At 40.9% G+C, this 121,896-nt stretch overlaps 7 protein-coding genes and 2 non-coding genes across 16 annotated transcripts; 7 read left to right on the forward strand and 2 right to left on the reverse strand.

Moving 5' to 3' along the window:
* The first annotated feature begins 1,321 nt into the window (after window positions 1-1,321).
* On the forward strand, window positions 1,322-41,755 carry LOC140314194 (CD166 antigen homolog A-like). Of its 3 annotated transcripts, none has more exons than XM_072392299.1 (16): window positions 1,322-1,588; window positions 29,035-29,141; window positions 29,371-29,587; window positions 31,157-31,221; window positions 31,643-31,730; window positions 31,923-32,096; window positions 34,427-34,551; window positions 34,673-34,805; window positions 35,137-35,249; window positions 35,344-35,470; window positions 36,348-36,487; window positions 38,998-39,130; window positions 39,756-39,785; window positions 40,211-40,319; window positions 41,354-41,496; window positions 41,587-41,755. In XM_072392299.1, the coding sequence occupies exons 1-15, from the start codon at window positions 1,531-1,533 to the stop codon at window positions 41,454-41,456; spliced, it is 1,722 nt and encodes a 573-aa protein (XP_072248400.1). In that variant the 5' UTR covers window positions 1,322-1,530; the 3' UTR covers window positions 41,457-41,496; window positions 41,587-41,755. The 3 variants fall into 3 exon arrangements, with proteins under 3 accessions (XP_072248400.1, XP_072248401.1, XP_072248402.1); XM_072392300.1 differs by having other exon boundaries at window positions 36,366-36,487; window positions 41,354-41,493; window positions 41,583-41,755; XM_072392301.1 differs by lacking the exon at window positions 39,756-39,785 and having other exon boundaries at window positions 36,366-36,487; window positions 41,354-41,493; window positions 41,583-41,755.
* Window positions 41,756-53,140: 11,385 nt separating this feature from the next.
* On the forward strand, window positions 53,141-65,590 carry dyrk1ab (dual-specificity tyrosine-(Y)-phosphorylation regulated kinase 1A, b). Of its 3 annotated transcripts, none has more exons than XM_072392302.1 (12): window positions 53,141-53,953; window positions 55,783-55,849; window positions 57,387-57,583; window positions 57,866-57,958; window positions 58,173-58,361; window positions 59,444-59,591; window positions 59,698-59,984; window positions 60,145-60,291; window positions 60,488-60,628; window positions 60,744-61,047; window positions 61,302-61,426; window positions 61,868-65,590. In XM_072392302.1, exons 2-12 carry the CDS (start codon window positions 55,840-55,842, stop codon window positions 62,453-62,455), a joined length of 2,229 nt encoding a protein of 742 aa, XP_072248403.1. In that variant the 5' UTR covers window positions 53,141-53,953; window positions 55,783-55,839; the 3' UTR covers window positions 62,456-65,590. The 3 variants fall into 3 exon arrangements, with proteins under 3 accessions (XP_072248403.1, XP_072248405.1, XP_072248404.1); XM_072392303.1 differs by lacking the exon at window positions 53,141-53,953 and adding an exon at window positions 53,993-54,733; XM_072392304.1 differs by lacking the exon at window positions 55,783-55,849.
* Window positions 65,591-65,766: 176 nt separating this feature from the next.
* trnap-cgg (transfer RNA proline (anticodon CGG)) lies at window positions 65,767-65,838 on the forward strand. Its single transcript has one exon. It is a non-coding gene; the product is annotated as a tRNA-Pro (tRNA).
* A 251-nt stretch (window positions 65,839-66,089) lies between these two features.
* Window positions 66,090-66,161, reverse strand: trnap-agg (transfer RNA proline (anticodon AGG)). Its single transcript has one exon. It is a non-coding gene; the product is annotated as a tRNA-Pro (tRNA).
* A 400-nt stretch (window positions 66,162-66,561) lies between these two features.
* Window positions 66,562-70,704, forward strand: thap12b (THAP domain containing 12b). The gene is made up of 5 exons (XM_072392305.1): window positions 66,562-66,856; window positions 67,379-67,499; window positions 67,616-67,723; window positions 67,808-67,844; window positions 67,957-70,704. The coding sequence occupies exons 1-5, from the start codon at window positions 66,768-66,770 to the stop codon at window positions 69,900-69,902; spliced, it is 2,301 nt and encodes a 766-aa protein (XP_072248406.1). The 5' UTR covers window positions 66,562-66,767; the 3' UTR covers window positions 69,903-70,704.
* A 234-nt stretch (window positions 70,705-70,938) lies between these two features.
* Window positions 70,939-78,413, forward strand: map6b (microtubule-associated protein 6b). Of its 2 annotated transcripts, XM_072392307.1 has the most exons (4): window positions 70,939-72,026; window positions 73,336-73,549; window positions 74,601-74,647; window positions 76,666-76,751. In XM_072392307.1, the coding sequence occupies exons 1-3, from the start codon at window positions 71,308-71,310 to the stop codon at window positions 74,613-74,615; spliced, it is 948 nt and encodes a 315-aa protein (XP_072248408.1). In that variant the 5' UTR covers window positions 70,939-71,307; the 3' UTR covers window positions 74,616-74,647; window positions 76,666-76,751. The 2 variants fall into 2 exon arrangements, with proteins under 2 accessions (XP_072248408.1, XP_072248407.1); XM_072392306.1 differs by lacking the exon at window positions 74,601-74,647 and having other exon boundaries at window positions 76,666-78,413.
* A 3,513-nt stretch (window positions 78,414-81,926) lies between these two features.
* Window positions 81,927-88,297, forward strand: LOC140314199 (histone H4 transcription factor). Of its 2 annotated transcripts, none has more exons than XM_072392309.1 (10): window positions 81,927-82,017; window positions 82,328-82,535; window positions 82,614-82,840; window positions 82,931-83,042; window positions 83,126-83,278; window positions 83,369-83,443; window positions 83,899-84,019; window positions 85,199-85,337; window positions 85,907-86,031; window positions 86,168-88,297. In XM_072392309.1, exons 2-10 carry the CDS (start codon window positions 82,385-82,387, stop codon window positions 86,598-86,600), a joined length of 1,536 nt encoding a protein of 511 aa, XP_072248410.1. In that variant the 5' UTR covers window positions 81,927-82,017; window positions 82,328-82,384; the 3' UTR covers window positions 86,601-88,297. The 2 variants fall into 2 exon arrangements, with proteins under 2 accessions (XP_072248410.1, XP_072248409.1); XM_072392308.1 differs by having other exon boundaries at window positions 81,927-82,007.
* A 7,407-nt stretch (window positions 88,298-95,704) lies between these two features.
* LOC140314201 (mediator of RNA polymerase II transcription subunit 13-like) lies at window positions 95,705-116,065 on the reverse strand. The gene is made up of 30 exons (XM_072392310.1): window positions 115,197-116,065; window positions 114,224-114,458; window positions 112,123-112,291; window positions 109,146-109,291; window positions 108,860-109,057; window positions 108,216-108,410; window positions 107,951-108,107; window positions 107,746-107,853; window positions 106,978-107,667; window positions 106,659-106,875; window positions 105,893-105,923; window positions 105,669-105,790; window positions 105,471-105,561; window positions 105,170-105,366; window positions 104,854-105,053; window positions 103,301-104,190; window positions 103,034-103,201; window positions 102,722-102,945; window positions 102,412-102,607; window positions 101,945-102,305; window positions 100,300-100,516; window positions 99,350-99,541; window positions 99,036-99,259; window positions 98,807-98,949; window positions 98,559-98,717; window positions 98,280-98,462; window positions 97,760-97,917; window positions 97,335-97,499; window positions 96,729-96,829; window positions 95,705-96,629 (listed from the first exon to the last, which is right to left on the reverse strand). The coding sequence occupies exons 1-30, from the start codon at window positions 115,260-115,262 to the stop codon at window positions 96,497-96,499; spliced, it is 6,336 nt and encodes a 2,111-aa protein (XP_072248411.1). The 5' UTR covers window positions 115,263-116,065; the 3' UTR covers window positions 95,705-96,496.
* A 645-nt stretch (window positions 116,066-116,710) lies between these two features.
* c18h3orf33 (c18h3orf33 homolog (H. sapiens)) lies at window positions 116,711-121,095 on the forward strand. 2 transcript variants are annotated; one of them, XM_072391699.1, is made up of 5 exons: window positions 116,711-116,879; window positions 117,221-117,280; window positions 117,525-117,684; window positions 120,187-120,341; window positions 120,446-121,095. In XM_072391699.1, the coding sequence occupies exons 1-5, from the start codon at window positions 116,718-116,720 to the stop codon at window positions 120,701-120,703; spliced, it is 795 nt and encodes a 264-aa protein (XP_072247800.1). In that variant the 5' UTR covers window positions 116,711-116,717; the 3' UTR covers window positions 120,704-121,095. The 2 variants fall into 2 exon arrangements, with proteins under 2 accessions (XP_072247800.1, XP_072247801.1); XM_072391700.1 differs by having other exon boundaries at window positions 120,449-121,095.
* Window positions 121,096-121,896: the final 801 nt, after the last annotated feature.

Consider the following 121,896-nt stretch of genomic DNA (forward strand, 5'->3'; position numbering starts at 1 on the left):
GTACGAGTTGGATGCAGAAAAGGGGGCAAGACAAAACTACTCAAACACTGCACTAAAGCACAAGTTTAAAGTTCTGGCACTTTCCATTAAAAGAGGCTTCTACTTTCATTAGATTTGATGTGGGAAACCCACACGTCGAAGCCCTTGCGTGTCAGCTGCACCTTCAATTTACTTCTGGGATTCTTAAAATTCCAATTAAAGTTACATGTTATAGCTAGATGAATTAATATATTACCTTTTAAGGAGCTCATTACCCATTACATTTTTTACCATGGCATCTTTCCTATATTCCTTTCAGCGTTTCCTGGCGTTTGTGTCAACGGGTCGAGGGAGATGGTCACCCTCCTTGAGTCTTGTTCCACTGGAGGTCTCATAATAAGAGTTTTTCCACTTCACTGTTCTCCCAGTGCATTCTCTGAGAGAGTGGGGAGGGGGAGGGGGGGGTGTAGTGATGATTCACTGCGATCTGTTTGTTTCCTTTGCAAGTCAAGGTCTTGCAAACCGAAAATTTAATAAATACTGTTGCACAAATTTGAACTAATTAATTGAACTTTGATTACTTTATATAGTACTCAGAGATAACTTTTTTGATCAGTTGACACTAAACAAATTGAATTGGACTTAGTAAAGGAGTTATTCACTCTGATGTTACTGCTTATGTATGTGTGCAGCATTAATGGAACCACATCTGGAATTTCTATATTTAATCTCTGGTTACATGACATGACTCTCAGTATTGTGACATTGAAAGCCAGTTGACAGAAAACTGTTTTTTGATTTGTGATTAGTCTTTCAAATGTAGAAAAATAGTTTTCTTGTCCACCCTCTTTTCCTCCTTTAAATCCCTAAACTGAGTAGTTTAATGACAAGCTTTAGACAGCTAAAAAGTGTGAAAATGACACCTTGGTGTGTTTCTTTGACATAACAAAAGGATTTAGTCAAAAACTAATTTATCTGCGTCTAAATCCTGCTCTCAGGCTGGTTAAGTTTTGAATGCAGGTGGAAGGTTTGTTTAAATTTGAGATGATGCTTGATTCAAGGTTTCTCTTTGTACGCAAGTGTACTTGCGAGTGTGTGTGTGTGTGCAAAGTGAGAATGAGGGTGCATGTATGACGGTGCATGGGAGAGAAAATGAGGAGCTTGAGATGAGAGTAAAGGGGCGAGTGGAGGAGGGATCTTAAAGAAAAAGGTGGGGTGGGGTTCACTTGTGTATGGGAGAGAGGAAGGGAGGAGGTGTGGGGGTGGAAGGGTATCGGGGGGCGGAGCTGCAGACTGTATCCTCCGCCCTCGCGCTCGTCTGTGAGCCCCTCGCAATTACCTGTTCCACCAGAACTGATGTGAGCGCGAGTTGGAGAGCGCATGCCACGTTGGAGGAAGAGCCTAAATTGAACTGAACTGCTTTCACAGCTTCAGGCGCGCGAAGACTATCTAATTTAATCCACCTGTTAATAAAGCAACTCAAGTCTGTTTTTACCTCTACAAACCTCTGAATCAAGCAGAGCCGGCTGAGGATCTGTGAAACTCGCAAGGATGCACTTGTCCGCCAGCTGCGTGTGTGCCCTCCTCATCAGCGCGCTCTTCTGCCAAGGTAAGCCATTGTCTCGATAACTGGGCAGTGGAGGCGGCGGAAGCCTCAGGTAAACGGCGAGAGTCCCTGCAGATGCCTCCACAACTTCAGCCCGGCTTATCGACCACAGTTTTCACTGATAAGTTTCTTTGGCTTCGTACAGTTTCTGTTAGTTTTCAGTCATAGATGCGTTATTAACGTGGTTGCGTATGTGTATAATAGGGTTGACTTCCCCTCCCTTTTGTGAATAAAAATGAATTGCTGATGTTGTAGACCATCTGTGATACATTGGTCACCTCCGTTCTAAATCTAAAACTCTAAAGAGCTAAAAAAAAAAAATCAATGCCAAATAGTTTTATAACTCCTCTCACCTCATTAGGAGGCTCGTTATACGGTATAAGAAGAAATTCCTGCCCAAATAATAAAAAAAGTGACTTTTTCTGTGTATGAACTGCTTATCTGCCCATTCTATGTGAGGTCATCATCCCCAAGCCTTGCCATGATGTCATTACCATGAGTCATTTTGTCATATTTTCTGCTGTTAACAAGGAGGCTGCTGAGCTGAAGGCTGCTGCTTTTCTGTATGATTTATCATAATTGTGGGCTGCCTATGCGAGGAATGCATACCTTACAGGCTGTGTCTAGTAATTACACACAGGATATTGGCAGTTGCAATGGGTTGTGCAAGTGAATGGGCCCAAGTTTTAGTGAGTTGATTTAAAACATTGGATATGAATCCAATGCAGCAACCATGTATTAGTGGGTAGTGATTACTTTTCCTTTAGTGTTTCATCGTGTGTGTGTGTGTGTATGGGTTTTGTTTGCGTGTCTGCTGCAGATGTTTTGTAGCTTTAGGAATTGAAGGTCTCTTTGTAGATTTCCATATTGTGTGCTTAGTCAGGCCACAGGTAGCAGCACCATGTGTTCTCATCACTCAGTCAGGCTAAAAGCATAACCATAAGCTCAGTACACTTCCTGGGATAGGAAAAGGGCGGGGAAGTTGATCCCACTGTGCTCCCCTTCGCCTCGTCACACTACAGTGGCGCCTGTTGTTGTAAATTAACACCATGCAGCACCTTTCAGTCAAGCTCAGGTGGTTTGTTTGAGAGGAAACGAACAACCCTTTTAAGGTGTTTTTACACCGCTGTGCTGCTGCAGTGCTGTGTGCTTGAGAGTGGAGGAGAGTGCTCTGAGTTGGTAATGAGGGTTGACTTTATGGTCATCTGCACTGCTGTGTGTTCACTGATGGCCTAAACATGTGTGTTTGCTTACAAGATGGTGAGAAGAAGAGTGCAAAAGGGTGAACTCTTGCCAGTTTGGTCAATAGAGACAGTAGGGTTTAGAGTTTTGGATTTAGAAAAAAAAAAAAACCCTCCTAAAAACAAGCTTATGGTTTTTTTAATCTGAAAAGATGAGATAACTATCAGCCAACGCTTTGACTGGGAAAGGTGAAACGTGGCAGCTGCCAGATACAGCAGAAAAAACAGTTAGTCCTGGAACAAATAGTCCATAAAGATGCATCTGTTTTTTTGTTCACTCCTTGACTCCACCCCCCCCACCCCCCTCCCTCACTGCCCCTCCCGAGCAGACAGACAAGCGCCCGCTGTCACAGCTGGTATTACTTGTCAGGCAAGTGGGGCTCTCCTTTTTGCTAATGGACTAATCTCTTGTGTAGGGGGTCACCCAATTTCACCTGAGATTCATTCACTCGCCACTCTTTCATCTCTAACTAGGTTATGTCAGGACTTGCCTGGTGAATGTTGTGATGTTAATTCACAGGAAAAGGAGGGAACAGCTTTAATTGCATGTTTGGTTTACATGTATCTTTTTGCGAGGTGTATTTGTGCGCTCTCTGTCTCGTTTGAAGACTGTTTGCAGTTCTTTCCTCTTTGAAAGAGATTTCTTTGTTACTTGCAAAGTATTGTGTTCCTTCATGCAGAATTCAGACGCAGCCATGAGAAGTGTGGCTGCTGAAGTGAATCGTGGCTTTGAATCGAAATCCTGCATCTTTACTTCATTCTAGACTTTCACTTTAACCCTTCATCCCTTCCAACAACTATGTATTGATTGCATTTTTGAAATGGCATGCTGACTATTTGGAGAGCATAATGAAATAATCAATTCAAGATTGAATAAATGTAAGAAAACAAGCAGATCTGCTCAACTTAAAGGAACAAATCGGGCTTTGAAACTTTTTTAATCTGACTAACAGCATTTTAAAATAACAAAGGGAACAAACCTTCTATTAATCAACTGTTCTTCATACTTTTTATAATAGGAGTGCTTGAAATTCCCCCAAATGTGACATCTATACAAGTTATTATCCTGCTGGATGCTTAACCCAAATTTGGCAGCTCATAATATCTCTGAAAAGGCTCTAAAGGACTCTTGGTCCTTTGTGTGGGCCAAGAGTGTGAAGTGGAGCTTTTTCTCGTATCGCACAGTTAGTACACTTGTGTTTTGGATTCAAAAGACCACATACAAAGTGACACAAACGCTATTACTCACCCTAGAAGCACAAAGCAAGTGAGATATGAGAAAGAGACAGATGTTCGCTGAGGAGAATGAGCTTATTTTTCTGCACCTTGTGCTCCTCTGGCCTTGATCGGAATAAGGAATGAGTTGAAGCCTGAGCAGAAGGCAGAGGTGCTGCTGATGGAGAGAAAAGGGAGGCTCCTTAAACAGGAGAGGCCTGTTCAGGCAGGCAAGGTCATACTGTAAATTAGAGCAGTATTTGGGTGGAGAGCGCAGTGTCATGTCCCATCAGGGGGTGCAGAATTCCTAACAGCGCCCCTGGCAGCAGCGCTTTATGGCCAGGATGTGAGCATCAAGCTTGATTAACTACTGTCATGCTAACTTTAGTTTGGAATTACAAGTGACCAAAAATAAAGGAGAGATAAATCTGAAAATAACTTGAAGATGTGATAACTTTAAGACGTGGATGTTGCCTGGTCTTTGATAAAGCACCAAAGAGCAGGTTTTATTGCACATTTGAAAGCAAGAAAGTTCTTTTTAGAGTCTATCGTTAACCTGCTCCACTTCTATGTGAAGAGAAGATGCTTTGGATGTGATTTTCTTAGAAATCAGGCCGATGCATCAGCTGGTCCCCAGAGAAATGATGCTTATAACATGTGCATCCTTACCATATGGTGTGCTGCCTTGGGCCTGCTCATTTATAGCGCGCACCTAGAATTAAAGGTGGACTAATCCATAGTTCTAGGTGGTGCGAATAAGGGCACAGTTATTAAAACTGATGTAACACAGCTCAATACAGACAGGCAGTAATGATTTCTTTTGGTCTTTGTCTTCCCTTACACGGCGAGTGTACACTTCTCTCCACCCCCAGCAGGACACTGAACAGGTGGAGGAGTGTTTGTTTTTTGAGGCTGTGAGGGAGAGGGAGTCTCTTTGTGATCCCTGTTTGTGTGTACAGTTGTTGAAAGAACAGCTTGTTCCCATCACTCACGTTAAGCCAAAAGATAACTTTAAGTCTCATTATTCATTAGTTTTTCATGTTCTAAAACACTGTGAGTACATTTCTAGATTTGTTGTAATATTATGTTTATTCCAACCGTCACCCTTATATTAGATGTAGCGAACTTCTACTGAGGAAATATGAGCCACCACATGAAGTCACACAGTTTCCTGCATGTCACAGAGAGCAATTCCCTCATTGCTGGACTCACCAAGCTGGGAGATGTATGAGTGTCTTTGCCTTCGGAAAATGAAAAGACTTGGGTGGCAAAAGTAATCACTCTCAGGCAATGACTCAATGAGGAAAAGGGTCCTTTGTTCGCCCGTGACAGTTTTACTCACAGGATTATCAGTAAAACAGCAGCAAGTGAATCTTAATTACACTTTGGTGATTGGCTCGCCCCACTTTCAGAGGCAGAATGTGAGACATATTCAATTTTTATAATCTAAGGTAAAATTGCCTCTTCAGCAGCCCATTTCTTGTGTAATTTACCGGTCAGGTTGAAAAAGATTGGTAGAATTTAGCACGCTATTGACTTTTTGTGGTTGCGGTGTCATAGCTTACGTGCTGAGATTCGATCATTTTAAAGGGAGTAAATGCTTTATGATGTTCTACTAAAAAGGTGTAACGTCTCAGTTTTCTTTTTGCCTTTTCCTTATGTTCCTAATCACACACAGCCTCGTTTCTTGCCTTGTTTCTTGCCTTGCAAAGTAATGGTTAGTTGTTATCCGAAGGGAGGGACCAGAGTTCTATTGTTTCAGCTTTAAAGAAAGCCCTAACAACAGGAGAGAGATGAGTGTGCTAAGCAGGGCTGCTTCCTTCTTTATGCGGGAATACTCCTATTGAAATGCATGAAGCTGGCCTTGGTTTTGGTGAAAGACGAACGGCAGTCTGAAATTGGGCAGCCCTTGTTTCGGGGACAAAAAAAGTGAGGTTGTTTCTGTCTTTTGTCATTGACGCATCCCCCAGCTTTCACTGGATTCCTGTGGACTCCTGCCGACTGTATTGTGAAACTGGCTCTTTTTAAACGAATGAGAGTATGATAGCGACTTCTTGCTCCCGCTCGTTTCTTTGTCATTAATATGGAACAGCACACACCCCTTGGAGAGGGCACAGCGTAGCTGCTGCCGGTTCCTGCACTTCACATGTGCAACCTGGAGGAGTGGGAGGGGAGGGGGAGTCCCCCCTCCATATGAAAAGCCTGTGGCCACACCCATCTTTAACAGGGCCTGGATCTTTGTTCAAATTCCCCATTAGAGTCATTGCACTGTTTTAATGAATTCTTTAAGTGGCCTCTATTATCTGAGATGGTAATGATTTGGCCCCTGAGAGTAGCTCAGGAATACAGCAAATTGGCACATGTATATATGGGAAACCGCTGGATGGGTGCTAATGCCACCTTTGTTTTGGTAAAGTACATTTAATGGGCTCCATTTTTCTCATTACAGTTTACCTTATAGATAAAATGGGACAAATCAGCACCACTGCTGACAGCAGAGTGTGTCAGTGGGTGTACCAGCTGCAGGCCCTTTTACTGGCCCATAAAAAGAGTCTGGGTGAACCTCTTATATTTGTGCCTACACTCCCATAAAGTCATTACTTCTGCCTATTTATGAGAGTCTCTCCATAAGACTGGCGCTCTCTTGTATCAAACCTTTATTTTGACTGTATCAGAGGTTCAAGAAAGTCAGGCAAGTTGACACAGCTTTTGTGCTATAGGTGAAACATTCATTTCAAGCCCTGGGGCAGCTACTAAAATGACTTGGAGTTTTGTCTTCCTTTTCATATCTGAATCATCCCGTGTTGGCGTCAAAGCTCTTTTTCAAAACACAGAAGTCGCTCTATTCATTCTGACGCAGTCTTGCCATTATTGTTTGATTCATGAAACACCGGGCTGCTGCCCATCATGTCCCGTGCTTGGGTCTCAACGGAGCAGATTTGTGTGGGCATTTGACCTCAGCATTCACATTCTTGCCATTCTGAAAGCTGGTTCTTTGTGTGGTGCTGATGTCCACCATCCTTCCTTCATAGACTGCTGTAGCAGTCTGAATTGCCTGAAGCTATCTCTGATTATACCGTCACAGTTGAACTTGTAGGAAACTGGAATTTTCATTCAGGGAGACTCTCTCTGAATGAGAAAGTACACGTATGATTTCAATTAAAAGCCTGTCACTCTGTTTGTTTCTAGGTAACAGACATGAAATGGATTAAAATGGTTAGCTCATCTCTTTGGGTCATTCAATACACTTCTGATTAATGTTTTATAAATTTGTAAATTTAGAATTGTGCTTCTGGGAAAAAACAACCATACACGCTCTCTTTAATTTCTCTTTGAATTTGACATTCTGTTAGGTTTGCTGTTGTAACACCTTTAAGCCAAGTGTTGAAATACGTCTTTGATAAAAGCTGATAATGTTTTAACAAAAGAAGCTAAACATTTTGATATATTTACCTAAAATAAGTCAGCATGTCAATTATCTCAAAACAATTAGATGCAACAATTATACAAAAGTTGTAGTCACAATGAGATAATTAGCTGGGAGAAGCTAAAATTGTTGGGAAAAGATTGAAACACCCAGCTATATAAATCATAATCCCTTTCTCCTTCTTCTTTTCAAAGCAAGTCCTATTTGCATTCCAGTCTATGAAAAGTTAAGACTTCCTCTCTGGCCTCAGGGCACGTCCTTCCTAATGTGAAACTGCTTGGAAAAAGCATGGTTAAATGGGAGGAAATGTAATCCTCACAACAGCTTTAAGTGACTTGAGTTTGTCTCATCAGTAGCACTGGCAGCACGGCGTCTTCTCATTCAACTTCAGTTTTAATTCAAAGAAGTCAAGTAGTGTCTTTTTGGATGGCAATTACCCCACAAGCGATGCTTTGGCAGATGCTTGAGTTGTGGATGTGTTAGATGTTTCCTGATAAAAAAAACTCTCTATTGCTGTTAAGTATTTAGCTGCTCCACTGCCAGACCTTATGAGCGAGGTGAAGAGATGCTTGCCTGGTAATTGGATGCAAAACTTAATTTTTTAATGGGACATCTTAAGAGGTCAGTAGCCTTGGGGAATTTCTAAGCATTACGCACCCCACAGGTCCGATTTACACACACATTTTCAAAGAGATGTCTTTTATTGCAAATTAATATAAGGAGCTAATTTTGTATCTCTCTAGCGTCACTGTGACTCGACTGCAAAGTGGTCACAAAAGAAAACAGCAGGGGGGTTTGATAGTAAACTCAAGCAGCTTGTTAGCACAGGACCCTGTCACATAAAACTTGCAATATTACTCTGCCTGGCTCATCTGTAGATAGAGAATGTTGCTCAATTAACTTGAAATTACCTAATTCCTAGGAATAAAGATACCATAACCTGTGCCGCTGCCTCTAATTGTTAGTAGATGGGAAAGAAGAGGTGAGACATTATTTGCTCATCTTCTCATGATCATAAGTTTAATTCAGTGTAAGACCGCCAAGAAAGCCTAGAGTGAAAACTACGCAGAATAATGCCACATGTAGGGGGAAACAGCTCAGATTTTTTACTTTTTTAACAAGGAAATCTCAGGATTACTTGTGTTATTGTTGAGGTCTTGCCGGAGCATGCTCATCACGCTCATATAAACAGAGCCAATACAAACAGGAACTCCAAACATCACAGCCACAATTTGTTCTAACAGGCACGTTGTTTTTTTTTTCAGGCAATAATATTTCCCATCAGGTCTTTTTTTAAAAAAAAAAGAAAAAAAAAAGTGGATGAATCTGTCTGCTCAGGGCTACATTTCTTCACGCGTCATGCTTGAATGAATACATTTCTTATTGAAATGTCTTGTAGTTAATGCATTTTCATGTCTCTAGCTATTACATCTGCTGGCGTGTATGTTCATTATATTAACAACTCACAAAGATAGTGATGACCTGCAAGAACTTATTTTTGTTAATGTTGTTTGAGTCTTTTAGTCAACTCTGCCTTGAGCTGCATGCTAAGATGCTTTTCAGGCTTTAGTCATAAAAGACAAACTGATGCTGAAAGTACTTTATTGAAAGCGATATCAACAGTTGTCTGGACCAGGCCTTGAACTAATGATTATTTTGACTGTACCTTAATATAAGTATTTCTTTGACTAACTGATCAGAGAATAGCAAAAAGGGAATCTCCCGTTTCCATTTCCATTGAGACACCAGCCTCAGTTTTAAAGAGTAAATTACCTGTAACTTACACCTGTTCCATCATTAGACTTGAGTTAAAGTAGTTATATATGAAACAGTTGACATATTTACTTGATATGTGATGGATTGACTTGCTCACTGCGGTTAATATTAGTCCTGCTGCTGAAAAGAGATGCTCAGCTGAAACTGAAGTGAACGTACAACTCACTAACTTTACGACAGCTGGTATTTAAAGCCGTGGCTAAACTATTGACAATATACGTAATTAATTTTTTTTATGTTGTTGGAAGTGCATTTCAGAATGTGGATGCTCATTAGCAACATTAGTGGCTACAGCTACTCTCAGCAAGAGGACACCCTAGGTTAGCATAGTTTCTGCTGCAAATCTTCAACATGAGTTCATCAGTGTAGCTTATACTGTTAGCACAGCTGGGCTGGTGACTTATTTTATACATGAACCACAAGGAATTGTACTTGTTTTATAGATATGTGAGTTATAAGCAGTTAGCAAGTATACAGTTGATTCCAACTCATTGAACAGTAAGAGGCTCCACCTGATGGAGCAACCTGGTACTACTGCGTATCTTTTTTACACATTTTGTGACATTTAATCTTAGAGTTCATTTAGTTTTGTCTTGTTAACCGATATATGTATAATCAATTGAATTATTGACCATAATATGTCGATTAACGTTTGCTTGTTAAGTTTACAAATAGCGGTAATCAACTTTTTTGAGGTTATCTTTGCAAATAGCGGTAATCAACTTTTTTGGGGTTATCTTTGCAAATTTTGAGGTTATTCAAGATAAACTTTTAACTTGGCTGTGGCAGACAATCGTCTCACACCACCAGTGTCAGTGCTGTTAAATGATTGATTGCTAGATTACTGTTTTCTTTATTTCAAGGACTCGTTATAATTTTTAGCTACAACACTAAAAAGTTCAAAGTGTGATGTCTCATGATGAAAATAACCTCTTTATTTCAGAAACTCAAATGTCTGCACACAATTTAGTGGCTGTCCAGTTACCACGACCCTCCAACAGACATGTAAATCTGCATCATTCATATTTGGTCAAAGTCAGGAAGGTATTCCTAGTTATTAGAGGTGTTTTTGTTTGGTTACAAATAGTTGACAGACTTCTCTGGCCTTTCATGAGAGCTCATGCCCCTGAGCTTTTGCTTTTATCTGACCCTGCAGTAGAGGCAGATCTTTGTTTCAAAGAACTCTCATAACACTGTGTTGACTCAGTCTGCTCGAAGGGGGAAAGTGTGTGGAATAGTTCCATGGAGGCTGAGCTCTTAAGGCAACACTGCAGATATTTCAGCGCTGGTACATCTTTGTTTATTGACAGTTTTCTTTTTTTTTGTGAAGTGATGTTTTACTGCAGTCAAAATAGTTCACTATCAGATGAATCTGTAGGGCTTTTGCTGCTCATGTTTGGGATGCAGTGCACAGGACATGAGTCAGAGGGGAGTGGTGAAACCGTGCAACAACAACAAGGCTCATGGTTAAAAGCACTTACCTTGATGCATGGCTTCTCCTCATGTCATGATGGAAGAAGAAAATTTAATAGCCACCGCTAATGAAATTATTAAAGGTCCTGGGTACCCAGAGTGACTGTGATATATGCTGAATTACATAAACTGAGATTGGTTATCTCATTCTACAGAAACAAAAGGAAGGCATAGACAAAAGATCAACATTGGGTTTGTTGTGGCAGTTTTATTCCTTTTGTGTCTTAGAGAGGAAACGTAATTGGTGACGTTGTCATTTAAAAGACTGGATAACTCAAGCAAAAAAAAAAAGAAAAAAAAGAATCCTTCATAGGAAACTTTTGGCGCCATTGAAACTCATGCTAGTAAAGCCTTCAAGCCAATTCCAGTTCACAGTCATCCCGCCATGTAAATCTGAAAGTCCTGAAGTTAAAGCAGGAGTAACGGTGCATGTTAATCGTGAGCCTTTCACAGTGCTCCATCAAAGCAGACGGTGGTCCGTGGGTATTAGATGTGAGCCACAGAGTTTTGATGTGCACGCAGGTACATAATCCTTTGTATGCATTATCTGCATTCCGCGTATTCCTCCCACCAGTCTCTGCTCTGTTTAGCCAGCAGAGGCTTTAGGAACCCCCTAGAGCCAAAAGCTGAAGCAGGACACAATTTGAAACCATAACACCAACCAGGCTTTTTTGTAATGGAGAGTGCTGCTTGCTCTGTTTCACAGTGAAGGGTTAGAAGGTCAGCTCCGTCATTATGAGTGCTCAACAGCTTACACACGACATTCTGCTCAACTAATGTGAGAGTATGAGCTTCGCCTCAGCAATTACAGAGAGTCATCTGCTGAACAAATGAGAATATCTACCTGCTAATGTTTTCTGTTGTTTAACAAGGCAGACATCATTAATACGCTGAAAGAAGTTCTGTCTGTTAAATAAAACCATTGCACAGATTTCCATAAATCATCTGATTTAAATTTGGAAAATTACTCCACACATTATGCAGAGTCTAATGAAGCACTTAAAGGTTGATTAATAGAGACAATATTGTTTGCCCTTGTAGAAAAGCGAAGGGCTCTGGCCTGGTTTTCTTCTCTATTATTTCACTGTCCTGCTCACGGGTGCATGTGGTTTTGTTGCAAGGATCCATTTACCCTCAACGGGAGCCTGTTGTGGCAGCAGTTTTGATTGGTATCCTCGGGCACAACACGATATGTAATATGGCCATACAGATAGCATAATAGTAAACACAACTGCTCCCGCATGACCAAGAGGGTACATTTGTTCAAAAGCATTCTCTGCCAAGGAAGGTGTGGGGGCAGGGACTGACTGGGTGGGGCTGCTTTTACAGCAGAGGCAGCACTCATGCAGACAGACCTGCTTGAGCTTGAACAAAAGCTGGTTGCAGTTGTGCAAATAGTTGAATCTGTGGCCGCCAGCTGAACTAATATCTCAAAAAGAAAAAAAATAGCAATTCATTGAATTCGCAACCAGGAGGAGGAGGGGGCTCTCAGTCTGATGGTTCCATGGATGTCTTGACATTCCAACGGAGCCACTGTCTGTTTTCAGTATGTTGTACATGAGGGTCTTGGTGAGGGCTGTAACTAACTGTTATTTTCAGTACAGATATGTGCTGTCATATCAGAGATGATGAGGAAAACAGCAGCACGTCAATATATCTTCCCAAAGGTCCTTAGCAAAAACGCAAAAAAAATAATGGGTCAAAGATTGTTTGACATTTCCACTTGATAAATCTTTTTTTTTGTGTGACTTTACTGGCCCAACAAAAAAAAATCGATCTCTAATAATTTACCTTTTGTCACATTGCAAGCATGAATGCCAACTAGTCCCAGCTTGTCAAACAAGAATTTTCTGCCGTTTTTTTGTATATTGTTATGAATTATCTGCATTTATAGAGCGCTTGTCTTGGATCTATAAAGTGTTTCTCGTTCATGCACTGGCTCCACACAATTTCATACGTATATCCTTATGCAGTTTGCAGCACTTAGTCTGCACTTCTTATTATATCCTATAATCACATAGCAAAGAACATGCTGAGGTGACATAGGGTTCTGTGTCCTGCCCAAGGACTTTTCAGCAAATCTGTTATAATGATACAATATGACTGAATGTTTTGCAATTCTAGCTTTTACTTAAAAAGAAAAAAAAAAGATTTTATACATCAAATCACTTTTCAATTAAACTACGGCTGCAGTCCAATACTTGTTATAGATCAGTGTTTTTTTGACATATTTGTACATCACATAATGGATGCTGGTGTTAAACTGAAAAAGGAAATTCATGCTGTCATTGTTTATCATCTTTCAGGAAATGTATTTGACAAACTAGCTGGCACTTAAGCAAGTGTCAGCTGCACCGGTAGACAAACTATGTGACGGCACGATTCCTAAATTATCACAAGCATCTTTTTTTGCTGATCTGTGAAAAATAAATACTAGGTAACATTTGCACTGATGAAATAGTAATTGGGCTACAGTGATGAGTCTTGACTGCAACAAGTGTCATCTGCAGTAAACTAATCGTTTTATTTTTATTTGTGACAACCATTTTCATCTATAAAGTGTTTTTTCTCACTCTCTAAAGGCAAAAGTGACTTATTTAGATTGCTTAGAGATCAATGAATTAGCCAAATGTTCCAGAACCGTCTTGCCTGTTTTTCTCCTGGTGCTGCAGCACCCCTTTAGCTATTAATAGACTGATTATAAGTGATGTTCAATCTGTAATCCATAGAGCGGACACTTACTGTGGAAGTCATTCCTGCTCTGGTTGGCTCGGTTGCTTCAGGCGAGTGAGGTTGGCAGGTCTATGGCCTTTATGCAAAAAAAAATGATACCTGCTGTCTGATGTGATACTTCATGAAGAGGCCTGGTGAAACGAGGAACGCTTTGATGTCAAGAAGGTTGTTTTGAGTGTGTCAGGAATATTTTAGAGCTGCATATTAACTCATTTGAATGAACCATGCTGAAAAGGGGGAATTTTTTAAGAACTTGAGGATTAGTTTTTTTTCATTTATATTTGATTATATCAGTTCAAACTCTCAGTAATTCAAAGAGAACTATGCTCATCAGTGTAAACAGTCACCCACTGCTGGCTGCATCTGCAGTATAACAGCATCCACTCCACTTCTGTAGCCCCTACATTTATTCTATCAGACGGCAAACATTTATTTTATCATCTCTGTGGCTGCATTTTTAAGCCCTAATTGGGCTGTTGATTATTCCCTATGATCGCTAGAGGAAAGGGTCTGTAATTTTAATTATACTGGCTAAAAATAGAGTTTTCAAACAGCAAGTCCTGCCCTCTGAGAAACTGCGAGCACTTATCTGGGCCTCATCTCAAATTCAAAAGAAGCACCAGGGGAGCACATGAACCATGCGATCAGATACCTGTTATCACAGATCTGGCTGCGAGTCTGTTTTTTTGTGCTGCAGTCCACAAAATATACAATAAGACCACGAATAAGAGCTGTTTTCTGGGCATGTGTTGCATCCCACTTTCTTTTCTACCAAACACCCAAAGCGTGACTGTGAGATTGTTTGTGTAATGTTGCTCATTATGCGTGCTAGAAACGTGCAAAGTTATGTTTCAGTGCTCCTGAAGCAGCTGGCTCAGTCTGTTTAGAGTTAGGAGAGAAAAAAAAAAGAAAAATCTCTTAAACTTAAACTACAAGCCAGTGTGATCAGAGCAGTGAGGCCGCATGTCGATGCAAGCCCATCTTCAGACACAGAAAGGCAGAGCAAATTTAATAAGGCTTGTAGGATCCTCCAGTTTAATAAAGTTTGAAGGCTCCTTAGCACACGATGAGGACGTTATCATGTTTAAATTACTGAGAAATAATTAAGAATGAACAACTTGAAATGGGAGTTAATAGACCACAGCCTTTCTATCTGTCGCACAGAGCCAATATTTGGAATAAACTCTCAAGTAAATTAAACAGATTTCGTTTTTGTGGTGCTTTTAAATACAGAGGTGAAAAGCAGAGTCAGAGTGGTCAATTGCACTTCAGTTTTATAGATGAAAACACTGAGCAGTATAAACTCGGTCACACAATTTATATATTAAGGTTGTTATTTTAGATGTTGAAAAGGTTTTAGAAGCACCTAACTGACCCATCTTTACGTTGCTATTTCTTTGAGGGAATTATGACTCAGTAAGACATTGTACGATCGTTTCCACGTCACAAGCCTAATTAAAGTTAGCCTTATCTCGGCAGCAGAAGGATTAAGGGTGAAAAATGCCCAGTTTTATATTTTCGGCAGGTTGAAATAGTTGGATAATCACCTTTTCCCTTGAGGTTTGCTTTGTCTATTTTTAGGAAATATTTTTGATGGTACAAGGGGTGGCGATTTGGGCTTTAACTTTTACGTGAGAGGCTCCATCATTGGGGCTGAGTTGAGACTTGTGGATCCATTATTCTCTGTGACAGTCTTTTATTGTCATGGTCGCTCAAGAGCCAGGCACTTGGGTGAGCTAATGCATGCTTTTCCGGAAACAAAAGCATGAAGTCATGTTTGCCACTGAAATGCATTAGGAAGGGTTAATGGATAAGCAGGAAGCGGTGGGACTGGGCTTTGTTAATGGCCTAATGGTGTCTTTAACGGTCCGTCATTAATGGGAGTTATTGGTGGACTTTGAGAGTCAGGACAGTGAGCTCTCCTTTGATGAGCCCCAAGTCTGCCCACAGGCATCTCACAGCCACCCTCCTTCCCTCCCAGGGTCCTGCGGCGTGCGCCCCTCAAATACATAATTCACAACATAATGGACATGATTTCAGAGTGCACTTACCACCCAATGGCTCCAGCCAGCTGTGATCATAGGAGCAATTCTTGCACCCGCGCACAGCTCGTCTGCTGATGCAATTTATGACATTTTTTAAGAGGTTTTTTCGCCGATACGCGTGTGGTCGAGTGTGTAGAGGAGAACATTTTAAAGACTAATCATTATGCAACAAGATCAATTTCTAGGAAATCTCGTGGAAAGTCATTTAGAGAGATAATCACCATTCAGTAATGTGCTTTTATCTTTCCTATCGGTCCTTCCTGCAGAAATATGTAGCAAAATGACTGTGATACTGTCAGTGATATATGCCCTGTGTAAAAAATGTAGGTCCTTTTTCACAGATACCAATATATGTGTGTTTTCATTCCTGATACTGTATAGAAATGGCCTTCATTATCATCATTATTTGTTCTTCTTTAACTTCAATGCCAACTAAAAGTTTTTTGTTGGAGTTCTTTTCATTTCAGCACAATCAAAGCTGAGTTGTCTGCTTTGATTGTGCTGTCAGCATGAACATCATTTATTAAGATGCTTGACAATGGTTCCCTTTTAAATTCTCATATTAAACTCCCTCACTAATCAAAGGGAAAAATGCAAGATGTTCTTGAACCTGTGGAAGTTTTTTCTTTTCTTTTTTTTCGTGGATGATATGAATCTTTGTTATGTCGGTTTTTTTCACCTTCAAAGCAGAAGTGAGATCAGTGTATACAGCACTCATGTATAAATCTGATATATGGGCTTTCTCTGCTGGAAATGAATGGCACAAGGTTTCAGGATTTTTTTTCTACCTGCCAGTCTGGGGCCCATCTTCTTGTTTGATGCTGTACTTCTCATTACCTTAGATAATAGGCCGAATGCAATGGGACATTATGTTGAAGTGTTTATTGCAGTCTCACTGAAATCGAATGGGAAGTGTTACAATCTGAAGCATCAACAAAAAGGAAGAGTATCTGTGCTTTTTAGTCCTTCAGCATTCTTCATTGCTCAGACAAAGTGATGCAGAGTGCAAATTATCATCCTTAATGCAGCAGAATGTATTGCAGGCAGAGAAAATCCTGTTTCCAGCTGCAGAACAGGACTGGTGTCTTTCTTTGCGCTTGTTTCAGTACTCATGCTGTTGTTCTCTCCACCTACACAAATAACCCGCAGCAGGTGCAAAGTGTCTCCACCTGTTCTCGCCGGATTGTCAACAGGTATTCTGGGAATTGCAGGAAATCACAGAAGCAGAAGCAAACAAGCCATGATATGAGTCATGTTCACCAGAATGTGTCACTCATGCTTTTAAAATGAACCTTAAAATACTAATAGTCTCAAAGAAAAAGAGGGTAAAAGATGGGGACTAGCCAAATCTGCAAACTTTGCCTTGTTTGAATTTAAAATTCCCCTTCAAATGATCTGAGTGATCAAATGGATTTCTATTATCAAAAAAAATGCCTCAGCGTTTCCAAGTGACATCATCTTTTTACAACTAAGAAAACCCACTCAGTGACAATAACCAGAAGTAAAGAAAATTACTTTCAAACAATCAAAACTGTTGTTTTACTAAATGACCCTATCTGTCTGCTTAGAAATAAATATTCTAATGGTCTTTAAAGCATCGCAGATCTGAAAACATCATGCATCTTTTGTGTGATAGCCAGTAATCACTCAAGGGGTTTAAATGCCTGGAAACAAACAAACAAAAAAAAAAACAATATCCTCCTCCTTCGTAAGCCCTCCTCTTTTTCTTTGTCCTCTCCTCTCAATCCCACATGAGAGGCAGAAGTAGCAACCCGATTCCTCTGGAGCAGGTCAGCACAGGTTCTGGGGCCTTCCTAGAAAAAAATCTGAAACCAGAGAAAAGAGAGGCAGCATTTCCAGTCACAAAGCAACAATGGGAACTCGACAGGTGAGACTGCAGGCAGTGCATTAGCCTTGTTCCCGCCTGCTGTGGTCCAGAGGTGTCTGTTGGCCACACATGACGCAAGTAACGAACATTTTCTTTGCTTCAGGGGAAGAGAAACTTCTCTATGTGTCTCTCTAGAAAATAAGTTTTTTTTTCACAGCAGGAGATACACTCTGTATCTGGCAAGAGAGGAGTTTAAAGCAGGTTAAGCCATTCATTGCTCAGGAAGTGTAAACATGCATTAAGAGCCCTGATGATGATAGTAAGTCTGTGTGCTTCTGCATTCGTATATTTTTTAAAACCTCTAACACCCACTTTAGATATGCATGTTGTGCCTGGAATACATTCAGAAGGGTCATGAATTCTGTGATTTGGAGTTGTGTTTTCCAAGCAAGAAGGCTTTGGTTGGTTTTGGAGCACAGTGGTCTCAAAATGTGTCCTTGTTGCTGGGGTGAGGGAGGGGAACCATAATGCTTTATAGACTCAGCCAAATAATACGGTGTGTTGCACACTCTACATAATTCTCTATTTGCTGTCCATCCACCTTCTTACAATAACACAGAACTGTTTAGCCTGGAGGTGAAAAACATGGCTCTCACTGTGTTGGCTGGAAATTGTGAGGAGTTTTTTACTTATTAATATGTCAGTCTGGATTATGAGGTTCTGTTTTGAACCAAAAGGTCAGTTGCAGTGCTGAGGCAATCAGTCGATTTGCAAAGTAGCTGGTAAACAGAAGATTTGATGGTTTTTTTTCAACAAATTAATAACTGTTAATGCTGTCTGTCTTCAAAGGGAAAAACGTTTAATTGTTTTTATATTATAGGTATTGTTAGCTGGATATATTTAGTTCCAGGCTGTTAGTGAGACACAAACAAGGAAACCTGAAGCGCCATCTTAGACTTGAACAAATTGTCACATCAAGTTACAAAAGTGAGGCAAAAGCTGCATGTAAAAAATAACTGACATCTCCCATGAGTTTGTGAACTACCATCTTAAAATCTCAACTTTAGCATTAAACTATAACTATCTTGGGTATTTGGAACCAGAAGTGACTTTCACATTCATTCAGTTATAGCACTCTGCTGTTACTCAAAGCTGCACAGTAACACACAACTGTAAGTCTAAGTACAATTTAATGAATTAATTCACCTGTAGTGCACTTTTTAACAATGAGGAAAAATGGCTATAGAGACCAAAATCATTTGTATACTAGGCCATAAACAAGTTTATTTTTACAGATCAACCATAACATTGTATGCATGATATATACTAGATCTTCCTCATACCACTAAAGAGCTCTGAACCACTTAGAATGGGGACATTTGGTGTTGTCTTGACTTGTGTGATGACCAATAATATTCGGTCGGTGCCAGGTGTCAAAGTAACATCCGTGTGAATATCAGGCTGTGTTGTAAAAAGATGAGCAGTGTTATCACAGGTAAAGTCTCATGTCTAATGGAAACTCACAACTAACAGTTTATCATCTGGGCCTCAAAGTTGCTCCTTCTCAGTAACTGCAGATCCCTCCCTCTTTATTCTTACTTCTCTGTCTGCAGTCTCTGTAACATAACAGCCATGTAAAGAGGCGTTGGAGTCCATGATATGTTCATGCAGCCATCTTTTGGTGAAACACATAAAACTACTCTCCCGATATTGCTGTTGTGTTGCGCTCCAAACTTGTCCCTTTTGTTTGCCAGTGATCTCACATTCACCATGAGAATTAGGGGAAGAAACAGTTTAAAAATCCTCTTCTTTTCTCTCTCTTTCACTCCTGCAACATCTCTTCTTCAACTAATCTGGATTTGAGGGATTATTGCGGTGATTACTCTGGCTTTGGAAAGCTCAATCAGCTGCTCCGACATGTAAACAAGTTTCACCGTGGCTCAACTTTTTTAAGAATGACAACACTGAATAGTGAGGCTACATAAGTAAGGATGAAGTATCACACTATATGGCTGCTGTTAGTACAGTGTCATTATAGAATAGAAATGGCATGTAGATTGACTTGCTTTTGAAGCCCCAAAAGCACCTCCACATTTTTTTTTAGCCCTGACCTTGTTTGGAGCCAGCATGAATAAGAGATGAAAAAAGTGATCGACTCGATTAACTAGTACAACAGATACTTTGTTACTGATATTGTCTCAATAAATCTCTGCCACTTTAGGTCAGTGTTTTCCTAGTCCTGGTCCTCGGGACCCCCTGCTCTAAAAGTTGTACACGTTTTTCTGCTCCAACACCAGATTCATGAATGGCTCATTATGAAGCTGCTGCACGTCTTCGCTCCATACTCTGGGTTAAAATCATGAAATCAGTAATTATTTATGAAAACATTTGCTGGTTTATTGAACAGTTTTATAACTGATCAATTAACTATATGTTATTTCCGCGTATATATTTAATAAAATGAAAATGGAATAAATACAAAATGCAATTTTAACTGAGGCGAGTTGAATTTTGTCAGTGTTTTGAACAGGGACATTTTGAGTAGACGTGGCACACTGAATATACTGCAGCATTTGATAAGTGTGAAAATAAATTGGCCTGCTATTTTTGAGACTAATTTCACCATTTTTCATAGCAGGGCCATGCATCAATGCAGTGTTATATTAATGTCAGACAATATTACGATCTTTTCCATCATAAAACTAATAAATGCGTTAGACTTCAGTCAACGTTTCTTATGGAAGTTATAGATAAGAGACCATAGAGAGGATCACTTATTAAAAAACAAAAAAAGACCAGACAGCCCTTGTTCAGCTAAGCTGCAGATAGAGCCTTTGGGGAACTTTGTCAGAAAATGAAAGCTCTGTCTTGAGTCTTTTGGTCATAAATGGGCTCTTTTCAGACTGAAGGTCAAGGAGGCAGAGGGTCACATCTTTAGGGTGTTGTGTAGCTTTCTCTGCCCTGAAACAGATGATGTGCCACAATCAGGCAAGTGTTTTTTACATCTGCACATCACAAAAATAAAATAGCTTTAGTCAACCCTGAAGTACAACAATAAACTCAATCCTACTGCTTAATTATGCAAAAAAGACTTAATTTTCATAAGTGATAAACAGTTATAGGCATTTATTCTCTCAAGCAAAACACCAAATATCTTCTGGTAACAGCTACTGCAGTGAGAGGACTTCTTGCCTTTTCTTTGTTGCAATAGTAAACAGTATGTCTCTGGGTATATGAGGGTTGATTGCTTAAAAAAGGTGCCAGGAGCGTAGGAAAAATTAAATAGCTATTTTATCACATGTTTTGACACTTCATCCACAAAAAAGACAGAGTGACTTATCAAGAAAAGCTGCTAGTTTGTGAATAATGAAAATGACACTCGTGATCAAATCAGCTCCAGTTTTGCAGGATTAACAGCAATTAGTGAGGCTCCCTTTAAACCACGAATGTCGCTCTGCTGGAGGTGACACACTAAAAGTCATGGGATCATCAAATACAGCAGAAAGTACAAAACATCCAATCCATTTGTTTCTGAAATACTCAAACATGGACCACATTGGTGGGCCAACTCACTTGCATGTCTGTTTAATATGCTGCCAGCATGTCTAAAAAGTACCCATAAAAGTTCGTCATTACATGTTTAAAAATCACTCAGCTGTGAACTGCTGTGACAATTTTTTTGTCCAATGGCTCTTGACAGACGAAAAATATGAGCTGATGGCTTTAGTTTTATGCTGTAAAGACATTGACAGGCAATTACAGTGGGTAGAAAAGAGCAAAATTACAGAGCATACAGTGTTGATGCTCGGAACGGTGCAGCCAGCAACAAAAAGAGAAGCTGTGTGAGAGGAATGTTGTGCTGTCAGTTATCCATCAGTGACATGATTACGCCTCTTCCCTCGAGAGAGAGAGAGAGACAGACACAGATACGGAGGATATGGCTGTGTTTTTGTTTTTTTAATGTCTCTCTCCAGCTAGCTGGTGTGGAATGCTTCTGGAGCTTGAGCTGATACCGTAGCAGAATCCCAATATAGTCATGTGCCTGTCAGAGTCAGTAACATATGAGCTGATGGGGTGCGTTCAGAATGAAGGAACTGACTAAAAAAGCAGTCTATAGAGCTCAGATGGTACCAAATAGCTACAAGGGTGCTTTGGGGACCCTGGCAGTAGACTGTGCAATTTTCTAAAACCCTCTGTCACCTTTCTGTGTGACGACAGTTTATCTTGCCAGCTAGCACTTAGAGATTGAGCTTATTAAATCACTGATCCCTCTCATTTGGGGTACTTGATATGGCTAATCAAAATTCAAGACTTGTTGAATTATTAAAAGAAAAGACAAAGAATAGAAGGAGAAAGTCACGGAAGGTTAGGCTTTCTTTGATTTCTTTCTCCTCAGGCAAGTGTCGTTCACTATGAGAATCTGGCCTTTCTTCAAGTATTATTGATCTAGCTGGAGTGGTTCTGTTTGCCCCCTCACTGCTGAACCGACTCTGAAGCAAGGCTATTTGCCATCAAGTCTTTGTGGACATGCGCCATGGGATCTCCATTCACTGCACAATCCTCGTTTTTGGCACTTAATAAGTTTGGACCTCTGCTTTCTTTTGGATGTCATAGCTGAAAGGCACGCACACACTCAGGCACAAACACCAACACAAATGGGAGGTAGGTGTAAGGTAGCAAAACAGGGATATAGAGACTAGTGTGGCAACGTAGCTGATTTCCCCGGTGAGCTTCTATCTGAGCTGTCGTCACCTGTCTCCTCTCGCGGATGGAGGCGCCTTAATCAGGAACATGAAAGTATCTCCTGTGGTGCTGCCTCCTGTCTCTGTCACTCACCTGCCTATTGCTGATTTACCTCTGCAACCGTATTAAAGTTTTTTTTTTCTTGTCCAGTGTGAGAGCTCTGCTTTTATTTTAGTGAAGAGGAGTTCACATGAAACCTGGGGAGCCAAGTTACTTCGGGTTCAAATGTGCCCTTCGCTTATTTGTAAAAACACAGATGTAGTGGATTGGAAACCAATATCTTTAAGAGGTGGCTGGATACCCCAGAGATTTGCAGGATCACAATCGTGAGAGAATCCATTTGTCAAGCTTAGAGCAGTTTGTCTGTGGCCGCAGCAAGATGACCCCTCAGCATCTGTTATGGCAACTGAAGAGGTTAGTGCAGATGTTTATGGCAGAAGTGGAGAGTGTTTCCTGAATGAAAGAAAAGCAAGGAGTAACTGTTAAAGTTCTCATTTAGAATTTGATACCAACAACCTCCACTCTGTTGTTCCGATTAGTTGAAGTTATCATGTGAAATACAGATGGTTCATCTAATCGCCTATCAAGTATTTTTTTAATAGCATGCCCTTTTATAATAAACACATACCAATGATGACTTCCCAGATGGCTTCATGTAACAAACCATCTGGCACATCAGGTTACCTAACAGATTAAGAAAAACACACTTTATGTTGTATTAGCTGTTAACATGGTTGAATATTATTATTTATAGTTGGTTCTAAAAGTTTCTGAGGATTTTGATTTTATTGATTCTGTGAATTTCCTTCTGGCAATAAGATGCCATTTACAGTCTTTTGCATCCCATGATATACATACACTCATTCATTCTGAGGGTTTTAAGTATCAGGACATAATAAAAAAAAAATAATCTGTGCCGTAGAAGGTCCTAAACTTAGTTCAATAAAACTGCAGATTAACAACAATACGTGGGATATCACACTGTGTCCTTTTTTTTTTCTACCAACAACTGAGCCAAAATACAGAAATAGTCTGTGAAAAATAGGAACACTCTTTCTACTTAATAAAGAATTAAGAAGGTAATTAGCAGCCTGGTGTTGTTAATCAAATTCACTTGATTAATTGATCATCAGTAAGTGTGAGTGCCTCTATTGAAGCAGAAGTTGTGGCACTTTGCAGCATTGTTGTTAACACAATTTCACCAATAGGTCAGTTAAAGTGCTTAGCTGGTCAATAGAAAATTCTCTGCTATTATGACAAATGAATAACAGTTCAAGCTGTGTTCAGGGTGAAAACAATACAATCATTTTTGAGCTATTGTTAACTGAGTATATTTGGTATTGGCTTGTTGGCTGGCGAAAAAGAAGAAATCTTAAGACGTCATCCTAGAGTGTAACAGATTCTTACATCAGGATACATTTCTGAGGCTTCAGTTATATTTAAAAGATAACTGACATCACCCATTGGTTTATGAACTACCATTTTGGGGTCTGAAGTTCAGCATTAAACCATGTCACCTTCTTGGGTGTTTGGAACCAGAGGTGACTTGCCAGGGAAGGATCTGGAAACCTGAAACATAATGTGCTTGGCTGTAAGTCTAGACACCATTTAATCGGGTGAGTTATGAAAGCACTGGAAAGTTGGGCATTTAAAATAAAATTCTCACTGATTTACTAGAGTATAATGACCACTACCAAGTATGGAGTATGTCTTCCTCATGACACCAAAGGAGCTCTGACAAGTCAAGTTGGGGATAAAATAAGCAAACATCAAATGATGCTCAGCAAAAGTGTTAGAGATTGTAAATGTCAAAGTAACATCCGTGTGAATGCCAGGATGCAGGTTTTGCCTGAATACCATTGCATTGTAACAAGATGAACAATGTCACTCACTTGGTGTGTTGAATTGAATTGATCTAAACATGACTTCATTGTCTGCCCATCATTTAAGTCCAAGAAAAAAAAATTCTAATTCAAGACGGTTAACAATCTTCTAGGATTAGACGGTCCATCAAGTTCACCCCAAGGTCAGACGATGCAATGCTCAGTGAAACTGCTAAAAATCTCAGACTCTGCAGGCCTCAGTTAGCATGTTAAATGTTCAAGTTCATTACAGTCCAATCAGAAAAAGACTGAACAAGTATGGCTTGTTTTGAAGGGGTAGCAGGAGAAAGCCTCTTCTGTCTAAAAAATAACGTGGCAGCACAGCTCAGGTTTTGGAACAACATTTGGAACAATGTCCTTTGGACAGTCATTACCAAAATAGAGATGTTTGTACAGTACCACATTTGGCAAAAATCAAATACAGCATGCTAGCATAAACACGTTATATAAAGCACTGTGATGGGATGACTGGCCTCGTTTTGTAGCCACAGGACCTCAAACTCCTCTGTGTACCAAAGTATTCTGGAGTCAAATGTGAGGCCATCTGTCTGACAGGTAAAACTTAGCATGACAGTGATACCAAACGATTCAATTTCCAAAACCTAAACCTGATTCAGATACTGCGGAGAGCTGTGCATGAATAAAGGCCTGCGAACCTCAATGAACTGACACAGAAAACACTTCAGGTTATTGCCAAAGAACGTGCTTCTACAAGTTGTTCAGTCATGTTGTGTTGTTGTTCATCTGAAGCTCTTATCACCTGCTAATGAGCAGAGTATGTTTCATTATTCCCCGATGCATAAAACCTTAGAACTGAAAGTAGTGGGTGTACCTTCTTTTTCACATGACTGTGTAAAGTTTTGTGTTTTTGGTGAGTTTTTGTCCCTCAAAGGTCCGGTCAGTGGCAGATATATATATATATATATATATATATCAAAGTATTGTTTTTGTTTGTACACACCATCAGGGCGAGACGAAGATAATGAAGCCAAACTCAGTGTTGAACTCTTATTACTTTCCACTGCGCCCTCATCGTATAGAAAACTGTTGGAGGTGATGGCTTTAGGTCTGCATTGTGTGAACGTGTGTTTGTTACTGTGAACTCACCGCTCACCTACTTCTGTTGTGAAGGATTACCTTATCTCAGTAAGCAGCAGGAGCTTTGCCTTCTGTAACTCACCATGTGCGATTAGTTTTCATTGTGTAGTAGTGTAATCTGTACAGATAATTCGTTTCCCTTACTGCACACTCTTTTAAAGTTGTCGGAGACACTGAAGGCAGCTTTATTTGAATAGTCAAAAAAACTCTTTTTGAATTTGAAATGTAAGAAGTCCATTATGCAGGAGGAGTGATAACCTTTCCAATACTGCTTTGCTTGCAATGTATGTTCAGTATATCTTACTCTTCTTTTTTTTAGCAATTGTAAGTCTCATCCTAGCAGGTTGTGCTGCATTTTCTCCTGAGAGGTTTGGCTCTCAGTGCTAAGACACAACGTAAGCACACCTGGCTGCCAACTGGATTCAGAAAAAGATTCATATTTTCCTCATTGGACATTACATTATTCAGGCATCAACATACACAGGTGTAGCACATGATCAAAATACTGACAGATTATTTTTGGCAGGCTAAATACCTCCAAAATTGGTATGTAGCAGGGTGTCATTAAATTTGACACATATGCAAAACATGTCCTCATGTCTTACACAGACAGCTCATTAACAGCTACCTCTTGATGTATTCACAATGCCTCTATTTCCCTTTTTTTTCCCACCTAGTGTGTGCAATCATTCCTGCCAGGATCAGAAACCGGCACGTTTCATTAGATTTACATCAGAGAAACAAATAACAGAGTGTGCATCAGCATGCTGTGTTCAAACTATGTGCAGCACTGTTTCAGGCAGATCATACTGATGTGCGCCAAGTTGCCGAAAATTAAGATTTTTTAGCAAATGGAGCTGGGAGTGTAGTGTACACTCACAGAGAACACGTGCAACCAATTGCACATATTCTTAGTGAGAGCAGCTACATTTCAGTATGAGGGTTCATTAAAATTTCAGCGAATGCAAAAAGTAAGAAGAGCCTTTTCATGAATACAAGACAAAGTATGAGAACACTTCGAAGGGGAATAATTCAGAGGGCAACTTTTTTACTTCTTAAAATAAATTATTTAGGCTAAAAAACACATGACTTGTTGCTTCAAAAAGATTTGAATAATTTTTGTGAACTTGATTTTCGAGAGACTAATTTCAGGTGTCCCTGGCACAATGAAAGGAATCAATGGAAAAAAAGAGCTGTAATCTAGTGACAAGTGACAGAGCTAATCCCTGTGTTTGCTGAAGAATTCTCGATAAACTGTCAGCAGATGAATGTGGCGATGTTTCGTTTTGTGACTCGCTGACAGTAGTGAGTGTCTCCGAGCCTCATTTAAATGCAGAGGCTGCACGTATGCAGGAGAAGTGTTCCGATACCGCTATATGTTTGTTGAATTGTTTTCTTTTTTGGGGGGGCAGGTTACTCGGCTTTCATGCTCACGTAGCCCGTTTCCGCTTCATGGATGTAGCTGTCAGCGCTGATTATAGGCACCACCACTGATATACTCGACCTCATACTGTTTTCCAGCGCTTTTGTCCTTTTCCACGCACATTTCGTATTCTGTGCCTGATGTTTTATTTCCATCAAGTTTGCCCGTTTTTTTGCAGGTGTCAAGATGATCTGGGAAAAAAATGACATTCAATTTATATTGTTCATAGTACCCAAGGTTCCTTTTACTTTCCCTCCACACAAAAAAATAAATAAATCACTCCAAAAATCGGCATTTCTCTGACACTGAGCTGTGGTGTCTATCAGACGTAGTTCAGTATCTTAGCTGTTGTTTCATAGCCCAGCCTCAAATTGGGCTGGATGGTGTACCACATCTTTAATTCATAGCAATATTATATCAAAGAATTTAAATGGATTGATTTAGATTTTTTTCCAAAACACATATTTGTAAATGGTGTATTTTTGAAAGCACCAACATATACTGTATGTTGCTTATTGTCATTCTGTCTAAAAATAAGAGGGTATCATTTTTTGGCTATATTGCTCGGCTCTTCTCTTCAGGCATGAAGAAGAGATAATACTGAAGTCATTGTCCGTCATCCATCCATTTTCTATACCCACTTAATCCATCAGTCGGGTTGTGGGGGGGCTGGAGCCTATCCCAGCTGTCATCGGGCAAGAGGCGGGGTACACCCTGGACAGGTCGCCAGTCCATCACAGAGCCACACAGAGACAAATGAGACAAAAAACCATGCAAACTGAAGTCATTGTATTTATGCAAATGCTCAATAACTGTGCATTTTATGTCCCATACAACACTTGCAAAGTAATGGCTTTCAGTTGGAGGTTTCCTTGGTGCAAATGGTAAATGACATTGGAGGGTCTATTTAGAGGAAAACCAAAACTTATTTTTTAACCTAACCAAGTACTTATTTAAGCATAAACACAACTAAACATCGGGTGAAAATGAGAAAAGGTGTAGGAACTGCTTTTGAAATCTGCACTGAGACTGTTGTGTCTATCAGATAAATAGCTTCGGTCAGGAAAATGTGAGCTTATCAGAAAAACTGAATAAAGGCGAGGAGGTAGCCTGGCCTTGGCCCCTGCACAATCGTGACTTGTGGCTTTTATACGTTAAATAAACAAGGTATAATCACGTTTATCAGTGAGCTTCAGAGTTTGCCTGTAGACAGCACCAGACAAGCTTTGTCTCCCTGTCGCCAAGTGGTATCAGTCTTGTCATGTCGTCTATCTCTCTCTGCAGGGGAAGTAAGTGTGTTTCCAGAGCCAGCCTTTTAAAGTTAGACAATTGGCCACAGGGCAATAAAGTCATGTCAGTCACAAAAATTGTAGAAACAACCTAAAAAAAAATAATTTGCTGTGGGCCAGACGTGCCTCTTTAAAATAATTTGATTAAATGTTCTGTTTTTTGTGAACTTCTTCATGTGGGAGCTTTAAAGACAGTCAGACTCGAGTTGTTTGACAGCTCATAATAATGAATGACAAATGTTGATGTGTGAACTTGCTCGGATGATTGCCAAGAACTCGAGGCAAGCTGTTTGATTTAGTTGGTTCTTTCATTTAGTAATGCATCAATCCGGAGCATAACTATTTTCTGTTCATAGTTAGTAGCTATGAAAGTCATGATGTGAAACTTAAGACAAGACAACAGGGGGAGGGGACAAAACACCTCGAAACGCGCCACCTCAGCCTGACATCACAGTGTTTGCACAATCCCTCAGGGTCCCAGTCGTTACTCTGTCCTAAAGAGAACAATGGTAACCATAGTAAAAGCATTTACTTTCATTCAAACAGGATTCAAATGAGGATCATGCACACAGCAAATGAATTCACTCCAACTTTGCACCGCTCAGAGGAGACCTTTAAAGCACTGAAGAGTTAAAAGTGGAACTGAGGGAAACTCAAACTTTTTTTTGTCCACAAGTATAATCAGACATTTTCAGAGCTGAATATGCACAATATTCAAATTTCTTTTCTGCAAATACACAAACATGACTTGTAACTGATTCAACAGACAGAACCGTGCCAATGCTTTGTTCTCATGCGCCAATCTGTTGTTGTGCTGTTTAGAATTTTAGCTGTCAGATCTATGCTTCCGCACGCCCACTCACACGTTTACCTACGCCTGAACTCAAGAGGTCTGAAATGTAAATGTGAATGCCAGAAAAGTGAGCAACACCTCATTTGGCTGTGGCAGCCTCCTCTTCCCTGCCGCCCTCTGGCTCTAACCCCTCATTGTAGCCCGTTGAGACACTTCTGCTGGCACCCTCCTCCCATCCCCCTCTCAAGCACTTTGTCTCCATGGCGATGTTTTGAATGAATTTTAGGGCAGGAAAGGAACAGTTAAATTATAGGAACTCCATAGAATTTGCTGCCTTTGTGTGTTTATGGAGAGACTAAGTAAGTACTGTTGCAGGGTTGTAAAATAACCGATTCGTATTTTCTGGACAAAAAAAAATGTATTAATTAATGTGTTGAAGCTTGCCAGATTAAAAAGCGTACCTTTTCTTTTCTCTTTCACAGTCACTGATTTGACTACTGTCTCCAGTCTGTATGGGGAAACAGTCGCGATCCCTTGCAAAAACGACGACTTTAAACCAGAGGATGTGGTGATGACTAAATGGAAATATGTAAGTGACAGTGGAGGTCAATGGTTTCACAATGGTGACATCCGTCTGACACCCACTTATCATGTCTGAAACACGCCCAGTCTGAGTGCATGTGCTGTGCATTAAAGTGTCCATCTCTCTTTGCAAACTGTATGGCCACAGGGTGTGGAACAAAACACTGTGGGCTTTATCTGAATTGGAGGCTATAAGTGACAGACGCGTAACAAGTGAACTCTGATCTCTTCTCCAGGACAAAGGAGAGGGACTTTCAGGTGACCTGCTGGTCAAGAAGACAAATGAGGACGCCAAAATCTCCGCCACAGATGAATACGAGGGCCGTGTGAGCATGGCTGAGAACTCCAGCCTGCTGCTTTCTGCAGCCAAACTGAGCGACCAGCGAACTTTTACCTGCATGATAGTGGCTGCTTCAGACATCAAAGAATATCCTATTAATCTAGAGATCCTGAGTGAGTACACACTGGTAATCTTCTGGTTGTAGTTAAAGGAGACATTTTGTGCCCTTTTCTGACAGGTTGGCATAATATAGAAAATAATAAAATAGAATAGAATAGAATAGAAGATATTTTATTCCTCCGCCGTGGGGGAAATTCAAAATAATATCTTGGTGTTTTTTAGAAAACGCCTGTGATGTACTTTGGCATACAACAATACAGAGAGACAGCACTGTAGCTCTGTTTTGAGCCACAAAATTACTCCTGTAGTCACACTGGCTGACTTTAGGCTGTGGAGTGACCCACTCCACCCCTCTGCACCCCTCCGTCTGTCTCTTTTGAGATCTGTACTTAAGTAGTCAATAGCCTTTGAAAGCACATTGTAACAGAATCAGGGAATACACGGTAAATAGCCTGAGATCTCAAACCGCCACCCTCTGAACTGATACTTGACTGGCAATTTTATTCACAAATTATGGACAGTTGGTATTAATCACACTTTTAGCAACAATCCCGTCACGAGTCACGTGTTGAGTTGGCCCAGGTTGGTAAAACCCAACACTGCAGAATGTCAACTGCCACTGGCAGGTTTATACATGAGTCAAAAATCATGTTGTAATTCCTCCGCCAGATATCACTTCTTAAACAGAGCTTCACTGTTGCTCCAGTGTTCTGTGTTTAATTTTTCAGAGTTGCTTATCGAGACAAAGCTTTACTGATGTTGCAAGTTTGTATTTGTTATGGCAGGCTCTGGTATAATGCTGCATTCAGTTACAAAGGGGAAGTCAGAACTTCTACCTTCTACCTGAGAAAAAAATTAACATGGACCTCTAACTGTCACTGAATGCAGCATTATCTAGTGGAGGAATTACGACATGATTTTTGACTCATGTATAAACCTGACAGCTGGCAGTTGACATTCTGCGGTGTTGGGTTTTATCAGCCTGGGCCAATTCAGCACGTGACTCGTGATAGGATCGATGCTAAAAGTGTGATTAATACCAACTGTCCATTATTTGAGAATTTGCTGTTAACAGCAAAGGAAAATAACAAGAACAAAAAAAAACAAAAAACATTGAACTACTGATGTACAGAGAAGTTTTTGAGTTGGCAGTAACTTCAGATGCTCAAATAAATGCCCCAAGCTAAAAAAAGTTATTTTTTCCATCCCATGTCCTGTTTAAACAGCATGTGTTACGTTCATCTACAGGATCCATGATATGAGTGGTTAGTTCTCCTCAAATAGTTTTTCTAAGAATATGTAGTTTTTCTCATACTGTACTCTGCTGTTATACCTCCTGTCTGAAACCCTCTTCATAAGATATACAGATATGATATGTTACATTGTGAATAATGATGTTCTGTAAAGGAGAAAAAAGCAAACATGGTGTTTCAGACTATTCAGCAGTGAATGTCTTCTGTCAAGAGCGAATATTTTATGGTAACATCATGTTTTGTAACAATTTGTTTCAAAAAAGCAATGGAGCACACCAAAGGCAAGCATAAAAAAGCACGGCCATGACTGACAGGAGCAGCAGCCTCGCCTGCACTAACACTCTCTTCATTAACATTTATGTATTACAGAGGTGCCTGCAGGCCTGGAGATATCTGACAAAGCCGAGGAGCTGGAGATTGGCAAACTGACTAAGGTGGAGTTTTTAATGCTAAATGTCGCTCATGCCAACATTGTTTTAAGCAGTAACTCATCAAGGGAAATCCCTTACTTGCACAATGGTATCTTGAGGCCTATAACAGAGACCATGCATGCTGCTACTGTAATGAGTTCTTTGAAGTGATCCTCATGAATTAGTGAAGAGCAGAAAGTCCCCTCCTGCAATTAGAGCACTCAGAGGATTGGAGGGGCTTTAGAAATGCTTTGGGCATTTCATGGTCTTCTGCGCAGAAAACTCTTTACTCCTCAACTGCTGCAGAGGCACTAAAAAAAAACTAATTTGCTCAGGTGTTCACTCATTTAAAAAGATGAATGAAAAACATATTTTTATTGCAGTTTTTTATTTTAAATGAATATATTGCTATGTTTATTAAGTTTTAATGTTTTTTGTTTCACAGCTGGGAACATGTGTCGCGCAAGATACTAATCCAGCTGCAAATATCACATGGCTGAAGAACAATAAACCTCTGGAGGCAGATGGGAAAAGTGTGTATTCGTCATATTGTTACAAATCTCACATACGCAGATGTTTTCATTGTCTACGTCTGGCACAGTTGGTGTAAAATATTCTCCCGTTCTGAACTGCGCTGCTCTTGCTGACAGTGTGTGTGTGTGGTCATTGCACATGTTTTTTCCTCGTTAGAGTTTTCAGGCAGCACTTGTTTGTTTTGTGTCCAGGGATTGTCATCAATCAATCTTTGGACGTAGACCCCGCTACTGGCCTCTCAACCACCAAGTCCACACTGGAATACTCTGCTGAGAAGGAAGACACAGATGCCCAGTTCACCTGCAGCACTGGGTCCTTTGCGACTGGAGAGCTGGTGTCCCCTGCAGTGACGCTGACCGTCACCTGTGAGTCGCTAAACACACTTTGTGTTGTTTGAAGTTGAGCTGTTGTCCAAGTGCATTTTAGCACTTTTCCTCCATATCAGAAAGTCGGAACTTTCAATATCCTCACGGATAATGACTGTTTTTCCACTATTTAAAGTAAAGTTGGGCTGTTTGCCAGAGAACAAGCAGGTTAGGATCCTGATGTGGATAAACACTTATGACAAAGTTTTATGAACAGACATCCTAAAGGAGTAGTTGAGGTTATTATTAAAAGGGTTATTTTTTGGCCTCTTTGTGAGTTAATTGAGAGAAATGATACCAGTCTTTAATTCTCACTGCTAAATATGACGCTACAGGCAGCAGATGGTTCGTTAAAGCCTGGAAGCAGCAAACTGAGCCCTGCCTAACATCTGCTTCAGTTTCACACTTTATGTAAAGATTAGAATAAATGAGATTTAGAGTTGGTACGAGGCAGCGGTGTTACCTTTGTTCTGTCTTTCTGCCAAACTAAGCTGAAGTAGTGGTTCCTTGCTGTAACTTCATATTTAGTCGTTGTAGTGTTACAAAATGTTTATAACTGTTCCTTTCCCCAAGTAAAGATGTTTCCTGTTTGGTACTTTCTTCTATTTATTATTTCTCAACATGGTGTCTTGTGGCAGAAAGGAGATGTTTAATTTTTTACACATTTGCACAAATTTATCAGAAGCACTTGCTGTCTGAATGTGTCCTATTTTTTGAAAATATGGCACCAATGATTCAGACCAAACAGTTCAGGGGACTCCCTGATGGTAACTACTCGCTGTGGACCTCCCCAGAGAGCTGCGTAGCCTCAAGGGTAGTTTGACGCACCAGATGTCGACTACTGGTAAAAGCTTCTGGCATCCCTCTCCCTTCTTCTTCCTGCATGGTACCATATTCAAATTTTTCTTTTGCTTTTTTGTGAAATAACAACCTCAGTGCTGCATCTGCATGCAGAAAAAGTCAAGTTTGATTTGGAATGTGGAACAGGGCAGAATTGCTTCATTCTTCTAATAATTAGTTAAGATCTACAAACCACATATAAACATCCCTGACTGTCTAACAGGGACATTCTGGTATGTATTTTTTACCAAAAACAAGTTCTCAAGCAGCACTGCAGAGCTGCGTGTTGTCTGCAGTTCCTGCAATGTGTACAGATACAAATATAACTCCTAATTCTTTTAAGTTCTGTAATAAACTTTTTCCAATTCCCATGTTGTTCTACAGCAGGTGGATCCATTTAGGAAATATTTTTTTATTATTAGTTTCTGTGCGTTATTTCCCAAGAAACTTTCTTTTTACATGTAAACGGAAAAGTGCTTACTCAAATTAAGCATCGGGTCCATTTTTCTTTGTTTGTGTGTTTGCTTTTAAGCTTCAGTTATTAAAGGGGTTATGTTTCTGCTGATGTGATTTATTTTTCTGGGTGGAAACAGCTGCCTAATAAGAATTTAACAAAACAGTCAGAGAGAACAGGAGAATAATGTCAGACAACTGTTATTTGAATTTGGAGACAATATTTTAGGGACATTAATCTTTGTCGTGTCTGTTTGTATTTCGCTTGACGATCACATTTGGTTACACGCATGAAAGCAGTCGTATGGAGAGGAAAAGAGAATCACACTGCAGAAAACCACAGTCTTAAAACCATTTTCTAGCAACAGTTTTGTTTTTTATGCTTTTTTAAACCTATCTGCATTAAAGAAAAGATTGGCGTACGGAAAGGTCTCAGCCCAGATATCTGTTATCCTGATATCCCCTGGCTACACCGGAAGCAGAGAATATTGGCAGTTGTTGGTGGGTTTAGTCATTAGGTTGTTGCTGATGAGCTTCCTCTATAAACTGACTGTTCAGTTGATGATGATGAACAGCTTCACCATCACAACACACAGCAGCAGCTACTGACCCATCAGACGATGAACAGTCACTCTTTGCAGCTGTTGTCTGGAGAGACAGAACTGGTAGTTTCGAAGTTAAACGTTGAAAAATTAAGTGAGTGATTCTGTAACTTTGCAGTGGGATTTCTACAGATTTCTGCATTAAGTATTAAAGTCACCTGCTCACTATAATCCAAAGTGGAATTGATCTGTTTCAAGAAATTTTTAAAAGTTTAAATCAGATGGAGCAGAAATATTGAGCCTTTAAAGGATTGTCTGGCCGTGGATTGTCAGCTGCATTTTGAGGTTGGTCATAACCAATACTGAGGCACAAAGATGGAGCTCTCTGTAGCGTATTGACACAGCAGGTCAGTCAGCTGTTCAGGAGCACGCTCCACTTGTAACTCCCTCTCATCCACCACTGCTTAGTCTTTCTATCCGCTCTTTTCTGCACAGATTCCACAGAGAACATTGCGCTTCAGGTCAACAGTCAGGCGCCAGTCGTAGAAGGAGACAACATGACTCTGAAATGTGTGGCAGATGGCAATCCAGCTCCTACCAGCTTTAACTTTCACCTTAAGGTACACATCATAATGACATCAGTTGCCCAGAAATGCCTTTCGTTTTTAAGTGTTATTGTTTTTTGTTCAAAGATCAACTAACTGAGCTAACCTGCAGTTGTTGATTGTGTGTCTTTTGTAGGGAGAGCTGGTGAAAGTGGAAAACGCAGACATTTACACCATCGTGAATGTGTCGCGCGACACCACTGGTGAATACAAATGCTCTCTAACTGATGACCCCTCAATGGAAGCATCTAAGAACATCACAGTCAGCTGTAAGAAATACATATTTTGTGAAAAATCACTGCAATTTTTCCACACGTCTGCGTCATTGTCAGCGTAATTTCCTTCACTGCTTGTAGACTTATATATTACAATGAGAGCGAGAAGCATTTGTTAGAGAAAAAGAAGTCCTAATATCTCCCCTTTCCAGACTTTCCTCTTGTGATTTGTGAGGAAAAGTGTTGTGTCAATTGCAATCCTTCTAACAAGCTGCATCTGCAGGGCAGTGAGCCAAGTGCAAAGTTGTGTTGTTAACAACAGAAATGTTTCAACCCTTATCAAACCCTTGAACCACCTTTTCACCATCCTCTTTCTTCTTTTTAGACCTTGACATCAATTTAAGCCCCTCTGGGAGCATTGTCAAGCGTGCCGGTGACCTCTTAAATGTGACTCTCCAGATTGATTCTTCTGCTAAATCAAAGGTCTCCTGGACAAAGGTAAAAGCAATCTTTTATGGAGCAAAGCTTAAATCTATGTAGGAATGTTTGTGTTTGCAATTGAAAATCATGATATTCTGTTCATTTCATCCAGGATAATGCTAAACTGGACAAAGAGCCCAAGTTTGCAAAGCTGGCTTACTCAGACTCTGGTTTCTATGAGTGTGAGGTGACCATGGGGCCCCTCAGCCGAAAAGCATTGTTTGAGCTTGTTGTGGAAGGTAACGATTTAAAAGCTGCTGTGTGTTGCATGGAAAGATTTATACCACTCTCATGTATGAATAGCAAATATAAAGCTTCAGCCAGCTGCCAGTTCGCTCAGTCTGAGACCAGAGACAGGGGGAAAAGTTATTTAAAAAGGCAGCCTCAAAATAGCTCTAAAACTCACAAATGAATTTTATCGTGTTTGTGTAATTTATACAGAAATCAAAGCTTTTACAGAAGCCGTCTGGCACTCACTGGAGAATCTAGAGTGTTATTCACAGTCACAGCTCATTTTTACGATTATTTTCTACAATGATTAAACAACCAAGATATAGCTTGTTAATTTGTGAGCATTTGAAGGGACTGGTATGTTTTTTCCTCCTTTAGACAGAGTCATACTTGCTGTTTCTTATTGTGTCCAAGTTAATCTTCAACACAAGACAAAAGAGTTATTTTTTTATTACTAAGGCAGTAATCCATTTAACTAACTCTGGGTCAGGAGGTAAATATGGCAACTTCCCAAAGTAAGTGCTTTAATTTAGGTCAATTTGCGTGTACCCATGAAAGAAATGCAAAATTAGACAAAACACACGTCTTCACTGAACAAAGTGGCAGATGCTGAGCCAAAATATGGATGAACTGTGACCAAAATAACAAAAACGACTCACGGACTGCAGGATTCCACTTAATTTATTACACCAAGGTGACATTTAAGACAGGAGAGTCGTGTCGCTTCACATGCTAAGTGTTTAATAAGAGTTGTTTTGCTCAAAATGTTACACCTTGTTGCACAGCCACAAGTTGAGCCCTACTGAGTGCAAGCCATTCTGTTTTTTCTCATATGAATGAAATACAACCATGACCAGGCATTTTCTAATTCAGAAGTTTCTGAAGAGTTACGTGCTGTTGCAGGTGCCCCAGTTATCAAGAAGCTGCACAAACAGCGCACTGAAGACGGCAAGAATCAAGTCTTAATTTGTGAAGCTGAAGGTTCCCCAAAGCCAGCTGTTTCCTGGAGCATCAATGGCAGTTTGGTATGCACACTCATACACTTATCAGAATTTCATTAAAGTCACTCCTGGATAATTATAACCATTTCAGATGGTAATATCCATCAGTCTTATAGAAGTGCACATACATTTATTCATAACTGTCAAAGTTTTATTTTTTTATTTTGTTGGTTTGTGTGTGTGTGTGTGTGTGTGTGTACTCTCTTCCCTGAGCCTTAAAGAAGTCTTTGAAGGAATCTTACTGTATTAACAGTTACGTTCACATCACATGATCTGGTGGTAGGTAGGCTTTCATCTTTGTAGAATGAGGTGAAAATAAGACCCGTCTTTTCAAAGACTTAGAACAAACCCATTGTAGTGACAGATAGGCCTCTTCCATGAAGTCTGTCATGGGGGCCAAGAGGGTCTTTTGGGTTTTTTCCTCCAATGTTTCTACTTGAAAAAGGAGGGCGTGACAATCTCTTTTATTTGTTGCAATCTGCAGCTTTATCACTAGATGTCATGAAATCCCCACACACTTCTCCTATAAAGAAAACAACTTGAGCAGTATTTTATGTGCTGTCTTCAAAGTAAAAAAAAATTTAAAAATGACACCATAGAGCATTAATCAAACTGCTGATGTCACATGTATTTGGATTAAAAAACACTTGTTGAAATAAATGAAAGTGATCCTGGAAGCTTTTTAAAGTGTCTTCAGCATTGTGAAAGTGTGCATTTTAGCCCAAATTATGATCTTAGACTGCCCTAACCAGGTAGCTTGGGTCTCAATACCAAACTAAATAGCAAGAGAAAATGAGTTCAGAGCCTGGTATATCCTAACTGTTATCCATGGGTTTTAATACACCATTACTCATCCAACCTCAGTAAACACCCTGTGGCTGTTTTTGAAACAAGTCACACATATTTGATTTAGGATATATCTAACAGTAAGGACAAACTACCTATAAGGTAAATAGTTTTTTGGACTGTGTTGTTTTCAAGCAATTTAGCAGCTGTAAAGCTGGTTCATATGATGAATAATTACCTGCAAACTCCGTATGTGTTGGCAGACAGTTAGAATCCAAACTCCATCAATAAAACTGCCTTGTGGAAAGTAATGATTAATTTAAATATACCAATGCTGAAATATCAGAGATGGTAAAGAGTATGGAAAGAGTATATGTTGGCTGCCTTTTGTTTGGAAATTGAAATTGCAGAACATGTAAAATGTACCTGTAACAGCAGCAACTTAAGTTTAATTACAGAAACGGAACAGTGTCATTGACATCTAGGACAGTTGCAACCTATCAAGACTGGACAAGCCAATTTTTCAGAGGTAGACTGTTGGCTAAAGTTTCCCCCATGTGCTTGTTAATATCCACCACAGTTGGTTGTAACAGATTATTTATTGAACTAACAAGACAGATATCAGTTTTAACAAGATGCAGCCTGTCTATTCTTCACTTCCCCCTCCTGATTACCTTCAATCTGAAACAAAATTGTCAGGTCTGACTAAAAGAATGCTTTTAGTGTTTTTGTCCCTTTCTTCTTTCAAAAAGCTTTATACTTTTATTTGTGAATCAATACCGGTTGTCATAGCAATTCTAAAAGGGGTATTCCTATGTCAGCTGGCAACAGGTTTGACTATCTTTAGACCAAAGCATCTACAGTAAAAGTAGCCAGTGCATAACTTACAGTAGTTGAAACTAAGACCAATTGATTATATTTAAGGTAAAGCTCTGGTGGGCCTCATTAGTTCTTAAGAAGTGTCCCTTCGAACAACCATCAGCAGTGATGTGAAGGTAGGATTAAACAAAGGCAGTCTGTCAGAGTGTTCTGAGTCAATCACTCTACTGTTTCCCCTAACGAGAGAATAAACCCTCCTTGTTTCATCCATGGAGGTTATTCTGCATTGTTTTCCCAAGCTATCACTGATCCAAGCATTTCTAGGACTTTATTTTTTTTTTTTTTTTAGAGATTTAAACTCAATATTTTGCATCAGATTTACAAAAACGCTTTTTTTTCCTCTCTTTTGTTTCTGTGGGGCACCTGTGTGCATGTGATAGACGAGCTTCTCGGAGAAACAGTGTGAATTACATCTGAACCTCAGGGTATCTGCAGGATTCTTTTCAGCTCCCTGCTGGTCTCCAGCCACATGAATTACATTAAACCTCAAAGCTGTGCACATTAATCTATCGATTCTAAAGGTGAACAGAACCTTTTCACTTACGGAACACATTCCTACAATTAAAGTAACACTTCTCCACTTTAATTGCGTTCCCTAAAGCCTACAACAAATTCTGATTAGTTGGATTTACAGTATCGCTACATGTGCTTGTATATGTAGAGGATGTGAAAAGGGTGTTGGCAGTTTGTCTTTGTGTCTGGGGTTTTCCTCTGAGACTCAAGAGTCTTTATCCCACAGGCACAAGCTGTTTTTTTGTCAGGGAAAAGCTGACGCACTTATCTGTCCAACATCGCTCCCTAGTGGTGCAAATAGAGGAGTGAACTCTAACGTTTGTGTTGTTTCTTTTCCCCTCTCTCTTATTATTCAGCTTACTGAGAGTCCCTTCGTCAATGGCAGGATAACACACAAGATCACAGTTGCGCCCTCTGAAAACACAACTGTCTCTTGTACAGTTTCCAATGAGTATGGCACTGATAAAGACATTATAATTGTGTCTCCTTGTAAGTACAGAGTGATGAGTATCATACACATTTCTGCTTTGTATTTTTTAAAGTCTTCCTCAGAAATCTGTCTTTCTAAAATTTTTCCTACTTTCCCCACTAACTCACTGTGTCTGCATGCTGACATAACACAATACTTTACATTCAAATCAAATGATCTCCTAATTTATGGTTTTTCATCTGAGGTGTTGACAGAAAGTTGTATATCCAGCCAATAAGTTTATTTAGTGCTGTAGCCCATATTAGAGATTATAAATCACAAAGTTCTTCTTGTTTTATTGGAGTATGTTTGCCTGTTTAGGTCACAATTGATACACCTTGATCTCACCATTACTGTCAAAAAGTTGCTCATGCATGCACTTTACACTTGTAGTCCAAAAGCATACAGTGTTCACAAATCATCCTGTGCCTTTTCCTGCTTACTCATTCCTGTTTGGGACAGCTTTTCACATATGTTTTCCACCTCACTCAGTCTGTGTATGTTGGGATGCTGGATTCAATCTGTTTCCTCTGCATGCAAAACTAGAATAGACGTAAAGTAGCACATTTTCTGGTTGACAGAAAAACGTTTTTTTTTCTTTTCCATTTTGGTTGGACGTTAATTTTATTTTATATCTTATTTCAGTAATTGAGGACATGAAAATGGATATACAAGGTAAGTTGTAGCAGTCTTCTTGCTTGTTAGAAACTGTAGGAGGGTTATGAGTCAAGACTACGGGGGAATCAGATGTTGCTCACTAAAAAAAGACTCTTTATCAAATATTTATCTTCAGCATTTCAAGTGCATCAGTGTTTGGCCGGAGTGTTTTTTTGAATAAATGATTAAGAGGAATGGAGCTACCAGCATCCTGACAAGATGTCAACATTGTTCTGGTCCCATTGGCTGACAAACTGAAACTGGATGCTTGTCATTAACAGCCAAATCAATAATTCATAATCATGCACAGTGCAGATGTGTCCATTCATCAATGCATTTATAGCACATGGATATTTTTTTAATCCCCTGCACACATTCAGGTTTAATTTTCATACAGAAATGTGTATTGCATCTCTGATAATTGGGTTTTGTCTTTGTTACAGACGACTTAGAGAGTGACCAGACCAAACTAGTGGTTGGAGTTGTTGTTGGTCTCCTCGTCGCTGCTGTGGTCATAGGTCTGGCATATTGGGTTTACATGAAAAAATCCAAGTAAGAACTTCATTTGGACCTCTCTGCAAATGTATTATATGATTATTGTTCCAACCATAAGATTATTGAATTTGTAAATTTATGCTGTGCCAGTTGCCCACAGAGCAAATAAGCCAATTTTCTCCTAATTGCTTCCTCTTTTTCAGTCATTAGCACTTTAAAACCACTTTATATTCAGTTTTGTCGCCTCTTACTGAATTTACTTTGTCTGAAAAGAAAATGATGATGGATGACAGTTCTGCCCAAAAAACAATTTCTATGATTAAGTTTAAGTTTTATTTAGATTTTGTTTACTTGCATGTATAATGTATACATTAATGAATGCAGCAGAAAGAAATCAAGCTCATAACATTTCTCCATTTAAATTTGACATAAAGCTTCTGATATAAGCTTCATTTACCTCCTTTGTAAATCAAATTATTGATCTGTTAAGCTTCACCATAATTCCCCCAACGTTCCGCTAAAGTTGGAGAGGGTTAGCTGACCTTAGAAACTTGAAACAACCAGTAAGTGTTTAAACAAGTTAGTTTGGAAATATTTTTGTTGCATCCGGACAGACACTAGCTAAGCTAACAGCCACTGACTCCAGCTTCATATGCGACTGTGGTGTTGAGCTTCTCCTCTATCTTTTTGGTTTACCATCAAAAATATATATTAAGAAATAATAATAAAACACTTCATTTAACCTGTGCTTTTACAGCTGCTTGTTGTCCAGAGCAGAAGGACAGTTGTCATTTTTACCCACTTGCATTTGCCAAATTAAGGGAATCTGCTCTTGGTTTATCATAAGCACATAATATTTTGCATTATAATGACTCTTATACTCTCAATCAAATATCAACCAAACTTCCTAACTTAATTTGTTGACTTCATCATTATGATTAGAACTAGCTAAGTGTCTATGTCAGTCTTACTCTGAAAAACCTTTTTTTTTTTCTACCTTGTACCATACAGTACAGTTTGTTCTTCTATACATATAGTTGTGGAGGGAAGGATTAGTGGAACGTCATGTAACAAAATTGTAATCCTGACAGGCAAGGAAGCTGGAAGACCGGTGAGAAGGAGGATGGATCTTCAGAGGAAGAGAAAAAACTGGAGGAGAAAGTAGAGGAGAACAGCCAAAAAGCTGAGGTGTAAAGAAATGGCAACTGTTCGTGAACTGGGGAAGTGAAAGGTAGTGAACAAAACAGAACATCAGCTGATGTAAAGATTGAATAAATGTCTCTTTTTCAGATAATAGATGGTTTTGTCTTTTCTTTCCAGTGAGAATATAGAACTTTTGCACATTTCCCTTCACCTCTGTCTTGGGGAAATAAAAGAGCATACATTGGGATGAAGACAGCTTGGATTTGGTTTCAGGGAGACTTTTACAAAAACATATCCAGACATCCCCTGCACCTATCAACAACTTTCCCCTCCATTTATGAAAAAACAAACAATGGATACTGTATGTGATATACAAAACCTGTCTGCACTACTGATACATGTGTAAACTTGTCTGCTATTAGGATTCATGTTTGTTAGTTTTTTGTGAAAGTGAGAGAACAGATTTTTTTCTTTCTTTTCTTTTCTTTCTTGATCCAAGTAAAGTTACTACTAGACCAGTTGCCTTTGCTGTAAGGAGGTGTAGGCCTGCATTAGTATGTGTTTGGCTCTTTGGCTCTCAAGGACATAGCTGGGACCAAGGAACATTAACGCCATTGCTTCTTAGCTTCGTGTCATCTCACTCAAACCACCTCTGCCTTCAACATTAGTATGCAGTAGTAGTGAATCTGTTTATTTGTGCATTTATCTCAGTTAGATGATTTGGCGGAAAAAAAAAATGATATTGAGGTGAAATTCCTGAAAGGGCTAAGGGTATATTGTAATACTCAGCATTAGTTATAGACGGTAATATGATTTTCATGTCGCGTTGCAGGAATTAGGTGATGTGTCACAAAGTTTTTTGGTGTTACTTGATTTTTATTTTCATTTTTGGTTGATCGTGTGTAACAATGAGAGAAAATGACAGTTAATTTTGCCTTTATCTTTTCTTACGAGTACTGTACGATCAACATTAACACTGCACAACACAAGCAGGTAGATTACTGGGAGAATGTACAGCACCATCCAGCTCACTTCAGTTTTGCTGCACATGTTTTGCATTAACACTATTGCCATGCTTCTTCTATTAGAATGTCCTTGAGCTTTCAGTTAGGAAAGGATGTTTCATCTGTCAAGACTGTAAATCAGATATTATCAGTTTGTGCTCCATCAGTGTTGAGGAATGTCAGTTTATTATGTAGTCATGGCATTACTTTGTAGCCGAGGACACAGAGTAGACAGGATGTGTGTCTCAAAGTAGCCTTCATGATATGTTTGCCTTCTTTTGAAAATCTACCTGTAACTGCTTCAGTTTGTGACGTGCCCAAGGGTTCATATATCATGTCAAACTTGTGTAGAATACGATTGAATACGTGCAACTGTAAATGTCACAATTTTAGTCCATTAAAGAGCATTTACTAAATTTGCTAATTAAAAAAAAAAAGGCCAGGATGTAGTTGTGAAGTGTGTGAATTTAATTTTCTCTTTGCTATTTATACTGTACATGATGAAATATCTTGGTAGGCAAAGCCAATAACTGTCACAGAACTCATATCTTGGATCTAAACGGTTAATAAATGCTTGCAAATGGTACAAAAATGTAATTAAGTTCAGTCATCAGTAGCTCAGTGTCTGGTTGAATAATATATCCAGCATGTAGTAATCTCAGACCTCCAGGCTGCTGTTTCTTGCCTACTTACCTTGTGAAAAAACATCAAATTGGAAGAATGACCAAAGAAAGTAAACACATTGCCATGCAAGTATTGTAAATATCTGATGTTTGTTTTTGTACTTTTGTTTAAAATAAAGTGTACATTTGGAAAATGATGTCTACTGAATTTGTCACACTTTTCTATATGAGCATCTTTTGAGATAAAGCACAGGTTTGTTCATTTTATCTGCTATGGACTGGCGACCTGTTCAGGGTGTAGCCCGCCTCTCGCCCAATGACAGCAGGGTTAGGCTCCAGTAGGTGTTTTATGTAGGTCTGTCTGTAGTCAGTGTCTATAATAAGTGTCTATAACTTTTTTGCTATTCCTGTATATAAAACTGCATCAGCGGTTGCTCAAACCCATTCTACAACCTACTCTAATATGATTGTTGGACCTTCCAGCTCCCCCACATTTACTTTGAGTTGAGTAATGGGTTGAGTAATGGGTTAGTGGGCGCAGCTTCCAAAGAAACATGAAAACTACTTGGACATGCTGCTCACAAACTGATGCTTCACTTTTGTTATGAATGATATAACTTACAATAACTTCTCAGTCAGAATAAGCAAACCAGTGTTTTAATTTAACTTCTACAACATTCAACTACATTTGACGCTAATACAAACAGTTGTTTGGTTCGGTTAAACTTGCAGGCGGGCCAGTCCATAATGCAGATCCTCCTCCACAGCCATACATTCTTAATGTGTGTAGAATGTGGTTTTGCATTGTCTTGATGCAAAAACACATGGATGTCCCTGGAAAAGATGCCATCCTGAAGGCTGCATATCTTTCTAAGCTCTAAATAAACTTCTCTAGGTTAATGTTACCCTCACAGAAATCTAAATTAACTTTGCCAGGAGCATTAATACAATTAATCAGTATCCCATAATATCATGAAGCCTGGCTTTGGGACTTTGGTACACAACATTAATTTCTTACAAAAAAAATATCTTAAACACTGATTCATCTGGCCATAATGTACATTTCCATTGTGTGATAGTTCACCAAAATCATGTACCAAATTATGTTTACTATCACCTGCTAACATCACCTATTTTAATTGACTTTATCTTTTTTAATTGTTTTTTTTTTAGCCATAAATTGTCCTAAAGTGTTACTGAGCCCATGCAGCAATTCCCATGACAGAATTCTACCTGTTTTTATTGTCCTATTGTAAAATGTAAACTTTCCAAACAGTATCCACAGTATCTTGAAATGCAGCTCATTTGGAGTCTAAGTTACAAGTGGGTTCGGTGGCCAATAGGCATTGTCAACCAATGTATACAATTAGTCCTTTACCTTTAAGATACTTCTCTGTTCAGCATAATTGGTCCCAGAGTCAGTGGACCAAGTATTTGCTGACATTTACTGTAAGAAATACTGGTATCATAGACTTAATCCTGTGAACTGCATGGTACCAGCTAAAACAAGCTTCTGCTGCCATCATGTGGCAAAAAGAACATAATGTGATTGGTGTTGTTGGAACAGAGGTCTACAGGATGAGGATTTATCTGAGCACTGGGAACATGCAACCTACAAGATGGGCTTTTCTTTTTGATGATACATGATAACACAGCAAAAAGAGAAGTGCTTTTAATGATTGTTTGTTCGACAATTCGTACATTGCATACAATTACAACTGCTGAATGTCGTTCCTTGTGTGAGGACACTGTGAGGAAATTGATTGTGACGCATTCTTACATAAAACAACAAACAAATTAAAACCTGCAGGTTCCAATACCAAAAATGATTAGGAAAAATGTGAAAAACTGTTGCAAATATTGAAGTCATCAGTCAGGAACAAAAGTGATAATTAGTTCACAATTTTGGAATTTTGGAAACCCAAGAGCTACTTCTCAGACTCTACCGGCCTCAATTAACATGCTAAATGTCCATGGGAGTTCAATAAGGGAGTTACTGTAAAATGATCGCTTCTTTAACAAGGTTACAACAAGAAAGCCTCTTCTCTCTAAAAAGAACCTGGCGTGGCAAATGTGTATATTTGTCCACTTTGTCCACAGGCGGTAACATATTCCTAGGCTGCTGTTTTCTGTAGGGCAGCATTCACGAGACATTATTAGAAATGAGACACAAAAATGTGTGTGACTGTCTGAACATGTATTTTGCAACAGAATTAAACATGTCTTTAATTCTAACTATTGTGAGCTTAAAGTTTTAGTGTCATTTGTTTGTTGAAATTTAAGAATCTGACCCAGATGGAAAGTAAAAAGAAATAGGACGGTGACAAATAGAACTTGTTCAGACTTCAGATGGAGTTTCAAAAATCACTTATGCGATTACCTAAAACAATTTATGAAATCAGTTATTGCAAAAATGTTTTCATGAATAAGAGCCTCCTGTGGCTCAGGAGGTCTGCCCCCTAAAAGATCGGCGTTTCGATCCCTGGTTTCCCCAGTCCAGAGTGCTGAAGTGTGCTCGGGGATGACACTGGACATGACACTCAAATTACCCCCAAAGTTGTGTTCATGTGTAGTGGCTAATCGTGTAAAGCACCTTGAGCAGAAAAGCTAACTGAATGCAGTTCATTTAAGTACTGTCAGCTGTTTTTATTTCCTGACAGTGACTTTAATTATTCACAGGACTCTTTCTCTTTAAAAAAATCTCGGAGCCAGATTAGTGACACTGGTAAGTTTTGCAATTAAGTAAAATGTACTTTAAAACCAAAGTACCAAAAATCATCTTTCTCAGATAAAGTTCGAAAGTAAGAATTGAAATACATTCAATCAAATTTCCTAAATGAATGTTTAAATGAACGCTGAGGTTGGTGAACACTGACTGTCAGACGAGACTTAGTGAGTATGGTGAAGCCCAACAAACAAGTACAGCATTTAATTTAGTAAGAATTATCATCATGAAAATGGTTTATTGAATGCACAAAGCAATGTGGTGGTGATCTTTTGTCTACATGTGCTGTACTGTGACATGAAGGAAAGCTTATGGCACATTCTCTCACTCTCAAGTTTGTAGTTTAGTTTTCACTTAACAAATTCATGGACAAGCTTTTCCAGTTTTCTTTGGTTTCATCGCGGCAGTTTTACCAAATATGTGCTTTTTGAGCTCTCCTCCAGCTGACGTGAACATATTTGTGCAAAAATGCTTCTCACTTATGAGCAATCATGAAGGCCAATTCAACTTTAGGATTTTGTAATCAAAAGTTAGATAACAAACTTAACAGAAAGAAACTTGGTTTAACTCAAACTTAATTTCCCTCCCAATTTGAAACAATCTACCTAATCTTTGTTTCCCACAGTCCCTAATTGTCTGGTAAAAAAAAAAAAGAAGATTTATCAGCTTGAACATCAGGTTTGGTTAGACTCTGGTCACGCATTCCTTTTGCAGAACGTTGTTGCTTTATGTTTATTAATGCCTCTGTGGTGACTGATGAGATTATGCCGTGGTTTGATGCTGCATGTTGATAGATTAAGAGATTAAGAGATACCGTTCATGGTCAGTCAATCACTGATACCAATCACACTGAGATATTCTGCACTGAATACCCTTGGCTTAAATAGTGTTGCCTGATCTATGGCCAAGAAGAAGATACAACTCTCATGAAGCTTGTGCTTCAGTGTTCCAAGATGGTTTTTAAAAAATTGGGTTTAAAAGGGTGAGGAATTCTAGATGTCATCATTTTAGGGCGATGCATTCGTTTCAACTTACATCTACTGAAAGAGTGATGATTTACTGCTACTAACTGATCTGGGAAAGGAGGGGAAAGTAATTGCGAGGTGCAGTGGCATAAAACTTCAAAAGAATTATAACAATCTCTTGCAAATTAGCCTATATATATTTAAGTTAAAAAAAAGAGGAAAAATAAAGAAGAAATTAAGGGAAAGAAAGTGCATATTTATATATATTTTTAAGAGTTTTCAATGTACGAAATTTGATTAAAAAAAACAAACATCTTCTGTTTATTTGTGGTGTTGAAATCCTCATTGAGGATATATTACACTATCAGCTAAACTCATCCAACTACCCAGCCATTCTTCACACCGACCTTATCATATCCTGGGTTTATCCTGAGATGGGCCAGAGCCTAACCCGGTGGCTGCTTGTCAAGAGGGTCAAGGTTTTTTTTAAGCAAACATGTCACAAAATTGACTTAGTTTTACAAGCCTCTCTACAAGCATTGAACAGCACCAGAAAGTAAATGTGAGTCTGTGAATGTGTTTTAACTGACATGTTCTTGTTTTGACTTGGACTTTATAGTTGTGCTGTTTTGTCTTGACTGAGTCTACAATCATTCTCTGTGTTGCGTCATGGTGTAAGATGACACAGATCAGCAGAAACACACACCTTTGGAGTCAGAGACAGTTTCTTTCCAAATAGCCATCTGTGTGCTGAACTCGTACATGCACTGACAATGAATGCACTGACAAACTGACTCATGCTGCTGAGCTGCTACTCTTCTTGCACTTTATTTATTAGTTTTATGACGTGCTATATTGGTGTATCCAAGTGTTGTTTACTGGTGCTGGCCGTGCCAGGTTATCTGGTTGGTTTGTTTTTGTTTTTGTTTTTTGGTTCAATCAGTGGCAATACAGGTCTTAGGGCTCTTGAACACCAAACTGATGTAAAAAACTAGAAGCAACTAGAGGCTCCCCGCTTTGTCTCCTCACAGCACTTGTATCTGGGGAAACTTGGCAGCGCTACCAAGCCAGCTACCACCTGCTGGTCAGGACCTACAGCTTACACCTGTACAAGTAGACATAATTCACTGGTGCAAAAGGGGGCGGTAGTGCATACATTATACAATAGAGACGGCGTCACAGGACTTAAAACATCTACAGCAGAAAAATGCAGCATGTACATTAACGCTCTTTATTCAAAAGCACTCACATGTTTTAGGAAAGTTTCAAAAGCTTCATTTTAACTTTAATTAGTGAATTTTACTTCTTTCCACTTTAATCAACTATCTAAATTCTTCTTCCACAACTGAAGCTTCAGATACAGTTTCAAGTTAGAGTCCACTGATGGGCTGAAGGTCTGTATTTCATTTGTGTATGAGTTTCAAACAGCACTACAATTACAAACAGCTTTCCAACTTGACTGGATGCAACCTGCTGTGGAAAGCAGAGAAGAGTGGAGGGGAGTCAAGCGAGTTGAAGATGTGTCATACCGTACTATAGAAAAATGTCAAATGCCTTCCACAAGCCAGTTGGAAAGAAACCTTGGTGTCATCGTTGACCTTTAGTATTCTGGTGAAGTACAATATGTCAGCACTTCATCGACTCAAAAATAAATCTAGAGGGCATAAATCTCTCTCTGAGCACCACAAAAAGATACTGATGTAAGTGTTTACTGTAAGCAGATCTGACTACTGCAAAACCCTCACTGTCTACCCTGTTTACAAGGTACCCATAGATATGAGAAGCCAGGCCTACCTGAATTTCCTGAGAAAATGTTGAATGACAACAGGCCTCAGTTATTTTCCCAAGAATTAAGACAGTTACATAATAAGGGTTGAGTGATCTATTGCTGTTCGGCTTCACATGCAAATCTGTTGAATAATTTTCACAAAGCATGAAGCAGACCCAGAACAACATACAGGATTTATAGTCCTGTACAAATGCCAAACATGTTACCATTAATAAGCTAAAACCTACAGAGTGTGTATCAGCCTGTCAGATTAAATAGAGAGAGAGATACAGCTAAGGTAAAAAGAAAGTGCACCTTATTAAATGTCTAAGGTTTAACATACCAGGACGTGTATCTTAAAATTAGATAAATACAACCTCAGCAGAACAGCAACACATGACATATTACATTGTGTAAAAATGTACAGAAGCAGCGTGTGATAAACTAAGTACACCCGTGCTGCTCCCACAGGAACTGAGAGGGTGAGTAGCAGCCAGGTGCTGCTAATCAAATTCACTTGATTAATTGGTCATCAGGAAGTGTGAACACCAGTTGTATGTTAACACAGTGTCAAGGAGGAGAAACATCGGCAATAATCAAAAAGGAGTGATTGTTGCTGCTTATCAATCTGGTAAAGTTAGAAGGCCATTTCCAAATAATCTAGGGTCCATCATTCCACTGTGATAAAGATTATTAATAGGTGGAAAATATTCAAGACAGTTGTCAGTCTTCCCAGGAGTGGATGTCCCAACAAGTTCATCCCAAGGTCAGAAGTTGCAATGCTCAGAAAAAAATAGACAAAAAACTAAGAGCTACTTCTCAGATTCTACCGGCCTCAGTTAACATGTTAAATGTCCATGGGAGTTCAATAAGGGAGTGACTGTGAAATGATCACTTCTTTAAAAAGGTTACAACAACAAAAGCCTCTTCTATCTAAAAAGAACCTGGCATGGCAAATGTGTATACTTGTCCACTTTCCAGGCGGTAACATATTCCTCGGCTGCTGTTTTCTGTAGGGCAGCATTCACGAGACATTATTAGAAATGAGACGTATAAGTTGAAAAATGTGTGTGACTTTCTGAACATGTATTTTGCAACATGTAGACCTAAATATGTCTTTATTTCTACCACTAGCCATGTACTTTTAACACCTGACGCCAACTATAGCAGAAAAGAAAAATAAAGAATTGTGAGGTGGAAAGAAGTAGGAAAGTACAATGATTGAGTTCTAATTCAATTACCTCTTCTGCCATCCCCACCTACTCCCATTGGGTGTTTGTGACCAAGTAATCATTAGCAACATGTAGAAAGTGAACATCACATAGATATGGAGATGTGGATTATGTTGTGTTGACAAATAACTCAACATCTATCCATCCAGACATTTTCCACACCTGCTGTATCCAATTCAGGGTTGCTGGGAGGCTGAAACCCATCCTAGCCACCACTGGGCGAGAGGCAGGGTACACCCATGATGGATAGCCAATCCAACACAGGGCCACAAAGAGACAACAACTATGCCCTCTCACTCTCACTCCAAGGGCCCATTTAGAATCACCAACTGAAATTTGCAACACAGTAAGTAAAATGTGGTCACTGTAAAATTTTCTAGCCTTTTTGGGACATTACTGTCTTTTGCATTGTGGGCTAATTTAGCGATTTGGGTTGCCTTTGTTACAATGTCCTGTGAAAAGACAAGAACAAATTGGAGATGTTTAATCATAATACACATCACTGTGTTTGATAAGAAAAAAACAGCAATTCAGCACAAATACCTCACACCAGCTGTCAAGCATGGTGGTTGAGGTGTGATGATTTGCAGTCATGGGACCTGGGCACTTTGCAGTCATTGAGTCCGCCATTAAACTTAAATAATGCAACAGAGCAATGATTCCATGTGCAGCAGGAAATCCTCAACAGAATGACTGAAAATGAAAAGAATCAAAGAGTTGCAATGGTCCAGTCAAAGTCCAGACCTCAACCCGATTAAAAATGCTGTGGTGGGACCCTTAGAGAGCTGTGCAAAAACCAAATGCTGCAAAGCTCAATGAACTGAAGCAACGTTGTAAAGAAGAGTGGACCAAAATTCCTCCACAACGATGTGGGAGACTGATACCGCCATACAGAAAATAATTGCTTTGTTTTTCCACATACTGCTTCTGCATTTTGGCTTTGTTTTTGTCACATAAATAATGACATGTCATCTGTTGTTCTTCAGCTGAGACTGTATTCATCAAACTTCAAGACCTTTTGATAACAGATTGTTTTTTTATGTGCTATTATGGAAAATCTGAGAACTGACAGAGAATACCTCTATTTTACATATGACTGCCATACACCAGAATAATGATGACCCACAGCAGTGTTCTTCAACTCCAGTCCTCAGGGCCTATGGACAGTAACAGAGGCCAAAGATTGCAGCAAACAAAACCTGAATAAGATTTAAAGGCAAACTTGGAAAAAAAGCAAAAATAACAAGACCCGATTCTTTAAGGCTAACATCTAATTGGATATTGTGATTTTAAAATGATTTACATGTGCAAACTTCTCCATCCCTTTCTCATACTAACTGACTGAATCACAGACACATGGAATTCATCACAAAAGCTTGAATAAACTATAACGCTAGATTTTTTTTAAATTATATTCTGTAACAACTTTTATCTCAAGCTTTGAAAAACTTTTGGTGGGTTTTTAGAAAGTGATTGGAACTGTATTTGTTGTGTTCACAGTGCTGAATAGGTGTATCCGAAATACAAAAAAGAACAACCAAATCTCTTTTCAGACCTTGTAACAACTGGTTTATTATCATAAAACAGAGTTAATGTGTAAAAGGGCCATTTTCTTTTTTTTTTTTTTAAAGCAGTTTGAACAAAAGAATGTATTTTTTGCCAAATAAAGCTGATGCTCTGGATCTGAAAACACATGGGTAAAGTGTGATGTGTTTCAACATTCTGGTTCAACCCTGTTCAATGCTAACAATTTATACTTTCCACTGCACAGCACTGATATCTAACATGATAGCATTATTGCTTGTCTGGGTTAATAAAAAGAACCATATTACAATGTAACTTGTTCAAAACATTTGTTTACAACATAATAATCTATGTGTGCCACAGTGGAACTCGATTTTTGCATATTTCTTATTATGTTACCTTATTATATAAATGTATGACATCATCATCCCTGCTTTTAAAAAACTCAATTTTTACTTCCACCCTATGAAACCCATTCACCCCCACCTTTTCCTGTCACATGAGACTTGACTTGATTGACATGTAGCTTATTACTGCCTGTAAATGTTTACAAAAAAAATCCTTTAAGATACTCTCCCTTCTATTTATCTCTGAATGGTATGACTCAAAAATTATCCATAACTTACTGTCATGTCCAGCAGGTCAGAAAGCATATTCGTCTGAATGCTGAAAAATTAGAACAAAAAAAATACCAATGCAGTTTTGATGAGCTCTGTCTGTTTTGGGAGCACCACTATTAATCTGAACTGCATTCATAATCTTTTCCTTTTTTTTTTTAGCAAACACTATCATGTAGGTGAGGAGGCAACAAGGTTTCCTTGGATGTATGACGCAATGTTCCCAAAATGCATTTGAAATATTTACAAATGCCTTCACACTCTTTCCATGCGTCTATCTCAGAAAGGGAAAACGAGAGCATACAAACTAAATTTTGTTGTCACAGTGGCACAACGGATTACAAGCAAGATGGTCCATCTCCTCTGATTCTAAAAAATAATCAAAAGATCTTGATGCATCAGAGCACGGAGCAGTTTTCCACTGCATGTCCATCCAAGGTCACAGAAGTCAGACCCAGACAAGGAGCACCATTTCTTTGTCTTCATATGATTGAGTTAAAACTTTACTTGTCGATGCTGGTGATCACGCTTATGCAGTGAAAGTAATTAAATAGTTATGTAGGTTCTTTAATGGAGGCCTGTCTGAAGATCACTGCAAGTCAGTGCCAGTTTTTTGGCTTTGTCCCTTGTGTAAAGACATTTATCTGGATTCTCTGAATCTGATAATGATGTCATAGATTTATATTCTAGTTGTGAGATGTTCCACCAGTTTTTTTTCTTATTGTTTGTTTTTTCCAGTAAGATATGACTTTTCTAGTCTTTTGGCATCCCTGTCCCAACTTGAGTTATTTGTACTAGCATTATGTTGTCTTTATACTGTTTTCAATCAATGCAAATCTTAACAGCCTACAAAACTCACAAAATTAATATTCTAACAACCATTTCAAGTAGAACTTCTAGGGTGACAATGTAAGTCACCTGAATGGCTTAGCATTTTAGGAGATTTGATGAATTATGATATTTTAAAGTCAGTATTATCATTATCATTATTATTATTATTATTGAGATAGGATTTGGATAACGGTATGTTTAGTAGAGATACATCACTGTGAGAGAAGAAAGGTATCGCAAAGCTACAGCCAAATATTCAAATTAATATTTGCAAAAATAAGCACAGTCAACGATTTACATCACTGCCGGCTGGTAGCAACAGGCCAAATGTGGTTAAAAAGACAGAGACACCGCTGGAGTTATGTGTGTCCTGTAACTCTGGCCAGTTCAGCTTTTATTCGTCATTGGTCCATCCGGGTACTTTATTTTTTTTGATTGACAGTTGCCATGGCAACAAGCAAGAGCATCGCCATTTTGTCAGGAGGGTTTTTTTCCCAGCTCAGTCTTTTCAAATGTTCTCCCTTCCCGCCGGAATAATGCTGTCAGTGGATATTTGTTTGACGTTTTTGGATATCGAAATGCGTATAGTGGATCGAATCAAGAAGATCAAGAGGCCGACGTTTTAACATAGTTGAAATAATTAGGCGGCGCCGCACTAACTCAGTTGTCCGTGTCTCTGGTCCACCGGGCCGGTTCACTGCGCAGGTTTGGACCGCGCGCCATTTTGTGAAAATTGACACAAAATTCCTAACCAAAATTATCAGAGGACACGGCTTCTGTTCCGTGATTAAAATGCTTTGGATGTAACTGCATTGTCGCACTTATCGAATAGACCGACGCAAATTTTGATAAGACTGCGTTTAATCAGTATTTGGCATAACGTTTATTTAGTGGTAGCCAGAATTGTTAGCTTGAGGCTAGCCAGGGCAGGTAGCTAATGTTAGCTGCGTTCATTTTGTCAACTAGCTAGCCAGCTCGCTAAGGTTAGCTAGTAAGTTGTGCGTGCTAGTTAGCATGTTGCTTGTCAACAGCTGATAATAACAATTGTTAAATTTACTTTTATCACGTATGTTGCTCGTCAAAGCTTGGGTCATGAAGTGCGTACTAGATGTGACTGGCGAGTTATTTTAGAGTTTACCGGCCAGAGGACGGGAATTGGATTTACTCGCTAACCGTGCAGGGAGGGGAGAATCTCAAGCTGGATAAGTTTCCTCATCATACAGGTTATTGGACTTTAAATGAAGATCGTGCCATCAGAGGTGAGTAATTCCAAATGTTATGTGTTTTATTTAGCATTTATCAGCTGCGTTGACGCTTTCGCGGATGTATATTCTTTGCAGCGTGAATGGTTAACAATGATGGACGCGGTAGTTGAGAATGGTAGCTTATGGTGTGGCGGCTAGCTAACATTTTGTGAAGCCTGTGTTAACGTTTGCTTTCAGTCAGTAGGTCAAGGGACGGATTTTAATGTTGGAGGGGAGCTGCAGTCCAGCTGACTGTGAGCTATTTCCAACGGACTTTGTGGGTTTGGACGGAGAGTCATACTGGCACGGCGTTAACGTTATTGCTAACCGTACTATTTTAGACTGTCATTGTAAGATTGAAGCCGTGTTAGCTTACATCCACGATTTGATTTACTGTCAGTGCAGTGCCTAACTATATTAATATCAGAGACGTTTGGATTTTGCAGTTTAGATGCTAACCTGGCCTCGTAGCTAATTCGGCTAACTTGGCTAATGGTTAACGTTGACTTGTTGACGAACCAGCTGAATGGGCCCCACAACCCGCTGGCTGCACACACAGCGTCACTAGCTAACGTTGGACTGGTGAGAGATATGCTCGCCTGTCCCGCAGTTTTCAGGGTAACGGCGACAACGTTAGCTAGTTAGACTGCTAACGGTAACGTGATCCTGAAAACGTTTGCCATCTATTTGAGGAATTGGAGTCCTACACGAACGATAATGTAACAAGAGAGGACGAAAATTAAAACTGAATATGCTTCCTAAATTTCAACCATGACGAGATCAACCCTATCATCTGTAAGTACAGAGCTTCTCGGGGACTGTATTTACACGAACGTTAGGCTTTTTAATTGTTTGGATGGGTTACGTTTGATTCTGCTTTGGAATGGATCTAATCAGTTGGGCGTGAGAAGATGGCACACAGGCTTGTTTCAGAGGTCTTTAAACACCAGTTCTGATTTAATATGGCTACGAATATCAAGCTAGTTGTCGTTATATTTACACCTAAATAGGCCCATTGATGCCATAATGACTAGAGCCAGGAAAGGAACTGTTCATATGTCAGTACTGAACATTAAATATAATCAGATGTTAAGACGAGTCTAAACAGCTACAAGTCTACTTGAAAATGGCTTTATTTCAATCCACAGGAGCTTCAATTGTTCCAGCATTTTTGAATTTTGCTATTTTTTTTTATTTTAAATATATATATATATATATATATATATATATGTATATGTTAGGTATTGTTTATAGAATGGTGTTAGATCAAACTCTTTTTTCAGGTTATTGTAAATCTGCATAGACCTGTACAGTAAATATAGTCTGTTATCTTTGGTCCTGGCTAACAAAAGCTTATTTTATTTTATTTTTTTAATTGTATTTCATGGCTTAGTCACCCTTCCCAGTTATTTAGTAAGTGTGATTCAAAAGTATATTCACTATGAATATGCTGAGAGGAGAGCGAGCCTATTCAAGGCCCATAACAATGTTAATTTACATGATCAGTTAAACTGTTTTATATTTCAGCAGCTTCATAGTGACTTCATATGTTTTCTGTTGTGAAAACTGAATTGCCTGGGCTTTACCTATTTGTGACTGAACCACAAGCAGCTTACCTTTTAATGATTTCATCTTATTGATTTTAAACCACATTTTAAATGTGAGCTTTATGCTGTTAAATATCTGCAAAATACAGTCATGCCCTACACACTTTTAAAAGTTTCGGGGTGTCCTCTCTTCTGAAATGGTCCTCTGTCCCTTCTTCTTAACTTCAGTTTAACCACAATGACCTTAAATCCCACTAAAAATGCAAAATGATAATAATGTGTTTTTATTCTTTGTAGTGGGTTGTGGTTTGCTGCTGGACTCTCCTCCCAGGATGATATGAAATTTTACAGAAGATGCATCCAGGTTAGCTGCTGTATATTAAGCCCTTAACCCTTTATTGGGGAGTTAGTTTACTTATGATCTTCTCTTTCACTTATGTTGCTTCTTTAAATTTGGCTTCTATGAAAATTTTGGGCCCTATCAAGTAAGGAAAAGTCCAAAGTGTAGAAACATTTAGACTGGTTAGTACAGTAATTATCTCTTTTTCTTCTGTCTTTTGCTATTAAACTTTTTATTTAAGGCTCAAGCTCAAAGTGGTTAAATCGTTTAAATTTTTATTTTAAACAGCAGAACAAGCAGTTAAAACAGACATTATATATATCATAAAAATGCTATCTTTATTATTTTTTAATGCTTTGAGTTTGATAGGAAAGTTTTAAAGATTTAAGTAAAAATCACAGTCTGATTTATGTTAATTATTTCTGTAAATGTATATATTAATACAGTTATATAGTGATGGTAAAATAACCTATGTCTTAGTTGTAAAATGCAGTGTTGGTCTGTGCTCTATCATCTTACAGTTCCTCTTATTTCTGTCAGAGGATGTGTATTTTTTGCTTTTCCAAAGCTGGGTCAGCTTTCTAACGCTCTTAGATGGAGTGCAGGTTTTGGGCTGTGCAGCTATTTTGCTGTCAGGCTCTTGTGTTGAAAGCAACGTCTAAGTGTGCCAAAGTTCAATTTTATTTCTTGTTTATTTCTTGTTTTCTCATTGGAAAATGGGAGCAGCTCTGCCCTGGCAACAAAAGTAGGCTATTTGCATACTGCGTTGTGATTGGTCTGTGCATTGATGGGCTTGCCAAATCACGCTGTATCTCTGTGGTGATAGGCTATGCTAATTAGGTGCTGTTGCTGGGATTCTGAATAGTGGTTACTGTGTAGCACTGGTGAATTGTGTTGTCTGGTGAGAGATGCTGATAGCTGAACATGCTATTTAATAATTTTTTGATTCCTTCTGGCTGAAAATGAAGGATGATTCACTGTACATTGTGGAGATGCTGTATTTTCACCCCTTTTCACTGTTAAACCTGCTGTTTTTCTCCCTTTTCTTCACAAAGGTTGATATCTTCCTGTTGTATTCTATTTTTTGGTTATCCTTTTGATACATTTGTTTTACTTTACATGCTTAACAAAAGACCCTATGTATTAACCTTACATTTATCTTAACAATGTACTAATCCTTGTTATTCCTGACAACTACTAATCAATTATATTTTTTTCTTTAAGACATGGGCTTGATTCTTTCAATATACATTTAAATACTAGAAATGCTCAATTTGCATTTTGCAAATATTTACTTTTCTAGATGATAAATGTTTATATTTTTGTGTTAATGGTACTATTATTTGTTACATTAAACAGCAAATGTCTGTCCATATTATAATCTGCACATTGAGTAAGATATCTTTTACCCATATCATTTGTTGACCAAAATAGCTTGTTTAAAGGAGGGAATAAAGCTGAATCATGGCCAGATTGCTACTCTTTTTCTCCTTTCTGTTTTGCAGTATGTGCTTTTGCATTAAGTTAATGTGCAACTCCTAACAGAGTTAATTTCTTCCAGGAGGAGAGACTTCAGCATGCAAACCTTCGTCCGTCCGGCTTGCGCCCTCTTTTTCTTTACACACTGCTGGTCTTCAGATGGCTGCTCCAATGCCCCATACGCACCAGCAGTACAGTGACCGCCACCAGCCAAGCACTGACCAATCTGTTACGGTTTTACCGTACAGCGACCAGACACCACAGCTCACTGCCAATCAGGTATACTAACCCTACCCCCCCTGCACATGGTGGTGTTAGAAGAATTTCAAGAATTGCAATACTTAATGCGATATGAAAGTCTGCTTCCCCTTTTTTGGCTGTCACTAGGCAGAGTAGCTGCTCGTCAAATGTCTCTTTCAGTCTAATCATGTTACATTGTCCTAAATTAATTGTATTAAATGTAATGATACCCATATATATTTAGCTGTTAATTACCCACTTACTATGCGTTTTTATTCATGACATGTTTTTTATTTATTTTTTTAACCTTTGCTACTTCAGAGGCACATGCCCCAGTGCTTTCGTGACCCAACTTCAGCTCCCCTGAGGAAGCTCTCCATTGACCTTATCAAAACATACAAACACATCAATGAGGTTTGTTGTTCTTTTCTTTAAATGCACCTACAGGTGCAACAATTGATTATTTTAGCCAATTGACAGAAAGTTTAACTACTATGTTGATGATCAAATTGGTTGTGTTTTGTAAATAAAATTCTTAAAAGATAAGTTTCTATATTTTATCTGTACCTCATTGTCAAGTTCTGTCTGGCCTACATGTAATTACATGATATATGTCCTTAACTGACAGGTGTATTATGCAAAAAAGAAGAGACGGCACCAACAGGGTCAGGGTGAAGACTCCAGTCACAAAAAGGAGAGGAAAGTCTTTAATGATGGCTATGACGATGATAACTATGACTACATCGTCAAGAATGGGGAGAAGTGGATGGACCGCTATGAGATTGATTCCTTGATAGGAAAAGGATCTTTTGGACAGGTGCTTAATCTTAAATTACACACATGATCTGATCAGATGTGATTGAAAGAATGGTATTAGTATGTTTAAATAGATTATAATTGTTTTGAATAAATAACCTAAAGATATTTTAGGCCACCTAAGATTTCTTGATATTTAAAGGGGAACTCAAGTATTTTTATTCCTAGACTTTATATCTGGCATGAAATACGTTTATCTACTCACCGAGAACAGTTTGGCGAAAGTCGGCGTCCTTCGGAAGCTATTCAGATAACTCGCGATCGGCGTATATCCATATAACGGAGTGAACGGGGCAAAGACTATGCAGCCTCTAAATAAGGCATTATCAGTCTCTATTTCAACAATACTTTAAGAAGAATAAATGAACGAACGCGTACTGTTGCTCTGTTAGCACATAGCTACAGTTATGTGGCTACTTGCAGCTATAGGAGAGCTAACGGAGGGAATTCTACACACACCTCTACTAGGACCACTTCATCGACACGCTTGGCTGCAGCACGACTCATTCACTCTGGTAAGAACGTCTATCTCACTCAAAGTCGTCGTTCACATTGTCAAACTTTGATAGATATCCTGCCATGTTGCACAAAACTAGCAGTAGCAAACTGCGTGTGAAGTTAGCCGACTGTCACAGACCAAGGAGTAAATAAACTGTGCTCCAGGGGGGCGTGGATGAAGTGGTCCCAGTAGAGTGCCTGAGTAGAAATTCCTCCGTTAGCTCTCCTATAGCCGCAAGTAGCCACATAACAGCACCTATGAGCTAACAGAGCTATAGTACACGTTCGTTCGTTCATTCATTCATCTTAAAGTATTATAATATATATATGAAATAAAGACAGATAATGCCTTATTTAGAGGCTGCATCGTTTTTGCCTTGTTCACTCCGTTATATTGATCGCAAGTTATCTAAATAGCTTCCGAAGGACGCAGACTTTTGCCAAATTGTTCCTGGTGAGTAGATATACGTATTTCATGCCAGAAATAAGGTCTAGGTTTCAAAATACCGGAATTCCCCTTTAATCTTCTATAAACGTTCACATTTAACAGTGGGAGACATTGAAATGTGTTCTTTTTGGCATCAGGTTGTCAAAGCATATGACCGAGCAGAGCAAGAATGGGTTGCCATTAAGATCATCAAGAACAAGAAAGCTTTCCTCAATCAAGCCCAGATAGAAGTGCGCCTCCTGGAGCTCATGAACAAACATGATACCGAGATGAAATACTACATTGGTAATCCTCTCTAGAACTTTGCATTCAATCAGACAAGACACATTAAATAAATACAATTAATGAGCTTTTCCCAAGTTTGACTAACATGATTAATTTTCTTTTTCAGTTCACTTAAAGCGTCACTTCATGTTTCGGAACCACCTCTGCCTCGTGTTTGAGATGCTTTCTTATAACCTATACGACCTGCTCCGAAATACCAACTTCCGTGGCGTCTCACTCAATCTCACCCGGAAGTTTGCCCAGCAGCTATGCACGGCACTACTCTTCCTGGCCACGCCTGAGCTCAGCATCATCCACTGTGACCTGAAGCCTGAGAACATCCTCCTCTGTAACCCCAAGAGGAGTGCCATCAAAATAGTGGACTTTGGCAGCTCATGCCAACTGGGACAAAGGGTATCTAAGTGCAACTTTCTATGTCAGCAATTAAATGAATGTATGCAAGAATGTCCCAGAAAGATATGTTGCAGTTGAGTGATGTGATTCAAGGTATAGAGGTATATAGTCAGTCTCACTGTCTCTTTTTGTTATTATTTTTCTTTCCCTGTCTGTGTAGATATACCAGTATATCCAGAGTCGCTTCTACCGATCCCCAGAGGTGCTTCTGGGAATGCCCTATGACCTGGCCATCGACATGTGGTCCTTGGGTTGCATCTTGGTAGAGATGCACACTGGAGAACCTCTCTTTAGCGGTGCCAATGAGGTATAACAATTTGAAACACTGCTTATGTTCTGGAGTGTGATTTATTTATTTTTTAATTGAGAATGTCAAAAGACAATAGTTTTAACTTGATAATAAGCTTTTAAATAAAGTTAACATTAAATTCTTATGTAATGAGAGTTCAGTTATATTATCCCAAGCTTTGAGGTTAAGTAATGGGGTTTAACATTTTTCTCAGGTGGACCAGATGAACAAAATAGTTGAGGTTCTTGGCATCCCGCCCAATCACATAATGGACCTAGCCCCAAAAGCCAGGAAGTTCTTCGAGAAGCTTTCGGATGGTACATGGAGTGTTAAGAAGACCAAAGATGGCAAAAGGGTGAGCTCAGTATTTTGACACTGACAGGCTGGTGATTATGGTGAAACGGTGACAAACGTATTGTGATAAAGATGGGAAATGAGTTAATCTTTTAATGTCCGTGTACTCTTAACAGTATAAGCCTCCCGCTTCACGGAAGCTCCACTCCATCCTGGGTGTGGAGACAGGGGGTCCGGGTGGCCGGCGGGCGGGGGAGTCTGGCCATGCTGTTGCTGACTACTTGAAGTTCAAGGACCTGATCCTCCGGATGTTGGACTATGACCCTAAGAGCCGCATCCAGCCCTACTATGCCCTGCAGCACAGCTTCTTTAAGAAGACTGCGGACGAGGGGACCAATACAAGCAGTAGTGTATCTACAAGCCCCGCATTAGAGCAATCCCAGTCTTCAGGAACCACCTCCAGCACCTCCTCTAGTTCAGGTAATGGTCAGTTTTTACTCCTGGCCTGCTGAAGTCATAATACACATCAATACGTAATTTTTTTTTGGTTTCAAGATAATATAAAAATTATATATTATTAGTTCAATATTTAAGGGTCCAAATTATTGACCACAATAGTTATTGGCCTTTAAAATCCATTGTGATGTCTGATTATAAACATAAGCTCTTCCTTTTGTGGCATTTGATATGAAACTGTTGAAGATTTACTTTTGATATTGCTGTTTAACACCTAGGAGGATCATCTGGGACGAGTACCAGTGGCAGAGCAAGATCAGACCCTACCCATCACCACTTGCACAGTGGAGGACACTTTGGCACGACCATGCCTGCCATCGATGGTGACAGCCTCTGTCCACAGGTCAGCAAGTTACCATCAAAAGATCTTAAATTTGATCTGACACCAAATAAAAGTGTTTAGTTGGGGAAAATTTAAATTTCTGTGTTATTAGAAAGTCTTTTTACGTTTCTTTTGTTTGGCTTTTAAACTGCTTATTTTGAATCTTTTCTAGTCAATAAATTTGACTGTTAACTCACTTAAAATATAGATTTGACTAACATTGCTGTGTTGCTATAAAGCTATAATATTGAGGTCATCAAGTGTCTGCATCAGGCCTGTAATGATGAGAAATTTATCTTTTTTGTTGAATTGTGAACCTTTGAACTTAATTTCACAAAATGTGCTAAAAAGAAAGCAGCAAATCCGCTGTGTTGCACCTCAGAATGTTCAGGCAGTGCCAGCTTAATTAATTTAAAATGGTTCAGCTGTTTTTCACAACTGAGTCGTGCCTTTGCTTTACAGGCAAGACAGCCTTACCCACCCCCACTGGTGTGGGGAGGTGGCGTTGGACCAGAGGCAGTCACTGGAGAGACCCACCCAGTCCAGGAGACCACCTTCCATGTTCCCCCTCAGCATCCTAAGGCCCTGCATCCTCACTCACATGCTCATCACCACCACGGGCAGATGATGGCTACTCGACCACGCCCACGCCACTACACCTCCCCAACACACAGCTCCTCGACACAGGACTCCATGGAGGTGGTTCATGGCCATCTGTCCATGACCTCCCTGTCTTCCTCTGCCTCCTCTTCCTCTACATCGTCCTCTTCCACTGGGAACCATGGCAACCAGGCCTACCAGCTCCGCCATTTGCCCGCAGGAGCCCTTGACTTTGGTCAGAATGGTGGGCTGAGCATGGGGCTAGGTGCCTTCTCGAACCCACGGCAGGAGACTGGCATGGCAGCGCATCCTGCATTCTCCATGGGCACGAACACAGGGCCTGCCCACTACCTAGCGGAAGGCCACCTAGGCATGAGGCAAGGCATGGACCGGGAGGAGTCTCCAATGACTGGAGTGTGTGTGCAGCAGAGTTCTATGGCCAGCTCGTGACTGCACTGACATTTGGCTGTGTGTTCCCCCTGTGCGTCATTTTTAAGGTGGTGTTTTTTACTACAAGGTGTGTTGAGAACAAAAGCTGCTCACGTCAGAAGGGAGATATCACTGAACCGCTACTACAGAGAAAAACCTTTGTTAAAAAGTATATATGTAATTTTCATCAGTTTTTCTTTTGCAATCATTAGGCACAAAATAATACTGCAGAATAACCATAGTGAGATTGAGACATCCATCTTACCATTTCACCAGTTTCATGTAACCACCAAATAATCACCATATGGTATTATGTGGCAAAATCTTTTAAGGAGCATTTCAGAGCAAAGTTTGAAGCTGTTTCGCAACTAGCTGTTGGTGATGAAATGCTTGGCGTCCTCTTACGGTCCAAACCGTGGATTGCCTGACATTACTGTTCCACTGGTTGTTAATTATTTTTGCCCTTTTTTAAGTGAAATTTCACATTAAAGCTGCTTGTAAATCCTGTAGCTTGACAATGAGGGGAAGTCTTTGCGGTGATATTTCTTGTCGTTGGTCGGTATTGTGTGACTCTGTTAAAGGGGAGCACATAGCAGTGGAGTCCCTATGCGTGTGCTGGCCGGGTGGAGAGGAGACCCCCGCAGGTGGATACTGACACCAATCAGGGGGGAAAAGGAGAGGGAAGCACCACCCCTCAGGCCTAGAGGCCCCGTAGTCCTGCAAGCTGCTACCGGGCCCGGCACAGGCGAGAGCAGCGATGGGCATGGGAGACCGAAGGATCCAGCCCAGTGAAAGGAAGACAGTCAGTGGCTGGTTCTAGATAACCCTTTGGCCTTATGACTCATGGACTTGGAATGGGATGGAGCTGGACATTATCATTTGAATTAAGATGGCTTTTCTCTATTTTTCTCTCTAGACAGCCCTTAATTCTTTAAGGAAATTAAAACAACTTAGAAAAGGTAAATAAGAATGGTAATTTGAGGCCTTTCTCGACAAAGATTTCGTCTTCAGCAGGGCCCCACATAACAGGGTCTTATTGTACACAACAACCTCCTAAACATTACTTCCTTGAAATTCACCGGTTAAGGATTTTGCAGTGGAAAGAACTATCTATTCCAGAGTCTACCCTTTTATGTTTTTGTTTTGTTTTGGGTCCCCCTCCCCCTTTTGCATGTAGTTCCTCATCAGAACCACCTGCACAAGTCTCTCCATCCAAAACATGGAAACTGAAGAAAAAAACGAGTTAAGTGACTGCCTTTTTTCTCCTCAAATTATGCTGTGAATTTTACAAGAATTTATTTTCCCTTTGGATATGTTTTTATACCAAAGCAGTTGTTTTATAGCATATAGGTGTCTGTAACCAATAATGTAGCAGTTCACCACTTTGACGCAAAGTTTATCAAGATCTTATTTTAACGTCAACTCAAACAGCTGCAATATATTACTTTAGCAAAACTGGAGAGCGTTGTCGAGACCGTTGGCTATTGTGTATTCTTGCCAGATTTGTTTGCAACGTTTTACCAAAACTGTTTCCATATTAATTGGTAGATTATTTTGGGAGTCTTTTAAAACTTTGGTATGTTAGAGAATTTGGTAGTTACTCTGCAGGCTCCGGAGTAGCAAGATAGAGGCTGATGGTTTAAAACAAAAACACACAAAAAAAAAAAGGAGACTAATGCGTTCTATTTCTGTGTCGTCGTTTTTTCTTTTGCCCCCATCATACTATTTCAAAGGGTGTTGCTGCCTTTCATACATCATTTGGTCAACTTGGCTAGTTCCTGCCACGAAGCAAGACTTTGTCATTTTCTTGCCAGGGTAAGGATAATTGTGGCAAATCAGTTTGTGTTGAATGATATAGTCCTGATTTGGTAGGTCAGATCCCCACGATTGTTGTCCTATTCAAAGGGAAAAGGGTGTCTGTCAGCCCACAATCACATTGCTTTGCCTAGGCAGACATGCATGTCTTCAAAACATTAGTCAGTTACCAGATTTTTTTCTTTTTTTTTTTTCTTTCTTTTTTCTTTTTTCTTTTTATATCAGGGATTTTGAAGTGCTTTCTTTCTTCTGTTGCTCATTTTACCAGCTTTGAAATTGGAGGAAAAAAATAATGGAAAAAAAAAAGAAGAAAACCTGCCCACAGCCACCTCGCAAATTGAGGGCAGGCCAAAGGTCATGCTGTCGTCATTTTATAGGAGAGACCATCGCAAGCAGTCATACTCGGCATTTCCACAAACACAAATGTAAAGCTACCTATATTGAGATTGGGGTTTTATCTGGATGTCAAGGTTAATTGCAAATTTGCAATCATTTTTCATACCCCCGCTGAATTTGAGACATTTAGAACTTGTCAGTGGTTTTATTACTGGCTCTCATACTGGTACTAAACATTCCAAAAATAAAGACTGAAAAAGAAAAAAATTGACTGCAGTGACTCGTAAGTGTGCGCCTATTTCAGATCATGCTGATTGACCTCTTATTTAGAGCAGTTGTCATGAAATGCAGCCCCTTTTTAATAGTTGAAATAGAATTTATGTATATATTTATATTTTTTTAATAAAGGAAGTATAGAACTCACTACCTTGCTCCTGCTGGTATGTTGATTATGTTTGTCAATTTGGTGACCATTCAGTGGGCAGGAACTCCTGTTTTCTTAGTGGCAAAACCTTGCCTTTTGGCAAAGGTACTTGACTACATCAGGACAACACTATGAGGTAGGGTTTGAATCAAACAGGGAAAGCTAGATCTTCAAACCTTAATAATTTTCACAGGGTATATTGTAAGTGCATGTACATCACAAACCTTACTTTTTGGTTATATGAGAAGCACATGGTTGAAAAATGGTTCCATCTTTCATAAACCTGTTGAGTTTGTGGGTTATACACAAACATATACTTGTTGACATATCTGAACACCCAACAGAAGTTGAAATCCTTTTATTTAATTTGGATTGATCCTTTTCATTTTTGATTTCACATTTTTTTCACTTTTTTTGTACATGCAACATGCACTATAGAATTGAACAGCATGGGGGAAAGGATAAGTCCATGTATCCACAGATTGTAAGATCTAGTCAAGACTTTGCTGTGTTTATGACAATGCCCTTTGTATTATATTAAGACAGTCTTATGTATGATATATAAAAAGAAGTTAACTGAAGTGTTCTGTGTCGTTATTGTTTCCTCGACTAATTATATCTAGATTAGCGGAGCATGTCCATTCAACAAAATATATGCCTAACCATACAAGCGTGATGCACGAGAGATGACCATCTCTCTTGTCTTTTCTTTTTTTATTTCTTTTATAAAAAATAGTGATATTGCTTCTGATGACCCGGCTCGTTGGTCTAGGGGTATGATTCTCGCTTCGGGTGCGAGAGGTCCCGGGTTCAAATCCCGGACGAGCCCGAACCCTTTTCGCTTTGACGTACATCCTAAAACCCATACCTTTATTGGCAAACAAATATATATTGAAAATATATATTGATATCGTGCATTTAAATGTGTTCGTATCCTTTTAAATCTGCTGAGCAAATTGATTACGGTTGCTATTGTGACCATAGGACAATTCTAATCTCATACATCTCTAAAATGTTTCAGTTTTAGCATTGTGCTATGTAAACACTACATATATTTAATGGGCAATATGGTAAAAGAGAGGGCTCGTCCGGGATTTGAACCCGGGACCTCTCGCACCCTAAGCGAGAATCATACCCCTAGACCAACGAGCCATGAATGAAAGCAGAATATTTATTTTTTAAATGTAAAATCCTATTTCAGTCCAGCTTGAGATTTGAGTTATTAAAAAGCAGCCGTTCCACAAATAACAGCTTCATACAGACAACAAAAATGCAACTGATTGTCTTACACATTAAAGGAAAACGTCTTCCTCGGTAACCGCTAGTTGGTGGCTCCAGTGATATCATGCATTGGTCAGTGGGTGGCAGTAGTGTACCTAAAGACATTAGGGTCACTACATTCGAGAATAAAGAAGAAAACTTGTTAGCTGTCATATGAGTGGTTTATAGAGCAAATGGAGCGACCAATAGTTATGTCTAGGAGTTAACGTACGTCCAATCAGGTTCGTCGTGGGCGGAACACCGCGTTGGAAAACGAACTAGCTTAAATTCAACCGTTGTGTGCATTTGTTATAGTGTGTTTTTGAATAGGTTATAGTTCTTTATGACAGTTATCTGACACTTTTTGACTGAATAATATTGTTTGTTTTTTTCTTTTAGTAACAACTAAGGTTGACTTCACTTCATAAAATAAATTATCCAAGTCAACAGATGATAATAGCCAGCTGAGTAAGCTAAGCTAACTACTTAGCCTGAAGCATGCCGAATTTTTGCGCGGCTCCAAACTGTACACGGAAGAGTACTCAGTCAGATTTGGCTTTCTTTCGCTTTCCAAGGGACCCAGAAAGGTAAGGCAGCTTATATAACCTTATTCGGGTTGACGAACTTCAAGTAGTCACATCTCTGTTGATGTACCATACTTAACTGTGATTTCGTTGCTGAAGTTGAGCTTAAATTACTGAGTAATGATAACAGCATTAACCAAAGCGTTATCCCATACAAAACTGAAATGTTTGCATTTAAGATCGTCTATAATATTTAGAATACACATTTAAGCATATTCGTTAGAAAATATTTCTTTATTGTGTAAATATCTGTAAATTGACCTTGATGTTTGGATTTAGATATTGACTTTTCCAAGTCAATACAGTCTCCTTCTGGAAGCTACTTTTACATTTTGATTTAACCGCATTAAGCAAGCCATTTTCTTAATTTTTCTATTATGTAGAGTAGAGGGACAGTAATGAATGTAAAAACAGCTTTTGTACGCATATTGCCTTCTCCAGTCATATCTTACTTGCATATAAACTGATACAGTTTCATAAATGTCAATTAAAGCCAATTTATGTGCTTCTTGTTTATTTTTATAGATGTAGAATCTGGGTAGAGAACTGCCGCAGGGCAGATCTCGAGGCCAAAACATCTGATCAGTTGAATAAGCATTACAGATTATGTGCCAAACACTTTGACCCGGCCATGGTGTGTAAAACTGTGAGTATCACTTTGTTGGTCAAGTTCTATGTCAATATGTTCACATATTTCACAGGGGGGGGGGGGGGGGGGAGCTGTCCCTTATGAATGTTGTTGATGAGTATTTTGCCTTTCAGAGTCCCTATAGGACTGTATTAAAGGATACAGCTATCCCAACCATATTTGATCTAACAAGCCATCTAAAAAATCCTCACACCCGACATCGCAAGAGGATTAAAGAACTTGTAAGAAAATACAAACTGACTCTTTAGACCACATGTCATGTTTTTTTTTTTACTTTAACACTTTACTTCATTTTTTCATTTCAGACTGAAGAGGATATAAAGAAGATGAAAGAAAGAAGATGTAAGCTATTTGGAAATATGTTTGTATAGTTTGTTGCTTAAATGTTAATTTTATTGACTATTCATTTACTTAGAACAGTCTATGCTCCTGTTTTGTCTCTTCTCTTTCCCAGTGGCATCTTCTACTGAACAACTTGTCACCAAAACAGATGAAGATAGCACAAACGTCACTGACGATGAACCTCAACTGTCCACAGAAGAGAAAGAGTATCGCGATTACCTGAAGTCTTCGTTTGAAATTCTGGTCATGTTGGCAAAACAGGGAATCCCCTTAGTGACTGACAAAGTATCTGACACTGAGTTCAAGTCCAACAACTTCCAGGCCCTCCTGGATTACTACATGAATGCTGGAGATGAGGCTCTGAGGAAGCGGTTTGAGGCGACAGCTGTAAACACAGAGTACCTTTCTGCGTCCCAGCAAAGTCAGCTGCTGGACGTTTGTGAGAACACGGTGAGAGAGGAGATGCTCATGGAGGTGAGGGAAAGTCGCTTCTTCTCCCTGGTGACAGGCGACCTTGTTGAGTTTGCCAAGGAGAAACACCTTCCTCTGTTTTTACGCTTTGTGAATCAGAAGAATGTCCTCAGGGAGGAATTTTTGGACTTCATTTCATTTGGGGATGGAGATGAGTCTGGACTGGTAGAGAGGCTTGAGGCCCAGCTGACTGACCGCTGGGGGCTCAGCATGGAGGACTGCCGCGGCCAGGCCCACAAGGCCACCGGGAGTTCCACCACCAAGATGAAAGCTGTGGCAGTGCTACTCATGGAGAAGTATCCACTCGCACTGCACATGTCCTGCTCTCACATGTCATTGAACATCCACCTGGCCAACAACTTACCTTTTCCCAATGTCCAGGTCGTCATGGAAACTCTCAGGAGGATTGGCACCTTCTTTAAATGCCCGTTAACCCAGGCTGAATTAGAGAAAGCCATCTTGACTCACTACCAGAAGAATGAGGAGAAAGGAGCTGCACTAAAAGAAGCCTGTGGTTCCAGATGGACGGGGCAGCACAACGTCTTCGATGTCCTGCTAGACATATTGCCCCCATTGCTGCACTGCATGGACAGCATTCGGGAAAATGACAGTGGACGGTTTAACTGTTCTGTCACAGCGGATGCTTATTCAATAGCAGAAATTCTTGCCGACTTTGAGGTCGTTGTCACCGTTGTGATCTTAAAGAATGTTCTTACTTTCACCAGAGCTTTTGGAAAGAATCTACAAGGGGAAACACTCGATGTGTTTTCTGCTGCCAACAGTCTGACAGCTGTCCTGCATTCTCTAAATGAAGTCAACGACAACATTGATGTCTACCATGAATTCTGGTACGAGGAGGCTGTGAACGTGGCCACCCTGATGGAGATTCCTGTGTCAGTCCCAAGGCTTTTCCTCCGGAAACAGCGAGCGGCTGACGTGGGTGAAATCCAAGCGGAGCCGTATTACAAGGAGTATGTGACCATACCTGTAATCCGTGGCATCATGCAGGAGGTGGAGGACATGTTCTCCGACACCAACCTCAAAGCTCTCAAGTGCTTGTCTCTGGTTCCAGCCGTCATGGGCCAAATGAAGTTCAACACCACCGAGGAGAACTACGCGGAAGTTTACCGCAGTGACCTCCCCAACCCTGACACACTTCCTGCTGAGCTTCACTGCTGGAGAATCAAGTGGAAGCACAGAGGAAAAGAGGTGCGCCTGCCCACCACCATCCACGAAACCTTGCAGCTCCCAGACGTCAAGTTCTTTCCCAATGTCAACTCCTTCCTCAAAGTGCTCTCAACCCTGCCGGTGCTCAAACTAGAAGATGGCAAAAGTGACACAGCAAGCGAACGGCTGCAGGCTTATCTCGACAGCATGCCTGCTAAGCAGTGGAACAAAAGCCTTGCAATGCTCCACATTAACACTCATGTCAAACATGACCTGGATGTCATGGTGGACAAATACTGCCGGCTCTACCCGGAGGATGATGCTGAGGCTGAGGCTGAGGCTGAGGCTGAGGCTGAGGCTGAGGCTGAAGCTGAAGCTGATGCTGAGGCTGAGGCTGAAGCTGAGGAAATGGCAGAGTAAGATGTGACAAAGTGATCTGATAGTTAGCAGAAATTACTGCTTTGGGACTAAATTGAATGAAAAAGTGAAGCTTCATATGTGCAGAATAGTGCAGATCACTGTGAACAACACAGAAAAATAAGCACTGTCACTTGATGTTTGTCATTCAAAACCTGGAGCTAAAGTTCTTGACGAAAACCCTGAAATGTTGTGACGGTATCAAGAACGGGTTCTTTAAATCTTGAAAGTTCTGCATCAAGTTTTGTTATCAGAATATTCTCCCGTGTTATTAAGCTGTAATATTTAAAAAACAAACATATTGTTACCCATTTTTTTTTCTTCTCTCTTTGTATTTGCTACATTTGGTAAATTGATCTTGTTCCTCAGTGAACTATTAGCTTGTTTTCAGTGTGTGCTTTTAAATCAAACCACATGATGGAGGCAGATAGCCTTGTTGATCGAACTGGAGCTGTACCATCTGCCATGAAGCAAGTGGAGATGAGAGGGAGTGGTTACATCCATGTCAACAGCATCTCTGAATGAAAGCTTTTAATTAAAGCCTTTTTTTCAAGAATTTCCTAGTTGTCATCATTTGGACTCTTCAAAGAGCAAGCATGTTCAAAGTATGTTCACTTACCATCTAAATTAACTATCGAAGGACAGGAAAATACCATTTTTATGTGAAATAAAGTTACACGATTGCTTCATTGTGTGCATTAACAGGGAACTTTTAGATTTTAGATGTAGCAGTAATTGATTTGTATTTTACTGATGCCACCCAGATTTAGCTGTTTCAGTTTGCTTCAATAAAACACTTTATAAAGACAGAAAAAACGTTTAAAAATCTGAAATAGTCGTGTTTTCCTTCCTTTTTTAAAAACGGGGACTGAGTTAGAGCACGGACATCAGGAAATCTTAGCTTGCCGTGTGACAAAGCTTGATTTTTCTGTGGCCATTTCCTTCAGAAAGAACCAGTGGCCTGCTGGATCTGATGTAGTTTCAAGTTTCTGACATGGCAGCACGGGGTTAATAACTGTCTCCTCCCTTTCTGCTGGCCAGATGCTGACGAGCTCAGGATAGTTCAACATGCAGACACACAGTGCATAGCCGGGGCATCACACCAGAGTGGGTGGGGTCGCTTTGATGCGCAAACAGACAGCAATGTGCGCTCCACGGCGAGCCCCAAAGTATTAAAAAGTCCCCTGCAGGAGGAGACAGAGGGAGGCGTTCAGGCTCCTTTCCCTTCAGTCTCTGCAAAGATCAGATCTGTTCAACAGAATTGCATAACCGAGGACTAAGTCTGACCGGACCAAATCTGAGTGGTTTCACGTCGTAAGTACGACGTTTATTTACACGTTTATACCCGAATTTGAGTCTCCTTTTTTGTTGTACGTATTTCTCAACCAGCCTCGTAGAATTGAACATTATGGCATGGCCTTGCATTACCCGTGCTTGCTGCATCAACCGCTTTTGGACCGAGCTGGATAAAGGTGACATCGCGGTGCCTTTGGTTTTCACCAAATACTCCGATGTGGCCGACGTGCAACACCTGCCCCATCACCCGCAGCCCAAACTGAAGAAGGTCGGTGCCATTGCCATAGAAACCCAGCCGCATCCCGACGGACAGGAGGCTGTGAAGGCACCGCCCGCGACGGGTGCCGCAGCGGGCAAAGATGGCTCTGCGTCCGTCATGCGCCAAGACTTCAAGGCGTGGAGAGTGCGCCCCGAGCCCAGCTGCAAACCCAGAAACGAGTACCAGCCGCCGCCGCCAGCCCCGTTCATCAACGAAACTCAGTATCAGAAGGACTATAAACCGTGGCCTATACCCAAGAAGCACGACCATCCATGGATCCCCAAACCCAGTCCCACCGCCACCACTAGTGGTAAGATAGAGCATGCGGCCGCCGAGGCCGAGAGCGGCATAGAGAAGAGCGAAATCGAAGAGAAAATGCAGGAGAAAGAGTCTAAGGATGTGGTGGTGAAGAAAGGAGTGACGAGGGAAAAGTCGGCAGAGAGGAAGGCTGGTGAGAAGACGGAGGGACAGATGCCCGCAGATGCGAGCGCAGAGCAGCGGAAAGGCAGAGCAGCTGCAGACGCTCTCAACAGACAGATAAAAGAGGTTATGTCGACTTCCAGCAGCTACAGGTAAGTATGAGGGTGAGCATGTGTCTGTAACTCAAACCCATCTGAATATTAGCTATTCATTTGTTTTCCAGCAACAGGGGTCTGAAACAACAGCCCACAGAGGCTCTGGTGTTAAAGCATCACTTGAAGACCATCAGAAGATATTTGAGATCACACAGTCTCTTGTTGCAACCTATCCAGACAAACAAGTATCATAGTACCACAGATAAGAGCTGCAACATTGATTTTTTTTGTCCCTGCCTTATCCTTTTTGGTCTTACTACCAAATCAATTCCACAGCCATGAATGAGCGATGTCAGTGAAAGGGTTTGAATGTAATCCTGTGTGTTTCTTACATGAGTTTCCTCCTGACACATTCTATGTGGGACTCATGGAAGAAAAGCTTCACTCTGGCTCCCCTGTAGTAACATTTAGGTTAAAAGAGGTACAGTACAGTACTCTCTCCAACTGTCCTATCCAATAAAGACATGACAAGCCAAACATAAGCCAAACCCCCCCCCCCCCCCCCCCCTCCACCAAAAAAAAAAAAAAGTACAATAGTGCCAGTGCCTTCAGTTAGGAACATAAATAATTGTTAAAGCACTGAAGCATTCCACACTGTAATACTACTTTAAACTGATAAAACAGGTCAGTGTAACAAATTCTTCACAGTATGGGATTAATAATGCACAAATTCGTCAATATTTCAGGAATAGCTGCAGGAGTGATGAATATGCACATTCATTCACAGCGGATTGTTAAATCATCCCTTTGTAGCCTGTTGATACAACAGAACTCCTGCAAGTTTCTTTTTTTTTTTGCCCTTGAGCCTTTAGATTTGAGCCTTCTTCCTGCCCATGTGCCTCTTACAGAACTTTGGAGATCTATTTGAAAATGTAATTTTGACAAAATTCAAGAGAAAAAATGGTCTACAATGAGGAGAAATCACCTGCGAATCTAGTACTGTGCTTTTGATTTGAAGATACGTTCTGAGGACTCTCCTGCGGATGGCCAACATGAACTCTCATTTAGTTAATGAATCAGTTTAGTGTGTGTGGGTGCATGTAAGTGCGTGTATGAACCACATTTAAAGAGCTGCTCGGGATAACCAGTTTCCCCTTCAATAGCCATATCTAACATAGAGAGTGTGCATTTTTAACTATTTCTGTAACACAAAACCTGTTAGAGCTGACATGGATCCTTGATGTTATCGATTGTTTCCATCTTCTCCAGTATGAGGATGCTTTGTCTTCTCTCAACAAAATCATTAAAGAACACAAACATATGCTGCAGACTTCAGGATATTTGATTTGTCCTTGTGTCGTTTTAGAACTGAGTTCAAGGCATATAAGGACGTGAAACCAGTGAAGCCTATCAAAGCTCCATCTCAGTATAAACCACCTGGGGAGGAAACGAGTCTGGAAACCAGCTACAGTGCCACATTCAAGGGGGAGCAGGTGAAGGCTCAGTCGACTGACAACAAGCTGCTGGAGCGCAGGAGGATACGCAGCCTGTACAGCGAACCTGGCAAGGAGCCGGCCAAGGTGAGAGATCCATGGGTTTTTGTCCACGCCTGCTAAATGCTACTGCTACTTCTATTCTGAATTCAATTATTTCCACTAAGCATGAAGACTGACATATAGTGCCTTCGTTATTGTCTTCTCTAAAACTGTGTTAACCCCGCTGTATCCTAGATCTCAATATGAAGCTTTTTGTGTTTAGTGGTAACTGGTGGTTTCCCTGATTAGGGCTGTCACAATATCAGATTTTCACGACACGATTATAGTGGCCACAAAAGCATTCATGATAACAATATATGTATACATTATGGTGATATCGTTAGAGAATTGTGAACACAAAAAAAAAAAGGAAAAAAGTTACTTTTGGGGGGGTTATTTTGTCCTTTTTAGTCAGCTTGCAAAACATGAGGTAACAAATCTTAGAAAATATACTGAAACCAATCTGCATTCAGTTATGTTCTGGTTTTATTAGCAGAATTTAAATCGAGATGTTATCATATGTGTATTATCAAAAAATAATATAATTATTTCCCTCTTTACTAGTACTAGTAAATACTAGTGTATAGCGACAGCCCCGGTTCTGATATACGGGTATTGTCAATAATCATGATATTAGATGGTGAGTATTGCATTTGTAATATAAATATACTCATAATTTGATTTCAGCCAATAAAACCAAAATATCATTGATTTCAATTTTGGACTTTTGGACAATTTTCAGAGTTCTTTACTTCCTTATTCAAGTGTAATTTATTGAACCAAAAGATCTGATATCATGACAGCTCCAGCCGGTGCCATCCTTATAACGCTGTCATGTAGATAAACCAGTTGGTAAAGTGCTAAAACTTACAATGATGACACAATTCGGTGTACTGTACTGAATCCCTCTGTTTGAGATATAAATAGGATCCCATTTTTGGTTCCCAACAATATCGAGATCAAATTAAGATCATCTTAACGCACATTTATGTCAGCTTACATGAAGTCAACAGTGTAGAAACAAATGGTTTTAAATGGTTGATCGTGTATCTACAGTGTTGTGTTCATGTGGCCACTCCCTCTCTCGTTCTTGTAGGACTTCTCAGACTGAGAGCAGCTCTGTTCTAAACCAGCTGTAGTCAGGTGTGTTCTCTGTTTCTTCTGGAAGGCATGGAGGCTGACCTCAGACTGTTCAGACGAATGTGCATACTGTTCACACACAGACACACAGTATGCATCTTGGGCCGTGCAAGCCACAGTCACGCGTATCACCCAGCTGCTAGATGCAACTCTCCCAGAACTATGGCCACATGTTCATTCTGCGCCCACCTCTCAGCCTGCACTGCCTTTGTAGTTTTAGCAACTGACATGAGTCATAAACATGAGTTCATGAAGGAGGGTGGAAGGTTAGATGGCTGCTGTGTTTTTCCAGTTTCCTGGTCGGGTAAACAAGGGAAAAAAAATTAATAAAAAAATCATCTCCCCATTTGTTTGAGGCTCTATTTTGGTGACGGTGCAAATTACAAATTACATTGAGCAAAATGTTTTGCTCCACTCCAAATGAATGTCCATGACTTGCATATTTATTATATTCATATAATTGCGAGGCACTGTAGTGGAAACCGTTGCTATCCATTTTGGGTTTTTGCAGATACTATCTGTTGAGCTTTTGTCCGTTTGTGTGGTAACAGTTTGCAACTCAAGCCGTCAAGATGATTTTTTTACTCTTTTAGGTCCACAGCAACAAGAATATGTTCCAAAAGTTGAATCACGAATTGTGTTTTGAACACCATAACACGGAGTGCAGTGCTTTTAGGTTAGTTTCTGGTTTCTAAAGAAAATTTGCTGTGATCTACACTCTACTTTATTTGCACCACGGCTCCTTAAGTCACAGAAATAGAGCCCTTCATTATTACTGTCAGAAACAGCCATCTCTTGCAACGTGTGAGTATATATGGTTTATTTATTCAGCAAAAGTTGAGCATGTTTTGCAACTTTGTTGCTGTGCACCTACCTATTTATAGCAACGAGGAGCTCCTCTATCAGTCTGTTATTGCTGAGGCAACTCTTGAAGAGCAGAGAGGAGTTAAGTGCCTCGCTTACAGCCACATTCATCTCTGCACACGCATTTTTGCAGTCGGTCTTTCAACCAGAAATCATCCACCTGCAAGTCTGCTTGTTAAGCCTCGAGTTTTGCCACCACTAATAATGACTGAAACTAAATATTTTGTTCTTCAAAAGCATAAAACTAACATCATGTACTAATATATATACTCTACTCTGTGTGCTGTTTTCTATAAAAGTTGATTTTAAGGAGAAGTTGCTATGTTGTTTCGAAGAAAAGGCACATTTTTTTATTTATTTATTTATTTTTATCATTTCTTGTCATTGCACTAACCATATATATATATATATGTATAGATCACCTGTACCACATGGTGTCATTTGCCTGACATTATTTCAAGTGGCAGGTTTTTTAAAAAAAAAAGGTATGCATTGCATGCTAGAATAGACTTTAACTCGATGAGGAGTCTTTTTGGTACATTTTGAGAAATGTACTTGTTCATTTTCTTGTCAAGAATTCTTGTCAAATTGAAACCTTTCTACTTTCCTGTTGAATGTAAAGCTGCAGCCAGCAGCGGATTATCTTAGCTTTGAACAAAACTCTCATACCGAACATACCAACGCTTTGTTTGTACACATAGAGACTGTAACATTTAGTATCATTTGTCTACGTCCAACGTTAACATTGTCGCCGTCTGTTGTTACCATGGCTAACACTTCAGCACCAATGCCAAAGGAAAGCACCACCTTTAACAAAATGGCAATCGATTATTTGATGAAAAGAGAACCATGTTGTAACTTCTCATAGTTGTGCTAAGACTCCAGAGAGTCTCTGTCCCCAACCCATCACAAAACTACCTTGTAATACAGTATCTCTGCACAGAACCATGCTAGCTGTCCCGCTTCCCAGCTTTTGTGTTAAGCTAAGCCAATTAGCAGCTGGCTGCAGCCTCAGTTTGGTGGAGAGACACATGAGAGTCATATTGATCTTCTCATATCCTCTCAGCAAGGAAGCTAACTGATGCATTTTCCCAAATATCAAACTGCTGCTTTACCATCAGTTTAATCTCAGTGCGATCACTTCTTCTCTCTTACAGGCGGATAAACCAGTGTCTCGCACCAAACCAAAAAAGACACCAACAACCACAACAGGGAAGATGATGAAAAAAGCCAAAGAGAAGCAGATTTCTAGTTCTCAGTCAGCCAAGAAGAAACCTTCTGTGTGTCCACCAGAACCCAAACCAGACGGAGTTGTGACCAAGAAGAGTAAAGAGATCAGCAACAGACTAGCTGAAGCAAAACAGTAGAAAAGGTTCACTTTTATGTGTGATGACAGGCTACGTGATGAATTAGGCAAATCTCTTCCCTTTGGTTTATCTCCTCACCTGTTGTCCTGTCATACTTAGTTCACCTTTGAATGGGCACTGATGTCGAGCTTTTAGAATAATGCAAATAATTTCACTGTAAACTATGCGTGAGTATGTGAATGTGTATGGAAGTATGTGATTCCTTTGTATAGAACCGCTTTATATTATTGAGCACATAATTTGCACATATGAGTTCGACTTGACATCAAACGTTAAAAGGAGCCATCAGTACACATGCAATATGTGTATGAAAGGGCATTTTTACCTTTTTCTGAATGGATGACGACTGAGATCAGTATTAAAGATGATTGTTAAAAAGTCGAGGAGATGCTTTCACTCTGAGACTGTTTTCACATGAGGGTTTTTTTTTTGTGAAAGTACAAACTCTGATTTATGGTTTCCTAATTACAGTGCCTCCGCTGTATAGTCCTGGTTTTCATTTCATTGTTCTGGATGATATCTGGTTTCATCAGTTAGGTTGCTAAGAAACCAAATTAACTGTAATGTAATTGCTACAGCTTGCATGCAAGACCCCGATTTTGGCTGAGTAGCATCATTTTAGCAGACTGTATGTCACAGTCACATTCTAGCTTGTAAATTGAGCAGGTAAAGATAAATGTAAAGGAAGATCTTTTCAAATATAATGCATGTGTAGAACTAGATTCTGATCACTCCAAAAGGTACATACAATTAAAATCATCGTCTAGTAGCTTTCAAAGCTGTAAAATAAACACACCAGCAATATGGTTTCACTCAAACACATTTATTGCCGTCTAAATCCTTTGATTTAACATGAGTACTGCAGTTTTTCTAACAACTCAGCAAATTGTGGCATTGTTTCCCCCCCTCTCCTTTAAGCTGTAATGCTGTAGTTGTGCTAAATTATTAGAAAATGATCCATATAGGCATAAAAGGGGAGACCTACTATATTTACTCAACAATGTTCGCTCTGAATGGGCTGATCTCTCCAGGTGTTGAAGGACAGGGAATGGGCCAGGACTTAAAGTTCAGCTCTTTAAAATGCTGCTGTGTGAAATCACATGTTTTCATGGTGAGCATGACATGAGGCGCTTCAAGCTGAAATGTCAGCCCAGCCTTCTCTTTCTGGTTGTCATCTACTATGAAACCCTCGGCGGCCTTGGTGACTGCAGTGTGTGAGGGATCCAGTCGAGTCCTAGCCACCGTGAGCCTGCCTCTCTGTGTGAGTGTGTGAACAGGGAAGCTTTTTTTGTGTGTCTGACCTCTTCAGCCTGCTGCCTGGACAAAATCCGACCCAACCACTACAGGTGCTGCTATGCACTCCCAACACCTTGGTGCTATATCTCTCATCCTATATGCTGTCTGGTTTGGACTGCGTGTGGCTTCAGAGTGAAGTGATGATATGACAGTGTCATACCGCTGCAGATGTGTTGTGATATTGTGCTTGTATTCCCAGCTTGCTCTGAATGAACTCATTAAAATGGCGCTTCAGACTCCTGTCTTATTACTTACTGCTTCTTTATTATATGGCAAAGTGACGCCCAAAATCTCACTTAAATGTTCCCAGTCATGATTTTACAATGACCATTATTCTGGAAAAAAAAAAAAGAATTAAGATCTTTCAAAGCTGTCCACATTTTATGTTTCAGAATCATTTTAAAGCACAGTTCTCTTTCTCTCAGTTTTTTTGTTTACTCATCCAAGATCATCCATGAATCTATTCGTTTCTCCCACTTATTTCTGACCCTTTCAGTGGGACAGCATGCTAAACAGATATCCTCAGATCCTCAGCCACTTCCTTCAGCTCTTTGGGAAGGACACAAAGACATTCCCAAACCAGCTGAGAGATGGGCCTGCCCTGAGGAGGCCTCCTCCCTGCAGGACATGTCTGAAACACCTTCCCTGGGATGCATGCAGAAGCCATCCTGACCAGATGCTGGAAACACCACAGCTGGCTCCTTTCGATGTAGAGAAGAAGTGACTCTTCTCTGAGCTTCTCACCCTACCCTGATGGGTGAGCTCAGACACCCTTTAGGGGAAACTAATTTTGGCCTCTTATATTTACGAATTCATTCTTTCAGTCACTATCCATTGCTCATGACAATAGACGAGGAACAGATAGTAGATGAATGGGTAAATTGACAGCTTCAGCATTTTGACTTCACCACGACAGACTGGTAGTTTGGTTCTGCCAACACAACAGGTCTCAGGTCCAGTGTGCAGCTGCTCTTTTGCTGACTTTTCCTGATGCTGCTCCATTGACTGCTGCCATGTTTGACTGTAGGCACGGTATCAGTGAGATGATGCTCAGTTTCCTCCAACCTCATTGTTAAGTAGAGTGGCCAATAAGTTCAAACTTTCTTCCATGAGATCATGGAGGAAATCACTGTCAGGAAAGCACCTTAAAGGTTTGATGAGTAGAGTAATACACTGATGGTTGCTCCATAAGGTTCTCCCATCTCCACAAAGGAAGTCCGTATCTAATTCATGGTGACCATTGTTTGTTGGTTACGTGTTTGAAATCAAGGCCTTCCATCCCTCATTACTCAGTATATCTAAATCTGGGCAGTAACGTCAAGGCAACTACGTCCATTTAAGAAGAATGGAGGCTGCTGTGGTTTTGACTAATTCCCTCTCCTAGACACAATCTTATCTAGCAAGCCTATTGACCATTTTCCTTACATCATGATTTAGTTTTCACTCTGACATCAATTGTGAGACCTAATAAAGATGTGTGTGTGTTCCCTGTTAGTTGCTGTGAATTTAGCGAATCACTCTTGTTAAGAGCAGCACGAGGATCATTAACAGAAGAAGGATTCAAAAGAGCTCAGTAGCACGTGCAATTCTTTTTTATTTTTAATGAATCAGCAAAGACACTCTAAAAATCTGTTTCTGCTTTGTCATTGTCCAGAAATGGGTAATTACTATTGTGAAAAAAGAGAATCCAGCATATGGTGCGTTTAAAGCAGAAAAAAAATGTGGAATATATAAGGAAAATAGCTCAATATTTTCCTTATTCAAGCAATTTTAAAGTGTACTGTTCTCACAGTGATGGTTCCCTATTCCATAAAAAAATTGCATTTATATTTCACATGAAAAACAATTAAAAAAGGTTCACAGCTGACTTTTAATAACTGTATTAGTTTGTAAACATATTTGGGCTAAACTGCAAAAATAAAGAGAACAAATTACTATCTTATGGTAATTATTGTCTCTGTTTTGTTCTATTTGGGGAAATTGAATCTAGAAAATCAGTTTCAATTGGTCTATTATCTTTTGTTGTATTCACTTTACATTGTGAGAAATGAAGAAGTTTCTATCCTCAAAACTGTTACATCCACTTGAAGGTTTTAAGTAAGATATGTCATCATTCTCATTATTTTTCCCAGTTTAGACAAGAGATGCAAACCCTCCAAAAAGAAATTATTAATAGTTATAGTTATATTAATAGTATAGTGTATATATATATATATATATATATATATATATATATATATATATATTTTTTTTTTTTTTTTTTTTAAAGTACAGAACCAAGAGAAAATCTAAAATGGAAACTTAACCCAATTTTTGGAATAAATTCTTTGGATGCTTATGGTCGCTCTTCTGTGAATCAGCCATCCAGACATAAACGTACATGAATAATTCAGTGGTTATGGGCCCTTGTATTTGCAGAGAAGCATAAAATATTGAATGAGAGCTCAGCAATGGCACTGAACGTGCTGAAGTTCTGCCCCATGTGTCTAAAAGACTTGTCTGTCTGCTCAGGGACTCATCTTAGTTTGTGTTCATTGGATGGAATTAAGAGTTCACGCATTTATTTCACTGTGTAGCAATGTGTTGTGTAAATTTGATGAACATTTTGATTATTTTAAAGGAATAAGTACCAGATAGTGTACAAAGCCTTTTATGTTAATTTGGCAATGTGAAAATGGCATCTGAGCACCCAGCCCATAAACATCACAGATGGGAGATTCCAGTTAATCAACATAAAAAATGTTTACATTTTGCATTACATACCATTCATTTACTTGGGTGAAGTTTTACAGTCAATTACCAAAATTGTACTATTGTACACTGAAAGTATGTGTTTCACCGACCTCACATTAGAAGACACACCTTCGTGGACAAGCTTCTCTCAGGACTGATTGTCAGCAAATTCTGACCTCTGGTGGGGATGATCTGTCGCAGACTCACAGTATCATGTGAATCTTGATTTAAAAGGAGTGAATCTTGAGCAAAGCAGCTTAAGTTTCCCTCCGTTAATTTTTTTGTCAGCATCCAAGGTGCTCTCAGGCTGGTGAGATTTGTAACTTAAGTAGACGTTAATATGTAATCGTAATGATGTGGGTATAATCTGAAATCTTGTGATACAAAAGAAAAAAAAAAAAACTTGTTACAACATTATAAACAAGAGAGTAGAGCGATGCTGCGGTTCTCTACCTCACATGTACCATATATAAATATGAAAACACTGCAGGGATCTGCTGAAACTGTTTTTGATTTGAAAAGGACACGACTGTTGTAACACTAGCATAGCCACAAAAGGTTGAACTGATTAAGAAAACCCAACCCTCTTTATTCTGAAATCACATGCATAATGTTGATGACATATTTCAGCAAATTTAATTTGATCTATGATTTACCAATAAACACACACTCACAAAGAGGTTGTCAGCAATGCCAAACAGTTTAATATATTAAGTGGTAGAGTGCAACTACAGATGCCTGAGTGGGTTTTCTCCATGTGCTTTACACAGAGAACGAAAATCAGCACTGTTTGGGTATACATGTCTGACCATCAAACAGACTCAAGTTTAGAGTTTAGATAACTTCACTTTTTCTTTGGTAAAGTTTTACCGTTAATTACAAAAATAAACGCACTATTGTACACTGAAAGTAGCTGTATTACCGGTAAATGCGGTCTTTAATTCACTGAGTCAGTAGCTGGCGGTGAACTGAGTTTGCTGCTCATAACAGACGAAGAAGAAGAACTTCCGTTTTGACGCTCACACCGGAAATAAACAAAACCAGACAAGCTCAGAGGAGGGAAGGAGATGAAGAACAAACCCAGAGGATAGAACTGCAGAGACGTTAGTATTTGTAAGAGACATTTTCAAAAACATTGCAGGAAGTTTAGTTACATTAATGTGTGTTTGTAAATTGGCGGTTAAAATGACAGAAATGTGTCATGTTTAGGAAAAGTCCAACTAACAGTTCAGACGTAAGACAGTTTGAGCGGTAGCGAAACAGTTAGCTAAAATATTAACTTTAAACACAAGGCTGTGCTATATAATCAGCAGGATTTTGGCTAACTTTAGTCCATGTTGGTTATAAGATTAACTAACCGTGTGTTGGTAAGGTGTTGTAGCTCAGAGTTAAAACATTTGTTGCTGTGTGTTTTCGTGTTCAGTTGCTCAGGACTGGGTGTGAGCAGCAACAGCAGCAGCTGAACACTTCACTTACCACCATGATGACAACGAAGAGATTAGACAACTTTGAGGTGGTGTGTGAGTGGGATTCGTGCAGCTTCAAGGGCCACACCATGGAGGAGCTGAGTGATCACATGTCCCTGCATCTAAAGGACTACCTGGGAGACAAAGACACTCTGGAGGAGCTGGGTGAGTCAGGAAAGCATTACAGTATCAAAATATCACATGGACAGTTTGTCATAACACTAATGTCCTCTCCTTGTTTAGATGAATATGCATGTCTCTGGAATGGATGTGAATTTCTGTCCATGGGCAGCCCCACAGAGCTGGAGGTGCATGCTTATTTCCACAACTACCACGGTAAGCTTAAGTTTGTCGGGTCACAGCTGCTGAAGTCCCGTCCTGACCTACCCAGCTGCAACCAAGGCATGCACAGCAGCAACCTGGTGCCAGAAGGGTCAGATGGATATGTTTGCCAGTGGGAGCATTGTGATGTAGGCATTTTAAGTTTAAGTTATTCATTGTTTATTTAAATATTAATAACACCACTGTTATTTGGGGACTAATTTGTTATCTTTCTGCAGAGTACATTCAATAATCCTGAGTGGTTCTACCGTCATGTGGACAACCATGTGGAAAGTGCTGAGCAGCAGTCTCTTCCACAGCAGCAGCAGGCGCTCTTCTGCAACTGGGCAGGTATGACTGTGAAGGAGATGACCAGGTGTTTGTCCTGCTGCGTTTGCTCTCACACAGGGTGACGCTTCATGTTTCTCTCACAGGCTGCGACGCCTTCTTCAAGATCAGGTACCGGCTGAGAGAGCACATGCGGAGTCACACTCAGGAGAGACTTGTCGCCTGTCCTACATGTGGCAGCATGTTCTCCAGCAACACAAAACTGTTTGACCACCTCCACCGACAGGCTGAGCCGATAGGTGAAATGGATTTTTCTGTGGGAAATCGTATATAAGAGATGTTGGTGTTCTAAATGTGATGTATTTTAAAGATCCTGGTGCTCCCAACAGAGTCGCTGGTGTGTGAACATTGTGGCAAAGCCTTTTCCAGTGAGAGGCTTTTGAGGGATCACATTCGTCAGCATGGTAATAACCGTCCATAGTTTTCAGCTGTATCTGGTTATGAGACAGTTGATATTTTAAATTTTGTCTCCTTCAAGTGCTTCAACTTTGACATTTATCATTTAGGACGATAAAGTAGAGGAAAACCAGTAAAATTTCTAAATATAAACTGTAATTTAGTTATTTGATTGAAGTGCTTTTTGGGGTGTTTATTAGGGAAGTTTCAAATTTCACACACATTGCACAAATTCGGTGGGACTTTGTAAAGACCGTTTAGTGGCCGCTCATATTACAACATGACTGTCATCCACAAATTGATTTCTGTTCATTTTGGAACACCTCAGTTTAAAGTTATATACATTTGAGCACTTCTTTTGGAAGAAGTATAGAAGTGATATATGCTGAAATGAATTATGACGCAAGCTAATCATCTGTTCACCAGCTTTCAGTCATTCTGGCTTTATTGCTTTTACTTCCAGTGAATCAAGTGAAGTGTCCCTTCTGCGATATGACCTGCACCACTTTGGCAGCCCTGAAGATCCACATCAGGTTCCGCCACTGTGATGAGCGGCCATTCCCGTGTGACTTCTGTGACAAAAGGTAGGCCTTATAAACAGATGATTGTGTGTGATACATTTACAACAAAAAAAACTGTCCGAAAATTGGAACATAAATCTCTGTCGACGTAGTTTTTCCATGAGTTTTCCATTAAAAAGTGAATTTGCAGCTATTTCAGTGAAGCATTCATCTCTAAATTGCAGCATCATATACCGTATTTTGCGCACTATAAGGCTCACCTGATTATAAAACGCACCCTCAATTTTGGGGTCCATTTCTGTACTTAACCCATACATAAGGTGCACCTGATTATAAGGCGTACGTATTACCTAATGTTCTCTGATTGGTTCATCGCTGCCAGCACATGTTGTGTATGTATCACGTCCCTGTGTCAGCGGGAAATGGTCCGACGGTCAAAGACAACATCGTCTGTCGTTTTTACACTTATAAACTGCACATCTGCATCACCCATCTCAGACTGAAGAACAGGCACTCACTGGGACATGGGCAAAAGCTTTAATGATGACACGATTCAATCGCTAAGTACGAGCTCAACACAATCTTCGCCCCATTCAGAGTGAATGGCTGGGATCCGCCTGACCCTGGATTCACACCGAATGCAACGGGCCAGTTGCCATTAATTTCCAATGTACGAGAGCAAAGAGGCACGGCAAAAGTAAACGTGGCGGAGAGCGGTGAGTGATGCGGAGGGGGCTTAATGCCCCGATGAATGCTCAGCGCTCCCCGCGGTAAATTCAAAATGGTGGTATCAGTGACAGATTTTGGAAGCCAGTGCTCACATAAAGCACACCGGATTATATGGCGCACAGCAGTTTTTTTGTGAAAATTTAAGGCTTTTAGGTGCGCCTTATGGTGCGGAAAATACGGTATGTTATTTTTCATTACCTACAAGCCAGTTTCCAAAACAACAGTACATCAAATCTGTGAGTTCTGTGTCCATTACTGTTTTTCTGTGTTAAAATGATGGAATATCAATGAGAGGAATTTTGTTGGAGATCCAGTTTATTATTAAAAATAAAGCATTAAAGTTGACAGAGGATACTTTGTAAGTATCTTCTAATTTTCATGTGTATCTAAGAAATACCTTAATAACATACAGGACTGTTTGCACACCCACCACAAAATATTCCAGTCAGCCCTAAATAGTTTCCCATCATGTCAGTCGTAATTTATTTCTCTCAATTCTCTTTAAAATGACAGATTCAAGAACCAGCGGGATCTCCAAAAGCACACCGAGGTTCACAACGAAGGCACCGTGTATCACTGTACGGTGGAGGGATGCGATTATTCCTGTCACACATTCCAGACCATGAGCCACCACTTCAAGAGAGTCCACGAGGTTTGTAAGCACCAACCGACCACATTCAGATCATCATCACAACCTGGTGTGATTACTGAGGCTTCGCTATGAGATTCAGGGTTGCTTTGCAGTCTTGAGGAGTATCGGTCTCGTTTTGCGTATTTATGTATGAAAAGTAGACACCATTATAAAAATCTATTAATGTAAATTCAATATGTTTATGGGGCAGAAACAGGAGACTCGGTAGCACCACGTCGTTTACTTCCACTTTGGGCAGAAATGTTGGTGTTTTCACTGTTTTGCACCTTGAATACAATCCTGTGTGGCCATTTTAGTCCTAATTGATCTGTATGTGCTACAACACCCACAACTACAATCTTCTAGGAAACATTTCACAGCATAATGGCACATATGGTCAGAAAGTAACACTCATGTTTACCATATTACTTAAAATCCATTTAGATGCTTGTTGTCGGATCTTGAAGATAGATGGAAAAATGGACAGATTCTTGAAATTTGAGCCTGGAAAATATGGAATTTTGATTTGGAAAACATATGGGAACCTCGTATATTATTTTATCAACATTACTCATTACATTTTCCAACAGGTTGGGGGGATGTCAAAATATAAATGCCACATCTGTGATAAGGTCTTCTCATGGTGTTACACTCTCACACTTCATCTGCGTAAGAAACATGAGCTGAAATGGCCCTCTGGACATTCCCGCTTCAGGTGAGTATTTTGAAAGCCGATTACAATTAAAACAGCCATTTTTATCTCCACATTATTTTTCAGCTCCCTGGGTCAATAGAATTAGTTCCAAAATGAGTAAAGATTTTATGTGGTTGCTTGGGTGCTTTCCTCACAGATACAGGAAGGATGTTGACGGCTTCCTAAAAGTAAACATGGTTCGCTTTGAGACTGTTGAGGTGACGAAGGAGATCATGAAGAACATGGCCAAAAAGCCACAAAGCCTTCGACAAAGTCAGAGAACCAGCAGCCGGAACAAGAGGGCTGCCGTGACGCCAGAGAGCGGCCGAAGCTCCCCCACGGGATCCTCCTCGCCCTCTTCTAGCTCCTCCTCCTCGTACTCCTCGGACCTCTCCGGAGGGGAGGACGTGTCGTCTCAGCACAGCCCCAGAGGCAGCGACTCTCCAGTTTACTGCGTGATGAGCACCATTCCTCACATTGAGGACGAGCCCGGAGGACTGTCCCAGGAGGACTGCGACGGTGGTGGGACTTCTGGAGCCGTCCAGGCTCTGACGGAGGTCGCGAGGGGCCTGGGCATGGATGTGGTTTGATGGGTCAAATGTCAGCGTAGCTGCAGGTTGTTTGCTTTTTGTGTATTTTGCAGTGGAGCTCGGGTAAAGACGGGACTCTAATAGATGTTTTTCTCCCCAAAGCTTTCCAGTGGCGCATAAAACAGAAAGCGGTCGATGTCATGTGGCGTTTAAAGATGTTTTGGTGCTTGTGATTCACTGACCCAGATCACTTTCCACAGGCTGATACTGCTTGGCCACTGTCGTCAACAGAAATAGTTTGTCAAATTTCTATTTATGAATATATTTTATCATTTTCAAATAATTTATTGGACTGCTCAATCTCTCTTTGAATACAACCTCTCCTTGAATAGAATATCTAAAAAATAAGGATATTCAAGTATTTTAGGCACTGACGGTGATTTATTAAAGAATTTTAAAGTCGGGCAATTTAAACGCACATCATTCAACTACAGAATTACTTCTTTTATTTCAGGTATAGCCGTTTTATTTATTTAAATCTGTATTATTGTTATTAAATGCCCACGAATAACAATGACGAGCAGCAGCTGCTGGAGAAAAGAGCTCTGTGTTGAAGGGATCCCGGCGCCATATTATCCTGGCAGCGGCGCATAACTGCAGAATCAGCATGTGCCATTCCTGGTGAGGAACCGTGTGCGGATTGTGAAGCGGTCGGTAGCTGCTCGTGGATCGTGTGCCGCTTGTATTTACTTGTCACAAGCGGCTTTTCAGAGGCAGGGACTGCTTGCAATTGGTTGTCCACTCTTCGTCGATCTTCGTCAATAAACTTGCAGCTATTTAGTATCAAAGCTAACTATCGGCACCTGTTGCATAGTGAAGCATATTAAGTTACATTCCAATCAGACCTTTTTTTTTTATCATGTTTTGTAGCTCTAGAAAGTGTCATAAAAAAATGAATCCAAGCATATTTTATTGCACTGTAGTGTCAGTAAAATGTGGTCATAGCCATTTAATTTATACATGAATCAGTTGGGCAGCTCCTGGTGTTGGAAAGGTGTCACGTTTTGATCCAAGTAGCCCTCCATCCGAGAACAGCAACTCGCTGCTGTAGGATTGGCACATGCAGCCATGTGACATTCCAAGGCAATCTGAGAGCAATCACTACAGCAAGTGTGTTGTACGACCCGCCACTTTGGATCCCGGCGTATCCTCAGAGTTCCTGTTCCGTTGAGGTCATTCCTGCACTGGTTTTGTAAACCACACTATCGTCTCTGCGGCTCTCACCAACTCTTTTGGAGTTTTTCCATTGGATAGTACGGTACTGTCGGCTTTTCTCTCTTTGTTTTCTTTTTGCTTTGTTTTGCCGCTGCAGGTCATTGTAAGTAACTGAAGAGATACTAGAAACTTTTCCTTATTTTGGGAAGTCATTTGAAACCCCAACACACAAAAATCACAGGTAACTTATTTGTGCAGATGCTTTGCTTTTGAAGCGCACGTATAGAAATAAAGGTTGGTCTCTTTTTCTGTTTGCATATATTTGTGTTAAAGAGCTGTGCTGTGTTGAACTGTACTGTATGTAGTGGAAAAACGCTACCTCTGGTGCTGATGAATTGCTGAGGAGACATAATATCCTACAAAACTACAGAACAAGCGAGACGTTGCTCCGCAGAGGATTTCAGAGGACATTTATTTTATTGTAGCCTTGAAATATTGCCAGATTTGAATGTTGTACATTTTAAATACATTTTTTTTATTCAATACATAACATTCCGTGTCTGTCTCTTTGTTTCTTGCTTTTTTATATAAGCCAGGTTCTGGTCCAGACAAAAGAAAAAAAATATCTCTGTTATTGGATGGATTTGGATAGATTAAGTGCTGTTACCGGGTCAAAGTTGAAATCCAGTATTTCCAGTAATCAGAACACCCCGACCACTAGTTTTATTAGACTTGTCTATGACTCATTTAAAACTCAATCCAACATTAAACTCATGAGTGAAAGCAGCCACAGTAAAATCGACTTCAGAAGTCTCAATTCTTACATTTGAAGAGCTTTATCAACTATTGAGCTATAACCGGAACCTTGATTTATTAAATGAACCTCATGCTTTTTTTGAAAATGCACAACCAGTGACCATAATCATCAGGCAGACTCTGGAGACTCGAGAGGTTCAGATAGGCTGTTACTAAAAGACCAGGAAGAGGGAGTTGACATCTGCAGCGGTGGAAAAAAAACCTGTGTCCGTCTGTGGCGAACCGTCTCCTGCTGCCTCAGTGCAAGGGGGAAATAAAGAGGTGGTGTAAAGAAACCATAAAAAGAGTTGAAGAAATAACCTTTGAGGGCTTTTTGTCTAAAATGGAAATCCAGCCTGCTGTTCCAGGTAGGGTCCCGTGACGGAGTCTGGTAGGGATGAAACTCTGTGCCTGGATGAGAGATAATACATCTACAACCGTTAGGATTTGAGACACATAAACTACTTATACTCTTATGTGAGGATGGATGTGCATGAGGTGTAATTAACGAAAATGGGTCAGAGTGTAAAGTCAAAGAAGAATCACTCTGGTTATCTTCGGTTTCCTGCTTCACCCTCTTCACTTGAAGAAAGTCGTCATCCTCAAGCTTCCTCTTCCCGCCAAATGAGCCGCTGCCTCCTCCATCAGGTTCAGGAATCACCTCTGAATGCCAGGATTTGTCCCTAAAGGGTAAATCTTTTGTTACGTCTTTTTGGTTGCTTATGTCTCTCTCTTTGCCGTCAAGTTTCTTCTTCCAGAGCCGCTTTGCAGGTCGGTCCACATCCTTCAATGGTGTTGCGTGACTGCTGCAGGATGCTGATGAAGATGGGTGAAGATCAGAGGGATGGCTTCTGTTTTCACTCATATTTGCCGGCATATTTCCAGTTTCACTCCTGTCAGCGGTGTTTCCGAATGGCGAGACCTCACATGGAGAGTCTAAACAGTGAGAAGTAAACCGTAACACATACACACAGCTGTAGAAAAAGGCATTTCTTACACTGCTGGGCTCATACTCACCTAAAGATGAGCAGCATGGTTGGTGTGACTCTTTAGGTTGCACCGAGTCAAGTAGACCTGTGGTTGAATACTCGGGTAAGAGCTCTCGATGAAGACTTTTGGGGTTTTGGTTCATTTTCTGTTAAATAGAGCATCAAATACAGTTTATAAAAGTGTATCTATACAAGCAAACAACAACAAAAAAAGCTCAATGGTGCAATAAGAGATTATATACAATCCAGCAGTTGTGTAGTAAACAGCATAGACAGTACACTGCTACACAGTACAAAGCACGCCATTATTGTGAAAAGAATCAAACAGGTGTAGTCATTTCTTGGAAGTCTTAAAACTTGAATTCTTAATCTAATCAGACCTTCTGTGTATACAAATAACAGTGAATACATGGAAGCAAATAGCACTCAGTTAAACATTTTAATAAGAACTATAAAAACATTTCTTATCATAAAAACAGTCTCATGATTTAATAATTTCACACTTAGATTAAAGAGGAAAATGAATTCTAAATTCTCTCAGAATACTGAATAATGTGGGGAATATATGTTTTTTCTGGATCAAGTTAAACCTCGAGTTGTTGGTGGTAGTAAATCCTCCATGCAATACAGACATGCATTGCACCCCATCTCCCTTGTGTCTGAAAAGAAAAAAAAGGTCATTAAAAAAAATTATACTACCATGGTTTCAAAATTGTTGGGACACCGTGCGCAACGTAAATAATGCAGTGATTTTCAAATCCCATAAAGATAGGCTGAGGTTGAGCAAAAAAAGAAACAAAAGAAGCGATTTAAGAATAATGTTTCATACCGTAACAGTGTGAAGGCTTTGAATATTCTATAATCTACTGTTTATAATAGCATTCAAAGATTCAGGGTATCTGGAGTCATCTGGCTGTATTCATAGACTGACTGGTCTCTTTTGATCGTTGTAGGACTCACTGTAGATCTGAAGGACTTCTGTGTTGCTCTGTGAATGACGCTGACAGGAGCAAAATAGGTCCTGGGTGTTTGTCTGGGAGGATGCATGTTGAGCTGTGGCAAAAGGTGAAAGACGGCTGAGTGGCAGTGAGGTGCAAAGAAGGGGCAGAGTTACCGTGGACGCATAGCCTTACGTTTCTGTCCTGAGTTCTCATCATGATCGGTGGGATGGGAGCGGGTTGGTGCAGGATGGGAGCGAAGACATGCTGCCGGGTGTGCTGATGCATGTGTGGGTGCTGATGAACCAAGCTGTGCACAACGGGAACGGATTATTGAGACAGATACACAGACGATGATTTACACAAGACTTTGAGCAAACTAAAACAACTCGGCAGCATAACATTAAAACTTAAAACACAACGATATAACAGCTGTGGATCATAAAATTTTGACTCTTAGCTGACACTGTGTGACTAAACTGTGCTCAATTAGCCAGCAGTTACTGTTTATACTGAGAATACAACCCAACAGAGACAGTAATCACCAATAGTACTAAAAACAGATCTACAAAATGCTGAAAAGAGATGTTTCATTGTCTTTATTTACCTGTATTTGAATAAATGCTCATTGGTACTTTGATGCCAGAGACATATTTCATAAAAATTGGGACGGGGCATGTTTACTGCAGTGTTGCATCCCTTGTTCTTTAACATTCATCAGACCCGCTCAGTCCCATTCAGAGATAACCAGCTTTTAAACAACATTTTGTAAGTGTTTGCCATCTTAGGGAACTGACTGTTACGGTTTTGAGAGTAAAATGTTTTGCATATTAGCAGCTCATATGTGTTTCAAGTTTTCACTGGATTTACAAGGCAGATATTTCAGTTCCCAAACTCTTTTACTGTGAAGCCACTCTGTTGTAATCCGTTCAAAATATCATCTGGGATTGTCTTGCTGAAGAACAAAACAAAAACAACAACAATTATTTGTTTGACTTTTGCATTGTGGTACCTTTACATGCATTTGTGGAATTGGTTTTAATGATATTAAGTATTATGGTTGATGAAATCCCCAAATTATTTGCAATTTTGCACAAAGAAAAGTCCCTTAAGTTGTTAAACTATTTACTCACAGAGTGGTAAGACTCAGCCTCTGTGGGACAGAATTTTTCAGTTTCAGCATTTGATTGTTGCTATTTTCTCATATTCTATTTTACAGAACACTTCTGTTTTAAAAGAGGGCTTCATTTAAAATCAGATAAAGAGCATTGAAAAGGAAATTAACCTCGGGCAATTTGCCTTAAAAACCTCAAGGAAATGACAATATTTTATTACAGTAGACTGCATTATTGTTGGTAATCCTGCTGAGGTATTCAGTGTGCCAGTCCATTTGATTAATTTAGGATCCATTTATGCTAAGGACACAAGGTTAGTGGCGCTGTGATTTTCAGCATATCTGCGCTGAACACAAACCCCAAACAGAGAAGCAGACATGCTTTGCATGCTGTGGTATCACACATTTATATGAGCTTAATAAAGAAATAGAATGAAAAACAAAAGCATACTCAAAGTAAAGTTAAAGTTTCAACTGGATTTTCTTTTCTTCCCATCCAGGGACTTTTAACCACTTTTATGATTTTCAAAAATGATCTACAGTCATTTTTGAGTTCCTAAAATATCTTTAATAAAACACTTGGATTGGATATTAGTGCCCAGTGGAGTCTGTGTTTTCAGTTGTTGAGAGTTCATCGTCTTTTCCTGCGTTTAAATTTCAGGCACACAAACCTTTCCTGCGACGGCTGACGTGGGAAACATTTCTTTGCTGTTTCTGATGAGCTCAGATCCCTCCTTTCTTCTAAAGGCAAGATTAGCCCGAGGTTTCACATCACACGTTCTCTAAATTTCATCCATGTCCGCGTGGAAAAGAAATCTCTTAATCCCATAACGGAGCAGTTTGTTCGGAGCACAAACAGAGCGAATCTAATGTATAATCTGAATCTGAATAATCTGAAACCTTTTTTCGCGTCATCTACAGGATACAAAAGATGCAGGAAATCAACTCGAAAATGACACGTGCTGATGCTTTTTATTGATCTGATATGTTCCCTGGTATGCAAATCTGAATCAATATTAAACAAGATTCTAGAACCACTGCAGCCAACAAATACCAGTATTATATGGTTTTCTTATTTTCATATGATAAATGTCTCTGATGTGAACTTGAGCGCAGGGAGCTCGTGATGTAAACCTTTCACTTTTTGTGCACAGCGCACTGACCAAAAGATCAACATGTACATCATCAGGAAGCAGTTAAAACTCTCTCAGTAAATGAATAAATCAATGCAGAAAACGGCGAAAAAAAGATATATTTTGTTTTGCTTTTTTCCCCAAGAATTTACTAGTAGAAAAATGAAACAAAACATAGCCTGCCAATAGTTAGGTTTACAGCTTCAATTTAATATCAAAGTATTTTCTCCCCCTCTCTCCAAAAACAAACACATATATCTCACAAATGAATGTCTTACCTTCCGAAAGAGAATTCACTTCTGATGTTTGAAGGTTATTCCTCACAGAACAACATCCTGCTCCCCCTAAACTTTGTAAAACGTCCCTCCTTGTGTCTGAATCGCAGCCGCACTGACTGCGCTGATCTGTCCCTGCTTGTTGTGGCGAGCAATGACTTCAGCGGGGACCACCTGTCGCTGTGAGCTGGTGTCAGCTGTCTGCTGGGCCTGGGCAATTAGTGAGTATTACTTATCAACACCAGGAAAGACCATTAACTACTGCTAATGGCTTACGCTAATCCAATCACCCCCCCTAAACCTTTCTGATTAAGTTTAGGGAAAGACAGCTTATGTGGGAGCAATGAGGTAGTCTCAAAGAGACCCTGGGGAGACAGATAATCTGACAGAAATTAATAAAACACACCTCCAAGTCCCTATATCCTTGTGTATATATATGGAATATATGAGAAATCAAAGGCAGCACTATGCACTAACTAATTTTTGCTGCTGACTCTTTTGGGTGCATATAGTTTGTATTCGTGTTTTTTGTACAATTTACTGATTTCTCTTGGGTAGTCTAAGTATTTTCAAGTGTTTTTTGTATAAATTGTGAATTAAAGATGGACAAAATAAATTCTAGTCTAATAACAAGTAAAAACCAGAGTCAAGATCAACGATTTCATGTAACAAACAGAAATAAACTGTCACTTTTAATGAGGATGTATCATCAATACATCCTTATCTGTAAACTTAGCTGTAAAAGCTTTTAATGGTAATCAGAAATGCTCCCTATGGGAATTCCCATAATGTTGATACAGTTCCACTGTCAATTCATAGTAATTTGTTTTTTGATTCAGTCTTATTGGCTTAAACATCACAAGTTAAAACTTTGCATGAGAACATAATGTGCAGCCTATATAAAATTTTTTTTAAAAACTGCTTTGTTTTCTGTGTACTGTGCAGGAATAAATGAGATTATGAAACTTACTATGAAAGTTACTTTGACAGTTTTAGAAATGATCACCCATCAAGCAGCATGGATATATCTTGATATCATACAATTCTAGTTTTTCTATTTAACTTTAAAATGTAATCATTTGAGGAAAACAAGCACTTTGGACAGTCCGGCGCTGTTGGTAACACCGTTGAAATGAACAAACTGCAAGTGCAGCTCTTTTTGAAAAACATGGCAGGTGTCTCAGCCAGAGGTCAGCATATAAGGTCACTGTGAAGGTAAACATGGAGGCCCGGATGGATCAAAATCAGTGTAAGAAAATCTGTTCTGTGCCACAGACACTTCAACTCCCACTAAAGCTTCGAAAGTTCCTCGTGAAATGCCTCTGAATACTGACACCGAGCCTCTGAGTTTTGCAATCTGGCTCGAGCTGGATGTCCCTGGTGGCCCCAGACAAAGTGGTCTACCCTTCAATTGGATCCCATTAAGCAGAACATAAGGTGCTGATTGGATGAGGCTTTGGGATGACATGTTCTCCTTGATTAGCTAATTCCATTCTCACTAACCATCCAAATCCTGTTAGTGTGGGCAGGGTTAAAGCTGTTGCGTTGTTCACCCTGCGAACAATCCATTACCACAATTCACCAGTGTGCCAAGACTCGTGAGACACCTCACAGCAGCGTCCTACAAAAAGAGCGACAATGAGAGCGTCTGTAGACTCATTTAGTACAATACCAGCCTTTAAATGCTCTGCGTGCTCCACCCATTGTGTTTTAATCCGTTTGTTTATTTGAAATCCGTACAAATGCGAATGATTCATTTCTAAGCTGAGTAGCCACTCTCAACTTTAAGCTGAGCACCAGTCTGATTAACCAAGGGAGCCGCCAACATGCTTCTTTTGCATTTTAAATCTAAATCTCAATATTCGTAGCCCTTAACCAAGAAATTTGCTGAGCTGAGAATAGTGTCATTATTCACTCTCACTCACCAGTAGAACAATTATGGCATGTAGTTCAGTTGATAGGTATTTAGAAATTGCTGCAAAGAAATGCCAAATAAAAACTAAAGAATGTGACAAAGTTGTAAATATTTTCTTTTGCTGTCATATGCATACCTCATAGCCTTTGGTGTTCGTGTGTTTGGAAGTTATAAAAATGGTTAGAAATCTGTATTTTATATTTTTGCAAAATAACAATGAAGAGCTTGTTTGTTGTTTCATGGCCGTTTGTCTCCATGTGCCCAGGCGACCCTTCCAGGGTGTAACCCGCCTCTCGCCCAATGACAGCTGGGATAGGCTCCGGAGCCCAAACTGGATGAAAAGTGGATGGACGTCCTCCCGTTTCATCACACAACCGCAGGCCTTTTTTCTTTTAATGTACGACATGTTGCTGGTTGTTTTTTCTAAGTTGCATTTTATCTAATTCAATGCTTAAGTGACCTTTAGTGCGATGTTAAATATTAGATGTAAGGATTTGTCTCTGGTACGCTTCCATCGGTGTGCAAAAAGACCAAATAAAGTTGGCTATGCACTAAGCACGTTTTTTTTCTATCACGGACTGAGTATTTTGATGGTACATGCACCCGCTCACATGGCTTCATTTAAAGCGATCACTTCAGCTCTAGCCCTCAATAAAACTGTGCAACATTTAAGGGCTTTTCCTGTTTACCATCTTTTTAAAATTCCTTCTCTTAATGTTTATTTTAATGAAGCACTTTCTAAACTGCGACTAGCTCCCACCTGCCAAATAACAGCCAAAAGCAAAGCCCGTAAGGTAGACGCACTTTATTCCTAAAACGTAAGCTGCACCATCAGTAGCGGCACACAAGTATATGTACACATATACACACAATTACCTAAATCTGTTATATAAAATATATAATCTGACAATGTACCTTTTTATTCCTCTTCAGAGCTCATTGAATTACTGTGCGAGAGACTCGAAGCAGACAGAGAGGTAAGTCTCATCCACTTGTTGGGTGGGACACAAATGCCCAGGCCAGCTTTTACTTCATTTTTACAGCATGGCAAATAGAAAGGTCTGTACCCTCTGGAAAAATAATATTCTAAAAGCAATCTACAGCAAATTCACTTGAACAGGTTTTTCCGTGTTGTAATTGAGAAAATTACACTTTTTAAACCAATTCCTTTACAGTGAGATGTACACACCCTCTAGGATTTGTAATATATAAAAGATATTAAGCATTAAAAATTCCACATTTAAAAACTTACAATAAATAATATATGCAGGCATTTCATTAAGATAAAATTTCATAGATTGCATCTACAGTCATTAAAAAGACAATTTATTCTCCTTATGAAACGTCCCTTGATCATCCAAAATGCTTAAATGGATTCTTGGCATCTGATTGATTGATTGGGACTTTCCAGTCAGCGTTCTGTGAGATACATCAGGGAGGAGGAGGAAGATAAGGAGGAAGGTGTCTCCTCCACATTTGCCCTGATGGAGTGTGAGGTCCTTATTCTTCATTAGCACGAAATCCACAGTTTGTCTGAGCGATTCCTCCAATCAGATCTCAGAAGTTTGATTCTGTCACGAGTTCAGAGCATGTTCATGATAAAGTTGTACAACTGTGTGAGCACCACAAAGTGAACAGGCAGGCAGGAGCGCCGGTCCTGGGTCGCAGGGTCGCACGTCAGCCAGGAGAGGGCGTTGTATTGCTCCAGAACAAATCTAACATGTCGGGGGCAGAGAAAGAAACGTTAATACAATAGGACTGCAAAACGGGTATCATTTTCCTTATTTTGAAAGACAGCTTGGTCAGGTCTATACCTGAGCACATCAGAGGTGTGGTTAGAGTCCAGGGGGTGGGAGTGTTTACTATGCAAAAGCTCGTCTGATTGGACAGAAGACACATGTAGGTGCAGAGAGGCCTGGGAAAAGAATTAGAGATACAAACTGAATCCAAGTCTTCAGATTGATTTGTCTGAATGCCAAGTGCTTATTCAAGGATGATCGGAAGATTAACAATCTGTGTCTGGCAACTGATTAGTCCACTGACTACATTTAAGAGGCAACTTTTCTTCCGATTACAGATGGACAGATGACCGACTTTATTCATCCCTGGAGGGGAAGATCGTTAACGCAGTCCGGTACATTATACGCTACAATACAAACAAAATTAAGTATACAATACAAAATTAGTATACCTTATTTATACAATACGCTATAAATAAAGTATACAAAAGAAAATAGTAGTGGAGCAGTGAAATATTCAGGAAACTCGAGCCCCACCATCTTAGTTTTGCTTCACCTGACAACACAACAGATTTTCAGGAGACGTTACAAACATTTTTACTGACAACAATTTGCAAATTAAAAGGAAAAAAAAACACCAAACTTTACGACAGTTCAAAGTGGCTTGAAGTCAATCTTTACCTTGAGGAAGAGCGGACACTGGTTCTGGGCTTGAGGGCAGGCCGACCAGAACCAGTCGGGCAGTGGTCCAGCCTTTGCAGTGGAGACGAAGTAACCCAAAGCCATCGGCTGTTGCAGGATGTTCAGAGCCTCCTCGTGGGACTCCATACGATCGGCACTCTGACCCTGCACAATGACAATGAAAGCGTTAACCACCAGATGGCGACTGTATACTTGTCAGCCACGAGGTCTTACTGGTTGCTATTCATATTCAGCGTGTGAGTCAGGCTGCGAGACACTGATCTTTCCTTTAATCAGTTGGAGTAACCTTAAAATTCCAACATGCTTGGTTTCTATTTCACACCCAGGCACTGATCTGTATGGTCTGGCCCTATCATTTCATTCTACGGCTGTTTTATCATTTGGTTTTGTGGAAGGTGTCGGACCTTGCTTCCATCTCCTCCCTGATGGTAGTGGGAACCAGGAGAGTGAGCGGGGGACGTGGTGGGGGAGTTCGGCAGGATGTTGATGAGGTCTGGATCCACCATGTCATGATCCATGTCGTTACCAAACAGGTCAAAGATGCCCATGCCATCAGATCCATCTGCAGAGAAGGATAAGCAGTTTGACTTTGGCAAAACGCAACACTGAAGTCAGCTTGAACAATCAAATGCAAGAAGATGCCATAATATTCACAGACAAATCTGCTTTGGATCTAATATACAAACACAAAACATCATGTATACTATAACAGAACTCTGTTCCTCCCATTTTCTCCAACATTTCAGAATTAAAACACTTCTTCATACTGACCTCATAATTCTCTATGAATACTCTTTAATAGGTAGTTTCCCATATATTTCTACACACTTCTTCCCAATCATCTGGAGATATATTTCATGTTATTCTTCCCCCGTTTACTTTGAATGTCTCCAAGAGCCCGTTTCACTGAATAATTTGACCTACCAGGATTTATGGGGTTGAAGTTGATGTCAATGGGCTCTGAAGTGTTAGTGTTGACCTGCACCATGGCAGAGGTGGGGAACACCAGGATGTGCGTGCAGGATGTGTCTTGAGGCGTGCTCAGCTGTGAAGTTTGCATGTTGAGTGTGGTGCTGCGACCGAACACTGAACCCGTTGACACTGAATCTGCAAAAGGGAAAATAGAGGCACCAGAATTTAGATTTTTACGCTCATAAAGTAAAACTAATACATTCTTGAGACTACATTTAAATCCTCCTTTACCTGGCATGATGACAAAGGAACCCTGTGGCTCCATGGCGACCAGACAGGCGCTGAGGATGCTGGGAGTGTCAGCAGCAGAGATGCCACACATCCTGCACTTCTCCTTCAGCCGCTTACTGAGAGACTGCAAGTTCCTCCTGCTCAGTAAAATACTCCAGTCTGGAACATGAGCAAAGAAAGAGCACATCAGCGTGTATGTTCACGGAAGTAAAATATGTCAACCGCTCTGCCTGCAGGACAGTGCGTACCTCTCAGCTCGCCATGCCCCATCCTGCCAAGCCGCCCAATCACCACCCTCCATGGCAGCGATGTCAGCTGAACCAGGCCGAGGCACCACTCCCACAGCTTCTCCAAACCCGTTCGTCTGGCGGAGCTCTTTTTCCTGCGAGCCCTGCGAACACAAATGTCCCTTTATCGTTAACACAACTCATCCGGTGGCACTGAGGCACAATTTGTGTGGAAATAAGCCCACGTCACCTGTTGGGTACGTCGATGCTAATAATGCAGGTCTCCAGCAGTTCTCCGTGTTGGTCGGTGCACGAGGCCAGCAGCCAGCGCTGATCATGAGACAGACAGTAGCCGACAAACAGGATGTTGTACTTCTGCGACGCTTCACCAAACGTCTCCCCGAGCTCAGTCTGCTTGTCTTTCACTGGGGCCAAAATGAAGGGCGGCGTGTACAGACGCAGACACTCTGGCCGCTGCGCGAGGAAAAAAAAAAAACCTTGTTAGTTTCCAAGAGCAACGGCAGAGGATGCAGCAGATTCAGATATTCAACCATCTGCAGTCACCTCTGGATTCTTAAGTGCCATGTCGATGGCAAGCCCAGGCCCGAAGCCCGTCAGAGTCTTGAAGTTGGTGGAGTTGGGCAGAGGCCGACGACACTGAGTGAACACAGAGAAGGCCAGCGATTTCAGGTGCTGGTTGTAGACGTGGCGCTCGCCGCTGTGCACCGGCTGTAGCAGATACTGGCAGGGAACAATCTGACAAAGAAGAGGGGTGGAATTCAACATGGAATAAGAATAAAGTCTCATTTTTCAATCTCAACCTAAGGGCACATTAAAAAAGTGTATATTTAAGCTTCACGTGTCATTTGGTACATCAGCCTCAATGCAAACTGCCAATTGCTCCATTTTCTGTGATAACGTCCGATTTGTGTTCAAAAAGTTATTGAAGAACTGTTGTTGGGATAAAATGGGGCGGCCCTTGATTATCTTAAAGCAAACATGAATATCTTTAAAGAAGTGAGCAGTTACTTCAGGATCCAACAGAGTAGTTTTAGTCTGCATTCACTAAGATGAAAGGAAAAATCATCTAGAATGTGATTTACCCAAAAGTGGATTGTCCAGCCACTGTTCCCGTAGTTATTGTAATATATCCAACTAAAAGACGCACATTTGCAGGGGTAGGACTGAGTGCATTTTAAAGCCTCTCCTGAGTTGCCTCTGCTGTACTGACACTGAGACCATTAGCTCATTCACAGCTCTCATGTTTCAACATTCCCTCAGGCAAGTTGATGCAATCTTGTGTCACTATACAACAGGTGTGGCAGTCGTCACCTCTGTTAGCAACTGCTAATAATTCCCCTGCTCCCTCTAATCCCACATGTACCTGCTAGTATCCTGCTCTGCTTTCACTAAATTGTCAAAGGGAGCAGAGCAGTTCAAACCGAGGCACTTTTCAGTGCCAGACAGACGTCCCTCTCCCAAGTTTTGAGTCTTAATACACATGAAACAGCTACCTGTACAGAGACAGCATTTCTGATGCGAGCAGGGAGGAACAGGAGCATTTCCATGTAGCAGCGCAGCAAGCCCAGCGTGTAGGTGCTGGAGTGGATGTCTCTGTCTGCGTCTTCATAGCTGAAAGGGTCGACGATGTAGACCACTATGGCAGGCGGGTAAGAAACGGCATGAGACTCTCCGTCTGTTGGCTTTCCCACTTTGTCCCTCTCCATTGTGCTGTAAGGAAAAGTCGGATAATTGCACAAAATGTTCATAATGTTGTTCATGTGGACAGTATGCAAACCAAGTAAAGTGACACTCAGCCATCTGGAGACACAGGGAAGCTATTCAAACTGACATTAGAGGAGCAACAGTCAGAGCTAATGAAGGCATTTCAGATCTATGCTCCAACTGCCTTTTAGGTGTAATAAAAAAGACCCAGAACACACACCGTGGTCTTCACCAACTCTGGGTGCATAGTTTCTGCAAACTGACTGGGACCCCACACACGATTCTGTTCATACTTTATGGGTAATTGAAGCCGGGCATGTAATCAGTCCACAGGACACTGTGAAGCTGTGGATAACAGTCTCTGCTCCAAAAAAGCATCTATGTTGTTTTTCTGCTTCTTTTCTTCTTCCTCTGGTACATTTTTACAGAATTCTGAAGAATTCTTAAAATGCTGTTATTTTGGTTCCTATTAGTCGCAGATCGCATGGAGATGGCGCTCTGGTGCAGTAACAGTGTGGCATCGAAAGATGAGCGCATCATTCCTGCCTCAGTAGTGAACACCCAGAGAGGGGAAACTTTCCAGCCTCATATTTGTCCAGTTCCAAAAGAAAAGACGAATGAATGCAGAAAGTATGCGAATACACAATCAATTCTCAACTTGAACAACGCTTGAAGATAACATGTTCTGCCACCTTCAATACCAAAGTACATTTTTAAGAAATAAATTTAGATGTGTGTTAAAGTTTAACGGTTTCTTCCTTTTGCCAACTCAACCAAGTTTATAACAAATTCAGCCAGTGAGAGGCTTGAATTCTATCCCGTTGACACACAAATTGAAAAAAAATACCTTCACCTTTACTCTTGGCTCGGTGAACAAAATAAGCTGAAACTCGCCTCAAAGGCACATAATAAATTGAGTTGAGGTAGAACTCTGTGTTCAGCCATTATCAAACTTCTTGTGCCATCAGTTGTTCTGGAGATGATTAAACTATTGTTCTGCCAACACACAACAAAACAGCGAAGCTGCTGAGCTTTCAACACTTGGCTTGCTTTTAAAATGGCATTTCTTCATCGTTGCTTTTGCTGGCTTTTCTCTCACATCTGTTAGCTCACTGCCTCACGGCCAATTTGCCACATGGATAGAAACATGCAAGTGAAAGTGAGCTTTGCTGCAGTCAGAGCCAAACAACTCACTCTCTGTTAAGCAGCGTTAGACCCCAGCGTTCCTCAAAGCTTAAACTGAGACCAGACTGAATGTTTGCCACCTGTGGACAGGCTTGGACGCTCATAAAATTACAACCAAAGCAAAACAGACCTTTCCCTGTCAGGAAAAACAGCTGAGATAGAACAACTCATGCGAATCGAGAGTGGTTAAACATGCTGAAAATATTCTTACAAGTGTAATTAGCTGATATAAAACGAGTGGTATTCTACCTCTCTGGTGTCTCTGCAGGCCCTTGAGGCTGGTTGGATCCATTTTCTGCCAAGGCCCCACCCCCTTGTGGGTTTGACTGAGGTCCATTCTGAGTTGCGCTGCCCTGCAAGCCCGCGGTTCCAAATGGCGAGAAGGAACTTGGTTTGGCGGAGGCCATTCCCCCGATAGTCTGGGAGCCTGACGAGGAGGAGGGAGGGGTGCTGCTGACCTGGGCAGAGCTGGTGCTGGTAGTGTTGGTGCTCTGGAGTCCTGAGGAGATGCCGGAAGAGTTGGAGGTTTGGGAGGAGGAGGCGGCAGCCGTGGCGGGACTGCGCTGGGACAACAGAGAGCTATCCAAAGGCTGCTCTGACAGGTATGGAGCTGAAATGGGTCCCAAGATAAATATAGTTAAAGATTATTCATAGTTTTTATAGACCGCGTCACCTTAGTAGTTTTATGTTTTTAAATCAAAGGAGGCGAAATATACCTAGATCATAGCGACACACTTGAGCGAAGAGTTTGAGCTTATTAAAGGCTTCATTGTTTCCTTCTCTGGCAGCCATGTTGAGGAACCAGTCACTGAGGGGCTGCTCCGTCATGCTCCTGCCTTCTGTGGTGCCAACCGTCAGTATACCCTCTGGGTGACTCTTGCAGATGGGCCTCTGTTGTCCCAGCTGGCATGCCTGTTGAAATAAAAGAGAGCAAACGCCATAACCAAACGGTGTGAATCACATCTTTAGGCAGAGAAACTTTTTTTTTGCGGGCACACTGGAACAGGAAGACTTTGAGTTGCATACCTCATACATTGCACTCAGATCTTTGAAAAAGGTCTTGGCGCCACGGAGCAAGGCCTCATTTTCTGGGCAGATAACGACGTATCCCACATCTCTCTGGGAACCAAAAGGATCAAGAAGAAGCTTCTCCCAGTATGGCAACCCAAAAGGAGACAGCACCACGAAATCGTACTCATAACCAACCAGAAAGGTTGGGATGGGCAGAGGCTCGGGAGACTCATCTGTGCCTGTGACGAAAAGAGGACACGGGACTCGTGAGTTTTGAAATATTTCTTTCTTTTTGTGAAGGAATCGGGATCCCGCCCCCCCACATACCATAAGATCCCCTGCCGGCCATTTTGTGGAACTGTTGCCAGGTGAGAGGTCCCTGAACGCCCCAGGAGCGCACACTCCTCTTCTTCTGAATGGTGTCCTGCAGCACGGGCTGGAGGGACAACAACACCCGCAGGACGTCCTGAGAGAACAGCTTGCTCATGTCCGCTGCTACAAGAAGAATCACAAGAAAAAACAAGCTTATGTTTAATGATGCCAAAGTGTAGGAGATCATCTTGTAGTATGAAAAAGGAGACATACGATACATACATTTGCATTTTGGCCACTGATGAAGACAGGTGCTTTTCACAAGTGTTTCGTCTACTTTGCCTCCCGACATATTGTCCATGAACTGCCTGCCGTGCTCCAGCGCCATGTAGCAGTCATTATAACAGTCTCTCTCTTCGACCCTCAGGAATGAACTGGGGGCTGAGCCCACCTTGGAGTACTCCACGCCGGCCATTGGAGCAAATGGGTTGGTGCACTGATCCTGCAGCAGCAGGATCAGCTCATCTGGAGGCTTCTCCTTCAGACTCCCAGCTTTGTGTGTCGTGGTAGCTCTCAGCTCTTCGTAACACCGCTCTGTGTCCCGACTGGCGTCCGAGCCCCGTCCGACCACGTCCAGCTCATCCTCCAGAAAAAGCCCAGCCGACTGGCCGAAGCGCCGGTTTGCGACGGCGCTGAAGCCACAAGTGCAGGGGTACTGGGCCTCACCGTTGTCCTTGAGGTACACGCCTACATCTGCCCCTCGGATGTTCATGTTGCAGACACAGACGCAGCAGCTCTCGAAGTTGCAGTCCTTGAAGAGGTTCATGACTGACTCGGAAAGTATGAGGGTGACATAAAGGCTGTGAGCCTCTGGGATGGAGGCCACGGTGGCTGGCTCGACAGAGCTGAGGGGTCGACAGGTGGAAGGCGTGGAGGCTGGAGAGTAAAGGTCAGAGTTGTCATATTTGAGGGAGCCCTGGACGCTGGATGGGCCGCGGGGAGTGCGTGGAGTGCGTGGCGTGCGAGGCGTGGGCACAGAGAAGCGTGGCGTGGCTGGAGAAGGAAGGATGCCTGCACCGCTGTTGCTGGGAGGAGCACTGCTGGACAAAAAGGGTGTCTGGGTTTGAGGGGTGTAGGTCTGGCTGTAGTCGGGCTCCACACTCGGGACGTTACTGTTTCATAGAGACAAACAATGAATAAAGTGAATAAAGTGTCGTCTAATATCAAATCTTCACTTCAGCCTCATCATCACATGGTTAGAGAAACATGAAGTATTATGGGTGTGAGTCTCTCCCTTGGATATTCCAACATGTAGGGAGATGCATATTGATCAGTATTATTCATTGCAATTTGATGTCGTCTGATAAAGTTTTTAACATTAATTAGATTTATACATTTATTTTAAATTCCATTCTTCATAGCAAGATAAAAATGACTTCTGCCACCCATTTTGATCGCTTACCACAGTGGCTACTCGTGGGCTTATGAAGCCCAACTGAAATACTGTGACCACCACAGACATGGACTCAGAACCAGCAGACAGTTATACTTCCACTTCATGTAGTGCGCACAAACAAGTTGTGCAGCACTGTTCAACAGTACCGGTAAGCGGTCGGAAACTACAGTCGGCTTTGCAATGAGCGTTAGGAGACCAACCGTTATTTAAAAAGCATTTAGAAAAACAGACTCGTTCTGAATCTTACAGTTTTGTTCCCACACCCTTCGTAACTGTGTAATAACTTAAACTTGCATGTTTAGTTTCCACAATGTTAATGGGAATGGTAATCCCATTAACCCGCCCCCCCCCTCCCCTGTTTAATATCAAATTCCTTTACCTGTCTTTGGTGAGGAGATTGACATTTGACACCGGAGGCATTAGTTCCATCTTGCCCATTGTCCAGCTCGGCGTGTACACACAGTCTTCTGGCAGTTTGATAGGCAACAGACACTGGCTAGGTAGCGTCTTGAGGGGTGCGTACATAGAACAGCCCATGAATAACTGACATGTCTCTGCCTTGTACACAAAGGAGAAATCCTGAAAACAGACAAACAGGCACTTAGTTAAAACATCTAAAAAATAATAAGGGAAAGAGTGATGCGTCTCAATACTTTTGCTTCAGCCCTTCTCTGCAGTTGTATCATGTGTCGCACCTTTATTTCAGATGGCTTCGGGCTGCAGAAACCCTCCTCCACCTCCATCTTGAAGTGGCTGTTAAGCTGGCTGCCGTCCAACAGGGTGAGGCCTGCCCCCGTTTCCAGGCTGTCCTTGCTCCCAGAGTTCATGGGGGAGTAGCCCTGCTGCTCCAGGGAGGGCGGGGTGGGAAACATCTGGTGTAGGTCTGCTGAGCCTGGAGGAAAAGAAAAAAAAAAAACCCCAAAGACAGAAAAGATGTTAATTCTCCTGAAACAAAACGATGATGCACCATCAGTAGCTGACGCTTTGGTTCCTTACTTATGCACGACAGGGGATCCAGAGTCGCTGGTTTAGTTTCTTTGCAGCCAAACTTGTCCTCTGTACCAACCCCGGCTCTTCTGGATCCCGGCTGTGACAGAGAAAAACAGTCCATGTTACATTTCAGTGCTTCAACGCCACAGCAGTAACTCCTGAACATATCAGAAGTACTCATACACTTCATCTTAATGCACTTACAGTTAGCTCATCTTCGTCCGAGTTGAAGATTTTATCCAGGTCACTGTAGGATACAGCCAAGTCGTTCACGTGGGTGAGGCTGGTTGAGGCTGGAGGTTTACTGCCTGATGGACCCTGGCCGTCTGCAGAGTAAAACAAATTAGAGGGAAGACCTTGAGTGAGATACAAAACTCCATGTAGTCTTATCTAATTAATGTCAAAAAAGACAAAAACGCCATTCTCACCTTCTGCAGAGGTTTCAGACCCTTCGTCCAACTGAATTAAAGAAAGAAAACAAGACCGGAATTATTGAGACAAGATATTTTTTTTCAATTTTACACGAAGCAGATCATTTAGGGACACTACCGCCACCAACTTCAATATTAAACATTGACCCAAAAATCAACAAGTTACAGGCAATTTGTGGTTATCTTTTAAACCTCCAGTAGAGCAGCAGAGCAATACTGATGAGCTGCACTCTCAAAGACGCACCTGCGCATCCTGCAAGCTTCCTTTAAGTTTGTAACACTACAATATATACAAGAAATATACTTTTGCATGTTGGGAGACTGGAATTTAAATTGGAAATATTTGAAAACAATTAAGATATTCCAGATTTCAGTTAAAAACTGAAAGAAAAAAAAAAAAACTGAGAAAAGCATACTTTTTCCTAAAAAAAAGAAAAGAAAAAAAAAACCCCATCAAAATAGTTAAAATACACTTTAATAGTAACATTAGTAAACAGCAAATGAAGCCATAAGTAACGCAGATTAAACCCTTTTTTAAAGGATTATTTTAATGATCAATTATGAAGCACGCATCAGTTGCTCAATACCCAGCTCACACACTTAAATATGCAGCAACTAACGCAGTAAAAGGAAGGGAAATTAACCCAGGACTAAGATTTCTACCCAGAAATAGAACCAACACCAAAGTCCATTTATCACTTTACTGGCCAACAAAAGCAACAACTGTGATAAACAGGCATCTCCACCCATGTCTGGAACCAACCTTGTGTTTCTTGTTGCCCTCTTTCTCAGCTCCTGCTTTGTCTTTCTTCTCTGTAAAGGTGAACTCCTCGTCTCCCTCTACAAAGGCGTAAGGGTCTGGCTCCTCACTGTGCTCTCCATCTCCTGTGGTGGACACAAGGTGGCTGTTTCTCCGCTGGGCGTAAGCCTTGACCAGCTCTTGGGACACCTTCAGGGGCTGCGAGGAGTCACACATCAGCCTGAGGGAAGGGAGACTGTTAAGAGCGGCGAGGACATTCTTTTTCAATAAAACAGCAACCTTTGTTGAAATGCATCTGAGGGATGAGAGCGTAAACACTTACTCAGTGACAGAGACTACACTTTCTGTTCCTCCTCCACCGTCGTCTCGTACTTTATCCACAGGCAGCTGGGGCGTCACAAAGTTGGAGTCCTTCTTCCTGGGCAGGTTGAAATACTTCCAGGGGTTGTGAGTAGAGTCTTCACTGGGGCTTATAGCGGAGCCTACAAACATGGTGGGTTCCAAGGTTTCATTGTAGTTTGGAGGCAAGGGCAAAGGCAAGGGCATGTTCTCCAGCTGAGGCTCCTCAGATGAGCCCTTTTGTGGCACCAGACATGGCTCCACTGATGGCGGATAGAACGGCTGATGAATGGGCGTGGAAGAGTTCTTCATGCCGCTCAGATCGCAGGGATGTGGACTGAGAGGAGGGGGAGGCGGGGATCCGACCAGGTCTGCGGGGGGGCCGTGTGCGTGCAGTGAGGGGGCTTTGGGTGCTACCGTGTCCACGTGGTGCAGGCTGGGATACGAGCCCTCCTCCTGTGGTCTGGGGCACAGCCGAGAGGTCTGCGGCTCCAGGGACTGCTCCTCGCTTACCGAGTTGCGGTGGTGAAAAGGTGTCTGCGGCCTCCGCTGCTGCTTCTCCCCCTTTTCCATCTTCTCACCGAGCTTGTGCTTGGGGGCCGGCTGGGCAGGCTGGCCTGAAGAAGGCGGGTGTCCTGAGGTGCTGCTGGACCGCTGCTTCTGACTCTTATGCCTATGTGGATAAAACGATTACTAAAGAGAATTTCTTTCCATCATAAAACACTGCTGAATCCGCGGCCCCTCGGCATACCTTGAGCAATTGCAAGGTGGCCTGTAAATTGGCTCCACAAAATCCCAGAGTCCAGATTTGTCGGACTCCTCCTCACAGGCCCCGTTTGTCAAGGTTGTAAACTTTCTCCTGGTAAATAAGACGGACAGACATTTTATCAGTCGGCATGGAGATACAACTTTGATGAGAAATGCTCATTCTCTGGATAAGAGGGCACTGAACATACTTGTTCCCTGTACGGTTTATGTTATACTCCTGCCACACACACTCCACCATCTGGCTGGCCAGCCTGCGAGGGATTTTACCCCCATGAAGAGTATTGTTAGAGCTGTAGCAATCGGATGCAGAGGACAACTTTAGCCACCTGTGGGATGGCTGATAGTCTGAGGGAAGTCCGAAGAAAGATAGGGGGAAAAAAAAAAAGAGAATCTTTAGGTAAACTCTGGTACGAGTGCGTTTATTTCTGCTCACCCTGCAGGTCCAAGTCTTACCAGTGTGAGCCTCCTCTGGTGATGTTGGAGGAGTCAGGGTGACAGAGGATATGGCAGGATCTCTGTGAGCGGCCTGACCCTGCTGAGCACTACACTGGCCTCCTGGGGTGTTAGCTGAGCCCTGAGGGACCACAGCAGGGAGGTCCGACAGGGGGAGGAGCACCAGGCAGGAAGGGTAGACCATCCTAACTCCCGCTGAAACCAAACACATTTATCAAGTTAAAGAAAATGCAATTTAGGTCATTAAAAAAAATAATAAAATAAAAATAAATAACCCAGATATTTCAGAAGGGTTTTAATGGGATTGAGTTGCTCATCAGCATCACCACCATCTCTGGGAACACCTTTAGCCTAAAGCTTCCCTCTTTTGTGCCTTTTTAAATATATTCCATGTTACCTGCTACCTGTTCTTTTTTTTAAATTGTTTTAATCAAAGGATTCTCTCCAACTAATCCAGGCCTGTGATGAAACCCATTAGGATTTCTCCCTTTTCTTCTAAATCTTTAAAAAAAGGCATACAGAAAAGCCTCTTGAACTTAAATATCACTAAAAGCTGTCCTTTAAAATTTTAAGTTTAATGAAAACTTACTTGCTCGGATTCCCATCACCCAGCGGCACATCATCAAATCATTAGTACGCCTTACCGACAAGGACCTCCACAGCTGCCAGGGAGTCATCCTCCCAGTCTGTGTCTTCCATCTTGTCCTCCTGGACCTCCTTGGGGTTGGGGAAAATAGGATAAAACTGCCTCCATTCTTCTATGAGCTTCTGAGTAGGGTGGTCTGACATCTTGAAAGCCTGGCCGGTGAGGGTCCCGTTTAATCCGTATGGGCTCAGGATAACTGCGTGGTCACGGCACACATCGAACACCTCCGTTAAAAACCCCAGTTAAAAGAGGAACTGCAGCACAACTTCAAAACGGCCTCTTACCTTGCAGGGGGCTGGAGCTCTGCTGTACGAGACTAAGATGCTCTTCGCCCAGTCTCTGTAGAGGCTGATGTTGAGCAATCTCCACACTCGTGCACACGTTACTGTCGCCGTGGACAAAGAAGGTGAAGGCGCAAGAAAGGTGTTCGCTGCAGAGTCAAAGATAAGACAGACATTTCAATATTTAGCGAGATTACAGACAAAAACCATGAACATAGTGTGAAATGCATTAGTCCTTTATTGGAGCTCATCTCCACAAATCGCGGCGTTTACACCTCCTGCATATACTAAACGCCGTGTCACCAGGTTGAATTATCAATAAAAACCCTGACAGACGAGCACAGATGTGTCAGAAATAAATGTGGGAAATAATTATTGCATTATGATTGCCAATGTCAAAACAATGTCCATCTTTATTTTCTAACCATGTCTGGAGGTGCAGGCGGCTAAATGCACTAAAATAGTACTTGTTGACATGGTTGCTGTAAAACCACAGTGCACACTCAGCATTTTCCAAAGACTGCTGTGTTTACCAGCCAGAGAGGGCAGGCGACAGCAAGACTGCCAGTCTCCTCTGTTAAAAGGTGCTGCTCTGCAGCCTTAACACACACACACACACACAGCGAGATACGTGTGGCCCTCTTTATATAATAACAGAAGCTGAACACCAGTGAACAATAAATCACATCCTCTTTTTTCGCAACAGCTCTTTAACAGCGACCAAAACTCTCTGAAATCAATGAGAAAGTTGCCAGATGGAAGCGGACCAGCGAGCCGCACATTAAAACACAATTCATTCCTGGATGAACGTCACCACAAAAGGTACGGTTGAGATCAGCCTGCCAGGACACTCTAAAGGTTCCTCTGACCCTGGATCGAGGAGAAGACACCAGATCTGTGTTGGCCCCCTCACAAATGAGCATTCAAAGAAAAGAGCAGTGCAGGAAATTCTGCAGAAATGAGGCAACATGGCAAATGACACAATTTGTGAAGCCAACTTTAAATCTGTCGAACAAACGGTGTAATAAGGTCACTGAAACAACCCTTTCATACTCCAACACATCGAATAGAATTCATGGAGTCCCATCTTTTTGTATTTGTTTCAGCTTCTTTTTCCCCCCTTCTTAAAGATTATGTTTCATCACCAGAAACTCTAATCACATGGTTTCCGTGAAACAGCTTGCAGTAATTTCTCCAGCTGAATCCCAAATGAGATTTGTTATTAAAACGATGCAAAAGCCCAGCAACTGTTGAGCCGACTTTCAAGCCCGGCTTTCACTACAGCGAAAGAACATATGTCAAGCGAGCCTTTCCCTTCTGTCCAAGTTGTCAAACATAATGCGTTAACAACAGCCCGACAACACTGCTGGGAGCATTTTCTTAAATAACTTCTCAAACGATAGAACTTTTTCTCTGAACAGCGCTTTCTTCAAGTCACACACCTCAGAAAAAGCTTCACAATCAAAATTCATATAAGAATTACGGCAAAAGTCACTTATTGCAAAGAGGTGCATCATTACAACACTTTCCATGGCCATACTGACATCATGACACAATTACGAACAGAGAGCTGCCTCACAAACCAAAACACCATGAATTTAAGGACCAGAACTCCAAATGTTAGATTTTGCACCACCGATTCAGAAACTTTCCCCAGTCCAAGAGACTCCTTCGGTTCACTGAATGTTCCACGCACGCCGACAACGGACATTTAACCGTAGCAATGTCTGCCGGTCAAGTACATAAGAAAGAGGAAATCGCTCTCTGAATAAGTGAGTTTGGGGGTTGCCACAGAACATCCAGCCACTTCGCTCATCCGGCTAATGTGCGACAGACTAACCTCGGCACAGTTTGGTGGAAAACCACAGCGCGCCACGGCCAGAAGAAGTGTTTCGGGCTATCTGATCACAGCTCATACAGCAGCTGCTCTTAGTGCGCGTCTTTACTGAAGCCCGACACGTAGCCTAGCAACAAACTTGCGTTTTGCCGTTTAGATTAAGTGTTTATGGTGCAGAGCATAGACTGAGTGACAACCTAGAAACAAAACTTATGTTTATTGCCCCACCAGGACTCTGAACACGATGAACACTGTGATTTAAAAACCGGAGTTGAGATTTCGACTATTCCGTCTGTGCAAATTTCTCAGCTGCAGATCTGTTCTGTCGTCTCGCTTCTCGATACAAAAGCAACTACGTCACAACTTGCCCGCTCTGCAGCCTTCGTCTGAGAGAACTTTTGGCTGCTAATGAAGCCTTTTTACTGGGACGCGTTTGCATCTGAAAAATCTTCCATCTGGTTAGAATTTAAACCAATTTGAAAACTAAAACAAGTTCACGGTTAGTCAAGAAGAGTTTTGTCACTTATCTGGATTAAAGATTTCGAAGAACTTGACAGTACTGGCACACACATCCCAGCGTCTGCCTTTCACGAGCGTAGAACAAGCGCTCTTTGACAGCCTTTGTAGAAAACGCCGCACGCATGCTTGCAGCAATGTTCCCAACAAATACAACATGTTTATCAGTAGTTCCAACTCTGAGTAAAGAAAATTGTCAGCCAGCCAGCCCCCCCCCCAAAAAAAACTTCGACAAATACTTCAACAGCAGATAATGACTAATGTTTGGCCTGTCAGCACAAGCACAACTCATGACCTGCTGCTCTGCTGCCATATTTACCGACCTGCCAGTGACTTTGCTGCTTCTTTTGTGTTTTAAAGAAAATGACTAAGTAGGCCGACACGTGGGACGGGCTCGTGCCCCGTGAAAAGGACTTTAGCTCATTCTTGCTCCCTAATTGTGACCCAATGTGTGAAATTCAGCTGATCAATATTCTTGCGATAGTTAAATACATTTCTGTTCCGATTCATCAACGGCAGCTTATCCCTGCAAAGAGACGCCAGAATAATCATGGAGTGGCCGCCTTTAACTTCAGAATTGATGGCATGTCATAACTTTGTTGCCTGCCATTAGCAAACACAACTTACCTTTTATTAATGCTCTTCTCCTCCTTTTGGTATGGCTTAACAAACCACTTGCCAATGCGCACAAAGCCACGGTTCATGAGACAGCGCTCCAGCAGGTTGTGGATGGCTTTGAACAGGAGCGTTCGACACTCGTAGGACAGGCCGCTCTCCCACTCGCCGTCCTCCTCGCCTGAAACAGGGCAGACACAAGATTACATGATTTTAACAAGCAAACGTCTCTCTTTTTCTTGGTACATCTGCTGTACACGTTTAACCTCGAGCTAAATACGTCTGCCTCATGTTAGATTTGTACTGTGTTACAGTCCAAAATTAAAAGATTCAACCAGGTTACTGATGCACGTGTAAGAAAATTAACCGTTTTGTATATATTAAAAAGAAAAATATCACAATTATGTTCTGGTGACGGTTATTCATGATAGATTGGTGGGTCGCTGATATCTTTTTAGCAAGTGTTTATGCAGCTTCACAGAGATTTGTGAAAACTTTGCCCACCTCCATGTCTGTAATGACCAAACTTTGCTGTCTGCCAGCAACACATGACCCTCTCCGGGACAAGACGCAGAATACCTCGTCATTCTGTCAGCCCCTAAAGGGAATTTCTTTTTTGAACCGACACAAATGTCAACAAAGCAGGAACAAACAAGGAATAATCGGAGACTGCGTCCGAACGGTCTACTCTCGCATCACAGTGCAAGCCTGTACCTCTGTGAATGAGAGCCAGCTGATCCCACAGGGCCTTAAAGACTTCAAATCACTTGGGCTTTCATTACTTATTAGACATCTGCATCATTACAAATGCTACCAATTCGTTGGAGCAGGAGGATTGGCCTTACTGTCAAACAGTTAACATGTTTAAACACGAACACGGTTTTCACAAACCAAACTATTTGAACTGTGACCGTCAGCACAGCAGCTCTACAGAGCGTTGGTTATCAGCATCAGCCATTGCTCTTGAAATCTGCCAATAACCAAGCTGAGATGTGAATACACTTGAGATTTAGGGTAAATGTGGGACTGGGCAATGTATTGAATTAGTTTGACTAGTTCATTTTGTTTTCAGGTGGAGAGGTGACCAATTTTTTTTTGTTTTTTAAAATAAGTAAAATCTAGATAAGCGCTTCTTTTGCCGACAAACGCCAGATGTTCTCTGTCGTCGTGACAGTTTCTTCAGCTGTCTTCCTGTTTCTTCCTGTCCTCGGAGTTGTCTGAGAGTGTGAGCTTTGTTAATCTTAAACAAGTTTAATTAATAGCAGTTAAAGACCGCGAAGTAACACCAAGGAAAGGCAGTCTTGTCACCTTAGATGATATGAAAATGGTTCAGCTATGCAAGATCAGGCACGAACTGACAGCTGAGCTCTTATCTTCATAACAGTTTACTGTAACTCATAGTAGCAGCACGACGAACCTGTTGCAACACCATAAACAAAAGTGAGCGGTGGAATGAGAGTCTCTTCAACGGAGTCAGATCACGTGACTAGACGGGGACGACGAGGGAGGGAACTTACAGAAGTGTTAGTGTTTCATGTTAGGCCTGTTTGGATGTTAAACACCTGTAACAATCACGAACCACTGTGCAAACGAATGCTGCTGGTGGCAGAATTGCTCTTTTGGTCCAATTAAACAAATGTGAGAGAATATAGATGTGCAGCTGGATACGATTTCACCTGTAATATTTAATTACAAACATTTCTCCAGTCACTGCCAATCATGTCGATTTATCTTATTCTAAATCACTGCCATTCTAAAATCTGATTTCTTTGAAATTCGAACTCAAATCTTCAATCCGACAAGTTCTTTTGCTGGTTGTTGATACTACACACTGGCAAGTGTTGCTCCGTTCACGTAAAATAAAATTTAAAAAAGTGACTCAAACCATTGATCGTCTATGACTGAACAATTCATGGTTGTGAATGAATAAAATAAAAAAACCTAACGAATCTCAACTCAGGCGTTGTGATCTTAATCACCCAGCCCTATGAGGATGCCATAATATTGCTGGCATTTACATGGATGAATGAAATGTGCATTCGGCGTGACGAAAGTCTGATAGTAGGAGGATCGTGAATCCTGCAGAAAGGATGCAAGTGTTGCCTTCACTTACTCGAGAGCTCATTGTGGATCAGCTCTGCAAAACTGGGGTCATCCCCCCACCAGAAAAGCCAGAGCTCCCTGCGACCCGGGGTGTGGTGCCTTCTCCACACACTCAGCACATCTGCAGCCAGGCATCGGCTGAAACTACACAAGATCGGGTCCTCCTCGGTCACTGGGAAAAGGATGGGCGAAGAAGTGGGTCCTTGCCACACAAAACGCCGCCATTTTATTCCAGTCAAATCGGCCTAAAGAGAAGAAAAACAGTGAGTGAATGAACACATACCAGAGCTATACAGCATTAAGCCAATTGTCAGTTGTTGACTGCATAGCTATGCATGCATTTGTTCCACTACACACACATACAAACAGCAGGAATAAACTGAAGACAGTTTTTACTGTCATACAGACAATCTTTTTAAATTATATGAAAAATTTGAAAAATCAGGCTTGTAGACAATATTAAAAGTGCTGCAATTCTTCGATAATCTGTCACCACACTATGCCTTAAAGCATGAAGCAGTAACTCATCTTAAAGTTGACAACAAGTGAAGATCAGAGTCTAAAAATCAGGTTAGCTGCAGCAATTACAAAAAACAAACGCTTGATTTAACTTGTCTATATCATTTTAGAAGGTATGGCTGTCTTAATTCAGAAATAACAGGGTGCGTTTGAAATAATTGCCTGTTGAGCCAACCTGTTTGTTACTATCACGCAGCTAACGCTCAATAATCTTGTAACAACTGCAGTGTAAAGACGTGATCATGCCATTTTTTTAAACAAATATTTTTCGTGAAGTTCCCGTGCAGTGAGTGCTTTCTCTGTTATGAAAGTTAGCTGGATCACGATTTGCAAGTCGCAGGCCCGATGCCTTCACGCCAGACTGCAACTGACGTTACAAAGCTTGTTGCCTTATTAGCCAAAATGGCTTTCTGGCCTCGCACTATCACAGCTAACGCTAGCTAGCGCACAGAGCAGAGTCTTACCAGGCAGAAGAGGTTGGAGTGGCAGTCCTCCAAACTGGCCCCGTTTGGTACAAAGCACGAACTCATCCTTTCACTGCGTGGTGGTAACGTTAAAGTCCATTGTCTCAATCACCTTCGAGGCTTTAGCTGATCAGTGAAACTCGCCAGCGAAACTATACTCAGTTGTAATGATCCCCGTTAAAGCGCTGACCAACTGCTAGCTACAGCTAGCTATTGCAAGTCGGACAACTTCTACCCGGCGATAGCCACCACTAGCCTAGTGGCTAAGCTAACGTTAGACAGGCAGCCAGATAGCGTCAACTGTAGGCTTCTAGCTATTCGATTCATCAATCCTATTTGAAATGTATTGTCTGATCTGGTTAGCCGCAAGCTCGCGGTCACATTACCTTCACATCAAACAGTCAACACTAACACAACCTCACTAACACAACTAGCGTTAAATCCAACACCAGAAAAGTTATATGCGCAATAAAATTATGAGCTCGAAAACTAAAAGAAACTTCATCGCAAAATCCCAGTGCCTTGAATGCTAATGCTAATGTCAGCTAGCTCATCTGAAACAATTTCAAAGCAAAGGAACTCTCCCCTCCCCCTGATCTCTGCTAGCCAGCTAGCTCACAAGCTAACATACCAGAGCTCCAACGCTAGCCTGCTAGCTAAATAAAACAATTAGCTACACCGCCCTCCTTTCCACTAAAACCATCACGGTGTTCCGTCATAGTCAAAACGCTCTTAAAACAGGTGAAATGCCAAATCTGCGAGACTACTCATCGGTTGGTCTTTTCTGTCTGATCCATGGGTCCTGCAGATTTCCATTATTTGAGTTCATGGATTGAATTCTTTAATGGCGGCCAGGAGGACAACTCTGCCTCTCGGCTCCCATTGGCCAATTTGTGGTAATGGGGGCGTTATTCGGCTTCAAGTAGCTCCATGACTTCACAGTTTACAAGACGAGAGCTCCAGTGCATCTGTCATACAGTCACTCCCGGGTGATGTCTCTGACTAAACATGTCTCACGGTGCAGTCAAAGTGCAACATCTGATGCATGAGGCTATTCTGGGAAATATTTCAGGTTTACAGCATGGGAATGGGGCTTTTTCTTGTATTTTTTTGTCTTGCAAAGATTGCGAGTTTTAATAAACACGAATATCAGAGCTCTATTATCTGACTGAGCCATTCGCTTTGTGCAATGGGTTTATTCTGCAGATATGAAATCATCTATGTCAAATTACCGCCGATCCCTTTGGTATTTATTAGGTTATTAAAAGGAAGCTCTGCTCCATTGTGCATTGGTGTCCTCCGATATATTGCAGCGCCAAATCAGCTCTTGCCATTCACCAACTTTAGCATTCTAAGTGCGAAATGTAAATGGCACGTGCTATTTTTTAAAGCTTTCAAAGAAACTTGATGCATTTAGAAGTGAAACTTTAACGCCATACTGTCATGTCCAAGCCAGACCGCCGGGCGGAGACTCTTTACAAGCCTTCCGTGAACGTTCCACCCAAAAAGGCGGGGCGTCAGATGCAACGACAAAATGTCAACAACATGCCGGCGTCTGCCAGAGAAACTGAAACTGAGGAGGAAATAAGGCACAGACAACAAAGAGACAAAGGAAACAAGTCGTCTCATAACGTCGTGTCTGTAATATCGCAGTTCGCAGACGATAATTTGACTCTTGTGCGGGTAGGAGTCTATTTTCTTTGAAAGCAGTGACGCATGGCAATGAATGTACTGTGGACACAAGTTGCCGCGTGTGAGCAGCATTCACCTTCATTTGGTGGTGTCCTGATTATTGTTGGAAGAGGGCATGAATAAATGTTGGCTTAAAAAAGAGCATTCACGAACAAATCCCTCAAAGCCTGCTCCTCTATACCACACGGTGTCTCCTTATGATTCACCAAGATATCCTATCATCAGTTGTCCACTTTAGTTTTTAGTGCTCTGCTGAGGCTCAGCTGGGTGTAAAGTGTCACTGTCATCCTGTCAACTATATCCCTCTCTCTGGTTTCTTGTTTCTCATGCAGAACATTAGTACTGGACTGGCTGTCGTTGGAGTGATTGTGATTGCAAGAAGCATCAAACTGGTAAGGGAGCTGTGACAGAATTCCACCTCAATGCTGTTTAAGTCCCACTGAAAACTTTTCCAATAGTGAAATCACAAGTTCTTTTCTTTGCATCAAGCATTCAACATGTTCAGAGAACTTGGGTTGAAACCAAACCGTGTTCTTTATAATAATACGAGCCACACAGGTTGGTTGAAAGCAGTGCGTTTTCACATATTTGACCCAAATGGATTATTGATTGTTGTCACCGTTTCCATCTTCCCAGATCACTAAATTTCAAGCTGCGTCTGAGATCCCGGCTCGTTTTATTGAGAAGAACGTCAGCCTTCGAGGGAAAGTTCATTCCATCACAGAGAAGGGAATTGAAGTGGACCATGTGCCAATTTACCTGCCAGTTCTGTCTCCGTTAATGTCAAAGCACAAAGGTAATCATGTGGGTGGTCGGCTTTATTGAGCGTGCTGTGGGTGGGTGCAACCCTTGATGATGTTGCATGCCCTCTTTGTGACCCGGGTATTGTAAACTTCCTGCAGTGGGCCGCTCCACATATGAACTGCTCCGTTTTAATGACACACTGGAGAGCCTTCCTGTCCAGAATGGCACAGTTCCCATACCACCCTGTGATGGAGTTTGTCAGGATGCTCTCCACTGTGCATCTATGAAAGTTGCCGAGGAGTTTGGAGGATCATCCAAATTTCCTCAGCTTCCTTAAGGAGGTCCTTCTTGACGATCTGCCTTGCGCTGTGAGTCCTGGTGAGATCCTTGCTGATGTGAGTGCCGAGGAGTTTGAAATTTCTTCACCTTCTCCACCTGAATCCCATTAATGTGTCGTGGGGCATACTGGTCTCTTCTCGTCCTCAAGTCAGTAATCATCTCATTCGTCTTCTCAGTGTTTAAAGAGAGATTATTATCCTGGCACCAGGACACCAGCTGAGCCACCTCTTCCCTGTAAGCTGCCTCCTCTCCACCAGTGATCAGCCCGATGGCGGTTGTGTCATCAGAGAACGTGATGATGGAGGTGTTACTCTGAGAGGGACGCAGTCGCAGGTGAACAGGGTGTACAGAAGTGAACTGAACACACAGCCTTGAGGGGTCCCAGTGCTCAGTGTCTTTGTGCCTGATGTTCTGGAACCAAATCTGACTGCCATGACGATGTTGAACTGTATTCTATAAACAGCATTCGAACATAGGTGTTGTTTTCGAGGTGTGAAACGGACATATGAATGGCTGCATTAACGCCATCGATATAACGACATGTGAATATGGTTGTAATTGTAAACTCAGTGGGTTTATGTCACATGTATATGTTGTTGCTAGCAGTGACATGACATTTTCCAAATTTGACTGGTATCGTTGTTGTAGTTTTACATTTTCGTAAGATATAGCAAAGAATCCATCCATCCATCCATTTTCTATACCCACTTAATCCGTTGGTCGGGTCGCGGGGGGGCTGGAGCCTATCTCAGCGGTCGTCAGGCAAGAGGCGGGGTACACCCTGGACAGGTCACCAGTCCATCACAGGGCCACACAGAGACAAACGAGACAAACAACCACACACGATCACACTTACTCCTAAGGACAATTTTAGAGTCACCAATTAACCTAACATGCATGTTTTTGGATGGTGGGAGGAAGCTGGAGTACCTGGAGAGTATAGCAAAGAATATTACCTTGAATTCTTTTTTTTTTCAATCTAATATCATGAAAGCTCTTGGTTTTTTTTCTGCAATTCTGACCTCAGAATTTTCTCTCTCTGTGAAAGGTTTACTTGTGTTACTGCCCACCTTTTCAGGTAGAGCTGTGACATTTAATGCAGCCAAATGCAAACAGAGCCCACAAAAAAATAAGTAAAAGTGATAATTCTTCTTTCAGTAATTCACCCCTGTAATAAACCTGAGGGGGACAAAGTAGAAGACATTTATAAGGAATGCAGTCCAGTTAATCACCACTATCCCCCAGTTTGACCTCAATAATCAACATAAAGTACATTAAAAATCTGAGACACTCAAGCAAGTTGTCTTTTAATGACCCAAATTCAGATGAGAACCTGTGATTTATGGCAGCGTGTATTCCTACGTTGACATATTGTGTGTTAAAAGGAGCGTGTCCTTCACAAGAGCAGCTAATTAGGACTCTAAAGCAAACTCCTTTTTCACACACTGCTTCTCCCATCACTTTAGTGGGGTAATAAACTACAGCCTGAGCATTTCTTAAAAATCTTGTTACACAAAATATGTCACTGTGGCATTTTTACTTTGTAAAAGTTAGATCAATTTCCTCTTCATGTCATGACTGAGTGAAAAATAAGCCTGTTTGCTGATTGATTAAATCATGGTACTCACTGAGCAGTACAATCTGGAGCCTTTATTTAGAGTGCAGCGTCAGTCATTTTCATGTGAAGGACTCGCATGAGGAGAGAAGTGTGTGTTTCAGATACAACATTTGTCTTACTTGACTCCCATGTTCCAACGCTGGTTAGACTGATTAGTTGATCTGGTGAATTTCTACTGATTTCTCATAAATGTTCCTAGTTAGAAATTGCTATATGCCATACACATTTTCCAACAGTCAAAATTAGAGCCGAACACAGAGTATATACTGAAAGCTGGCAAATTTCTGTCTAGATTTGTATTCTCTGCTGTATTTGAGTCCCTGTAGAATCTCCATATATCATATATTCATATATATGCGTTCGTATATAATTTACCATGTGAAAAATTTGGCTGTCTTGTTAAATTAAAAGGAGCACTATTTTGGTCTAGCTACCAAAAACCTGGGTATCATATTGACTTTGATATAGAAAAATGACTGTACTGCAGTAATGTATTAATGGCCACGTAAATAAAGTTAAAACGCAGCAGGTCAGCGATAACCAGTCACTGGTTTACTGTGACATATACTTGAATTGCTCCCTCTGTGCCTTCTCCAGATGTGTCGCCACTGCTGGTGCGTCTTGCAGGAGTGGAGCTGACACCAGAGGGAAAGATGTGGTTGCAGGAGACTCTTGCACCTGCCGAAACTGTCTGGCTAAAACTTATCAGTCGAGAGGAGGACACGCTGCACTGTTTGGTGTCCCATGGCAAGGTAAGGCATCAACACTTGGAACACATAAGGTTAATTTGTCACTCACTTGATACCTAATGGATTACAGACATTAGTCATTTCCCTGTCTTCCGTCGTCTCTCCAGCAGGGGTCAATATGGAGCTACTGCATGAACGAAGAGGTCCTCAGGCTCGGCCTGGCTCGCACTGCGCCCGTCACAGGAGTCCTGCCTGGCTCTCGCCTCTACTGGCGCCTACACAAACGCCTGCACAGGGCAGAGGTGAAAGCTGAGAAGAAGGGTCGGGGTCTGTGGAAGGAGGAGAGCCTGTGGGAGAGAGCTTCCAAGGCTGTCTGGGACAACTCTTTATTCAGGCTGATGAGGAGGATCTTTAAAAGGACTTGATGCTCCTTGTAACTCATTAATCCAAGTCAAAGACTTTGTTGGTGGTGAGTTCTGAAAGTCTTCATCATTTAGGGGTAGGAATTAATTTTCATAATGGAGTTAATGCACTTGTAACAGCACAGCAGAGCTGGAGTAAATATAGAGATCTTGCAAAACCTGAAAAACATCCCATTTAAACTGTGCAATTGTCCACTTTGGCTATGAAAACATTCTAGTTTACCTGACACTGTAAGAAGCAACTTTTTTGCCTGTTGCAAAGGTGTACATTTTATTTGTGCTGTGTTTTTGGATCTTTAAAAGTTTGAGTTGAGTAAAGATGTTGTTAAAAGCTCCACATTGAAACCTGAAAATAAGCCTCCGGCATTCATTACCCATTAAACCACAGCTAAGCACAGCACGGTCAGTTAATGTGTGTGTAGGACACCCCACTAAAGACAAAAAGGGGGCGGGGTGTGTTAGTGGCGTTCAAAATGGGGGGAAAGAATGGACGTGTGTGTGTGTGTGTGTGTGTGTGGGAAGGGGGGAGTCCACTTGTCCTCTGTCTCTATGGAAACACCAAATGTGAAACACAAAGCGAGCTAAAGACTAAACTATATTGGTTCCTCTCAGACCCCATGGGAGCCTTATATGTAGACTGTGTGTGTGTGTGTGTGTGTGTGGGGGGGGGGGGGGGGTCTTTAAGTACTCCAAAAGCAGACCTTTTTAAGTGTAATGTGTGACCAAGACATTAGAGTCTTTAAGCTATGACACTGAGGGGAAGAGAGCAACTTTGATTTCAGAACAAAAATTTTAAATTTCTCCACTGTGGGACGAATGAAGGAATTCTTCTATGGTATCATTAAAAGATAAATGAAAAACATTCACAACAGAGGCATACATGTTAATCTTAGCTGCTAGTTTTACACCAACAACATCTGCCTTAAAGCACTGTTCATATTTGTACTCGTGTGCTTATGTGTTTTGTTGTTTAATACACAAGTTTTGTCCCACAATGACACCATGTGCTGTATGGTTGTTCGCTGTGCTTCATCCATGTGGGGCTGATGAGGAGGAGGTGTGCAAACGAGGCCAAACTGTGATGTGTCCTGCTGTTGGGTGAAGGGGTCTCAGTGAAGTGAGAGGTTGTGCTGAAGCAGTCAGTCCAATGGGCACAAGGAGATTAGTGCAGGAGGGAGGAGGGTCACAGGGGTGGA

This window comes from Leuresthes tenuis, unplaced genomic scaffold (genome assembly GCF_036924035.1).
Source record: "Leuresthes tenuis unplaced genomic scaffold, fLeuTen1.0.hap1 SCAF_9, whole genome shotgun sequence".
In the NCBI taxonomy this organism is placed as follows: domain Eukaryota; kingdom Metazoa; phylum Chordata; class Actinopteri; order Atheriniformes; family Atherinopsidae; genus Leuresthes; species Leuresthes tenuis.

What these genes read in the sequence shown, in the direction of transcription:
- LOC140314194 (XM_072392299.1), top strand. Translation starts at nt 1,531, where the DNA reads ATGCACTTGTCCGCCAGCTGCGTGTGTGCCCTCCTCATCAGCGCGCTC. An exon ending in AGTGACGCTGACCGTCACCT is followed by an intron (nt 32,097 to 34,426) that starts GTGAGTCGCTAA and finishes TTTTCTGCACAG; the next exon opens with ATTCCACAGAGAACATTGCG. An exon ending in CATGAAAATGGATATACAAG is followed by an intron (nt 39,786 to 40,210) that starts GTAAGTTGTAGC and finishes TCTTTGTTACAG; the next exon opens with ACGACTTAGAGAGTGACCAG.
- dyrk1ab (XM_072392302.1), top strand. An exon ending in CACAGCTCACTGCCAATCAG is followed by an intron (nt 57,584 to 57,865) that starts GTATACTAACCC and finishes TTGCTACTTCAG; the next exon opens with AGGCACATGCCCCAGTGCTT. An exon ending in AGACCAAAGATGGCAAAAGG is followed by an intron (nt 60,629 to 60,743) that starts GTGAGCTCAGTA and finishes TACTCTTAACAG; the next exon opens with TATAAGCCTCCCGCTTCACG.
- thap12b (XM_072392305.1), top strand. Translation starts at nt 66,768, where the DNA reads ATGCCGAATTTTTGCGCGGCTCCAAACTGTACACGGAAGAGTACTCAG. An exon ending in CGGCCATGGTGTGTAAAACT is followed by an intron (nt 67,500 to 67,615) that starts GTGAGTATCACT and finishes TTTGCCTTTCAG; the next exon opens with AGTCCCTATAGGACTGTATT. An exon ending in GAAGATGAAAGAAAGAAGAT is followed by an intron (nt 67,845 to 67,956) that starts GTAAGCTATTTG and finishes TCTCTTTCCCAG; the next exon opens with TGGCATCTTCTACTGAACAA.
- map6b (XM_072392306.1), top strand. Translation starts at nt 71,308, where the DNA reads ATGGCATGGCCTTGCATTACCCGTGCTTGCTGCATCAACCGCTTTTGG. An exon ending in TCGACTTCCAGCAGCTACAG is followed by an intron (nt 72,027 to 73,335) that starts GTAAGTATGAGG and finishes GTGTCGTTTTAG; the next exon opens with AACTGAGTTCAAGGCATATA. An exon ending in CTGGCAAGGAGCCGGCCAAG is followed by an intron (nt 73,550 to 76,665) that starts GTGAGAGATCCA and finishes TCTCTCTTACAG; the next exon opens with GCGGATAAACCAGTGTCTCG.
- LOC140314199 (XM_072392309.1), top strand. Translation starts at nt 82,385, where the DNA reads ATGATGACAACGAAGAGATTAGACAACTTTGAGGTGGTGTGTGAGTGG. An exon ending in AGACACTCTGGAGGAGCTGG is followed by an intron (nt 82,536 to 82,613) that starts GTGAGTCAGGAA and finishes CTCCTTGTTTAG; the next exon opens with ATGAATATGCATGTCTCTGG. An exon ending in ACTTCAAGAGAGTCCACGAG is followed by an intron (nt 85,338 to 85,906) that starts GTTTGTAAGCAC and finishes ATTTTCCAACAG; the next exon opens with GTTGGGGGGATGTCAAAATA.
- LOC140314201 (XM_072392310.1), bottom strand. Translation starts at nt 115,262, where the DNA reads ATGAGTTCGTGCTTTGTACCAAACGGGGCCAGTTTGGAGGACTGCCAC. An exon ending in ACCAGAGGAGGCTCACACTG is followed by an intron (nt 108,108 to 108,215) that starts GTAAGACTTGGA and finishes GACTTCCCTCAG; the next exon opens with ACTATCAGCCATCCCACAGG. An exon ending in TCAGTGGCCAAAATGCAAAT is followed by an intron (nt 103,202 to 103,300) that starts GTATGTATCGTA and finishes TTCTTCTTGTAG; the next exon opens with CAGCGGACATGAGCAAGCTG.
- c18h3orf33 (XM_072391699.1), top strand. Translation starts at nt 116,718, where the DNA reads ATGCAACGACAAAATGTCAACAACATGCCGGCGTCTGCCAGAGAAACT. An exon ending in GTTAATGTCAAAGCACAAAG is followed by an intron (nt 117,685 to 120,186) that starts GTAATCATGTGG and finishes TGCCTTCTCCAG; the next exon opens with ATGTGTCGCCACTGCTGGTG. An exon ending in GTTTGGTGTCCCATGGCAAG is followed by an intron (nt 120,342 to 120,445) that starts GTAAGGCATCAA and finishes TCGTCTCTCCAG; the next exon opens with CAGGGGTCAATATGGAGCTA.